Source organism: Jaculus jaculus, chromosome 18, assembly GCF_020740685.1.
Source record: "Jaculus jaculus isolate mJacJac1 chromosome 18, mJacJac1.mat.Y.cur, whole genome shotgun sequence".
In the NCBI taxonomy this organism is placed as follows: Eukaryota; Metazoa; Chordata; class Mammalia; order Rodentia; family Dipodidae; genus Jaculus; species Jaculus jaculus.
In genome coordinates, this window is record NC_059119.1 from 7,703,718 (window position 1) to 7,847,896 (window position 144,179).

At 37.9% G+C, this 144,179-nt stretch overlaps 2 pseudogenes; one reads left to right on the plus strand and one right to left on the minus strand.

The window, feature by feature from the left end:
* The first annotated feature begins 20,395 nt into the window (after nt 1-20,395).
* LOC123455829 lies at nt 20,396-106,666 on the plus strand (annotated as a pseudogene).
* On the minus strand, nt 70,085-70,208 carry LOC123455888 (annotated as a pseudogene).
* Nucleotides 106,667-144,179: the final 37,513 nt, after the last annotated feature.

A 144,179-nucleotide genomic window follows, 5' to 3' on the forward strand; every position in this document is an offset into this window, starting at 1 on the left:
ACACATGTGTAACCTTGTGCATCTGGCTTATGTGTGACCTGGAGAATCAAACCTGTATCCTTATGCTTTGCAGGCAAGCAATTTAACCACTAATCCATCTCTCAAGTCCCTGGAGTGTTTTACTTTTAAAGAATGTTTAAAAGTGTTGATGGATAAAACTAATTATCTGTCTGAGGAAAATCCACAAGACTAAAACAATAGCACTTTGGTTGGTCGTAAAAGAAAGATAAAGCAATTGGATATTTGTCTTTTGATATAGATCAAATATCAGACTGTCAAAGGCATAAATTTATTTATTCAAATATGCTCTTTGACAGACTTGAAAGGTTTCATAGATGCTATTTATTTGTTTTAACTGTTGTGTGTGTCCTAACAAGTGTATGATCATGGATCTTAACGTTCCTGATCCATTTCTGTAAGACAAAAGTTTAAGATTAGAAGGTGAAAGAGTGTGTCAGAAGCATAGGCTTAGGTTCCACCTGTGCTACCACATGTCCAGCCTGAACTTCATGTTCACACGTGCAATCTTTTCAAGTCTTATTTTCCTTACCTATAAAATGTATAATTAGAAAAATTACATCAAGTAATGAACTTGTCATACAATTATAAATATCTAGGAGAATGTACAGATTAGAATTTTTTTTTCAAGTAGTAATCATTAATTAGGAAACTATTAGAACAGTTAGCATTACCTGTTATCATTAGATATTTATGTTTTCTCATGACCAAAGTATTAAATCACATCTTTGAAAAAAGAATACTTGGATGTGCAGAAAAGACAATTTTAGATACTGACTTCAGTTCTTTATCAAGGATGCTATGAAGCATTTCATGCACATGTTTGCAGTTCTAGATGACAGAAGACCAATGTGGGGATAGTACCTTCAGAAGATGTCCTTCTAATCCATCCCTCAGCTTACCAAACAGGGAGCTATTAACCTTGATCCAAGAGATACTCCAGGCAAATGATATAGTCCCACGTGTAAGAACCTAACGTTTTAATCCAATTGGTATCTATTCAGTTTCATGTAAAACTGGTATCTTTATCTTGGATAAACCTTCAGTTCCAGGCATGTTTGTTCCAGAACTTCTAGGAGAGGTGTCTCAGACATATACTGGGCATCTAGGGGCTATACCACGAAAGCCAACTTCCTGTTTCCTCTCTCAGTGAGAAAAATTGGCTTTTCTACTTCTTGTTTTGTAGTGCCTCTTGCTACTCATCAAAATCAACTTGCTGGGTCTTGTGTTCCACCAGCTATTCCTTTACTCATATATGTCTTTATGGATGCATGGTATGCTACTTCCACATAATTTATGTTTTTAAATGTTTAAACTTTCTCTTTTCAAATATCCTGTTTTGAAACTTTAGAAAAAGCTCTGTAATTTTCTGGTTTCTGGATGTGATTTCCTAACTCCTATCTCAGTCTTTGCATTACAAACTATATATATGTTTCTGAAGAGAAAGAGAAGAGAGAAAGAGAAAAAGAGAGAGAGAATAGGCACAACAGGTGTCTTGCCACTGCAAGCAAACTCCAGATGCAAGCACCACTTTGTCCATCTGCCTTTATGTGGGTACTGAGGAGTCAAACCGGGGCCTTCAGGCTTTGCAAGCAAGTGCCGCGAACTGCTAAACCATCTCTTCAGCACCCATCCCCCGCTGTAAATGTTTTGTTCCTTTTCTATTTTCCCTTCAAAGCAGTCTTTCTTAAATATAAATGCCAGTGGATTAGCTCCATGCACACATCTCTCTGGTCACTTCACAGTATCCATTGAAAGCATTGCATTTTTTGTTTGTTTGTTTTAAACATGTGGCTCTCTTTGATGACTATGTCGGTCTTTTCCTCTAGACTTTTCTCCCTGTGTTGCCAGGAACACAGCATGTCACAGTAAGAAAGCAGGCTTCCATGCATCACCTGCGGCCACTTTATTAAGGAGGGTATCTTCCTCACGTCATCCCCTTATGTTCTCCTGTCTGTCTAGATCCACTCCTAAGAGTATCTCTCTGATCCGGGAAGATTTTCCTGCCTCATCCTGATGTAATAACTTCCCTCAGCATGCTACTAGGACTTCTTTTCTTTACAGAAAGAACTCAACACCACACCACGTTATCTACTGTATGACCTGGATCACGGTTTCCTCTCCTTCTAGCCGGTACATACTCAGGACAGTAGTTATTATTGTCATACCAACCCATACTCTGTATCTGTGATATTTGTTGACTTTCTAATCGGTATTTCCAGGTTCTTGAAGTGTTACCCAAACAGATGCAGAAAGGTGCACAGACATAGGGAAACAGCAAGGAACTTTATTAAGAGAAAAGTAACAGCAAAGGTTTGCATATACTGCCAGAGGAGCAGGGGCCATTGGAGTAGAAGGTTTTCAAGGACACCAGGACATGGTGTGGGCTGTGCTTTATAGGATTTTTTAGGGGAGGATGAATTACAGAGTAGCTTGAGCACTGCTCTAGTTTGACTGATGGATACAGGTTATAAAACCTTTTCTCTACTGGGCATGCTCCTTATTGTGATCTATCTGATTTTAATCATTCATACAGCCAGTTATACATATGCATGAGATAGATGGTCGATAGGTGTTTCTCTGTAAACCTTCATGTGGAGGACGTAGTTTGCCTTACTGCACATACACCCCAAAACAATGCAAGATGAATGGCTGTTACAATCCCAGATTAATCAAGGAAGATATTTGAATAGGAACTAATCACAAATAATGGTCACCAAGGGGAGGAGAAGACGGTAACAAGTGAGGTGTACACGTAGATCATGCAAGCTGGAGTCCTAGGTTACCAACAGGTTGCCCAAATGAGAAAAAAGCTGCGTTGGCTGCTCAAGCCATGCAGTATCCTGGCAGGCTACCCTGTTCTCTTTGCTTGCCTGGCTCAGACTCACAGGGAGCCAGAATTCCATCACCTGTCAACATAGTCTGCACTGGGTAGCAAGCAGTGGAAGCCACGGGCTCTCTTCAGAGTTGGTTAGCAGCAGTGTGTTTTGTTACTCCTCATATGTTGGAAACTCATCCAGTGAAGCACTGGTGGAACTTAACTACTTGTCTCCCCCAAACTAAAATAAAACACAGCAATTTACTCTCATTAGGTTTCTCCTCATCAGAAAGAGGCAAGCCCGGAAAGGAGATCTTTTTTTTTTTTTTTCTTCACATTGAATACTGTCCCTTGTCTATGCTTAGAGAACTTTGAGCTACTCAGAGGAAACAGATTATTATTTCTGGGATGGATGCTTCTTATAAAAATTGGTTCAAAATCTATTCTATAAAGTGTTCACAGGATTGAGAGCTGGTGGAGATGCTAATAGTCATGCGTGTAGTCACCATGTCCATTCCTAAGAATCCCCTGGTTACTAGGGAGATGATGATATAAGGCATCTTCTATGGAGCGTAAGTGCCAAATCTGGATTGTTGGCTAAGAATCTGGGTTTACAAAACAACCCAAGCCGACATTTTCTGAACTTTAGTGGTGATGGGGTTACCTGAGGTTCTTGTCAGTTATGCACCTTTCCAGAAGTCTGAAGCTTGAGAGCTTCAGGAGAGCTGCCTGGGGGGTGCGGGGGTGGGGGCATGGGGGTGGGGTGGGGTTCTGTGTTGAGCAAGCTGCTTAGGCGTTTGTTCTTATCAGTAAAGCTTGTGAAACATTGGAAAATTCATTCAAGTAGCTTTTTAAACTGAGTGCTTCAGAGACTTGGGGAACCATAATAAAGGAGCTGAAAAAACTGGACATTTTTGTGAGTCAGATATTTTGATTCTTTTTTTGTTTTGAAGTGTAAGAAAATCAGACTGAGAGAAGTCAATAGATTGCCAGTATCAGAAAATAAGAAAGTAACAGAGGAACGGTTTACATGCAGGTTTTCTGAGTTTGTCAAACTTCTTCCTTCATAAACTCATAAACCTTGAACAAACTTAATAGGTATATACACTCAGGAGCCATACATCATTGTTAGAAAATTTTCAGTGCCAGGGATGGGATACCTCCAGTGAGTTGTTGGCCAGGGAGGTCCCTGATGCTCCCAAAACATTATAGGCCATTGCTGAGGCCCTTGGTTTCCCACCAGGAATCAATGGTAAGACCCTATTGCTGAAGACTCCACATACTTGGGTTGTAAGGCCACTGAAAAATCCTGTTGGAACTGAGATGATAACCTCCTTCATGTAGATCAGCTGACAGAAAGCTAGAAGAAGCCATTCTACATGTAGTTCAATGGGAGAAAGAGATTCCACCAGTGAAGATACTCAACAGTGGGCACTGCAAGCCTTATAATTGGCCAGCCAGGCCAAATGAGCCAACGGGTGCAATAGTGGCATGTCTGTCATGGTGGAAACCAACTGCCCTCCAATTGGACTGGAGGCCCTCTCCATGGAGGGGCGGGGGGGGGGAATACATCCCTGATGCTGAAAACTTAAAACAGGGGTAGTCATTAGCCCTAAGAGTATAACATCTGGTGATGTCTTGATAAGTGTATATATTATGCTTATCAAACTGCCCAGTAAGCACTTCTCTTAATATTTATACCCTTATATTAATGCTACTCTCACTTTGGGTAGAGAATATTCTCTTTTCAGATGGCAGTTACCTTGGAATGACTCAGAAGGTATCATAGTGCTGGAAAGAAGTGACTGGAGTACTGAGTAACATCTTGATCACACCTTCCAAGGCTCAGGCTCTAATGCAGAAGAGGTGACAGAAAGAATGTAAGAGCCAAAGGAAGGGTAGGACTCCTTACAACATGCTCCTCCAGACACAAAATGGCCTGCATATCCATGACCTCACCGTGCCTGACACTACCTACACAAGACCATCATAAGAGGAGGAAAAGATCATGACATCAAAATAAAAGAGAGACTGATTGAGATGGGGAGGGGGTATGATGAAGAATGGAATTTCAAAGGGGAAAGTGTGGGGGAAGGGACGGTATTACCATGGGATATTTTTATAATCATGGAAAATGTTAATAAAATTGAGAAAAAAAAAACCAAAAATAAATAAATAAAATGTTGTTACTGTTTTGTTTTATTACCAAACTACAAACTATAATTATACTCTATCAACCAGTAGTATGGTTCTTACGTGGGAAATAAAGAGTATAAATTAAGCATCAGAAAGCTCTAGCATGTCTATTCTCAAGTCTGTCTCTGTCTATAAGGAAAGAGCTCTTTAATATATTTGCATTAATTCTCTTGTTTCATCCCATGGCTACCAGTTCTTTCTGCTAAGTAGCTGTTGCTAGCGTATGTGGTCAGAGTTGAAGGCATCCATTGATCCATGTCTCTCTGAGATACAGCCCTTTTGTCTCAAGGGAAAGAAAGGGGAAACTCTCTGTCTTGGTTAATATTAATTGTCCACCTGGTGGTATTTATTGAATCATCATGGAAACACACTTCTGGGTGTGTCTATGGGCTTGCTTCTAGAATTACGGAAGGAAGGGAAGGTCCTCCCTGGATGTGAGTGACTCCATCCTTTGGCCTGAGACCTGGACTAAATAAAAAGGAGAAAGCAAGATGAGTGCTGGCATTCATATTTTCACTCTACTTCTACATTGAAGATGCAATGGGACCAGTTGTACTAGACTCCTGCTACCGTCAATGAACTATAACCACTAATTATGGGCTACATTAAACCCTTCCTTTCTTAAGTTGTGTTTGGTATTTTGAAATACCAAGTACAGAAGAAAAAACAAAACAAAACACTGTTACCTAGCCAGTATTCCCTACACCAGACCTAGTAAGTAGGTTGGCTATATAGATATCACAGTCTCATCCACATGCCTTGGAATCTTATAAAAGCATTGCTATTTTCTATGAATGCAACTGTCTATAAGGAAACATTTGTTGAGTTTGTCACATAAAGCACCAGCTTCCACTTCATGAAACCACAATCCATAGTCCAGAGAATGTTAATTCATTTTTAAGGTGATTTCAGAGTTTATTATTCCACTTAGAGTAAGCCTTAATATGTAGAGAGCTGGGAAGATAGTCCAGTGCATAAAGCGTTTGGCATGCAAGTATGTGTTCAACCTCAGAGTCCACACAAAACTTCCCTGCATGGTGGTGTGTCCTTGACATTCCAGCATTGAGGAGGCAGGCAGGCAGGTTCCTTAGAACTGCTGGTGGACTAATCTAATCTAATTGCCGGGTTTCAGGCCAAGGAGAGACCTTGTCTCAAATTAGGTAGATGCTGCTCCTGAGGACAACAGCCAAGGTTATCCTACGCATGCATGTGCCCCCAGCTACTCCTCCACATGAACAAGTGTGCACACGAGCATAAAGCGATTAGCCTCAGCGTATGGACCACACCCCCCATGAAATGTAGGAACAGGTGGAGTCACTACCCTCTGAAACACAGTGGTGTCCTTTAGTGTTTTGGATGTCTTCTGACAAATGCCCATATTTCATGGAAACTTATACTCTCATGAGAATTTACATTGTCTCCAAAGCTGATAATTTCATCATGTGATTAGATAACATATGACTGATATTCTTATCACTTTCTGTCTCCTTAGTGGGGACTCTCTCCGAATCCAGGAGCATGTCTTCAATATCTCTGAGTTTTGCTTTCCTGTTTCATCTTGAAGATGGCAATTTTCTTCATCACAATGAAAGTATTCTGTTGTCAAAATTTGGAATCAGCCACAAAGAACTGATAGCTCTAATCTCCTTTCTGGAAATCTCTTCCAATGACAAAATACTATGATGAAGTGAATTGTAAAAAAGATCATTTTTGCTCCTTCTATTGAGTCAGTACTATTTAGAAAATCGATACTGACATATGATTTTCTAACATACTCAGCCCTGAGTTTCTGGTCCTTCAGTGCAGAGATATTTCTTGTTTAGACACAGCAATAGAAAGAAATGTCAGTAGAAGGTGTTTGCAGCAGAGGAGAAATTTGGTGTCTAATCACTGCATATACTCATGCACGCACAGCCTGCTACTGGAAGAATAGAAGAGACTTCTGTTTTCCTTTTGACATATGTAGAAATATTTTCAGAAAGAATTTATGTATACTATAAATACAAAATTTTCTCTCAGGGCTGGAGAGGGATTGCTTAGTGGTTGGTTAGGTGATTGCCTGCAAAGCAAAAGGACCAAGGTTTGATTCCCAAGGACTCATGTAAACCTGATGCACAAGGTGGCGACATTCATCTGGAGTTTGTTTGCAGTGGCTGGAGGTCCTGGTATGGCTATTCTCTCTTTATCTGCCTCTTTTTCTCCTGTGGTGGTTTGATTTAGGCATCCCCCATAAACTTAGGTGTTCTGAAGGCTAGGTTCCCAGATGATGGAGATTTGGGAATTAACGCCTCCTGGAGGCAGTGTGTTGTTGGGAGCGGGCTTGTGGGTGCTATAACCAGCTCCCCCTTGCTAGTACTTGGCAACTCTCCTATTGCTATTGTCTACCTAATGTTGGCCGAGGGGTGATGTCCACCTTCTGCTCATGCCATCATTTTCCCTGCCATAATGGAGCTTCCCCCTTGAGCCTGTAAGTCAAAATATAAACCTCTTTGTTTCCACAAGCTGGTTTGGATTGGGTGATTTCTACCAGCAATATGAACCTAAGTACAACAGTAAGGTGGTACTGAGGAGTGGGGTTTCTGGGTAGTCCTCCCTCTGTTCTGTTGTCTCATTGCTCTTGTTCTTTTCCATCTTCCATGTCAAAATGGAGAAATCAGAACAGTGAACATCTTGTGAGTGTATTGACAACCACTGTGAGCCTGTGAATGCACCAGTCAGTTCATATCTGGAAGCAATATCCCTAAGAAACCCTTGCCATCCTGCTGTGGCCTTTACTCTGTTGCTCATTTTCCCTTTTCGTGTGGCTGTTGGAATTCCTCCCACTTGAAGTGAATTCTTGTTTATTTTTCAATATTAAGAAGTACTCAAAGTTTCTAATACCTAAGAATTTATTATACCATTTTCCCCCACTTAGAACACTATTGGACTTCAGAGACGTCCTTAAAAACCATGAAATCCCTTGAGGGGACACATTTAATTTGAATTCATATCCTTGTTTTTTTGTTTTTGGTTCAAATAGGAACTGGAACTTTATAAAAAGTGAAGATGCCTGAAAGTTTAATTAGAGCTGACAGGTAGGGATTGGGTCTTCTAGGAGCTCACAGCACACCTCTCCTTCTGTGTCCTCCTTGTTTTTTTCTTAATTAATTAATTAATTAATTAATTAATTAATTTGGGAGCGACAGACACAGAGAGAAAGACAGATAGAGGGAGAGAGAGAGAATGGGCACGCCAGGGCTTCCAGCCTCTGCAAACGAACTCCAGACGCGTGCGCCCCCTTGTGCATCTGGCTAACGTGGGACCTGGGGAACCGAGCCTTGAACTGGGGTCCTTAGGCTTCACAGGCAAGCGCTTAACCGCTAAGCCATCTCTCCAGCCCTCCTCCTTGGTTTTGTGTGTGGCTGTCTTTCTTTTATCATGGGTAGTAATGAGCTCTGAGCACAGATGGTCCTTTGGCTCTCCTCTCTCTTCTCTCCTCAGAAGGAAATTACCAGCATGTCAAGTACTAACATCACTCAGGGTCTCTCCTGTCATTCTAGCTGATGAGTTTGCTCTAGGGTCATTTCTACCCTTGAGTTCAATTCTCACCAAAGCTTCAAAGGTGAGACTTCCACCTCTCTGATGTTAAAGGAGTTTATTCTGTCAGCTCTCCTTTAAGAATAGTAGGAGCAAGCCAGTGACATGAGCCAGATGCTATCAATGACATGAGATAGTAACCACCTGACTCTGAAGGCTCTCCTGAGTTTGGGAAGTTCTTCCCTTCTCATGCCTATATTACTTCTGGATCCACTATGAGGTGGTTCTTTCCTACTGGGAATTGATATTTTTGTTGGGATACACTTTATTTTAAGATTCATGAGTCACACCTGTGCTTAGGTGGGCTGTCTGGAGGGCAATTGGAGTTTTTAGAGCTTTTTTAACTTATAAATTTATTTATATGAGAGGTAGAAGCAGAGAGAGAGGGAGTCTGGGCACTCCAAGGCCCCTGCCACTGCAAATGAACTCTAGATGCATGTGTCACTTTGAACAACCCAGGTAAAGTCAAATACATTTCATGCACAAACCATAGCACCATGTGAGAGTGAATTTCAGTCATGGTATTCCTTACTCATTCATGCCCAAGCATGCACATCCCAAAACAAGACCATTATTTTAGATAAGAATTATGCAATCTCAAACTCAGGAAAATAACATTGATAGGGTTTTATCCATCTAACACCCCAAATCCACTGACAGTAATATCAGCAATAGGTTCTGCATCCCACTTAGGATTACCCATCGTCTTTACTTGCCCCTAGTTCCTTTCAGTCTGGAACACTATTTATGCCCAAAGCCTCACCACTTTGTGACAGGAAAGATAAGATATGCGGTTCCTGCCCTGTTTGCATTTGTCTAATATTTCCTCATCACTTATGTACTGCTGCATAAGAAGTGATATTGTATTAATCTCCAAATATTATTCCCAGAGGAAACAGAAAGATTTTCACTCTCATACTCTATGCAGGTAAAATATTAGTAGTGTATTTAGATGGTATTTCCAAGGCATTCCAGTTTCCAGTGTTAATTATAAGAATGTTATACACCAAAAGCAAGAAAAGAGCTGCTAAGACACTTGCTGGCAATGCCTAACGACCAAGGACTGATTCCCTAGTACAAACGTAATGTAATGTCTGATGTACAAGGTAATGCATGTTTCTGGAGTTTGTTTGCAGAGGCTAGAAAATCTGGCACACCAATACTCTCTCTATATATCTGCCTTTCTCTCTCTCAAATAAATAAATAAATAGATGAAATGTTAAAAAATAAGACCAAAAACGAATGTTATATTTATTAGTAAATGTTTGCTCATCTATTTGTGAACAGTAGTCAGTATAATTAGGGACATCACCTGAGAATGAAAAATGTTATTCTACAGCAAGCATTTTTTTTTTTCTTATTGGTGATATTGTCTGGTTTTGTATCCCAGTCTGGACTTGAACTTGAGATTCCCCCTTTGTCAGGCCCCTGAGTCTTGGTATTACAAGTTTGCCCTACCTTGCCTGGCCTTGATTAAAGTTTTGCTCAGCTTTTTAAGAATCCACTAGTGATTCTGGCTGGGGTCCATTATGATTGCCACTATTACATAGCAAGTTTATTTCTTTGTATTTCTCTTCTGGTTTCCTGAAGTATCATTACATGTAGGAATTGTGTATACTTGAGGTATACCACCTGAACTTTTGTTATATGTATACATTCTGACACAAATGGGAAGAACTGGAATCAGCTTGTGCAGTAGTGCTCTGGGAAAGTTTGAGAATTGTATGGGAAAATGAGGATGTATGAAGAAATAGAAGGGAATTCCCAAGGAAAGTGGCATATGTGTTTAGGTGAATTTGGTTTATGAAATTCAGGAATCTGCCTCACTGTGCCTTTTATACTCATACCACTTAATATTTGCCTTAATTACCTTAGGCTCATTAAATTTCTCAGTATAATTTTATATAATTTTCTGTAAATCAGATATTAAAAAGAATACTAATTTACAAGTGGTTCGTTGAAAATATACCACACATTATTAATCCACAAAACTAATTATGTGGACACATTCATGTAAATGAGCATAGTCAGTCAAGTGGTATAAAACTGCTACTAAAACACACTTAATTTTGCCTCTGCAAACACTCAAATGTCCACTTGAAATATGTAAATTGCCAATCCATTTGAGGGATTCTGCCTCCTTTTCAGCACGCTTGGCACATGCTGACTGCTTGCATAACTTGCCCTACAGGAAACCTTCCACTTCACACTTACATATTGTGTGAGCCACGTTTCCTGTATGCACATTACTTTTGTTAACCTCTTTGCTACATTGTATATATTGGGCAGTTCTTATTTTGGACAACCTGATAACATATCTCAATAACCTTGCCTTGACTTCCTTCCATTTCCCTCTTTCCCTATGAGCAAACTCTCCTAATGGTGCCCTTTCCAAGCACAAGAGACCTCAGTCCTCACCTACCAGCCACTTCCTTCAGTAGGTCCTCACTGGGCCTCTGAGCTGGTTTCCGTGAGGTCCCCCACAGACTCATGGATCTTGAGTGCTTGGTGCTCAACCGGTGGCCATGTGGGAAATGGATATGCTTTTAGGAAGTAGAGATTTGCCCTAGGTATGTTGCTGGGAGTGGGTTTGGGGTAAGATTGCCCAGCTCCAATACAACTTTCTTCTTGCCCACCTAGAGATGCGGCCCCAGGCTTTCTGCTGAGGCCTGTCTTGCTTTCTCTGCCATGATGAGGCTTCTCCAGAAAACCACTGGCGGAAATGAACCTTTTTTGCCCCTAAGTTTCTTCTCACTGGGCATTTTGTGCCAGAAGTAAGAAGGTAACTGCAGCAGCCTCTAGACACTTACCATGTTATGCAAGGGCAATGTGTCAGATCATGAGGAAGGAGAACCATTGTAGCTTAGGGATGTTTAAAACTGTTCACACTGGCCAATCATAATCTTGTTCCCCATGCCTCTTAATCCTTCCTACAGGTACTTGATGTCTGACTTCTACCCACAACTCTGCACAGTTCTCCATTTTCCCTGACTGACCTCAGAGGCAGCCTTTGCATACCACCATGTTCCAACTCCTCCTGACTGCCCGCCTGACCATCTTCCTGGGAACTGTAAGTTATTTTTTCTCTATCAGTGTTATTTATCTATCTATTTATTTAATTACTTTATTTTTATTACTAGATATGGACATATTTTGCATGTAAACATCACTTGTGGGCACCATCCTTTCCCTCCTCCCTGCCCCTTTTCTGCAGAGACCTTCCTCATTGGGGTGCAGGTCAACCCCATGGGGATTGTGGGTCATGCATTATGGGGCAGCAGTCGGTTATGAGGGAGAGGCAATGTCTCTGTGCAAAATGTCCCAACTTGTGGTTTTAAAATTTTTTCTGCCCCCTCTTTCACAAAATTCCCTGAGCCATATCTGGAGCATTTTTAGTCTACTTCAGTGATGGGCACTTAGGTGCCTTTGGATCTCTGGTTTGGTAGGTATTGAGTGTCCTCAGAATCTATCTCCATTACCCTTGTTCTGATATCAGCTTAACTAAGAAAGCAGCACTCTTGCTCATTTCCCCAATTCTTCCGTGGCTTCAGCTGGGGCCTGGGTGGAGTGCACTGGGCCATTGATCTGCTCAGGTCCAGTTCCCATTCCAGACTGCCATGCCCACCCACACACTGACCAGGCAAGGAACTCAGACCCAGAGCCATCAGTATTTTTTTTTAATTTTTGTTTTACTCTACTTCAAATGTTCTCTCAATATATTATACTTTTGTATGCTTTTATATACAATATACTTAAACTTGAAATCATGTATGAGTATATATAAGAATAATGTCCTTTTAGATTCCTGGTTGTTTTAATGTTTACCTCTGTATTTCTGTGTCTCATATTTATTTTTTGTAAGACATACTGTGGTGTCAGGAAGGGCATGCCAAACTGCATTTTGGGAAGGAACTCCTGTTATTAGTTGAGTTAGGTTACTTAGGTAATGCAGGGTTGTGTGGACATAGGGGGAAAGGCAAGTGCTCATTATTCAATCTCCTCCAATGGTATCATTGGAAAAGCCAGAGCCCAATATGACAAGCAGAATATATACATGGGTCTAATCTCCATATTTTATTTTCTTTCCGTAAATATGCCTTTGGTCATTTTTCTAGGTAAAAACAAATCTCTCACTGTGGAAGTTACAGCCTTCCCTTTGAAAGAAGCCACCATATTCTTATCTCTTCTAACCATCATCTTTTGCAACAGATCCGAAATATTTGCTTAACTTCTTTATGTTTAGCTTTTTGGCCGAAATGTGTTTCTACAAGTGCCGTTATTCATTTTATTACCTGTAACATTTTGTGTGTGTGTGTGTTTACAAGATAAAGAACCCAGGAAGAATTAATATTTGAACTTGGGCTTTAGGCCTTAGATTATAAATTACTTTTTGGCCTGTGCATAGTATGTGTGGTGTGTCTACATGTGTATGTGTTAATGCAGTATTCCATTCATGTACATGAGCAGGCTAGAGGACAATGCCAGGGACTGTATACATGAAGAGCCTAAGAATAGTATACATTTCATAGCAAATGTAGAATTAAGAGCATTTGAACACTGAAGCTTTTTGTATAGAAAGGTTATTTCCATGTGATATGTTGCTTCTGATGGTCTCAAAATTATCTTCTGTTAGCCTCCTTAGAGATGTGCTTTGTTTGACTTTAACCGACAGAATTCAAGGTACCTCCTTCCGGAGTGTGGCTTAGAAGTGCATGGCAGAGGAGCCTGAGATAGGCAGCTATTTGTTGATACAACTTGCTACATGACTAGTGACAGCGCGGTAGGCTTGCCTGTCAGCATGTGCGCTGAACCACCAAGCAGTGAGTGCAGCTGAGGCGAGTGCCGAGCGCCTGTGTGTGCTTCTGGACCTGCCCTCCTCCACAGGGCCACCTGGAATTCCAGAACGGAGAGGAAAGAATGCTTCTTCTCTTGCCCGAATTGGACTCAGACTTTTCCTCCTTTCTTGGGGGATTGTACCTTTATTCTTTGAAACACTTCCTTTTGCTCTACTGATTCCTACATGTTTGAATATTTAGTCTTACAGAATTAGGTAAGTGGAAAAATATGATAGCAAACATTTCCCCATTTTGGTTTGCTGGATAGGGAGTAACAATGTAGATGAACATGCAAATGTGAAAGTTAAAATTCTTTATGGTATTGATTTGGAAAATTATTTTATGTGTTCATTGTTTAAAAGTAAATCAGTGTAGAACAGTAAATATTAATAATACCTTGTTCTTCAATTTTTTTTAAAAAAATCATTTTCTCTACACCGAATAACAATAGGCAATGTACAGGACTTTTTTTTCTATAGACACAGCATTCACTTTGAAATGTTCTGAGTGTATAAATTGAATATATGATTTTGGCAAGCTAAAGATAAATATGTATTTTGGCACTCTGATGTGCTTCTAATTCTAGATGCTAGATCAAAGGTTTCTTTCTTTAATACTATCTTTGAGCAGAAGTAGTTATTAGCATTGTTTGATGTAAAGGGAAGAGCATCATGGAGGGAAGCAAATGAAAGCCAGTCACAGGAATTATTCATCCTTCAAAGCAAATAAACATCATCAGAAACACCATGTCCCCAGAAGGCAAAGGACCGGGTTTCATGTGTCTTCTTCCACTGGGCCCAAACCATGAACTTTCCCCCCCTCCTTATAAAATGCATATGTAGAAGATCCAAAGATTGGGGCTGGAGAGATGGCTTAGTGGTTAATTAAGCACTTGCCTGTGAAGCCTAAGGACCCTGGTTCAAGGCTCAATTCCTAGGACCCACATTAGCTAGATGCACAAGGGGGCGCACTCATCTGGCGTTCCCTTGCAGTGGTTGGAGGCCCTAGTATGCCCATTCTCTCTCTCTCTGCCTTATTCTCCCTCTGTTGCTCTCAAATAAATAAATAAAAATAAATTTATAAAAGAAGATCCAAAAATTAACCCTGCTTGTAATATGCCTTATGGATATTCCTCCTCACTGAGAACAAATCTGACTAGCATATATTACCTTTAGCACTTCACAGCAACTTCTTACATACATGAAATTGATGCACATATTTCCCATTACATGTATGTGACATTTTACAGTCTAATTCTAATGTATGTATGAAAATTAGTTCAATAAAAATATTCTTCAATTAGGTGTTTTGAGTGATAAATATCACATTCATTTTCATTTAAATTCAAGAGGATCTAGCAACTATGTAGAAATATTCTAAGTTCTTAGACATTTCCTAACTGTTCTTGCAGATGTCAGTATGTTGGGCATATCTTTTGAAGTAATGAGCACCTACGTGTCAGCTGATTTCTTTGTGGTTGGGATATCATTGGTATCATTGAAAATGCCATTGAACCACTTAGTGCTTTAAATGGAGTCCTCTTAATGGATGCCTCTGAAAACATAAAAAATTTCCCTGTTTTTATAAGAGCTTGTGTGGGGGAAGCATAATTGAGATGAGCTATTCCAGTCATTTTAGAAGTCACAGAACAGGGATCATTTTGTCAGACAGGGCAGCTTGAACGGATGCGAAGCAAATCTTTCTTACTTGAAGATAAGTTGTCTGATAAGTATGAGAGAAAGTCTTTGTCCTAGTTTGAAAAAAAAAAAAAGAAGTTATGTCTACCACAGAAAGCCTGCATTCCATTCAGTCCCTTTCAAAAGGGGATAAATGGATTTAAATAGCCCTAAGTATTGAATATGTCTGGAGAAGAGTGGAGAGATCACGCTGATCTAATTAGCAAAATTGCATGCTTTTTATATGCCATTTCCCTTTTTATTAGCCAATTGGAAATAATATATTATCAAAGGGAAACCCACTTTTCTTTTTTATGTAGTACATTTGCCCCTATGTTCATAGGTTCTGCTGCCATGGTTCCGTAATAAGCTTTCTGCATATCGAGAAGACCCATAATTCTTTGCTCCAGTTCACTTTCTTGGATAAGGGAGCTAGCACCCACCCTACTATTTAGTAAATTACTGCTCTGAGAGACCCAATGCCACCCTAGAGCATCAAACTTGGAAGACTTAATGCACTTTCAAAGAGCTAACAGTATTATTTGCACACTGGAGCCTTAAGGCTGAGCAAAAGATAACTAATGAAAATGTTCATAAAGCACTCAGAACAGGAAAGTATTAGGGTGGTTTATGCAGCATTTAATAGCACACTTGAAGAATTTGGGGTAATTTTACTTAAACAGAACATTTCCAAACAGCTATCTGAAACTGTTTCCATTTGATTCCTTGTTTGGGATGCTACTCTGCACTCCTGATGAGTCATCTGTGTAACGAGCTCTCTGGATTCACAGAGATAAAAAAAAAAAAAAAAAAGCACATCAGATAGAACTGGCCCCTGCAGTCTGCCTGCTTTGCTTTTATTTTACTTTCAGTCTCAAAACAAGTCTATTTAAAAATTTCCATATGAACTGCCCCAAAACTTATCTGACTCTATTCCCACATCACACTTGTCAGAAAGTTCACTGCGCTTAGTTGTACTAGTGATGACTTATTGTAAACACTCTAGCTTTTTATTTTAAAAGAGTTCACAGAGCTCTCGTTGTTCATGGCTTTATGATGGAGCCTGTCTTCATAGGTCTAACGTTGCCTCTCGGCAATGCCCCTGCTCTTCCCTGGGCCTTCACTCCATCCGGATTTTACTTTAAGTAAATGTGGACCTTTTAAAAATTCAACACCTGCTTAAAGATTCTTCTCATGCATGCAATATTCTCATCAAGTAATTCCTAAAACTACTTGGGCATGTTCAGTGTTGTTAATGAACTATACATTGCAGCTTCCTTTATGTTGGGACCCATAATCACTGTGGAAGTTGAGGATTTGGTGTTAGTACATATATAATCCCAGTAGTGACTTAGCTTGACCTATAGATGTCCTTATTCTCTCTTGTATCTTAGGGTTCAGAAGTTGTTGCTGGGATAGAGAAAGAGAAAAATAGTAAGCGCATAGAATTTCATTATTAGAACTGGTTAGGAGTACATCAAAGGAGAAACATGGAAAATGTTTGGAGCCAGAGGAAGCTAGATGCTTGTTAATCATATTCTGATCTACAGCATGCTTACATTGTGATAGCATATAAAATAGGAAGATATCTTTCTCAACTGTTGCAAAAAAGTAATTCTGGGTATCTACTAACTGTGCCTATCTTTGTAAAATGAGGCATTTGCCAAAGGATGACCTGTCTAGAAGGCTGCCTTTCAAATGAGCTTTGCCAAAATACTATTTTTGGAACAACTTTGCTGAGCTCCGAAATCAGTTCCTTTCACAGACTGTCCTCTACCCCTGCCAGTGTTAGGGAGGAGAATTCTCAGTCACATATTTTTATAGACTGATTACAAAATGCCTCCAGGTCTTCACCTCTTGTTCCACCTGGACCCATTTCAAGATCATCTTTCCTGAGCACATCAGTTTTGTGTTCAATGATCATTTTATGAAGATTATATGGGAGTAATATGAAAGGATTTCTCTGGTAGTGAAATGAAAGAATAAGTATTAGCACAAGGCACCTAGTGGATATTGAACAATGATTCATGTTATGCCATTTTCCATTTCTCCTTTGAATGCTTACTGTTCTAGTCTTTGGCTAAGTTCTGCTGCACTTAGCAAAACCTGTGTTGAATGTTTATTGCCTGGCTTTGAGCTGAGTCCCATGATTTCATACATGAATAATACATGAAGTCCATGTTGAAGGGTCTTAGGAACTTTAATACAAAGTATTAGATAGTTCACTTCACTGGCTACCTTTTAGGGAGTCTATTTATTTTATTTACTTTGTCAACTGTGTGAATTTTATTCAAATTAGTTTCTATTGTTTCTCTAACAAGTCTATGGGCTTAAGTTATCCTGTCTGCATTCCCTAACAACTCCAACGGCCAGGAATCATGAACACTCCACTAGCCAACGAGTTTAGAAGAATGGTTTATTCTTGAAGCACTGAGGGGAGAATCTTTTTTCCTACTTTTTCTAGAGCTAATGACTTATGTTTCTTGATGATTTTTTTCTTTTGGTTCTTATTATGTGCTACATATAGATTCAATATGTAACCTTATTATTTCATAAGTATATTTTTATCCCTGTACAAAAATGCATCAAGGTGCTGAAAGACCTCTGATAATGCAAACATCTTTAGACTCAAATTAACTCAGGAATTGATTTTCACTACAAGCACTATTTCACTAAATGCAAAAATATAGATTGGACCAGTTCTCTAAGAAAGAATTTTCAAATTGATAGGACTAATTCTCAAGCTGTGACCAGTGTTTGAGCTCATATGGTTTTTATGTGGATGGATCCAGCACACCTAATTTAATAAGTATGAATGCACATTACCTCTGAGGAAATTTCTTTTGTATCCATGAGACAGCAACAACTAACACCTGTCTGTTACTTTAGTGGCTCCGTGTGTGCATGCTGTATGAGCATGTGTGTAGGCCAATACTTACGGGTGTGAAGTAGAAACACCTTATGCACCTTGTGAGGAGGCCATAGAACAGTATCAGGAGTCCTCATCGTTGCTTTCTGTGTGGTTTCCTTGAGCCCCATTTCTTTCAGTCAGATGGATCAAGCAATTGTCTGATCTCTGGGTCCCTCAGGACTGTGGACGGAACTGTGCACGGCCACAGCCAGCTATGTGCATGGCCCCCACGTTGGTGAAGCAAGTGCTCCTACCTTCTGAGTCATCTCCCAGCCTCAAGTGATTCTTTTAGCCCTTTATTATTTAAAGTGGTCTTGGGCTGGAGAGATGGCTTAGCGGTTAAGCGCTTGCCTGTGAAGCCTAAGGACCCCGGTTCGAGGCTCGGTTCCCCAGGACCCACGTTAGCCAGATACACAAGGGGGCGCACGTGTCTGGAGTTCGTTTGCAGAGGCTGGAAGCCCTGGCGCGCCCATTCTCTCTCTCTCCCTCTATCTGTCTTTCTCTCTGTGTCTGTCTCTCTCAAATAAAAAATAAATTTAAAAAAAATTATAAAGTGGTCTAAAATTCAGTCAAAGAAGATAGCTTATTTTATGTCCCAGGAGAGAACAGTGATCAAATTTGAAAAAGTATGGAGTGTTTATATCTCTGCATCATAGTAGTGTATTATCTGCTCAACCATTGTTCTCTTTAGATTTCGTCAACAGTGACATCTTGGGCTGGCACTAATTCAACAGAAGCTTTATTCTAGCTTGACTACATTTTATTGTTATTTTATCTAGTATTTCTAGATACCTTGTATTGTCCTATGATATCCAAAGCCTGTGTACAACTTCCAAGTTTATATTCAGAGAGAATGCAATCAGTGTGTCACAGAGTATACTTACACTTACATGTATGTTGCACCAATATTCATAATATTCAGGACATGGAGTCAACGTGTGCTCATCCATGGATTAGTGGATAAAGAAAGAGTGGCAGATATACATATCTACTTTCAGCCAGTAAAAAAAAAAAAGGGGGAATAAAGATAGCTAGTGATTTGTAGTAACATGGATGAGAGTAAAAGACAATATGTTAAAGACAGAAAGTCAAGAGGCTGTAGAGATGGTTTAGTGGTTAATGCACTGGCCTGTGAAGCCTAAGGACCCAGGTTTGATTCCCCAGGATCCATGTTAGCACAGTGTGGCACATGTGTTGGAGCTCATTTGCAGAAGTTGGAGGTCCTGGTGCCCTCATTCTCTCTCTGTCTCTCACTTTCTCTCTCTCTCTCTCTTTGCCTCTTTCTCTCTCTCTCAAATAAATAAATAGATAATAAAATATTAAAATCCAATAACAAAAAAGACAGTAAGTCAAGAAACTGAAAGCACCACGTGATCTCCCTCATAGGTGAAATCTGGAGAGTTGATCTCATAAAAGCAGGGAATAGAATAGTGGTTACTAGAGTTTAAGGAAATAGCAGAAAACAAAACAAAAAAAGATGTAAAGCTATTGATTATACTATACTAGATTGCACTTAGATAAGAGAAATAAATTTCAAGAGCTTTTTCATAGCATAGGTTATATGTATTTAATGACATTAAATTCTAGTGTCAAAATATAAAGCCTCCAAAGCTCAGGGACTATTGAGGAAGACGGAGCCAAGCTGAAATGATGTAAGAGCCACAGGGTGGGCAGCCGTGCTGTGAGGCATTGTCCACCCCGCAGCAGCTCACTAGTTCACTCTTGGCCTGACCCCACAGCAGTGATTACCAGCACCCTATAGAAGAGGCCCTCGGCGGGGTGGGGGCGGGGAAGAGGACCAGGTTGTTGTGTGGTTATATATTAAAGTTCTGACTTGCAAAATTACAAAGTGTAAGGAATATAGATGTATGTGTTTTTAACACAAAACAATAACCGTACGAGACAATTTATTTGTTAATTACCTATATTAATACTACTTTGTGTTTATGTGTGTTATTTTCCTTGAGGTCATTCATGAAAAGGACATAAAATGCTATCCATTTAAAATAAATAAACATTTTGACATTTCTTTAAAGTTCTTTCTCACTTGGCTTTTCTTTTCTTTCTTTCTTTCTTTTTTTTTTTTTTTTTTTGCTTAGTAGTCTATTTAGGAGGAAATGATTATTGAGAGTTTAAAGGAAAGTAGAAATTGAAGATTCAGTTCCTCTTATTTCAAACTCAAGTGGAAAGAAAGTCTTCTGTCTTGTGTGTTCAGAATGGGGCTGGGAGGTGGCAGATCCTTTCATGAACCTAGTTCATATCCTTTCATACAAAAGCTTCTTTACCCCACAACCTTTGAGAATTAGTCACAGACCTACTAATGCTGTCAAGGGTTTCCTGTGGGAAACCCAGTAGCGGAGGAGGCATGGCTGTGTGGGAGTTTGGAAAACAAGGAAACACTGTGAAAGGGCAGCAGAAGCGTGATGCTGTAGGAATAGTCATTGTGCGACTTCTGGTGCGTGTTCTATGGAGAGGGAGAGAAGCTTCTGTGCAGGTTTCTCCTTCATCCCCTAATTTGAGATGACAATCCAGATCCCTATTAACAAAAACTCATAGATAGACATTAAAAAGAAATTCTCTGGGGATGGAGAGAGGGCTTAGCAGTTAAGGCACATGCCTGCGAAGCCTAAGGACCCAGGTTCAATTCTCCCCGTCCCACGTAAGCCAGATGCACATAGTGGCGCAGGCACCTGGAGTTTGTTTGCAGTGGCTAGAAGCCTTGGTGTGCCCATTCTCACACTCTCTCTGACTGTAATAAATAAATCAATATAAGTTCTTAAAAAAATTCTCTGAACAAAGTTTATCCTTAAAATAAATAAGGGAGAAATTTGACATTCAAACTATGTGATTTTCAGCTTTTCGTTGCTTGCCTATTTTGCATAGAGAAGTTGCAAACAGTGTACAGTTTCTGCTGATCGATAATCCATCACCCAACAATCTTTACAGTCTGCGTAGCATAGTGCAGTCACCAGACCAGGAAATTAACGTTCTTTTCCTCACGGCACTGTCTCCCGTATTGATGCCCTTGGTGCCTGGGAGGTCCTGCCCTGCTTCTGTCTTTAATCTTTAGCCCCCAACAATTTTCAGTAGTTCCATAGTCTACCTATTTCATGATAATGCCATTATTCTTGAAAACTTCCAGGGATTTTGAAGGATTTTCTTTAAATTTGACTTGTTTGATGTTTTCTTGTGAGTATAATAGTATGGGTAAGAATAGCAGAAAAGTAATGCATCTCTTTTAATGTGTATCTTATCAGAGATTCCATGAGGGTGAGATACATTGCATGGTATATTACCTTTGATCAACTGGTGATAGTGTGTGCTAAATTTCTCAACTATATGGTAATAAACTTTTCTACTTATGAAATACACCTTGGGAGACATGCTTTGAAACTATACACATCATGATCCTCTTTAGATTTATATATCATACATGTAATTTTAAGTTAAAACTCAATCAGAGCTTATTTTACTGGACAAATGCATCAAGCCCATTTATTCATACTGATCCATTTTTTTTATTTCAACAAACATTCATTTTTTAAAATTATGTCTACCTTTTTGACAACATGGCTTGTTCTGGACTCATTTTATATACTCCTTGTATTTAGTACTATAACCAGCAATTTCTCCAATGTGACATGTCTTCTGTGGTTGGAGACGTTCAGCAACGGTATCAGGTACCATGTGTCATTACCAGGTCATCGTTGCTTCTCTAGGTGCTCTTAGTATACAGAGAAAGAAAACGTGAGCATGTATATTAGTTCCTACATGTACAGACATCTGTAGTTATAAATATATGTCTAACAGCTATCTGTGTGTCTATATAATCATTTAATATAATGCTGTATTAAAAAAAACAAATCAAATAAAAATGTCCAGTTCTTTTTATACAATGAAACCTATATTCTGCTGAAAAATAGCATTGGAAAGTCAGTTACTGGTCCACACTCTCCTGAGTGATGGTGTCTATCAGGATTAAGAAAAGGGTAGAAATCACAATTTACAAGTGTGGAAAATACGTCATCATACATGAAGAAATTCTCACAGGCAACTACTCTGGGACTTTACAAATTCTTTTCATGTTTCCCTTGGAAAATTTTACTTGGCAAATGTTCCCATCTCCGCATGTGCTGAGAGGCAGGCACAGACTATGTTACACAGAAGTTGATTATGTTATATGTCTTGTCTTTAGTCATCAAGTTTGGGAGGAGGGTAGAGGAAAAAAATAGAGCTTAAAGACTAAAAGCAGTAGTTATTTCTCAAAACAAAACCAAAGTCAAAAGCATGAAGTGTGATATGATGCACTGAGTAATATGATTGAAACCTGAGAGACTTATTGCGCATGTAGTCATGTTGAGTCTATATGCTATTTTCTGGACATATTTAGAAGTCATTGACCTGTATGTGTGGTGGAAATAGGTTAGTTCAAATAATGAATATATATCAAACTCCTTTTTCTTTTATATGAATTATACATTTTAAGATCTTTCCATCTGGAAAACTAACTTTTCTTCTAAATTTTCTGAATAAAAGCAGCAACATGGCCAACATGTATTTAGCTATAAAACCTGATATTTGTCATTTATCAAAATAATACCAGCATCACTTACTCATGTTTACTTCTTAGTACTGATTCCAGCATACAATAAATATGTATGCCAGCAGTCTTGGTTCCACATGACTTCATGTGAATTAGAATTTCCTAACTGCATAATCAATGGAGGATTAAGAGAGGAATAAGATCTCTTTTGTTTAGAAAAGCAAGACATTAAGAGAGTTGTTAAGGGTGTTTTGCTTAAAACTTTCTTGTTTGTCATGTTGGCATGAGAAAGGAACTCTACCCTGAAAATGCTTGCATTCTAACAGATTCCTTCATAAATTCCCCCAAGGATGTTATGAGTTTTCTCATAAGCCTACTTTAGGCTCATTTACCTCATTGTCTTTGGATTAATTTATCAGGACATATCCTTTCAGTTATTAGGGTTTTGTTCTCTTTTTTTTAGTTTTTTTTCATGGGGTTATCAATACATACATTGTCATCAAACATATACCTTCAAAAATGACATGTTTTAACAGCTCTGCTCTTACAGAAGTCACATATAATTTTAGATGCATCACTCAAAATTTATATGAAAATTAGTTGAAATTTGAGTTTAAAGAACATTTCCTTTATTTTAATCCTCATACCCCCCACAGATGATCTATCAATCCATATAGCCCTCAATCATAGTCATTATAGAGTTATAATATATAGTTACATTTAATTCATGGAAAAAAATACACTGATTATATAATAGTATAATGTATTCAGAAATGTTGAATAATCAATGGTCAATTTTCCTATTCTGTTGGGACTTCTCAATTTATCATCTATGATTCATTGCAAAGTATTCTTCATTACTGAATGCATCCATGTCCTGAATCAATTTTCTTGAAGCTTGTCAGTCTCATAGAGTTTGGCTCTGGAGCAGTTATGTTCATTGCTGGGTAAAACAATGACAAAACAACAACAAAAACCTGACCTGAAGCAGCTATGGAAGGAAAAAGTGTATTTCAGGCTTGTAGTTTCAAGGGGAAGTTGCTTAATGGTGGAAAAAAACATGGCAATTAGCTCATATCCTATGTCAGAGAAGAAAAGGAAATACTTGAGGGAGCTAGTTCTGATCAACCTCCTGCAAAACATCTGCAGCAAGGTTCCATCAGCTGGGAAATAAGTAGAAAGCTTAATCACAAACAAGTAAGGCTACTGGGTGGTGGCGGGGGGGGGGGGGCGCATTTTACATTCACACCACCACAGGCTCATGCCTTATTTCTTGACGTGGATTTTTGAGACTCAAGGTGAAATTTGTATCTTAGCTTTTGAAGGTACAGACCTTAGAATCACAATGCATACAGCTGCCTGTAGCATGTCACTTGTTTCCACTTTACTGGGACCAGAGTAAATGCAATTGTGGACCTGACTAGACTGAGAAATCAAAGCTGTACATACACAAATAATAATAAAACAAGTGAAATCCAAAGATCCAGGGCACATGAATGTGTATGCATCACCAAAGTAGGCAAATGCCATTTTACAGTGCATACACAGAGGTCAGACATAGAGAAGGATTTCTGGCAACACTCTGGTCAGGATTATTCTGAATTCGTTTGCCTGCTGAATTGCTACCCTAAATTCACCAGCTCAGCTCAAGCATTTACGTGCCTCTCAGGGGCTGGGAAGAAGGTTTGGCAGTTAATGTTGCTTGCTTGAAAAGCTTACTGGCCTGGGTTCAGTTGCTAAGCCCCTTATGTAAGCCAGATGGGAAAATTGATGCAAACCTGTGGTGTTATTTTTGCTGAGGCAAGAGGCCTTGGCAAGTATGCATGAATAAGCATGCACAAAAATAAATCACTAGTTAGTCCATCAATTAATTATTATTTTTGTTAAAAATTGTCATCTCTGTTATGGTATTTACTTTGATAAGAATTAGTTGTAGATCACAATATTTTGTGTTGTGACCAAGATAATGATAAATAAATGAATTCAAAATTCACATAGAAACTTATTTTGGTCATCTTCCCCTTGATATTTTTCAAGAGTCACACAGTAGTAAGGGCCATTTGATAGGCCATCTGAGATGACAGACTAGATCATTTGGGAGCAACATTTCTTTTTATTTATGAATCCCATGGTGTAATTTAATAGCTTCTAGAAACAGCCATTCACATTTTTTTTCTCATTTCATTGATGTATATTTCTTCTAAAAGAATGTTAAAATAAATTTTCAGGATCAAAACAGAAGATAATAAGGACTGGCTTAGTATCAGAGGCCAGTAAGTTAAAAAGGAGATATAAAGGGAAGAGAAAGGAAGGGAGGAGGGTACTTAATAGGTTGGTATTGTATATATGTAAGTACAATGATTGTGATGGGGAGGTAATATGATGGAGAATGGAATTTCAAAGGGGAAAGTGTGGGGGGGAAGGAGGGTATTACCATGGGATATTTTTTATAATCATGGAAAATGTTAATAAAAATTGTGAAAAAAAGGACCAGGTTTAGAAAAGGTCCAATAAATATTATCCCCGATGGAGGCAAACCATTTGTGCAGATAGTGATTGAAAATATCACTATTTTGTACATAAAGTGTTGATGAAAGAACATGGCCTACATGTTATTAAATTAAAGGTTTCCCAAATCTGAATGTCAGAATTAAAGTGACCTTGCCAGTTACTGATGAGACTGGGAAACTACAGAGATTTTGAGACACATCTGCTGTGTTGCTAAGGCCACTACACATAAAAGTGGGCGGCATAATTTTTAAGCAGACATGAGAGAGAGAGAGAGGAGAGAGAGAGAAGAGGGAAGGCTGGGGACTGTTTATGCTCATTTACTTAGCCTGGATTCATCCATGAGCATTGCTCTCCTTTTCTAGTGGTTGAGTAACTATCCCACATGTGAAACTGATGTTTATCTCTTTCACATTGAAGACTAAAGAACACAAGCCAAGGCTTCCCATCCAATAGTTGTAATGAATGAAAAACAGGTACACATATTTTGTAGTAATTTTACTTGACTTCAAATGTATGCTTTTTCTTACTTGTCAAATAAAGTGGTATCTCAACTTAGCCACATGTTATGATCATAACAATAAGGATATGTTTCTAAAGTTATAGGGTTCCATTTTTTTAAAAACTAATTTTTTTCATGAGTAATAATAGTTTAAGTCTCTTCTTCTGTTCTTTTTCTTCTGAGGCTGGAGCTAAACAAAAGGACTCACATATGCCAGACAAGTGTAATTTATATCTTCCTAAATCATGATACTACCCTTATCTCCTATTTTATTGACACAGAGTTGTATATAGTGTTTTTTTTCATAATTTACTTTATCTTTTCCATCCCTGTCACCTCTTGTTTACATTTTCATCATTATTTGCTCTTATCTACAAGTTCTAGAGACTAAGTGTTATTTATTTCATTCTGTTTTGAATTCCAGATGTCTAAATCCTAGTACTTGGCAGGAAGTTAACACAGATTTACTGATTATATTTGTTATTAAAACTATATCTTAGCATGCATTAAAGAGGATAAGAAAAAATGTTCTATTTGCCCTGGCTTCAACAGATTTCTCATAAAAGAAATATATGATTTCACTCCGGTTATTCATTCTCCCTTACACCTGTCAAAATCCTATTGTTAAAGGACAAATAATTTTAGAAATAGGGATACTGTATGAGAAAATGTATTTGGTCATAAAATATTTATGAAACCAATATAATTGTGGTAATACAAATAATTTATTTTGCTGTTTACTTCATGTATCTGAGATTAATATTGAGAAAAGACCCTGGATACAGGTGAAAATTTTTATTCCTATCTTTCATTTAAAATGTCAGAGTTAAAGCTCTCCTCCCATTTTATCTGGAATACACAACTTATTATGTGGAGTCATAAAGTATAAACTTATTAGATATGTATTTCAATTCGGCTTCCATTTTCTTGTTACTTTTTAAACTTTTTTTTTTTTATTTTTAATTTATTTATTTGAGAGCGACAGACACAGAGAGAAAGACAGATAGAGGGAGAGAGAGAGAATGGGCGCGCCAGGGCTTCCAGCCTCTGCAAACGAACTCCAGATGCGTGCGCCCCCTTGTGCATCTGGCTAACGTGGGACCTGGGGAACCGAGCCTCGAACCATGGTCCTTAGGCTTCACAGGCAAGCACTTAACCGCTAAGCCATCTCTCCAGCCCTCTTGTTACTTTTTAATATCATTTCTTTACTGCCAATTTCTTCTTGTAAAACATAAGATAGTATTCAAGATAATAACATTTCAGAATAGGAATGGACGTCATTAAAGCGTAAGAGGGATGAAAGGTAGAAAGTATGTTAAAAAGAAATCTGCATTTAAAATTCTATCTCACATAAATTTGGGGACAGGATATCTCCCAAAGATAGACACGAGAGTGAAGGATGTGTTCCAAACTACTCTAGATGTGAAGGTCCTATTATTTCTTCAACACAACTTGGGCAACTTGCCAATAAGAAATTTTCATTTATCTATAAGGGGCATATAATTTATTCTTTAGAAAAATAGTAAAGTATTCTATTTAGGTAACGTGTGACTCTTTTGTGCTCATTATCAAGCTTTCTTTCTTTTCTTGGCACCAGACAGCTGATGTTCTGGGATAGACAGCACCTCTCTGAGCTTGGTCAGTAATTTGAATTATGGTGTCTATTCTCTGTAACACAAGGCTAGTGACTGTCTACATGTGGCCTTGAGTTTTCACAAGTGAAGCACTTAGATCATTGCTTGTCATGCTGAAAAACTAAGTTTACATTTCGTCACATTTAACATTCTCTCACAGAGTAACATGTCACTAGCAATGCTTAGTTTTTATTGCACTATAAAGTGTATATAATTTTATAAGGGACTCCAAGAATTTGTCTACATTATCTTAAACATATACAAAGCAGCCACCCATGTGGCAACTCCCCTTTAATAATTACTTGTCTTACAGCATCACATTGCAATAGGCTCATTACTTAGGGTTTATGATTTTACAGGGAATTTCCATTAATATCCAAACTTTTTGCTCTCAGTACAGCAGATATTCAGTTGGAATTAGTGTGAAGAGTTGGCAGTTGGCCGGTTCATTCAATTGGCCTGGTACAAACTATTACATAATCAAATTTCTTACAGTTTTCTACATGATGCCCCACTAGCTAAGAAGCAATCATTGCTCACGAAGATCCATGTTTGAGGAAAACAATAGCAGCCAGCCTGCTTAATGGTGGGCTGCATCTTGGGAGAAACTTATCCAGTCACTTTGGTCACCGAAGATGGATGTGGATGAACTACTGACTTATCTTTGGAAAGATGGTTGATCTTAGCTCAGTCATGAAAAGGAAAACATTGACAAAGGAAGGTGAAAAAACAGAGCTGAGTTTTTTTTTCTCCATAATACAGAAGTAGGTAAGGTTGATTGATAGTATTAATCTCAGTGTAAGAATCCATCAATGTAATTAAGTTTAAAGTGAAGAATTGGTTTGGAATGTCTCAGCACTCCTTGGAATCATAAGGGAACCTGTTAACAGCGTTGCTTCCTCACATACAAAGTTCAAGGGAATCAAAACAAACAAGACTAGACTAATGAGACTATCAGACACTTTTTTCCCCCTTCATTATAGTTTATCATGTCTCTGATCTAAAGCAATAGAAAAGTCACATCCCATAAAATAAAAATTCTGATGTCTTTATTTGTTTTTGAATAGAATTCAGGCAACTGTAACTTTAGGTAAATTTTCTCTGCTCTTTCAGAAAGCATTCAGTGAAAAGATGGGATGATCTATCAGGAACTATTGCTAGTGAACAACAGAAAAATATTTAGAAAATTTGTAATGGTAATTTAAAAGGAAGCATAATGGAATTTCTTAGAAGTATGTGTTTCTAAAATAATGGACAATGAAATAATCTTCATGAACAGAACAAGGAAATGGGACAGAACAGCAATATCTGGGATAAATTGTACACACATGCCAGTATTATGGGAATCTGAAATGTCTCCAGGAGACGCCGGTATTGAACACTTAGTCCCCAGTGCAATTGTGCTCAGAAGCGGGGCCTTCAGTTGTGATTGGATGACCAGCATTCCAATCTTGTCCATGGATTAATCTGTGTACAGATTTTGTGAGATGTCAGAGGGGATTTGTGGAAACTTCAGGAGGTGGGGTTCAGATGGTTAAGGCTGGTGGTGTGGGCCTCGCTTTGAAGAATACGTCTTGTCCCTCCCCCTTCTTTGTTCTCTCTCTCCTCTCTTCCTTGTCTCCCATGAGAGTACCAGCTTTCCCTACCATGTCTCCCCATTCTAACAGCGGCAACATTGTGCTGCACTCTGGAACCAAAACCAACGTGGTAGGCTAACCATGGGCCAGAATATCTGAAACCATGAGCCCAAATAACCCTTTCTCCATGTTGCTTTCCATTTATGTAACGCTGACTCATAACTGAGTATCATGCCAGTGATACTTTATTGGGGGTAAAAAATCGTTTCAAATGTGCAATGTAATTTTAAGCTGAATTAAAACTCAAGTGTAACTTCTTAGTGAACCATTGACTAGGACTCCGTGTTCTTACTGCAACATGACAGCGATATTCAAGTTTAGCATAACCTGATGTTAGAGAAAGGGTATTCTTAAAGTAACTTAGGTTGTGTTATTTTATAACTTTAAAATCACCCTTTATATCTGGGGTCCAAACTCAATTTCAGAAAAAAAAAGTAACTTATAGGCTGTGGTAGATTCCTTAAAATGATAGCATGCTACAGAAAACAAGATTAAGCCATATGTAGTGGTGTATGACTTTAATCCAAGTACTGAGGAGGAAGAGATAGGAGGATTGCTGTCAGTTGGAGGCTAGCCTAGGACCATACCGTGAGTTCCAGGTCAGCCTGCATTATATCAAAAACAACAAAAGAAGGGCTGGAGAGATGGCTTAGCAGTTAAGCACTTGCCTGTGAAACCTAAGGACCCTGATTCGAGGCTCGATTCCCCAGGACCCACGTTAGCCAGACGCAAAAGGGGGCACATGCATTTGGAGTTCGTTTGCAGTGGCTGGAAGCCCTGGCGTGCCCATTCTCTCTCTCTCTCTCTCTTCCTTCCTCTCTCCCTCCCTCTTTCTCTCTGTCTGTTGCTCTCAAATAAATAAATGAAAATACACAAAAAATTTAAAAAAACAAAAGAAGATTAAATAAATATATACTTGGAAGCCTGGCTTGGTTACTCACGCCTTTAACCCTAGCATTCAGGAGGTAGGATTGCTGTGAGTTCAAGGCCATCCTGAGACTACATAGTGAATTCCAGGTCAGCCTGGACTAGAGTGAGACCCTACCTTGAAAAACCAATATATATATGTATGTATGTATTTCTCAACCTCCCTTATGCTGAAACTATGAACATTTGACTTAGCTACCACTCATCTAATCCAATTTACACATCCAATACTCTGATTCGGAATTCAAGGCTATTACTTTCTCCAATAATCATAATACTATAAATTGAAATGTTTGATGTTTCCAGTAACTTTATCCATCACTGGTATGGTCTGATTTGTCACTCCAAATTTCCTACTGAAGTGAAATCTCTGTTTTAAGTATTAGGAGGGTGGAACCTGAATCTGATGATGGTGTTTGGAGGAGGCCTAGCTGAATTGATCAGGGTTAGATGATACCACCAGGTAGAGCTTCCATATGTGCATACTGGTGACTTCATAAGAAGGATGAAGTCAGGCCTAGTGGCACATGCCATTGATCCCAGCACTCGGGAGACAGAGGTAGAAGTGCCGTGGTAAGTTCAAGGCCTCCCTGAGACTACATACTAAGTTCCAGGTAAGCCTGGGCTAGTGTGAGACCCCACCTTGAGAAACAAAACAAAAGAAGAAGAAGAAGAGGAGGAGGAGGAGGAGGAGGAAGAGGAAGAGGAGAAAGAGGGAGGAGAAGAAAGATTAGAAACCATAATAAGAAATAATTCCCTGCATCACCTCAGAACTCTGCTTGCATGAAAACCATAATACCTGTGTCCCCTGAGACCTTGGATCAGAACTATGAACCAAACAATGATTTCTTTGTAACTGACCTTTTCAGAGGTCCCTTGATATTAGCAACAGAAGACAGTTTAAGAAAACACCCTTATGTCAGATGTAACCTTGGAAATTATATTTTTATTTCCTAACTGCAAGTACATTTGTAGCTTTCTTTAACTTCTTTTCTGTCAAGAGTATGTAGTACAAGAAGGAAACTTCCATACCAAGGACATCTTTACCATGTGAAGTACAGTCTTATAGAGAGAAGATATGAGGTAAATTGTTGAGGGGTGAATGAATAAATGAACACATATATGAGTTAATGAAGTTCTGTCAAATCAAAACACATTAGGAAGGATGAGGTTGCATATGATAACAGGATAAACCTAAAAGTCATAAGGACAGAAATATACTAGTAAAAACAAAAAGATCAAGCTGGAGAAATTTCTCAGTGGTTAGGGCACTTGTCTGCAAAGCCTAACAACCTGGGTTTGATTCCCCAGTACCCATGTAAAGCCAGATGCAGAAAGTGGAATGTGGCGCATGTGTCTGGAATCTGTTTACAGTGACCGAAGTCCCTGGCACCCTCATTCTCTGTCTCTTCTCTCTATCTCTCTCTCCCTGCTTGCAAACAATAAATAAATAAGTATTAAAAAAGAAAATATAGAGAATAGCACATAAAAAAGCATTCTTAGAGTATCTCTACTGGTTCTCTAGTCCAATGCCTGTCTAATCCTGAAAAAAATCTACTTCTGTTCTGAGCAGATATGAAAAATCTTCTGTCAGAAATTATTTTTATATCCACCTTATCATGAAAAATGTGCGATAGATTTTATGTAAAAATAGCTGCATATAATAAATGAAATTACAGTGATATGCAGAGAGTAATATTACTTTTTTGTTGTTCAACATTGCCTTTGAAGATGTCTGAGTTGCTGACAGATGGCTGACTGTGGACCCGAATGGTGAAAGCCACGGAGTAAATAAGCACCCACGCAGCTCCCCCTGATCGGGGCAGGTAGCCATTTTCTTCTCATCCTCTCTCTGTGTCATTGCTATACACACCATATAGAAACCGAAAACATGTTACGTGGATTCTAGTTCAATATGTTTTTTTCTCCCCTTTTCAGGAAAAAAAAAAAAAACAAGCTAATTAACAAAAAGTACACCATGTAAACTAACTTTCTTTGGGTAATAGAATTGATGCATTTTCAGAAAAAAAAATCACAGCTCTTTTATATGTCTCAGATATTCAACTACTCAGTATATAATGAAAAATGTAAATTCATAAAATGTCATGAGAATTATAATAAGTAGGACTTTCCTTCCAATTCTTCATCTGGAATGTTTTCTGGGAATAGACACAGAAACCTAAAACCAACGTTTATGGGATACTTACGCATCCAGCTGTTCCTGATATCTCAAAGATGTAAAAATTGTTATCTTCCTCTCCACCAACTCTAGGACCATATATAAGTGTGCAAGGCTAACTTGGCATAAGCCTCCTCCAGCTGTGACATTATTTTTTATCAAATAGATGTATTCAGTGTCATTACTCAAAATATCAATTATTATAGAATAATTACTGTTGAATAATTACAGAAACAATTGTGGAAAATAACTGATATTTAAGATGTCACTAAGCAAATATTTATGTATTTTCCAAGCCAGGGGGACTAGAGTAATGATTGTTTCTCACAACAGTGGCTTTGAGTTGCTTATGTAGCTGTTATAAAATTGTTAGACACATAAATGTCTGTGCTTTTTATTCAAATAAGATGACTTGGCAGTGTTCATTCTATTCTTATAGTTTTGGTTTATGGAAGGAGAGTACTTGGGCCAGTTCCTTCTTATCAGAGTTTCCCTGGACCCCATAAGAACACATGATTCATCTGCTTAACTTGCATTGCTCAGAATTACTCATGTGATCTCACTTAGCCACAAGAAAGGCTGAAATCATGCAGATGTTTTTGCTGCTTTCTGTATATTATGCTAAGGAAAACTGAGGGAATACCACTAAGAAAAAACAATGGGTAATGGATTTGGTAAAAGTCTCTACCACACACTCATTTTTGATCTTTTGTTAAGTTGAATCACTTTTCAATAAGTTCAATATTTTGTGAGGTTTTTGTAGCATAAAATTGATGAGGCAAATTATTCAATAGTGGGGAAGAGTGGCGATGTGCTACACTTTGTAATTCTGAAGACATCCATTGAAAACAGGATGTTTGAAGCCTGTGCATGTGGAAGTTTGCTATATCAAATCCTCCTGGTTGCTCTATGACAAGGGCTAAACAGAAATGTTCTTGCTTGACTCTATGGTGTCTCCAAAAAAAAAAAAAAAAAAAAAAAGGTTCGAACTGAACCTTTCCCATGTGGTACTGGGGCTCCCTACTAGTGCTTACCCACGTGTGAGGCAAGGACTGAGGGCAAACCATAATAAAGACAGAAACTGAGGACACGCCAAATTTTAAATTTCTGTGGGCTCCATTTGTGATCGGTAGATTTGTCTCACAGAACAGGGTGCAGAGCGGACCCGCTACCCAGCCTGCCAGGTGATCTCAAGGGTCGTGGATGGTTTTCCTTCTGCGCACCAAGGCTACAGGCACCATTTGGTGCTTCCAGTCAAATTAACTCAATAAGAATGACAGATACCTTGTGTATTGATTTGTGTGAGAGGTCAGTTTCAATTCTTCATCAAACGGAACTAAAATCTTGCTGAGTGGTTACAGACACTTATTTGCCTGCTGCCAGGGTTCGATTCCATAGTGCTCACCTAAAGGCGGGCACGCAAAGTGGTGCGCGCTTTCGCAATTATTCTGCAGTATGAGAGACTCTGGCATACCCATTCTCATTTTCAATCTCTCTCTCTCACTCACAAATAAATTAAAATAAATAAACGTTTTCATCACATATATATTAAATATATGGTTTAATTACACCGAGGTTACAGGAAAGTAAGAAATTTTTACACAATAAAGGAATCACTCAATAGAGTGAAGAGGAATCTTACAGAATGGAAGAAAAAAGTTAATATCAAAAATACATGAAAAACTTGGGGTGGTGGCACATGCCTTTAATCCCAGCATTAGGAAGGCAGAGATAGGAAGTTTGAAGCCAGCCTGGGACTACAGAGTGAGTTCTGAGTCAGCCTGGGCTACAGTGAGAGCCTACCTCAACCAACAACAACACATACACATGTACTATCTCACTCTCTCTCCATATATATATATATATATCAGATATAATTATATTTGCACAAGTTAAACATCAGGAGGCTGAAGAGATGGCTTAGTGGTTAAGTCATTTGCAGGCAAAGTTAAAGGACCCAGGTTTGATTCCCTAATAGCCACGTAAATCCATATCATAGGGTGGTGTGTACATCTGAAGTTTGTTTGAACTGGCTGGAGGCCCTAGCATACCCCATTCTAACTCACTGTATATCTGCCTTTCTCTCTAAAATAAATCAAAAATAAATAAACTATTAAAAAATTCAAACTCATGAACTGACCAAATAGTTCCCTAAAGCAGATCAGCCGGTAGACAAATGACCGCAGCGGGAATGCAGACAACCCTGCTGAGGAGGGCACTCAGGGGAAGGGGTGGAGGAGACAGAGCCTGAGGGTATAACCCAGCGGAATATGATGGATATGCAGTGTGCTCACATAGTAATGCTTTGAATAAAACTTTTAAAAGTGTTCAACATCATTATCCATCAGGGATAACAAATTAAAGTACTTTGAGGTTTCCTCTCACTCTAGTCTGCCTATAAGGTCATCAAGGAACTAAAAGTCATGAAATGCCAGTGAGTGTGTGGGGAATGTTTACTCACTGTGGATGGTAGTGCAAACCAGTGTAGCCACTATGAAAATCAGCCTGGAGCCTTCTCAGAAGACTAAGAATAGATCTATCATGCCAGCTATCCAGCTCCTGGGCATATATTCAAAGAACTAAGCTTTCTAGTGAGATACTTGCCCGTCCATGTTTGCTTTTACTCTATTCAGAACACCAGAAAATGGAACCAGCCAAGATGGCTGTCAATAAATGACTGGATCAAGGAAATGTGATACAGTTACACAAGGGAAATTTCATTTGCCATGAACAAAACTGAATCCCAGACATTTTAAGGAAATTGATGTATCTGGAAATCATGATATAAAACAAAGTCACTGAGATACAGAAAGACAAATAGCATGTCTTATCTCATATGCAGAACCAATAGTTAATGTTTTATGCTGTTGTTGGTGTGGGGATATTTAATAATATCAGACCTAGAACCCTTGAAGGAGGAAAAAGAGATTTTAAGGGCAGAGAACAAAAAAAATCATAAAATAAATGTGATGTGAAAGTGGAATTATGAGACAGAAGACAAGAAGAAAAAGGGAATGGGGATAATGAATCAAGAAAAACAGGGCTGGAGAAATGGCTCAGCTACAAAGCCCAGGGTCCAGAGTTTGATTACCCAGTGCCCATGACACACAAAATGGTGCATGCATTTGGAGACGGTTTGCAGCAGCTGGAGGCTATAGTGTGCCCATTCTCTCTGTCTTTCTTTTACCTCCCTCTGATTTCAAATAAATAATGGAATATATTTAAAAGAATCAAGAAAAACAAACTATTGTGAAAATGCTATGAGGAAAACCATTGATCTATATGCTAATTAAATACAATAATAAAAATTGAAATGTTATTTTTATATTCACATGTACATAGTGGAAGTGCATGTATACATGTATGTTTGTATGTGTATGGGTGTATTTGTGCATGTAAGTGCACATACATATATTTGCAAGTGAGTGAAGAGGCCAGAGGTCAATGCTGGGTACTTACCCTACATCTTAGTTTTCTTTCTTTCTTTCTTTCTTTCTTTCTTTCTTTCTTTCTTTCTTTCTTTTTTTTTTTTGAGAGGGTGGCACACTGAAGTCAGAGTGCAATAACTCAGCTAGACTAGATAGCCAGTAAGGTCCAGGAAGCTCCTGTTTTTCCCTCCCTTGAACAGACATTACAGAAAAGTGTACCACACCCAGGTTTTATTATTATTATTATTATTATTATTATTATTATTATTATTATTATTTGAGGTAGGGTCTTGTTTTAGCTCAGGCTGACCTGTTGTCTCATTCTGTTGTCTCAGGGTGGCCCGAGCTTGCAGTAATTCTACCTTGGCCTCCCTAGTACTGGGATCAAAGGCAAGCACCACAATGTCTGGCCAAACCCAGGCTGTATGTGGCTTTCAAGATTGAAACTCAGATCCAGGTTTGCATGGCAAGTGCTTTATCCATTGAGCTATAACCTCGACCCTAAAATTTTAATCTTAATTTACTTCTAGGAGGATTGATAAGGACTTTTTTTGTTTGTTTTTGAAGCAAGCCCAACAGACTGGCCTTTCTTTATGTGTCTGTGTGTTGGGGGGGGGGCGGCGGGAGAGAGAGGGAGAGACTGACAGAATTGGCGTGCTAGGGCCTCCAGTCAATGCAAATGAATGCCAGACATGTGCACCACCTTAGGTATATGTGTGACCTTGCCTGCCTGCGTCACCTTGTACATCTGGTTTGGTAGGATGTGGAGAGTCAAATCTGGATCCTCAGGCTTTGCAGGCAAGTGCCTTAACCACTTAGCTGTCTCTCTAGCCCTTACAAGAATGTTTTTTCAAGACATAAGATATCTTTTCTCTCCATGATAAGAAGTGGTAATTATTTCAAAGAAGGAGAATAAAGAAATTTTAACTCAAATTCATTCGTGGTTAAAGAAGATGTCCCAGACTGGTTTTGCACAGGGAAAGACACACTTCTTTTTCTCTCAGTGGCACAATAAATTGTGATCATGGAAACTGATTTAAGGAAATTAAGACCAAGAGAATTCCCATTTTTACTTCTGAGTTTTACTCAGCAGCAGTATCTGTAAAATATTAATTTTGTTTTGTATCTATAATTGGTAATGAAGCTATTAAAATCGAGTGTGACATTTGTGGAGATGAGTTGGCTACGGAAACACTTCAGTCATCAAGACTTCAGTGGCATTTACATACACAGCATAAAGAAATAGTTTCAGAACCAAAAGAATTCCAGGGAAGGAAAATAAAACACTGAAATATAAAATGCTGAAGGTAACAGATGTTCCCTAGTTCACATCTAAGCATTACTACTCTGCAATCTTTGTGAGACAGACTGACAGGTTTCTGAGCATGGAAGCACCACATGCAGTTGTGAGGAAGGCAGTGAAAGACTAATGAGTACAAAGGTTTTCTGGTAATGTTTCTGTGGCAACGAAGAAGCAGATGCAATCGGCACTTTCCAAGGAAGCTCTGCCTTGGCATGTTCAGGAACTGGATAGCAATAGTGCATAATGATGTTAGCATAGTACTTTTATTTATTTTTCAAGGTAGGGTCTTATTTTAGTTCAGACTGACCTGGATTTCACTCTGTAGTTCCAGGCTGGCCTCAAACTCACAGCAATCCTCTTACCTCTGCCTTCTGAGTGCTGGGATTAAAGGCATGTTCCATCACACCAGGCAGTATAGCATTTTTAAATGTAACTTCAAATCAAAGCATAGCATGTTAATTATTTTATAATACATGCAATGTAAACATGATCAAAACATGATGGAATATTCTTCACATTGATTACTGGCAAGCACAACTAATTCTGAATTACTGAAAACTATGAGGAGGGTTACAGAATTGTGAACAAGAGCATTGTAGGTTGGATGTGCTTTATTCAGTAGTCTCTCTTGTGGGATGGCCAATCAGCTTAAGTGGCTTATGATAGGGCCTTATCCCCTCCACCCTCTATGTCAAGTATAAGCTGGTTTAAATATGACTTATGCAAAAGTTAATGTCTTAATAATATGACAACAGACAAGGAAACTTATTGTAAATGAGTAACATGTTTAATACTTATATATAAGGGTGAAGAAAAATAATTTTGGATGCTAGAATTGTGGAATAAATTTTAAATTAATATTCAAAATAAAGAGTTTTGCTACAATATTTTTGCATGTGAATTGGTCCATCAAATTTGCTTATATCATATATTCATATTTTTTAATTCCTTTGTTGTTTTTGGTCAACCAAATTTTAAGTGTGGCAATAACATATAAATTCAAGGAGTACAGAAAAGCTTGACATTTGGAAGAATTAAGCAGTTGCAGATGGTATGATATCTGCCTATGCAGTGGGAGAAGACCCTAGTAGTGTTTCTCAGTGAATTATTATCAGTAACCATCCAATGACTCATTCAGTTTCCATCAGAATAAAATGTATAAATAGGAAACTCATCATGCAGAATTCATTTTCTCTGTTTTTTATTTGTTTTGAATATATTTAAGCTGTATTTTTATGGCTGTTGAATTTTCTAAGATCACTTGGTATTATATGAGATGATTAATGTTTTAATTTAGTTTATGATACCGTTGTTATATTACATGAAAGAATTGTTGCCCGGTGGGCTAGAAATACAACTTACTGGGCATTCACTACCAGTCCTTTTTGAAGCACTAGATTTCAACCCAGAAATTTTGTGAGTGATGTGGGGAGCATTACAAAGCCCGTCTACTAAAGTGTGGATTATGATTCACATGAGAAGACCTGCATTGAATTGAACTAAAGATTCTTCTGGCTGCTTCTCCCCCACTTACCCACCTATCCATCCACCTCCAGTCCCTCCATTACAAATGCTTTTTTCTACAACCATCCAGTAAAGTTGGGTCACATTGAATCAACTAATAGTTGATTTTTTCAGATACTCCTGTATGTATAATGCAAACAAAAAGTGACTTGCTTTGAAACAACAGACTTACTTTCTCATTGAAAGTTTTAGTTCTGTTAATGTGAATTTAAAGGAGTAATTACTGCTTTACAATTTTTCCAAACATACTATGTTACATTGTTCAATACAATCTTATTTTTACTTTTCCTTCTGCCTCAATGGCATGCATATGTTCTATCACCATTTTGTAGGCATATAGCCTAAAAATCAGAGGACTTAAGCAACTTACCAAAATAAAAATTCATACCTGAACAAAATATCTGAATTCACTTTAGTGTAAATCCCAAATCGCAATATTGTTTTCTATATTGAACTGTCTCTACCTCGTGGTGTGATGGTCAGTTCGTGTCACGTGAAACACTTTCCCTGAGGAGATGCAAACCGTTGCCTAGTCACCCAAACAGCACACAGAGAGACCAAAGCACAGCTACACCATAACCAGTGTGGGCCAAGCACCAAGTCCCCTTGTCCCAAGCATTTAATTACCTGTGACATATCATTAAGAAGAGATATCATATCCTTTCTAAAAATTTCCAGAAGTTACTACCTAATGCAGGTTAGTGTCTGCCCCTCCTCTGTTGTTTACTGCTTTTATAACCTTGCAGAGTGGTCCTGGGACATTTTAAGTTTCAACTTTCTCACATATTTTGACCTGCTCACTCCATGGTTGCTGGAAAAAGGAATATTTCAACTCAGAGGAGGTTGATATATTACACTGTGTATTGCTGCTAAGGAGTTACCTGTGGGAGAAATTATTCATTCAACGACCTAGAGAATTAATAGTTACAATACAGAGTGGGAATACTAGTTTTATTTATATATACACATTTAAAGCAGAATTGATTTGTTGACTTTAAATTGTCAAAGTTAGCTTTGTTCTAATTTATGGAGAACAAGTTATTTTAACCACTTGATATAACAAGATGCAAGATATTGTTGACTCATTAAAATGTATTACTTAAATTCAATTGTATGCTTTTAAAAGATGTCAATAAATGAAAACACGAATTTTCTGAATTGTTTTGATAAAAGTAAAAATATTGATAACATTCACTTAACAGACATTGATCTTAAAAATTATAGGCAGGTGGTTTATATATTTCTGATCCCCGTTCCATTGCTTTTTCTAGAAATGGCTTGAGGGCATAATTTGTATTTTTGCAAATTCTGTATACAAACCCAAACAAAAGGAAGACATTTTACTCTAGCTATTGAAAATAAGGAAAAACATTCTTTTTCCTTTTCATAGCTCACTGATTGTCATGTACTACATGATAATATTTTGGTCAATAGTGAATCAAATATAAAATTACTATCACTTCAAAAATATGTCATCTTTTCTATTGTTAATTATACAATACTATTGTGTTACAATGTAATGCCCATTATAGAAAAATAAGCTATCCATATAGCTCAGGTGTATAGTTAACTGCTACCATGTAGACTTTTCATGCACTCTGTGATGTTAGCTCAGTGACAAAATTCATCTAATGATGCGTTTCTCACAATGTGTGGCAGTTTCTTAATCCATGCATGATTATCTTTTAGAAACAGTAATTTTAAATATTTTATATACTCTTTGATTTGTATAAAAGTAACTTTGAAAACTCCAAAGATGTTTTGTCAGCTTGATATCCAAGGCTGTCTTTCTAAAGCACCTGGATGCCATCTCTTGAGTTTGGTCTCTAAGGCAGATAACATCTCAACATCCACATCTCCATTTAGATGGAAAGATAGAAACTTCTCTTTGATGGGCACTTGCCCACAAAATGCAAAACCTTGTTGTATAAATGTATAAGAGACTCATTCTTTCTCCGGATACCTAAAAGAGATGGTTTTGCCCCTTACAAGATAATCTTACCATGAACAATTTATATACACCACATGCATTATTAAGTCATCGGATATAAATACTAGCCATTGCCTATCTTGCCAATATGTATGTAAGGAGTTTTACCTGTTTGGAAGCATAGAAGGATGACCTTTTTTTTTTTTTTTTTTTGACATAGATATGGCCAGTTTCAGGCATCCCAGTCTGTTTTAAGGTTCATTCAATAATAAAAGTGTTTACTACCTCAGGTGTGCAGAAGATTTTGTTCTAATTTTATTACCATAACACTAGTAATATCTCTTACATATAGGGAATACTCAGTAATTACTTTTGAACTGGAGCAGAAAGACTAAGATATTTGTATTTATTTTGATTTATGGGTTCATTTTACACATTTGTATGATTTCATGTTTTTGCACTGATCACACAATAGACACAGGGGTGTTTCCCCAAAACATAACATAAAAAGCTTAAATTTTGGATAGCCAGAAATCATGTATTTCTTTGGGTTTGTCTGTTTTCCCTGTAGTAAAACTTCTGAGATCTCTCTTTTAATGTTTTTCTTAGTTTATTTTTGCTGTAAGACAATGTTGCTGATCTGGTAATACTCCTGCCTCGGCCTCTCGGGCACTGGGAGTATCGACCTGTACCACTGCACTCATGTCTTGCCTTTGAACTAGTAAGTTCAGAGCTAGTTTCTATTTGCTGGACTAAAGGGATCAGGTTCATTCTGATTTTCTCCTCTGAAGGCATCTCTGGGCCACATGAGGCCGATATGACAGATCCATGCGAGAGGGCCCAGCACTGGATTTCCTCAGTTGAAAACCTTACTGTGTTTACACAGCATTAGATGGGCAGATTCTGTTAAGGTGTCCTTGGATATTTTGTATCTTAAAAAAAGTTAGTAATGAGAGAAATTTACCATAGCAGAAGTTCTAAGAAAATGGATTTTAGATTTTAACTTAATATTCATAGCTAAGAGAACTAGGCTTGCTTCTTTTACTTGAACTATTCCCAATGTATAAACAGTATTGGGACATTTAAGAAAACCCTCTCAGCCAATTTATAAGCTTAATGGAATTAATTTATACAACTTATCTCTTAGGAATATTTAGTTTGGTGATCAAACAATTTAAATAAAGGGAATTGAATATGTTAAATTTACACATTTATTATAAATTTTAATTGAGATTAGTTAATTAAGTTTCAGTATGAGGCAAACATTCATCAAAGCTTTGTAGAAGCAAATATTAAAATTCTCTGGATCTAGAAGTAGAAGGATTTGATTACTAAAAGTTAAGTGTTTTACAAAAATATTTGATTTAAAATTTTAACTTAAAACTGACTTCCAGAAAACTGGACAGTGACAGCACATGCCTACCATTCACTGTAGCTGGAAAGCAGGGAGCTCTGCGTCCTAACTGGTCTGAAATCAAGATAAGTCATTTTGCATGTTCAAACTCTTTGATAAGAAAGCCAGCGGAAGTCAATAATTACTGATATTTGTAGCAAAGTTGGGAGATCATGTTTTCCGCTATGTCACCCTCTGCTTTTCTGGCTCTCTCCTCCCCCCCCCCCCCACGCCTCTCTGTCCCATCTCTCCCTCCCCTTACACAGCTTCCACTGGCCCAGTGGGGACCTCGATTACTACCCATTTACATCCTACCACGGACATGCTTGTACTGGCATTGCTCATTTTGGGGTCACCGCACAGGTCACTAAGGTGCTAATAATTTGAGGACACAGAACATGACATTTTATTCTGGGGACAGTTCCGAGGGGAGAAAACTGAATTTGTTATCATCCTTCTCATTTCAGGACAAAGCGTCCTCAATGACGTGTGAAAGTTCTCCTCACATTTGCTGTGTCAATTTGGTCTTCTTTTGTTAATTCTGTTGCATCTGCTTTCCTACTCCCTTCTTGTCCTGTGTCCTATCTATAGACATCTTTATGTAAAATTTTGTGTAAGGTTTGCATATTCTGTTGTAAAATGTGTACTTCCATTGAGAATACCTATAATCCTGGGGTGATGGCACATGCCTTTAAGACTCAGGATGTAGGAGGAATTCTGTGAGCTCAAGGCTAGCCCAAGACTACACAGTGAATTTCAGGTCAGCCTGGGCTACAGCAAGACCATATCTCAAAAAGTGGGGGGGGAGAATTCATATAATTTGGGCTGGAGAGAGAGCTTAGTAGTTCAAGTGCTTGCACACAGAACCTAATGACCCAGGTTTAACTCCCCAGTACCCACATAAAGCCAGATGAACAAAGTGTCACGTGCATCCGAAGTCTGTTTGCAACGGCTGGACTCTGGGGTACCCATTTCTTCCTCCCTCCCTCCCTTTCTCTCTCTCTCTGCTTGTAAATAAAGAACGAATGAATTCATATAATTTGTATAAGTGCATGCAGAGGTATAGGATGTGTGTGCATGATCCCATTTGAAACCCTTGTATCCCTGTCACAATTCTGTAAGCATTCTGGCAATAAAATCTGCTTGGTAGATTTGTAAGTTGGTTTCTGTTTTTCTGTCGTTGGAGGTGGGAAGAGTGTCATGAAACATAGTCACAGAAACCCCTCCCCAAAAGGGATCAGATTTCCTCATAACCTGATAACTTGGGAGCCCAGGTAGCTAGAGGACAGCCTGCCTGGTGCCCAAACAGGAGTTGCTGTGAGTTACTCTGGGTCTTATCTCCTCTGCATATAGTCTTGCAGAGGCCTTTGGGACACACCTGATTTAATAACACCCCAACAAAAGCACCTGGTGGAAGATAATGAATATTAAGTGAGAAGTTTCAGCAGGATTGGCTGTCTTGACACAGAAGACAGAAATCAACCCCTAAGGGCAGCACAACCCCTAGGGGCAATGAGGGGATCTCCAGCATTGTCAGGAGGATTATCCCAGGGATCAGGGTTCAGTGCTAGATGGAAGAGCCTGCTCACATACTATCAGGACACATTATACTGTTTTCCACCTGTCACCCCAGGGTAGAAATGCGAACCTTCCTGTAGAAAAAAAAAAAATTGCAACATGTTCCTCAATCTCAGCTGGCTGCCAGCCTTGGGGGTTGGGGGCAGGGTGGGGGGAGGAATTAGGCAGGAAGCTGGGAGCAGTCTGCCGGAGCTTTTCTTCCATGAAACTTTTAAGTTATTGAGAAGTTATTGTTGCTAGGAAAGAGCTAGTCAGGGAAGTAAAATGGGTCTCAGCTTTCATGAAAACTTCAGTGGCCTGGTAGTGGTCACCAGGAGAAGGTTTCTGAGGACATCGGGAGGCTTAGGGATGAGAACACTCAGTGCTCGATTGTTCATGTCTGCCCCGTGTCTGTGAGTAGGACTGATATCGCCCCGTAGTAAAGCAAGAGAAATAATCATGGTATTATAAACAACAATAATAGCTCCCTTTTCTCCAAATTTCCCTGAGCCATGTTGGGTTCATTTTAGGTCTACTTCAGTGATGAGGCCTCTGTGTCTCTGGATCTCTGGTTTGGTAGGAGTTGAATGTTCTCTGTGTCTATCTCCTTCACCCTTGCACTGGTTCCAGGTTCACCAAGAAAGCATGACTATTCATTTTATATCTAGGATCAATTCTTCCATAACTTACTTAGACATCACTTGAGTGTGGTTTTACTCTTTCATAATCCATCTTTTATGGAAGTAGTCACTGGACATGTAGGTGATTGTAAATGTGATTTTTCACAGAATAATATGCACCAAATCCTTTATATTACCAAATTTTACTAGTGATAGTCTATGGATTTCAATGTTAACATCCTTCCAAAGTTTGTGGTGCAAGATGCAAGTTTGATTGCTGCTCAGTGTTAAGTTACTTTTCAAACTGCATTTTTGGGGCGATGCTGCTCATTCTTCGAACATGTAGTTCTTCACCTTCTGAACCAGCTTTTTACACAGCATTGAAATTGCAGTTAGTACTCTTAGAAGGGCAAGTACTCAAGACATTTATAGAATATCAAGCCATTTAAATGTCATTACTTTATAGTGCTCTGTGTATTAGAAGTCTGACTGAGAAAGAAATGTCTTGGGTTTTTTTTTTTTTTTTTTTTTTTTTGAGGTAGGGTCTCACACTATGTAGTCTCAGGGTGTTTTTGTACTCACAGTGATCTTCAGACCCTCTGCCTCCCGAATGCTGGGATTAAAGGCATCCACCACAATGCCCTACTTTGACTAAGAAATCTCTATTTTACTTACTAAGTATTTTATTTATATATTTGAGATCGAGAGAGAACATGGGAGTGCCGGGGCTTCTAGAAGGACCTCAGGTGCAGCCGCACCTTGTGTATTTGGCCTATGTGGATGCTGGGGAATCGAAACAGGGGACTTAGGCTTTGTAGGCAAGTGTCTTAACCACTTGCAATCTCTCCAGCTCCAAGAAAACTATGCTTTATTGAAATAACTTAGCTATCTTCTGTTTTGAGGATTAGATTACTTCAAGACTTGTAAGCAATATAGAGATATGAATGGATATAATCAAATGCTGTTATAACTCCACTAGCTGATGGATCCTGTCATATGATGGCACTTTCAGCTGTATGAACAAAATTCATAGATTAAAAGTGACAGAAACACATGGCATCACTGAAAAACATATCTGAATCTTCTTAAAAAAGGATATAGAAATTTAAAAAAAATATATGAAACCTCTTCCAATTTGGCTTTTGGATCCTCTGATTTCTCCTCCTTAGATTGTTACCAGTGAACTAGTAAATAAACCATTGACCTCTGGGACATGAAACAATCAGGACAAAAACTTACATTGCCATTTGTTTGGAAATAGATGCATATTGTTAAAATGTGGTGGGTATGTTTTGAATATTTCCTGTGGTGGATGCAGATTTTGTTATCCACATTTATTTTACTAAAGTAAATTATTACTGCTGAATTAGTTATTATGGGGGGAATTCATTCCTTTTTTTCCTTGTTAAGTATTTCTGTTTAACAAATATGTCTTTAACAAAAAATGTTTAAGTATTAGCTTTGCTATCTAGACCAACTGGGACTGTGTACCTTAATATTTCTCACAGGAACCTTACAGTTCTAAGCAGTGAGATCAGTACTGCTATGTCAATGATTGTGGCTCATCTTCTTTCCTACAAATGAAGAATTAGTTGGAAGATCTTATTCAACTGAGCTGAGTTTGAAAAGTTAGTCCAAATATACTATTTATTGGCAATAAATACATCCAGTATCCAGTTATTAAATCCCAGCAATGTGTGCTTGGTGGTTTCACTGTTCTCACTGGAGGCATTTTAGCTAAGGTCAGTGTTGAAAATGAAGAGTTTCAGGCTCAAGATTTTCTATAACATAAGAGAGCTGGGATTACACAGGATTGACTTCTCCACCCAGGGGTATTTTCACAGCCTTGTCTTATTATTAGTGTTGAAAGGGAATTTGATTCCCAGAGGGAGAAGGAACTTGATTCAGAGGTATACACTATAGGATCAGATGCCTGACATATTTTATCTGTAATTATCCATAATTTTTACTGATTAGATAATCAGAAGGATTCTGCCTAAAACACAGTTTTTTTATTATTTATTTATTCACAAGAGGAGAGTTGGGGATGGCCACATCAGGGCCTCGTGCCACTGTAAACTAAATCCAGACATATGCCTCTTTGTGCAACTGGTTTTATGTGGTAACAGGGGAATCAAACCCAGGCTGTTAAGCTTTGCAAGCGAGCTTTTAACTGTTGAGCCATCTCTCTGTCCCTAAAACACATTCTTTAAAAGAAGAAGGGTCAATGCTGTTCAAATCATCTCTGTTGGTAGCAGGGCAATGAAGTGATTAATCACAGATTTCAGTTTTTCAGCCTAATCAGATATTTAGAAATGAGAAAAGAATTCTGAAGATCACTGGAGGAGTATTGGGTTTATTTTATGGCTACTCTTACTACAATTGTCAGTTTACCCTGCTCTATCCTAACACTTTATTTTGACAACAGTCTATATCAGTGTGAATGTTTGGAAGAAGAAAAAAAAGACAAGCCAAAGATAATGTAAAAATCCATTGTTCCTTTCCTGTGCCTTCTCACCTATGAGCAAGGCGTACACGAGAGGTCACCAAAACAGGGAACATTGAGTCAGCTGCAGATTTTAATCAGCTCCCCTTTGCCTGCCCCAAAGACCTCTTTGTGCCCAGTTCTTCTCTGGTTAAGTACATAAACTACAGATTTTTAGTAGGTAGTAAGAAACCTGTCCTTAGAATTATTTCTTCCATGCTAAAATTAGTAATGTACTGTTAGGTTTGGTTTTAGTTGGGGCAAGATTTTATGTCTCTAATTATTCTGCAGTCTTCTTTAGAAAGAAAATAATTGAGCAAATTCCTTTCTTAAAGATGGTTGGTAGAATCCTTTCTATTTTCTCCATATTTCCTATGTTGAATAACAACACTGTTGCATGCCTACATATATATATATATATTTCATTTTCTAGGATATTGCCCCTTTGATCTTTATACAAGTCCAAAACATTGATTTAGAAAGAGATTAAACAATTTTTTCTGTGAAATGAAATTCTGAAGACAAGTCAGGAGCTAGCATTTTTTAAATCAATCATTTGAATAGAATGACTTATAAGGTGTTTAAAAACTAATTTAAACACATTAATGAAACTCCTTAGAAATGCCTCATCTTCATTTCTGTTAATTTCTTTCTTTAGTATATTATTTATTTATTTATTTTCCAGCAGAGACAAAGAAAGATATAATGAAGAGAGACAGAGAGAATGGGCACACAAGGGCCTCTAGCCTGCTACTGGAAATGAACACCATACAAAGCAGACACATGTACCACATTGTGCATTTGGTTTTATGTGTGTACTGGGGAATCAAACTCTGTTTGTTAGGCTTTGCAGGCAAGCACTTTAACCCCAGAGCCATCTCTCCAGCCCCTGTATAAACTTCTCAAATGAGAAGTCATTGTTATTTGAATACTCATGCATATATAAAAATCAGGCCTAAAGTTTTTCTTTTTAAGTGGAAATTTTGTATGGACCACTAGGATATTAGTCTGACCACATGCCATAGGTTTTTCTGAAAAATAGTCAAAAATAATTTCTGGGGAATCCATGATCTCATGGATAGCCCAGGATTCCCTCCATCTCATGATGATCCTCAGTGTTGTGATTGCAGGCGCCATTCCACTACCTCCGGCTTAACTGTAAAAGATGTAAGAATCTAAGTTATGAGCGTGTTGACCCAAGAAATTGATAATTATGAACATATGTCTTCCCTCAATGTTATTCATGATGCTACTTCATAAAATGATCAGAAATATTTCTTTCATTAAAATTGTCTTATGTAACAGCATCCAAAGTAGCCCTTGCTACTGGTGCAGATGTGGACCTTCAGTATGAGGATTCTCTTGGGCTGAGATGCTCTTCTGCTTTGGTAATTCCTCACACATCCTCCCAGATTCTTACAGGCTACCATACCCTGTAATAGTCAGACTAACAGAAATACAAGCCAGCTGAATTCTCAACAGAGGGGTGCTTAGAATCTTTTCTGTATTTAAAATTCAAGATCAGCAGTCCTCCAGAGAGAATGTCACTCCTTCTTGCTAGATGAATGTTTCCCTCATCCCTTCCTTTCTTCCTCTCTCTCTCTCTCTCTCCCTTCCTTCCTTCCTCCCTCCCTCCCTCCCTCCCTCCCTCCCTCCCTTCCTTCCTTCCTTCCTTCCTTCCTTCCTTCCTTCCTTCCTTCCTTCCTTCCTTCCTTCCTTCCTTTTTTTCTTTCTTTCTTTCTTTCTTTCTTTCTTTCTTTCTTTCTTTCTTTCTTTCTTTCTTTCTTTCTTTCTTTCTTTCTCTCTCTCTCTCTCTCTCTCTCTTTCTTTCTTTCTTTCTTTCTTGCCTCAGATTGTCTTCCTGAAGGAATGTTTGACAGTGAACATAGTTCTTAATTACAAGTGTCAGGTGTGGTCTAGACCTTCCAAGATAATAAAAAAGACTTGTGTCTGGACTTCTCTAACTTTGAAGTCATTTAGTCTTAGACAATGCCATTCACTGGCTGTAAACAATTTGATCCAGGTGAGAGATCACCAATACCAAACAAGGTGGTTTTGGTTCACTTTCAATGGTTGCTCTTTCCTTATTGGATAGAAATCATTTATTTATTTTTCTTTCATGCCAAGGTAAACATGTCAATTCTTCAGTCCCCATTTGACAATGATTATGAAAATTGTGCATACAATAATACACGCATTTGCAGGCACACCTCCTAATCTTCAAAAAGGAGAAATACTACAATGTCAAGTAGCATTTTAGACTATTAACAGAAAATATGTGCAAGGTTGAGTTTAAATAAGCTTCTATGTATACAATATATGTATTGTTTGGATTAAAAACAAACAACTAAGAAAATCCCCACCAAAATTCTTAGTTTACACTTTTAGGAAGTCTTGTTTAGTAGGTGTGAAATTAGGTCCAGGAATCTTCATTTTCAGCAACTATTACCAACTTACTTTGACATGGACATCCAGAAATTCAGGTTTAGATAAGATAGCTTTAAACATTATAACAATTTGTAGAGATGAAATATGTACTCCAATAACATTGAAAAGGAGCTCATGTACTTTTTTTAATCTCAAACAAATCTCCATTCAGTTTACTTTATTACAGATAGACATTCTCCCCAAAGAATGGACTGGTGCTTGCTTTATATTGTCACAACCCAAACTGTCAATTATACCATTTCTAAAATTTTGCCATTTTCAGAAATTAATTAACTATTATAAAATGCAATTCTCTCAAGCAAATGAAAAGAAAGTATCCTTAGAGAAGCTAGTACAATATTTTAATTAGACTGCTGTAGTTGTTTTAGTTGCTATGCCAACCTATCTTTTCTTTCTGATCTAATCCATATTAAATACAGTGGTGCCAGTTACCCATTTCAGGCTTTTTGTTGATATCCAGTGTATCAAAATTTCTTAGCAAAACAGTACCCCAACATTAAAAATCATCTTCGATGTAGCGCTGTCTCCTGCTACACCCAGCATGGATTCTCATTCTTCTCATTTTTGAACAATTCTGTCTAGCTGAGACATTCTGCTAAACTTCTTATTAGTATATCATTTGTGTTAGTATATTATATGCATCTAAGGATACGTCTTTTCTCTTGAAATTCTCTTTCCAAAAAGCTATCTTATATCTAACTCCAAGTTTTCATTCAAAACCCAGTGAAAGTTTCACTACTTGTATTTAAGTACTCGACCTTTGATTGTTCATCCTCTTCTGGATTTCTCATAGATTTATTTATATTAACTTCTTGGCACATAGCTGATGCAATGCAGCATTAGTGCTTTCATATAGAAGACTATATGCTCTGTATCTCTACATACACATGCTCCTCACATTTTCATATGTAAGTAAACACTACAAGTTCTCTACATATGCTCATACCATTGATATTCATTCTGAATGTGTAAAGGCAAACATGCAATGGGCCCATTGCCTCATGTACTCAATTTCCATCCCCAGTATATCATGCAAAGTAGAAAACAAAGTATACATGTAATGAAAACACATTTATTAATCAATATCTACCTGCAGTGATTATATAATGGGATATTTTCCCCTTCAATTTAATATTTAGATAACATATCTCTCTATGCAAAAACACATTTTCACTTGGAAAAGACACGAATGATGACAGTTCCTAAAATCAACAGAACTGTCAGCATCTTCACAGCCCAGTTGGGGATTTATAATGGAACGATTTGTTTCAACAGCAAATATTTTCTGCTTGAGAAGTGTGAGCAGATCCTGAGGCATAAACATACACATTGGAGCAGGACAGAAGTACTTTTTTTCTGCTGTGTGTGCCACAACTGTGGGAGTTGTTATGCGGGGGGTGCGACTTGTGCTTACGAAAGCTGTTAAATTTGCCTGAGCTCGCTGCAAAATTTGTATATGTCTTCAATTCACCTTATTAATGCTAGGACTCCTGACACACTTGTGCATCGGGTGTGCCTGTGTGTGCCACTCTCACCCACATCCAACTACAGATACAAATTTTAAATGTCTTGGAATATGTCAAGTGGGTTCCAAAATAGATATGATGGATAATGGTCATGTTAACATGGTTCTAAGAAGTTCTATATAGAATGAAATGGATCTGAAAGCTCAGTGCTCTGTAGAGCACTGAGGTTTCTTATTTACAGGAATTTATACATTATAGGAATAAAATTGGGGAATGAAAGAATTATTCCTTACACAACTCAGGAAAACCGAATATAATAATTGTTGAAAATATGAGAGAACTTATTTTCAATTCAGGAAAAGTAAGTGCTCAAATGATAAAAGTACTCAATTTAACTAAGTCAAAGTAATTTTTGACCAGGAATAATAAGTGCAAGTGTGGAGTATCTGTCAATCTATATACTCATTTTATAGGACTTTTTTGCTGTTTAAAATTTCTGAAGACTTTTACATTTAAATATCAGAATGTGAGTCTCAATTTAAGAAAGTCAAAAATCATAAATTGGATCATTTCCATTAAAAAAGAATTTTATTAGATTGAAGGAAGAGTGAAAAAAATTATTTGACCTAAAAAACATCAAAGTTCTTTCTACCACTACTTTGTAAGGCACTTCTTTCTGCTACTAATAAGGACTGTCCCAGTGCATACGAAGCTCAGGCATGAAGCAAAGTACCTGTAGATATGTTGTAACTAATGAGGTTAAATAACCCTCTAATTAAAACAAGATGTACATATGTTATTATGATGGAATATTAACACTGAAACGTGTACATAAACACAGTGCATATGTTTGCATTAAAGAGAAAATGTGAAAGAAGCAGATGGCAGCTGGTACACAAACAGTGAAAACTTTCATAGGTCCACATACAGAGAAAATTCCATCACCACCAGTCCAAGTAACACAGTCCAGGAGCCCCAGGCAAAGGTCAAGCATCTTGCAGATCTTTAAACTGGAATTCCCGAAACACATGCTGGCACTGCATGCTACGATCCACCCACAGAGACACCTCCCCCAGCCAGGTGGCTGGAGATCTAAATTACAAGTGTTATTAAACTCCTGAAAGTACTGGTGGACATGCATTTAAAGTACCACATTCTGCCTCTGGTATCCAATAAATGTATAACCATGTTACATTGTAAATAGCATTTAGTGTAAATTTCAAATGTTTTCAGTCTTTACCAACTTAAGATAGTTCTAAAGTCCCAAGTCTCATCTGAGATTTCAGATATTCTTTTAGCTGAGTACTATAAAATCAAAACAAGTTTTATATTTTTAAAGCAGTTGAAAATGTTTACAGAGTCAACTGAGTAACTATGCATCAAACATCAAACAGCTCTAGTTCATGTCCTATATTATAACCAGTGACTGACAGTCTCCAGATTATCCAGTTCTGCCCTTCCAGCTGGGCAGAATAGCCAAGGAAAAATTCTGTCCCAAGCCAACAGTGTTTTATGGTAGAACTGTTTACAATTCTGGTATATCCAAAACATCTTTGGGACTCCATGTAACCCGTGGTCCATCTTTCAATAGCTTTACCATCCTCTTCATCAGGGTCATCATGCCCTGCCTACATGCAGTGTTCCAGGAACCATATGTACTTCATGACATACCCCATGCATTGTTTTTTATGCATCCCAAACCAAAACCAGGTATGCAGGACACAGCCATATTCTCAAGTCAGCAACTAAGTAAATCATGACTTTTAAGAGCAGCTTGCTTCATTTCAGATCTCCTTTTAAAAGAATGTATTCCTCCTGTTCAGCTTTTCTGGGGTAGAATTGTCTCAGGCATTTTTTATATCATTTTAATATAAAGCAGTTGGGTCATTGTGCTTAAGATTGTTAATATGTTTGACAGTAGCAGCTTCAGTAACATAAAACCAGCTTCTGTGTCAGTAAATTTTAAATTTGTTTTAATTTTTCCAACGTAAAACTTTAAATCTCTCAATCCCGTATCTTTAGCCAAGCACACCAGTCCATTACAAATTGAACTTTGAACATGCTGTCTGGACATGGGCAGCAGAATGTCACTATCCCTTAGGCCAGTAGCCCAGTTCCAACAAGTCCTCTTTGTCTTGCATTCCCCTTAGAAAGTTTATAAGCCAAGCTTCCAAATGCAACTTTTGGCTGTATTTAGAATTTTCAATCTCTCATCACAATAGTCCATAATACTTGGCTTACCATTCCAGAAGGTGCCTTTAGTTGCAAGTAGCATGTCCATTCTCATTCCTCCAAACCAAAAGTTCCAAAAGACCCCCAAACCACATGATCAGATTCATTCTGACCTTGTACAAATTCTGTAGTAATCAGCTTTGGTTGCTGAGATGAACTTCCAGACCAGACACGGTTATGAGAGGATTTATTGAAATTTAGAGATAAAGGGGCATTCCACAGTGACAGAAGAAGCTAGCTGTCTTTCAGAGGGCCACGAAGGGAGAAAAACAACCACCACAAGCACAAGGAAATACACTCCAAGAACCCTCCCCACAAAGCATCAATGTTTTGTATATCTTTAGCTAGAAATTCCCCAATCACACCTTAGGGCTGGACCCTAAGATCTGCCCAGAGTAACATCTCCTCCAGCCAGGTGACTAGAGACCCAAATTACAAGCTTTAATCAACTCCTAAATGTACTGGGGCACATCCATTTAAACTATCACAGGTGATGACACAAAAACACCAGTTTCAGTTGCAAGAAGAAAATCTTAGAGTGTGCAACAGTGGGAGCGAGTCAGTAGGCAAAGTTCTAAACAGGGAATGTTTGCTCCAATGTGGACTGAGTGATCTCATACACAGCTTAGGACAAAAGAAAGTCCAAAATGTTCAGATTAAACTTTGAATACCACATCATCCAAAGAGGAGAGTGATAGAGGACAGAGGGAGGGGAGGAGGGGGAAGAGAATGAATGAATGAATGGTACTGCAAGGAACAAAAGATGTGCCTGGAAACCCCTGGTATAAGGAGGGGTTGAAAAAAAAGGAGAGAAGACATTCAAAACAGTCATCACCGGAGGTAAGATTGTGCAGACGTGCAGTTCAACCAAGAAGGATTCCTGCGGCCTGCATACCATGTGTGCGGACGGATTGGGTCGCCTGTGTCCATAGCCGTGAGTGGTTAGATGTGGGTACATCCGGGCCTCGGTGAGTGGTCACGTGCAGAAGGGCACCGCACCTGCCCAGCGCTTGTGGCCATGCACACAGACTCCACAAACCCCAATTCTCGTCTCTGTGGGTCAGGTTTTTCTTGCCGCTATTTCTGGGTCTACTCTCCCCCCATTTTCTGAAAGACTCTCCAAAAGGGCACAGTTAGCTCGGCTGGGCTTCTTCTCCCTCTGTGAGGTTGTTTTGAGTTTCCTGATTGCACTTATTTACTTCTTTTTTTCCCCTTTAGCTGGAGCCATCTCTTGCCTTTCTTTTTATTGTTTCTCCCTTCTGTTTCCCTTTCTCTTTTCTACTTTTTCTCTATGTCAGTTACTGTCTTACTGGGATTATTTTCCTTCCATTTGTATACTTAATGAAGAATATCTAGCTGGGTGTGGTGGCACATGCCTTTAATCCCAGCACTCTGGAGGACTGCCTGAGTTCAAGGCTGCCCTGAGACTACATAGTGAATTCCAGGTCAGCCTGGGCTAGAGTGAAACCCCACCTCGAAAAAAACAAACCATATATATCCTAGTACCTTCATAATGAAGAAATGCCATAATATAATTTATTTGGAATCTAGCTTTACATGCAGTGATGATGGTAGTAGTTATTTTGAAAGTTATGCTCTTCCTTCTGGGAGTACTCTTGCAAAATCAACTCAGCAATGAGATTATTAATTACCATAAGTGTGAGGGGAGGGTGTGTCTTTTGCTGCTGCAATCAAATACTTGTCTATCTTTGTGTGGGTGGCTGGGGAATTGAACCCTACCATCCTCTCAACATTTTGGGAAGGCTGCTGACCCTTGACATTCTTTAGAAACACACTTACGCATTTGCTCACATACTGTGTGTGAGCACAGAACAGTTAAAAGCGCAGAATTCCTCATAATGAAAGACACTGGGCAAGAGTACAACACTGGATATGGGGAGACGTTTTAAATTTATTGTTATTAATTTCATGCATCAGAAAATAAATTTTTGAGTTCTTCTGAGAACTCAATGAATATCTAAAAACTTCCCCCATAACCAACAGCCCTGTGCAAAAGAAAAAAAATGTCATTTTTATAGGCCTTGGAAGTGGATTTGAGAAAGCAAGTTTGCTTAAGATTTTTGTGTTTAAATTCTGTGCATGCATTTCATTACTTGATATATGTATAAAACATAATTTTCTCTTAATTAAACCCCTTAGCATACTTTTGAGGCAAGCATACTTGATCTAAATTTAAGTTATTCCCAGGAGTGATGTAAAGAAGGGGTTGGTGACAAATCTCTTTTTTCCCCAGTGGCATTACATTTAACTAAGTCTGGGAAATCATAAAAGATTACAATGATTATGATGCTCCTAATACAATTCTGTCTCAGCACAGAATTTTGAGTCTTAAAAATTTTTCTTGTTCTCAAGGCTCTGTTTTAGTTGATGTAGATCAAATCAATAAAACACTTTTATTTTCTTATTATTGCCCACAGATGTAAACTTGTTTCAGAAATAAAAATATTGTTTAAAGTTAAATTGTGAAAGATGGATCCCATTATCCTCTCCTGAAACACAAGAAATAAATGCAGAAAACTTTTCACTCCACATTTCTACTCCAATTCATATAATTTCTATACATTTTCTTTACATTTCTCTCTCATTTTTCTTTAATCTAGTCTACACATAATTTTGTTCCAGTTACCCTTCTGAGAGATCATAGGCAAATTTATCATATACTTTTAAACTGTAAAATACAACAGTGAATTATCCTGCTGTTTCCAACTTAATGCTGTGTAATGATAACCTCAGAATCTCAGTGGCTTGCAGTAAAATAGGAAGGATTTGTTTTCATGTTCATGTGCTGAAGTTGTGTAGGACGGGCGTCAGTGAGCAGTCCTGCTTGCGACACTTGCCATTTCTGGTTAGGATCTAGCTTGCCACTGTATCCTTTCCACCAACCCTGGAAAGCTTCTACATGCACAGCACTTTTTTCATTTTTATATGTTATAAAATAATGTGGTTAGAATACATGCAAGGAGTGAGAGAGATCACACTAACATGTGCAAACCTTCATGAACTATTTTGATATCACATTTGTGTGTATCCCACTTACTGAAGCAAATCTCATCCTCAAGTCCAATATTGCTTATAGTAGGAAAACAAATCTCACCAGGAAACTGAAAATGAAGTTATACTGCTGAAGATATAGAAGGGATGATTTTAACTCAGATACTTTGTGCAGATTTGCTGGTATTCAACCAGCCCTCAACGTGTCAAATCTTGGTCATTGTTCCCTCTTTTCCCTCTCTTTCTCAGCCCCTCTAGTACTTAAGTGGTGTCTTCACAGCTACTTTTCTTCAAGACACTAGATAAACTTAGTGCCAGTTTTAGAACTCTCTTGAAATTATCTCACTCAATCTTATGCCTATAAATATACTGAAAGCTATCCCATTTATATTGGTAGCTCAAAACAAAGTCTGATGTTGGGTGACCAATTACTAGCTGAGTAATTTCTTTTTTTTTTTTAATTTTTATTTATTTATTTGAGAGCGACAGACAGAGAGAGAAAGACAGATAGAGGAGAGAGAGAGAATGGGCACACCAGGGCTTCCAGCCTCTGCAAACGAACTCCAGACGTGTGCGCCCCCTTGTGCATCTGGCTAACGTGGGACCTGGGGAACCGAGCCTCGAACCAGGGTCCTTAGGCTTCACAGGCAAGCGCCTACCCGCTAAGCCATCTCTCCAGCCTGGCTGAGTAATTTCTAATATAAATCCAAGAATATTTCTACTTTTTTACATCTTCCTCAGCCCAGTCCACTGCAACAAAGGGGGCTAATGCAATCAGAAATTTTTTTCATACATGACTGGAGACAGAAGTCCAAAATCAAGGTCCAAATAGATTCTGTGACTAAAGAAGGCTTGCTTCCTGATAGGTAGATCCAACATAGGGTGTGGGTGGGTGTGTCTTCATGTGTGTGAGCACATGTGCGTGTGGCCTGCAGCATGTGCGTGGAGGTGAGAGGACGAGTTGTGTGTGTTAGTCTTTACCCTCCGGCTCCTTCCATGTAGGATTTCACGTGCTCTCCTCCGCTTCCTTGAGGCCAGGCTTCTGGTGGATTTTCCTGTCTCTGAGATTACCAATATGTGTAGTCACCACTTTGTCCATAGCAAAATTTTAAAGGACTTTAGGCTTTCTAAGCGGAAAGGTGAGAGAGGAATGGGAGGTAGAGCAGAAGAAGAAAGGTAAGGAGAAAGAGAGGCATAAGGAGAGAGAATTTCTTTGGGGTTTAGAGATAGTTCCCACATTATACTAAAGAGAAGAGATCATTAGACACTCCCATCAGTTCTCCTTAGCTTCTCTATTTGCCCCATTTTATTTTTTTATTTTTATTTTTTAATTTTTTTAAAAAAATTATTTGAGAGCGACAGACACAGAGAGAAAGACAGATGGAGAGAGAGAGAGAATGGGCACGCCAGGGCCTCCAGCCTCTGCAAACTTACTCCAGATGCATGCGCCCCCTTGTGCATCTGGCTAACGTGGGACCTGGGAACCGAGCCTCGAACTGGGGTCCTTAGGCTTCACAGGCAAGCGCTTAACTGCTAAGCCATCTCTCCAGCCCTATTTGCCCCATTTTAAATTGCACTTTTTTGAGACATAAATAAACATTATGAAAAATAAATTCTTTTATTAAAAATGATCAAAGAGAAAAATAATATTGTTTTCTAAATACTCCAATGTCTTTTCTTATTGATTTCCTTCAATTAAAAATAGAATGACATGCAAATTTTGTCTGTTATATCAATCTTAAACTTTATAAATGTGGTTGACATTTTGTGGTTGTTCAGAATTGCATTATGTTTCTGGGTCAAAGCTAAATACTACTAACATTTCTTTTATTTACAGAGGTGGGAGACGACAGCATTGCCAAATACTTTAATCGTTTACGTGAGTTGCTTAACAAAAATTCAAAAGGCCTTCAGGCTCATGCAGTGTTCACTGCTGAGGATCCAATTGCAATCTCATGCATGCTAGCTGTGCTGAAAACAGCCAACAGCTACATTTCCATTTCCTAAGCTTGAAAACCTGCAGTTACATGTGGAATAATTGTATAGCGGGGTAAAGAAGACAGATATTCTAGAAATAGTAACAACTTAGCTTGAAAGTCAAGTCAAAATTTACTTAATGATATCTGAAAAGCAAATTTTAACTTGGTGACAAAAATAATCTGATGTCTGATATCACTGAAACATTATATGTGTTTTCTTTGTTAAATGTATACCAAAAGTTAAAGTACTGAGTGAAGTACCTTAGTTATTCTTATTAAATGAACTTTATTTATTTATTTGGTTTTTTATTTTTATTTTTCAAGGTAGGATCTCACTCTAGGTCAAGCTGACCTGAAATTCATTATGTAGTCACAGGGTGACCTTGAACTCAAGGCGATCCTCCTACCTCTGTGTCCCAAGTGCTGGGATTAAAGGCGTGCGCCACCACACCTGGCAAAATGACCTTTATTTCTTGATTGGGCCACTGAAGCATGTTTCTGGGTTTAAATATGGCAATTACATCTCCTTTTTGTTTTATAAATTTTAAAAAAATTCACAAAGAAAACAAATATGTTTTATAATTAAAGTACTGTGATGGCTGGGCATGGTGTCATATGCCTTTAATCCCAGCACTTGGGAGGCTGAGGTAGGAGGATCACTGAACTCTAAACAAGCTTGGGCTATAGAGTGACTTCTATGTGTAGGCCAGAGTGAGACTCTACCTTGGGGCTGAGGAACTTGATGGAGAAAATGTGTCATAGATATTCGTAACCATACTATGTAAGCATCTACAGAAAATTCCATGGTTCACAATGCTCATTACTCTATAAAATAAATTAATCAGATAAAAATTCCCTGCTGTGAGAACAAAAATGAATCCAACATGGCTCAGGGAAATTTTGCAGAAGAGGGGGTAGAAAGAATGTCAGAGCCACATGTTGGGTCATGATATGCAGAGACATTTAATTTACCCATAATTGTGGGCTAACTCCACAATGCATGACCCATATACCTCAACAAGGAGGGGCCAAGGGAAGGGGGTAGGACATGGATGAGCCCAATAATGGTACCAAACTGACTGTATTTACTGAATACACAACTATTTAATTAAAAAAAAAAACATTTAAAAAAATTCCCTGCTGTGAAGTAGTGCTCACTTTAAGAATTGTTGTAGGGCTGAGAAGAAGGCCTAGTGGTAAAGGCGCTTGCCAGCTTTGATTCTCCACCAGGACCCACTTAAGCCAGGTGCACAAAGTGGCTCATGCCTCTGGAGGGAGCTCGACTACAGCGTCTAGAGGTCCTGCTGTGCCCTGCCCCACAGCCTCCTTCTCTCGCTCTCTCAATTAAATTAAATACCAAAAAAAAAAAAAAAAAAAAAAAAAAATTAAGGAGCTAGAGAGATGGCCTAGAGGCTACAGCATTTGCCTGCAAAACCAAAGGACCCGGGTTTGATTCCCCAGGACCCATGTAAGCCAGATGTAGAAGGTAGCACATGTGTCTGGAGTTCATTTGCAGGGGCTAAAGACCCTGGCAAGCCCATTTTTTCTCTCTCTTTCTGTCTCACTCTCTCTCCTCTCTCTCTTCTCCCCTCTCTCTGTCAAATAAAATAAAATTAAATAGTTTAAAACAAGAATTATTACAAATGTCTCTTTTTTTATTTTTGGTCTATTTTTATTTATTTATTTGAGAGGGAGCACGTGAACAAGAGAGAGAAAGAGAGAGAGAGAGAGAGAGAGAATGGGGGCGCCAGGGCCTCCAGCCTCTGCAAACGAACTCCAGACGCGTGCGCCCCCTTGTGCATCTGGCTCACGTGGGTCCTGGGGAAATCGAGCCTCGAACCGGGGCTCTCAGGCTTCACAGGCAAGCGCTTAACTGGGTCCTTTGACTTTGCAGGTAAACACTTTAACCACTAAGTAATATCTCCAGTTCATGTGATCCAATTTCTATATGAGGACCCAGCCCAATTTCATGAAAAAAAATTTAAAAAACTAAGAGGCTTTCCTTGTGTTATCTGGGGTCCACATTATAGTTTAGGAGGCATTTCAAAGGAATAACTTAAGAGGAACTTCAGTCTCTTGCAATAAAATAATTCAGAAAGAAAGATCTTATTATGAGTATTTCTTTCCTAGAAATTTTCATAATTTTAAAACTAATGCTATTTATTTGACATTTTACTATTTACCACCCTCATGGAATGAAATATATATGATAAAAATAAAGTAAAATTACGTCATATTCCCTCTTTCAAAGCAGATGTTACCTGAATCTCACCTTAGTTATTCCTTTCCTTTGTCATCCGTCTCATTTCAAAGTCAAGAGCGTGGTTTTCTTTTGAAAATATTAATAATATATAGTACTTGAAAGAGTCATATTCTCTAATTTGAGGTTTAATGTTCATGTGTATTTAATGACAGGATACTGTCTTTAATTAACTTTATTATGCAATATTGTGTACTTAAACTTGTGGTCAAATATTTTAGTAATTTGTTGAATGTACATTTACAATTGGGATTGAACAATGTCATGCAAATTATTGGCTTTAAAAATCTAGTTTGTTTTCTTTAAGTCTATAATACATATATATTAACAATAATTTTAATAATTTATTCTTACCTGATGTATTCAGTACATTTGTCCTGGATTTAAATTCTTTATATAAATGGTCATTAGAATATACTTTGGAAAATAGAATTGTTCATTCATTTAACTGACCTTTGTATGGTGTCTATTGCTAACTCAGCACTATTTAATCTATTTAAATGCCCTTGTTTTCTCTTTGTATGTCAGAAATTCACATTTCTAAATTGCATAATTCAAGCCTACAGAGTTGCAATTTTCCAACTAGAGTATTTGCAAAACAAAATCTCAATATATTTTTGCTAAATAGAGATGTCTCAAATAGTTATAAAAGTTCAAATGTAAGAAATATTTTAACCAATAACAATAATGAATTTTCATCATTCTTAAAATAGTACATGAAGTTAAAATCAACAGATATAATCTTAGGTTTGATTTGGCCTGGCTGTATAACATTTATAGAAATATAATATGTAAATGTTTCCAGTGCATTTCAACTTCAGAAAACATAGAAAAATCAGTGCATGAAGCACTTGATTAAGGTATCAGGGATAATATATGTGAACTATTTTAAAATTTCAATTATTCAGTATAGAAATTAGAAATAAGTGCTGGAGGGATGGCTTAGTTGTTAAGGTACTTGCCTGCAAATCCAAAAGACCATGGTTCAATTTTCCAGGACCCATGTAAGCCAGAGGCACAAGGTGGCACATGCATCTGGAGTTCATTTTCAGTGGCTAAAGACCCTGGTGTGCCCATTTCTCTCTTTCTCTCTCTCTCTCTCTCTTTTTCTCCATCTCTTTAAAATAAATTTAAAAAAATTAAAAAGAAATTAGAAATGAAAAAGTTAGAAAATATCCAGTATGAGGATATAGTGAGTTAAGTGATGATAGTTTAAGCTTCTGGCAAAGCTAATATATACTGTTTTGGCAGTATATATATTATCATATCTATGTGGTTTATGGTATGGCATAGGTCCTTTTTATCAAGACACATATAAGTTAAAAAAATCATAAACAGTATATATAGCCTTTAAGAGTGCATCAAGGGAAAATTGGTACCAAACATGATTTTGGATTTTCTCTGTTTTTAATTGTTAGGAGTAAGTATATGGTTGGTAAATGCAATAAATTAAGAAATATTTTATGTTGCTATAATAAGGCGTAATTTGAAAACCAAAAGACACATTAAAGTGCCAAAGATTGAAACAACTTCCTACTCAGAAGGCTAACTGGTAGTGTGTGGACATGGGCTATCATATTTAAACAGATACCATCTGCACTGATGACTCTCATTGTCAGGTCTTATTTATTTATTCTTGGGCTTTTGAGACATTGTCTGATAGTTTGGTGATGCTGGCCTCAATTTTGCAATTGGCTGCTTAGAGAAAGAATGCCTGTATCCAAGAAGAAGCAGAAATATATTAAATAAACAACCTTCGCTGCATTGTGAATAACTAACAATACAAACACAGACTAGATCCAAAACCAGTCCAATAGAAGGAATGAAATATGACAAGACATAAGTGAATGAAACTGGCTTAGGAAAAAAAAAGAAAGAGAAAGAAAGAAAGGAAGGAAGAGAGGCAGGAAGGAAGGAAGAAAAAGAGTCAATGAAATACAGGGCTGGGTCTTCAAAAGGGTGAAATTTCCAACCCCTAAGCTAGAATAAGAAGCTAGTAATGGCTCAGATAAATAAAATACCATACTAAGAGGTAAATATTATAGCCAATGCCACAGAAAAAGGAAGAATCATTAGAGATCATTAAAAACAATTGCATAAAATCAAACCTAGTAACTTTGAAGAAATGGAGAATTTCTTAAACATACACTTCCAAAAGTGAAAGAAGAAGAAATAGGAAATTTAGACATGCTAATAATAATGAAATTGAATGATAATAAAAATGTTTCCAATGTGTTCAAGCCTCAGACCATGTGCTTGAGAGGGGGAGGGGATATGATGGAGAGTGGAGTTTCCAAGGGGAAAGTGGGGGAGGGGCGAATTGCCATGGGATATTGTTCATAATCATGGAAATTGTTAGTTATAAAAAGTAGAAAACAAAAACAATATATATATATATATATATATATATATATATATATATATATATATATTTTTAATACTGCTATGGAGGGATGGATTAGTTGTTAAGGCATTTGCCTGAAAAGCCAAAGGATCCAGGTTCAATTCCTCAGGACCCATGTTAGCCAGGTACACAGGGGGCACATGCATCTGGAGTTTATTTGCAGTGGCTAGAGGCTCTGGCATGCCCATTCTCTGTCTCTCTTTCTCTGTCAAATAAAAAAAAAAACAAACATTTTAAATACCAAATATCCTAAAAGTAGTTTATCAAATAGAGAATAAATAAATCTCACAAACAGTGCAATAAGCCAGTAACTTATATAAATACAAGGCAACAGTATAATATAAAGATAAAGCTATAGGGCTGGAGAGATGGCTTAGTGGTTAAGCACTTGCCTGTGAAGCCTAAGGACCCCGGTTCGAGGCTCGGTTCCCCAGGTCCCACGTTAGCCAGATGCACAAGGGGGCTCACGTGTCTGGAGTTCGTTTGCAGAGGCTGGAAGCCCTGGTGTGCCCATTCTCTCTCTCTCCCTCTATCTGTCTTTCTCTCTGTGTCTGTCGCTCTCAAATAAATAAATAAAAAAAAATGAACACACAAAAAAGATAAAGCTATAGGAAAATATACTTGATCAATGATATTAAATGCAAACAAATAAAATATTAACAAACTGCTTCAGGCAACACATTAATATGATAGTTCAACATGATCATTTGAGATTCATTCTAAGTAAGTAAGGGTGATTGTGCCTCACATCAATAAATTTGACAGTCCACATCATCAGAATGAAGGGCTAAAGCATAGGAATATCTCAAGAGGTATACAAAATATATTCAATAAAATTATGATCCAGCAATCCCACTGCTGAGAAAAAATCCAAAGAAAGCCTGCTCAACATTTCAGGGAGACGTCTTCACTTTTGTGTTTACTGCAGCTCTATTCATAGATGACAAGTGCAATCAGCTGAAGTTTCCACAGCAGATGAATGGATAAGAAAAGGTGGTCCAGGCTGGAGAAATGGCTTAGTGGTTAAGCACTTGCCTGTGAAGCCTAAGGACCCCGGTTCAAGGCTCTATTCCCCAGGAACCATGTTAGCCAGATGCACAAGGGGGCACATGCGTCTGGAGTTCGTTTGCAGTGGCTGGAGGCCCTGCACACCCATTCTCTCCCTCTCTCTCTCTGCCTCTTTCTCTCTCTCTCTGTCACTCTCAAATAAATAAAAATAAACAAAAAAATTTAAAAAAAGGTGGTCCATATGTGTAATGGAATACCATGCATCTGTAAAAAGGATGAAGTCCTGTAATGTGTGATGACAAGACTGGATTGGAGATTACAATTTTAAGTGAAATAAGTCAGGCACAAGCAAACAAATTGTCTCACTCTGAATTCCCAAAATGCTTACGTGTTATAAATTGAGAATATCATGGTGGTAATGAAAGTCTAGGACTATATCGAGAGGAAGGCATGGTTAAAGTTTGAGCAATGGATATATACTATAACATGGCTATCTCTGAGCTATGAATTTTTGGGTGTCATTTAATAGGTTCATACAGATGTTGATAATCCACTGTACATTTCCAAAATGAGAAGAAAGGATTTAAGGGCTGGAGAGATGGCTTAGTGGTTGAGCTTGCCTGTGAAGCCTAAGGACCCTGGATTGAGGCTCGATTCCCCAGGACCCATGTTAGCCAGATGCACAAGGGGTCATACACATCTGGAGTTCATTTGCAGTGGCTGGAGGACCTGGTGCGACCATTCTCTCTCTTTCTCTATCTGCCTCTTTCTCTCTCTGTCTGCTGCTCTCAAATAAATGAAAATGAACAAAAAAAGGGAAGATGTCACCATAAAGAAAGGTCAAATATTTGAAGTAACAGAAAAATTGGATTTGATTTGAACATTGTACAAGTATACATGCATAGAAACATCATATTAACCTCATTAATAGATACAATTTTATGATTTTATATGTCAGTTTAAAATATATTGAATTACAAAAATCCCCAGCCATTTCTTCCTCTCACACAAACATTTAATACAAAAGTGCATTGTCATTAGAAACTAGAAAACCAATTTCACTGTACAATAAAATCATCATTTATGATCACTTATAAGATACACTAAGACAGGGAAAACACAAATCATGGTATACTCTTAATTATAATGTGCATTAACAATTGATATAACATGAAAGTTAAAATGTGAATCTTAAAATAGACAATATAGTAACTAGATCCTTGCTAAAAGCAGAGGGAATGAATCAGAAAGGTCATAAGTTCAAAACCAGATTGAGTCTCATGACAAGACTGTACCTTAACAAAATAAAACAGAACAATAATATGGCATTACAAAATATTTTATGCAAAACTTTATTTTCATAGTCATTTTAGTAGAATGTTGCCTGAAATGAATTCAATATACTAAAAGTTTGAGCAAAATGTACACTTTTCAATTTCTTAGTAGATACTTGTGGTGGGTTGATTCAGGTGTCCCCCATAAACTTAGATGCAAGGTTGAATGCAAGGTTCCCAGCTGATGGACATTTGGGAATTAATGCCTCCTGGAGGGAGTGTATTGTAGGGGGTGGCCTTATGGATGTTATAGCCAGTTCCCCCTTGCCAGTGTTTGGCACAATCTCCTGTTATTATTGCCCACCTTATGTTGGCCAAGGGGTGATGTCCACCCTCTGCTCATACCATTTTTCCCCCTGCCATCATGGAGCTTCCCCTGAAGCCTGTATGCCCTCCCCCAAAATATTTTTTTCCCACAAGTTGCTCTTGGTTGGGTGATTTCTACTAGCAATGTGAACCTGACTGCAACAATAAAGTGGTACCTAGCTGTGGAATTGCTACTAGACACCTGGCTGTGTGGCTTTGAACTTTTGGAGCTAATTTTCAAGAGGAATGTGGAAGGACTTGAAACCTTGGCCAAAGAGATACCTTGCAGTGCTGCAAGTATAGCTTGATGGAAATTGAAAGACCTGAATGCGGTAAGAACTATGCAGTAAGAACAAACGATGAGATTTGACTTACAAAGTTGAGAACGAGCTTTGCTTGAACTGGGCTAGAGGCAGTTTGGGTGAAAAACTTGCTGTTATGCCTGTGTTCTGAGAAGTTGTGTAGGTTTTCTTTGCATAGAAATGAACTACTGTGAGCAGAGGGACATGGCACAGAAATAAAGATTTTTGGGTAAACGGTTGCCAGTTCATCTACAATTGAGAGATTACAGCCTTTGAGTTTGGGCCGGCTGACCTGCACTGGGGCAATGGGAAGAATGTAGACTTTTTTGAAGGGGCCTGAGTGCTCAAGGAGTGTCCTGTTCTTCAAAGTCTTCTTTATTACCACCTGACCCTGCCTGGTATTAGCAAGTATAAGAAATGCAGGAAAGAGAGGGTCATTCATTTTGTAACGCCATCTTGTGTTTTGGAAATGGCCATGGGCAGTGTGAAGCAGGTTTGCTGGATGCCTGCATGGAGACCCCATGGGACCATGAGGATGAACCATGGATTGCAGTGGAGACCCAGTGGAGATGCTGGGACCATGAGACTGTTGCTAAAGAAATCTTCCAGCCCCAGAAGTTTTCCAGGACTGTGAGTAGCCTAGCTAGAGGGGCAGAATTGGAATTCCAGAGACTTGCTGGTTAGAATTATCAGACTTGTAGATTTGTCATTGACTAGAGTTGTTGCATTTGGAGTTACAGAGTTTGATGTTTTCCCTGGTTGTTTTAAATCCTGTATTGGTTGAATACTTCTTTGCTATGCCCAATGCCATCATTTGCAGTGTGAGTGTTTATTCTGTGCCATTATAGGTGTTTTTTTTTTGTTTTTTTTTGAGGTTCTTTTATGGTATTATGGCTCAGTTACAAGACCTTGGATTATGGTGATATGTGAACATCATTGGAATTGATAAAGACTATGGGGACTTTTAAAGTTGGATGAATGTATTGCATTTTACATCACATATTGTTTCAGTTTACAGGGTCCAGGGGCGGAATGTGGTGGTTTGGTTCAGGTGTCTCCCATAAACTTAGGAGTTCTGACTGCTAGGTTCCCAGCTGATGGAGATTTGGGAATTAACACCTCCTAGAGGGAGTGTATTGTTGGGGGCAGGCTTATGGGTTTTATAACCGGTTCCCTCTTGCCAGTGTTTGGCACACTCTCCTGTTGCTATTGTCTAACTTATGTGGGTCAGGGAGTGATGTCCACGGTCTCCTCATGCCATCATTTCCCCTGCCATCATGGAGCTTCCCCCTTGAGCCTGTATGGCAAAATAAACCACTTCTTTTCCCCCAAACAAGCTGCTTTTGCTTGGGTGATTTCTACCAGCAATGCAAACCTGACTGCAACAACACGATTTACAACATATATTACAATGTAATGGATGAGTTTTTTTTTTAACATTTTTATTTTATTTATTAATTATTTGAGAAAGGTAGACAGAGAAAGAGGCAGATTCAGAGAAAGAATGGGCGTGCCAAGGTCTCCAGCTACTGTATATAAACTCCAGACGTGTGTGCCACTTTGTGCATCTGGCTTACATGGATCCTGAGGAACTGAACCTGGGCTCTTGTGCTTCACAGGCAAGCACCTTAACCACTAAGCCATTTTTAATGAGTTTATTTTTAATGATGATGTCTGCAACCTATCACATCCAATGTGGTATAACTTCAGCCTGCATTCATTGCTAAAATACGCTAATGCTGTATTCTGTTCTATATATCATGTTTGAGTTATGATGCGCAGCTTTTATTCAGAAACTTATCTCCCAGTACAAGTTTATTCTGAGTGCATCATGACCACATGTGACTAACAGTCTGGGCAGTGTGAACATGGGCAATTCCATCATCATAGAGGATTCTGTGAGACAGAGAGGGCCTGGAGAGAAAATAGAAATGAAGTCTACATTACTAATCATGTGAAGTAATAGTACAAAGAAGAGGCTGCTAACTCAACCCTGTATGTTGGGGACTATTCTCAGAAGTGACACCCCTCTGTTCTACATGGTACTAATACATTTGCTTTTGACTCATTACAGCTTTGACAAAGTGTCTTAGGTTTGGGGAGTTGAATTGTTATCTATCTGAAAAGTAATCCATCTTTTTGGCTGAATAAATTATTCCTTCTTGCCTCAAACAAGGAGGTGGAAATGTCTGAATGGAACACAGAATGGAATGAAGAAACAAGATTAGGAGAAAAAGAGAGAGAGAGAGAGAGAGAGAGAGAGAGAGAGAGAGAGAGAGAGAGAGGGAGAATAGAGGGCAGATAGAAAGGAGCAGCACAGTTTTAGATGCTATAGCTCTGGGGACAGAGTGCCAAATGGATACTGTTTTCTTGACTCTTCCATTGCTCAAAATTGACATTTCTGAAAGGATTTCTGGCTTCTTACAAAGAAGTAATATAATAAAAAAATGTACTATGAGTGAGGAAGGGTTTTCTGAGTAGATTTTAAGGAGAAGTAACCTTACCGTCATTTTTCTGTACAGCACTTTCTAATCTCCTATTCAATAACTTGTTACCTTATTCATTAATCTCTCATGTATTACATGACTATTTTCCTGAAGAAAAATGCACGGGTACTACATCATTGAATTCCTATCATCTGTTATGGATGTAACATTTTCAAATGATCTCAGAAGGCTAGTTAAAGATGGCCTTCCTTAAATGGCCCAACAGTGAGTATTCATCATGAAATTCCTCTTGCCAAGAGTTTCTACAGTAAGACCTAAACAGCCCATTCTTTGTCTACTTAATTTACATTTATTCACTATGTTTGAAATATCATTATAGTTACAAGATGTGGATGAAAAAAGAGGCACAACATATAAAATAATAAGACGTGACAGTATCGTTAAACCGCGGTTCTATTGAATTAAAACATAAAACACACAGGAAAGATGGTGTATTACCCAAATGAACAACTAAGAATTTATTATATAGTGAATCTTCTCATCACTACTTTAGAAATGAAGTTGTAAAACCCAATAAGCACCCTCTAAACCTTTTCCAATCATAAACCTCAACTTTCTTCTGAAGGACAAATCAAAGGGCATCCTTTCCTGGTAGAGTGTCTGTAATAAGTAGAGGATCTCTGCTTTCCCTGTTTGAAACATCTATGTAAATGGAATAAAATGTTGCATGTTGATGTGAGTCTGCTTTTTATTGCTAAACTTTATTGCTGTGACTTTAATCTAAATTATTGTATGTAGCTGGAGATGCATTGTTTTATCATCATGCTGTGGTACTAAACTATAGGAATATGTCACAATTTCTAGACCAGTTTTCATTTTAATGGGCATTTGGATAGCTTCCAGTTTAGGGTTCTTGCAGTAAAAATCTATAAATATATATGTTTCTGAGTACATATGGATATGTCCATACAGAATAAATATTTAGGAGAATATTGCAGGGCACGTTGTAGGGTTTTCCACATCTTCAATTCATGGTTAACCAAGCTACTTTCAACCATGACTACAGGAATTTGAAGTGGTTCTCTAAGTTCACCTGAACATCTGGAAGTAAATTTTATCATGTCTTTCGGATGCATTTCCTAGGAGTTTTAGTCTTCCTTTCCCTAATGACAAGTAAATATGAGCTACTTTTCAGTAAGTATTATGTATTTATCGTCCTTCCTTTAAAAACATACCCATTTATGAATTCATATTTTTCTGTTTTTCAATTTTTAAAGATTTCCTAGGTATGTGCTTCTTGGTTATAAAATTCCAATATGTTTTCTATGCTTTAACTTACAAAAAAAGTCTTTAAGGGACTGGAGAGATGTTTTAGTGATTAAGTTGCCTACCTGCAAAGCCCAGAGACCTGGGTTTGATTGTCCAATATCCACATAAATCCAGATACAATGGCACATGCAAGTGGAGTTCATTTTCAGTGACTTAGGCCCTGTTGTGCCCATTTTCTCCCTCTCCCTCTCTCTCTGTTCACTATATCTCTGTCTCTGCTTGCAGATAAGCAAATTAAAAAAAAAATCATAAGTAAACCTCAATGTCAGTAAATTTTATGATCAGTGACTTTTTATTTAAAATGTATATCTGAGGGTCGTAAGTGTATTTATCAATATTAACATATAGATATTTAAGATTTAATTTTTGCATTTTAGATACATATGACTCACACTTTGGATGGGTTATATTTCCACTTTCTATAAGATAAAAACACCTCAGAGTCTCATTTTTATTTTCTTAATAAATATTAATTGTCCCATTTCCTTCTTACCAGCATGCTTTTATCTTAAATCAGATCTCCCCTTTATTCAAGACCCTTTTAGGTACATTAATTTAGTTGCCATTGTCCAATTTGCCTCTCCTTCCAATACCACCATATTATTAAAACTGTATAATTTATATTGTGGCACTATATTTGTAGAACAAGTGTCGTTATTGTATTTCTGAAAGGAATCTGGGCTAATTCTTGTTTTATAATTATAATTTTGTTCATATAATAACAATTTTCATAAATAAGTTGTTTCAATGATTTCAAAATATATTATAATTTGATTATCTACTTGGGTTAACTTGACATCTTACAATTTGATACACAGCAAATATATCCTTAGATTATATAGTTTTTAATTTCAATAAATGCTATATTATAATTTGACTAAATAGATAACTTGATGCAAGTGTTTTCCTCCTACATAGGAATTTTATATTTTATAAGTATTTGAACTGTAACATTTTTGGATTGCATGTGGAATTTATCAGTGAACATGAGTGGTGGGAAATTCAACAGCAGAAGCCCTATGAGTGCCTAGCTTGCCACTTGACCAAGGGCTGTGATGGGGATATATTTGACACAAGAGCCATTGCAATAAGCTGCTTCTCAGGTACCAAATTCATCATCTGAACTTGGTCCCACTTCTTTGAGATGTGGATCTTCAGATGTCCAAGTAACTTGAAATTGGCCCAGTACAGGCCCTCAATCTAATTTATTCTAAACCTTGGTGAATTTGTCACAGTGACCTGGCCAGTTAGGAACCCTGATCACCGTGCCCTGGAGATTCCAAAAGGCACCACACATTCTGGTCTGGAGCCGAGATTAGGGGTATTATGAGATCAGGAATAAGCATAAACACTAGAAACTTTTCCCTAAGGCTCCTTTGAACAACCTAAACAAGCAGCAGTCTGCATCTACTACCAAGGCAGTTGTTGCAGCCATCACCCATCAGGCCTCCACATGGGAAGGGCCAGCTGAATGGATGCATATAAATGTTATTTCACATGTTTGCTCTTTCAGTAGAATAATACAACATATGTGTGTGCACGATTATCTCCTATCTTGCCAATGGTCAAATTAGCTTCATAAATGCTATGTATTTTCAATTTTTTAATAAACTGAATTTTATTTTGCTAAACTGGAAGCTTAGTACATTATAATATCTGCATCTTTTTTCACTGATATTCATTATCTATAACTTCTAGTACTGTAAGAAATAAATGTATAAATAAGTCTTGGAGATTTATACAGGTTTTTCCCTAACAGTGTAGCTCAGAATCCTGTTGGTATTAACATCAATTTATATGCAGTTGAACTTCTCTAATTCATGTGAAATTTCGAGTGAAATAGCAAAGGATGCGTGACTGATCTCACACTGATAATTTGAAAAAGAAATGGAGATTGAGGTAAAGATTCTGTCATTGGGGATTCTTTGGGTGGGTGCTGTACAATGTGGATCCACAGGGAAGTGCCTATTCTCATTTTGAAGATGTCTGGCTGAGTCCCCACAAATGGAAAATGCAAGGAACAGGCTGTTGGCAATGAGTGGATGGATGTTTCCACTTGTACAGCAAGGCATGATAAAGGAGATGGGATGTGTTCTGAAAGTGTGATGTGCTTAGGAAGTAGGACGCTTCTGACTAATGTATGGTGAAAATTTTTAACTTTAATTATGGATCAAATTTCAGCTCCTTGCTGAAGAACATATGTCAATAATTTAATTAAAGTAAGAAATAACTTTGCTTTTAGCTAAGAAAGAGTAGCTTTTTTTTTTTACCAAAAGAACTAGGGAAAATCATATAATATTTAAAACAAAAGAGAATGAAATTTCAATGGAAAAATACTACAGGAAAATCTGAAACTAAAGTTCCAAAGTAGGTTATGCTGAAAAAGATGAGCAAATATTTAGCTATAGTTGCTTTTGTGTCTTTTTTCCAGCATTTTGCAAATTCTGGTTATAAGTTAATGGAATTATATTCCAAACAAATAGCTTAGTTGGAAGGCCACAGATTTATGTGTGGATGAGAAAACCTAAAAGGCAGAAAGTAAGTTATGCTCTTTGAATCGAGAAGAGTCAATACTGTTCCAGCTGCTACTACAGAATCATCAATACCTGCAAAACATAGTACTATCCAAGAGCAAACCAGCTGTTGTTGTTGTTACTCATTTTGGTACACGTGTAAAGTTCAAGAAAGCTTTGGTTGGGAAGTTCATCCTTGGGGTAAGTACCTTAGGTGGTTACAGTCAGATGTTAGCGGGCTTAGTCATCTGCTATTTGGACTAGACATAACCTCCAATGTAGCTAATCCTTACTGTGGTCAATACTGGATGTTGCTTTGGAACTCACTGCACACTTAAGGCCAGGGATCCTTCTCATGCTTCCTCCAAGTACAGTTCTCAAGGAATTCAGAAATTTTACATGATGGTCCACTTTTCAAATAAAGAAACAGATGTAAAGATGTTCCCCAATACTTCCCAAGTATCAGCAAGTGCATGTATTCTGGAATGATCTTCCTGGAAAAATGTTTTCATGAGATGTCTATGTCTCTGTCATAATCCTCTAAGCATTTGCTTTTTAGATAGGATGGTCCTGGAACAAAAATAGACACACAGGCCAATGGAATAGAAGACCCCAGGGCATTGGAAAGCACCACTATGATCAACTAATTAAAAAAATATATATCTAAAACATACACTGGGTGAAAACAAAAACACAGCCTATTCAATAGATGATGCCGGCAAAACTGTATATCCACCTGCAGAGGAATGAAATTAGATCCATGTTTTTTGAAACTTTTTATAAAAGAGAGAGAGAGTTGGCATGCCAGGGCCTCCAGCCACTGCAATTAAATTCCAGATGTGTGTGTCATCTTGTGTGTATGTGTGATCTTGTGCATTTGCATCACCTTGTGTGTCTGGTTTATGTGGGATCTGAAGAGTTGAACTTGAGTCCTTAGGTTCCAAGGGAAAGCACCTTAAATATTAAGCCATCTCTCTAGTCCTAGATCCACATTTTTAGCCTTGCATAAAGATCAATTCATAATGCATCATAGACTGTTATGGAAAGACAGAAACACTGAAGATGATGGAGGAAAATGTGGATAATACTCCAGGAGCTATAGGTTTACGAAGAACTTCCAAACGGGAGTCAAAAACATGAAAATAGTCACAAGAATCAACAAATGGGACTATGTGAAATTAAATTTTCTTCAAAGCAAAAGAAACTATATGTAGAGCAAACAGGACTGTAGACTTTGTCAGCTATTCCTACAGCAGGGTGTTAATATCTAGAAAATATACATAACTGCAAACACTATACAAAAAAACACTCATCCAATCAACAAAGGGGCTAATGCAATGAAAGGACACTTCAAAAAAAATGAAACACACTTGTTCAACAGATAGCTCCAAGATGTTCATCAATTAATATTTCACCCCTTTCTGAATAACTATCTTCAAAGAAAAAATGACAACACATGAGGGTGAGTAAGAGGAACTCTACATTTGTTCACTGTTGGTGGTTGTATGAACTAGTACACTTGTGCAGTGTTGGTGGGGTATGAACTAGTACACTTGTGCAGTGTTGGTGGGGTATGAACTAGTACACTTGTTCACTGATGGTTGGGTATGAACTAGTACACTTGTTCAATGTTGGTGGGGTATGAACTAGTACACTTGTTCAGTGTTGGCGGGGTATGAACTAGTACACTTGTTCAGTGTTGGTGGGGTATGAACTAGTACACTTGTTCACTGTTGGTGGGGTATGAACTAGTACACTTGTTCAGTGTTGGTGGGGTATGAACTAGTACACTTGTTCACTGATGGTTGGGTATGAACTAGTACACTTGTTCAGTGTTGGTGGGGTATGAACTAGTACACTTGTTCATGCTGGTGGGGTATGAACTAGTACACTTGTTCACTGTTGGTGGGGTATGAACTAGTACACTTGTTCACTGTTGGTGGGGTATGAACTAGTACACTTGTTCACTGTTGGTGGGGTATGAACTAGTACACTTGTTCAGTGTTGGTGGGGTATGAACTAGTACACTTGTTCAGTGTTGGTGGGGTATGAACTAGTACACTTGTTCACTGATGGTTGGGTATGAACTAGTACACTTGTTCACTGTTGGTGGGGTATGAACTAGTACACTTGTTCACTGTTGGTGGGGTATGAACTAGTACACTTGTTCACTGATGGTGCGGTATGAACTAGTACACTTGTTCAGTGTTGGCGGGGTATGAACTAGTACACTTGTTCACTGTTGGTGGGGTATGAACTACTACACTTGTGCAGTGTTGATGGGGTATGAACTAGTACACTTGTTCACTGATGGTGGGGTATGAACTAGTACACTTGTTCAGTGTTGGTGGGGGTATGAACTAGTACACTTGTTCAGTGTTGGTGGGGGTATGAACTAGTACACTTGTTCAGTGTTGGTGGGGTATGAACTAGTACACTTGTTCAGTGTTGGTGGGGGTATGAACTAGTACACTTGTTCAGTGTTGGTGGGGTATGAACTAGTACACTTGTTCACTGATGGTGGGGTATGAACTAGTACACTTGTTCAGTGTTGGTGGGGGTATGAACTAGTACACTTGTTCAGTGTCGGTGGGGTATGAACTAGTACACTTGTTCATGCTGGTGGGGTATGAACTAGTACACTTGTTCAGTGTTGGTGGGGGTATGAACTAGTACACTTGTTCAGTGTTGGTGGGGTATGAACTAGTACACTTGTTCAGTGTTGGTGGGGGTATGAACTAGTACACTTGTTCAGTGTTGGTGGGGTATGAACTAGTACACTTGTTCAGTGTTGGTGGGGTATGAACTAGTACACTTGTTCAGTGTCGGTGGGGTATGAACTAGTACACTTGTTCATGCTGGTGGGGTATGAACTAGTACACTTGTTCAGTGTTGGTGGGGGTATGAACTAGTACACTTGTTCAGTGTTGGTGGGGTATGAACTAGTACACTTGTGCAGTGTTGTTGGGGCATGAACTAGTACACTTGTTCACTGATGGTGGGGTATGAACTAGTACACTTGTTCAGTGTTGGTGGGGGTATGAACTACTACACTTGTTCAGTGTCGGTGGGGTATGAACTAGTACACTTGTTCATGCTGGTGGGGTATGAACTAGTACACTTGTTCAGTGTTGGTGGGGGTATGAACTAGTACACTTGTTCAGTGTTGGTGGGGGTATGAACTAGTACACTTGTTCAGTGTTGGCGGGGTATGAACTAGTACACTTGTGCAGTGTTGGTGGGGTATGAACTAGTACACTTGTTCAGTGTTGGTGGGGGTATGAACTAGTACACTTGTTCAGTGTTGGCGGGGTATGAACTAGTACACTTGTTCATGCTGGTGGGGTATGAACTAGTACACTTGTTCAGTGTTGGTGGGGTATGAACTAGTACACTTGTTCAGTGTTGGTGGGGGTATGAACTAGTACACTTGTTCAGTGTTGGCGGGGTATGAACTAGTACACTTGTGCAGTGTTGGCGGGGTATGAACTAGTACACTTGTTCACTCTTGGTGGGGTATGAACTAGTACACTTGTTCACTGTTGGTGGGGTATGAACTAGTACACTTGTTCAGTGCTGGTGGGGTATGAACTAGTACACTTGTTCACTGTTGGTGGGGTATGAACTAGTACACTTGTGCAGTGTTGGTGGGGCATGAACTAGTACACTTGTTCAGTGTTACTGGGATATGAACTAGTACACTAGTTCAGTGTTAGTGGGGTATGAACTAGTACACTTGTGCAGTGTTGGTGGGGTATGAGCTACTATACTTTTTCAGTGTTGGTGGGGTATGAACTTGTACAGCCTTTATGGAAACCAATGTTAGGATTTCTCAAAACTCTGAAACTTGAAGTACCCTATGGATCCGACATACAACTCCTGGACATATACCCAAAGTAACCTGTATCCGACTACACAGAAACTCGAATATCTGTGTCTATTGGTGTGTTAGCCACATTAGGAAAGACACACAATCAACTGAGATATTCAGCATAAGATGACTGAATAAGGAAAATCAGGTACATAAACACAATGGACAGCTCTAGGGGGAAAAAAGGAGTTACAAAATTTGCAGGAAAATGGAAGGGTTTGGAAAAGAAATATGCTGTGAGGATTCCAACTGAAGAAAGACCAAAAAAAAAAAAAAAATGGCATGCTCTTTATTTATATGGTTTGTAACTTTTACTATTTTTATGTATGTAATAATGGGACGTAGGACTGAGCATAGGATATGGTTTTATAGAGACAACCACGAGCGGGGAGCAAGAGTGATAAGATGGATTGGGAGAAGGAACAAGGAAACATGTTGTGGGAGAGCAGGGACAGACAAGTCAGGAGGTAGGGCACAAAGGTGGAGGGGAAGGAGAAAGATGGGGCCAGGGGCACAAAATATTGCTTGAAAGCACCATAATGGAACCTCTTTTTTTTTTGCTAATAAAATGACCTTTTTGTGTACATATAAACTCAATAACATATATAATAATAACAGTAATAATATCTAGAATGCATATTACTTATTATTCAGATGCAGTTGTGAAGTATCTATTGTGTTTATGTCTTTAGTTTTCATCCCAATCTAGTAGGACAAGTAGAATTGTTACTTACTCTAAGTTGAGCCATGGAAAGGATGAGTATCTCACCCAGGATTACACACACAGCTGGTGAATTGCAAAGCCTGGATGTGAATACAGACTGGTTCTAAATGGCATCCTCTTTATCCCTAGGATGTGCCGATAGATATTTCAGGCAAATTGGGAAGACTGTAAACCGTAAGCTTATAGACATTAAGGTATGGAAAGAATGGATATCGTTTTCCTTGACTTTTTTCAGAGAGAACAACCATTTAAACAGTTTTTTGCCAAGTATTTGAAGTTACTGGGAAGGATTAGAGGGATTTTGAGCCTCGCCTGCATTTTAAGGAAGAGTTGGTCCTGCACTGACCCAGTGTGTATACGACTCAACTCCTCAACCCAAAGGCAGCGAATCGTTAAAACTGGTTTTTACACAAAAGCTTGTTGAATAACTCTCTCTTCTTATGTCCATCTGAAACAGACTTCCTTCTCTTTCTGGAAAGAATAGTGGTTATTTCCCTTTCTGTCATTCAAGCAGCAACGAGTGTTCTGGTAAACTGAGAAAGGCGAGGCGAATTCTCAGGGCCGGCTCAGGAGGCTGGCCTTGTTCCTATGCCAGCCTCGGTCAGCAGGAGCTAGCCTCTATCCTGGTCCTTCTCCCCTGGTGGTCCTCCAGGGAACAGTGGGCATGAGCTACTTCTCTTTGCTGGGGTAAGAGCTACTTTTGCATAACAGCGGGTTCGTTTTCCCTGGGTGTGGTGGAACATTGCTCAGAACGATGGGCTTGGTGCATGGCGCAGGAGTGACAGATTTTGGCCGTATCTTTATGGGTCTACCAGTCTCATAACTAAGTAACGCCATTAACTGCCAAGACTCCCTTGACAGGCATTAGGTGGGGTCCTGTGGGTCTCTCATAACCTCATAGAAGCTATTTCCCTGGGAGTGATTCAGGCAAAAGGAAAGGTAACCTTGATTTACTTTTCTGAATTTGGATTTATTTTTCTTCCCTTTCATGGCTTCACTCTTCTTGTCTCCTATTATTTTCTACTATGAAAACATGATCTACAAATGTAAAAACGCATCTTTTAAACATGAAACCAGGAAGTGGACATACTTAACAAATAAATAATTCTAATAAAATTATTTAAGAAAAGAGTCACCAAAAAAATTAAGCAATGAAAGTCCAAAATTAAATAAAAATCAACCCTCACTTTGTAAACTTAAGGAGTTTATGACTTTTTACACAATTTATTTGTAGGTTAAATTAATTTTCTGGAACATGGCTCATTAACATTTTAGTGTTTGCCATATTTAAAAATAATATTATTATGTACCATTGAATAAAGTTAATAGCACATTAACATCATCTCACCTTAAATCAAGGATAGTGCATAATATCTAGAATTTTCAATTCTCTAATGACTTTTTCTTCTACTATGAAAAGAAAAAAAACTTTTATATTAAAATGATGTACGAGGGTGAGAGGAAATTTATGATCTAAACCTGCTGCAAATCATTTGTATTGATCTGTTTTGTTTCCATTCTGCTGAGGCTAATGGAAATCATTTGTCACCTGACTTGTCCCAGCTGATTTAAAAAAAAAAAAAAAGCCCAGAACCATTTATCAGACTAGCTGAAGGTCTGATACAAGTGTGCTTATGTTTGCAATCCCCAAGATACGGAACTTGTGAATATTAGCCTATACTGTTCATAGCCCCAGGGAAACAAATAAAATATGGGGTATGACTGTATAATACATTGTAATAAAATGCTAAACAGGTCACTTACATTCGACAATAGAATATGATACTTATAAATTATGTTGTTAATGTTTTATATGTTATAGAGTTAAAATTAAAATACAATTTTGTGATTTCAACTATGGTAATATTTTATACCAGAAATAAAAGAAAAAACAAAGCATTAAAATAAAAAAAGGGCTGGATGGATGGGTCAGTGTTTAAAGTGCTTGCCTGCTAGGGTTCGATTCCCTAGCACTCCAATTAAGCCAGATGCACAAAGTGGAACATGTATCTGGAGTTCGTTTGCAGTGACTAGAGGCTTGGGCTTACTCATTCTCTCTCTCTTGCTTTCTCTCTGTCTCTCTTTCTCTCTCTGCTTGCAAATAAATGAGTAAAATATTTTTAAAAATTAAACTAAAATAAGTAAAATAAGTTTATCATTAGACATTCTTTTCAGTGTAATTTCTTCTTGCAGAACATTTTGGATTCTTCTAAACTTTAACACTTTAAATACAGTAAATAATAGTTTGCTTTAAATTTTATCACATTAAAAGTATCTAAACATATGCTTTTTTACAAAAGCAATAGCAAACATTGCCCTTGAAAAGGCCAATTAAGTATGTTGCATAATTTTTCAATTCTCATAAATATTTCCTCCATGAGTCACTTCATTATACTCTAAAATTCAAAGGGGCTAAAACATGTCAGTGACAAATGCAAATTGGACTCACTAGTTCTGCTAAATAAAATCTTGCAGACTTCATTCACTGTTTGCTGTGGTTTTGCAAGCTAACACAATATTTCTCGTCACTACATTCCAGACATGTAAACCACTGTGCTGATCTGAAATCATGGACTCATTCATTCATTTTCTCATGTGGCAAACCTTGATTATTTCCTCACAGTTAGGTACACTCATTGACACTCAAGGAGAGATGTAGAATATTTTGCTTAGCTGAGTTCAATAAGGTGTAAAAGATGGTTGGGCATAGGAAAGGAATATGATATAAAATAAAGGTGCGATTTAATATAGGTACGAATGAAATTGTTACAAAGAAAAGGAAAAAAAAAAAAGAAAAGTGAAATCCTATACTATTTTATTTCAAAAATAATTTCTCTGTGCCCCAGAGTTGTAAGCAACAAGTCTGGAAATCCCCATGGGTTCCTAAAATCACACATTTTTTTTTTTTTTAGCTTTCCATATATTATATAATGACTTTGGATGGAAATGGTCTTAAGATATGACATAAACCTGAGAAATCATGAAAAGATACATTAACTGAAATCACTAACATATATCTTTGCTTGAAGAATGCACTTTAACCACACTAACAAAACAAAACAGAGAGCCCTCAAATATTGAAAGCATTGCAGCAAGCCCCCTCACTAATCTGCTGTTTAAAAAACTGGAAAATCTTCACAGAGGAAAAAAAGAAAAGAGAAGAAAGGCATCAAGGCTCCCAGAGACACAGATGGTCATGGAGAAGTCCACCCAGTGTGAAAGAGTCCATGTGGGTGAAGAGCCGCCCTGTGCACAGAAGTAAAGGGTATCTTTTAAACTTGCCCCTTCCACCCCACACACTAACATCCCTGTGGTTTGGATCAGGGGAGAAACAAACAATGTAGGCTTTGGAAAAGAAACATGATTAGAACGAAAAGTGACCTGGAAAGATGGTTCAACTGTTAAAGGTGCTTGCTCACAAAGCCTGACAGCCTGGTTTCAACTCCCCGGTAACCATATACAGTGAGAGGCATAAAGTGGCATTTGTTTGCAGTAGCAAGAAGCTCTGAAGCAGCCATACACTTTCTTTCCTCTCTCTCTGCTTGCAAATAAATAAAACTATTTTTCAAAAAAGGGACTGAAAGGAGACCAACACAGAGAAAAATCTACTCCTACCAAATCAGAGGGCCAGAGCCTCAGAGGCCCCCAACACCTCATCACTGAAGCTGACCAAAAATGAAACCAACATGGCTCAGGCAAATTTCACCAAAGAGGGGGCGGAAAGAATGTCAGAGCCACATGTTGGGTCATGATATCCAGAGACATTTATTGTACCAATAACTGTGGGCTAACTCCACAATGCATGACCCATATACCTCAACAAGGAGGGGCTGATGGGGAGGGGGTAGGTCACGGATGAGCCTAATAATGGTACCAAACTGCCTGTAGTTGCTGAATACAAAACTAATTTTAAAAAAAAAAGAAAGAAAAAAAGGGACTGAAGAGATTGCTCAGTAGTTAAGGTGCTTGCTTATACAACCTGAAGACCTGGGTTGATTCTCCAATACTTACCTAAAGCCAGATGCACAAAATACATGTATCTGGAGCTCATTTGCCATGGTTAGAAGCCCGGGTATACCTACTCTCCCTGTTTTTATTCTCTCTTTCTCTCTGCTTGCAAGTAAATAAAAATATCTTAAAAGATCACATATTTAAGGCAACAACAAATAATGGTAAAATTAAGGAACATAAGCCAAGAGAATAAAGGTAATAAATAAAGATAATTCTACAGATTCTAATACCCACCTGCAAAATAGAGATTCTCTGTGATGAAATGTAAGGTAGATTTCAAACTTTCAATATGTCATTCTTCTTAATACTAGTTAATGTTAGTTTTGGTAAGTCGATTCTGCATTTAACATGGTAAAATATCAGGACCTATAATATCAAGGAAGATAACAAAACACATAAAAAATAACCAACTGCTCTTGATTTGGCTAACTGATCCATTCGGTAGAATAGAACCCATAGCTGGAGCTGGGAAACATGTCAGAACCATATCTGAAAACGAACATGCTCTCCACTACCAAGCTCCCACCAGTTGTGGGCTACGAGAGGGCCTACACTTGTTAAATACTCTGTAAAATAATAATGATTAGCCTGTTAATCTGGTGTTGACTTCACTCTCCTTAGAGAATTTTCCAACATGGAGAGTCCCTGCAGAGGGGAGGGCAGGCAGGAAGCTGATGATGGTACCAATGTGGCTCAATGCTCACCGTGTACATAACTAATAAAATGAATTAACTTGGAAGGAAAATGACAGTATGTAAGTTAGTGCAGCTGCATGACTCAGACTGACCAATGATGCAGGACCAAGAATCAGCGAAGGGTCCAGGTACAAACATAGCACAATGAATGTGGCGGCTTTATTTAATGAATGCCACTTAGGAGGTATTGTTGGGAAAACAGTACTCTGAGGTGAAAGTGAGTCAAATCATGTCCCATTTTTAACGTTATATTTATTAATTTGAGAGAGATAGAGAGAGGGAGAGAAAGACGAGAGAGAAAGAAAGAGAGAATGGGTGAGCCAGGGCCTCTAGCTACTACAGATGCGTATGTCTGTCACCTTGTGCATCTGGCTGTATGTGGGTACTGTGGATTGAACCTCGGTCCTTTGGCTTTGCTGGTACATGCCTTAACCACTAATCTATCTCTCCAGCTGCTATTGATTTTTCAAAAGTAATTTCTAAACCTGAGGATCTTACAATCTTTCCACCTCTCTTCAGCAGAATTTCCTGAGCCATGGTTGGTGAAGCTTTTTTAATGTTTATTATTATTATCATTAATAACGTGTTTCATATTGATACATCATATGTTGGTTCCCTTTTTTCCCTCATCCCTGCCCCCATTCCATTGGGAATGCTCCTCAGTGGTGAATTTTAAGTCTACTTCACTGGTGAGCTCTTAGGATACTCTGGATCTCTGATGCTCCCACAATGCATAAACCACAATCCCACAGAGAAAACCTGCAACCCCACTGAGGAGGGTTGCCAATGAAATGGGGACAGAGACTGGGGAAAAGGGAGCACCAACACATGGTATATCCATATGAAATATGTTGTTAAAAATAATGATAAGAGAAAAACAATACTTTTTTCTATGCACCAGAATTATATACAAACAAGACAGGAAATCCCCATATGTTCCTAGAATCATGCACAGGACCTTTCCACATTATATGATATCGTTTATTTATTTATTTAAGAGCGACAGACACAGAGAGAAAGACAGATAGAGGGAGAGAGAGAGAATGGGCACGCCAGGGCTTCCAGCCTCTGCAAACGACTTCCAGACGTGTGCGCCCCCTTGTGCATCTGGCTAACGTGGGACCTGGGGAACCGAGCCTCGAACCAGGGGTCCTTAGCCTTCACAGTCAAGCGCTTAACCGCTAAGCCATCTCTCCAGCCCGCTTTCCACATGATATATAATGACTTTGGATGGAAATGTCTTTAAGGTCTGATGTCAAATTGAGAAATCATGAATATATACATTTACTGATATCATTAATATGTATCTTTGCTTAAAGAATGCACTTTAATTACACTAACAAGACAAAACACAACCTTTCAAAATATTGAAAAATATTGCAGCAATCCCTACCAGTTATTTTTCGTACTTACACTAAAATTTAATAACTAATTTGAACATTTTTTTCACAGCAACTTAGAAAGTAAAGTTGACTGTGAAAACTGAATTATTTTATGAAAGTGATTGCTGTAAGAGCTCAATTTTGAAAAATGAGATGTTTATAGGATGCTGTAAGATGTAAAAGACCCAAATATTCCCTTCCAGAACTTTTGCGTCAGGCTATGTTTAATTAGGTTGCTAAATATATATAACTGTTATTTAGAGACATCAATAATTTAGGAGTTATTGAAATTGCAGCAAATTTTCTAATTTTCTCCTAATTGCCAAAGTGTCTACAGTCACTAATGTATACCACACTGAAATATTCCTATGTTTCCTAAAAGGAACTGTAATCATAATAGGGGAAACTAGGGTCTAGAAGTCTCCTGTAGAATGGCTTTGTCTTTTCATTTGTCAGTACCTTTAGGTATGGGTTCTTTATACTTTAGTGACATTTGGAAATAGACCATAAAGTGTTCTTCATATGATGAAAATGATAGGTTTTCATACTGTCAGGATGTTTTCTTTTTTTTTTTTTAATTTTTAATTTATTTATTTGAGAGCGACAGACACAGAGAGAAAGACAGGTAGAGGGAGAGAGAGAGAATGGGCGCGCCAGGGCCTCCAGCCTCTGCAAACGAACTCCAGATGCGTGCGCCCCCTTGTGCATCTGGCTAACGTGGGACCTGGGGAACCGAGCCTCGAACCCCGGGTCCTTAGGCGTCACAGGCAAGCGCCTAACCGCTAAGTCATCTCTCCAGCCCTGTTTTCTTAATTTTTCTGTTTGCTTGTCATGTTTTATACATAAGACCTTTAGTATTGAAAGACTTTAGGATTTATGTGAATGATGTTTAAAGCAATGATGTATTGTTTATACAATATTTGTTGCCACATCTACGATGAAATTTTCAGAGAGTGGAATGCCTGTCTCTAGCTTAAGTTTCAGTGATGACTAACAATCCAAGACTGGTCATGGTAGTTTGGGGACTGAATGCTCTTTTCTTTTCCCTTCATCTATTTCTTCCCATTCCTTGATATTTCTGTTAAAAAAAAAGTCATAACTTCATGCTTAGCATTGTCACAAATCCACCTCGACTGAGATACCTCAGTTAAAATTTGTCAAATATCTCCTTAAACTATTTCAAACTACATCAGTTGAGTAGACCCTGGTATGGAGATGATGCATGCAGTTATAAAGACTGTACACAGAAGAAATTTGGGAAAAACTGACACATGGATTATGAAAGAATTCTATGGTGTTATGACAATAATGGTGCCATGGATTGACAGCTTTTTGAAATTCTAGCATCTTATTTCTTAGAGATTCACAAAAACAAAATTATAGAAATGATACCATCAAATTGGACCTTTAAGGTACTTCAGTTTGGCCAGATGTATTTATCCAATTTTTCTCTAGACATATTTTATTTTCAGCAGGGACTTGTGATATCATGAAAAAGTACTTTGGGGAAATAGTGACTATAGGTTATAATAAATTTCATTTTTCCCTTAAAACAAATATAAAGAATTGCTAAAAGGGCTGGAGAGATGGCTTAGTAGTTAAGCGCTTGCCTGTGAAGCCTAAGGACCCCAGTTCGAGGCTCAATTCCCCAGGACCCACGTTAGCCAGATGCACAAGGGGGCGCATGCGTCTGGAGTTCATTTGCAGTGGCTGGAGGCCCTGGCGCGCCCATTCTCTCTCTTCTCTCCCTATCTGCCTCTTCCTCTCTCTGTTACTATCAAATAAATAAATAAAAATAAACAAAAAATATTTTTAAAAAGAATTGCTAAAAGAGAATTCTCTTTGGAGGTTCATCATTATATTAATTAATTCATGTAAATTATATGGTTTCCTTATGGATGCTAAAACTCTCTTCTGGTGTTACCCAAAGTTAGATAGAGAAATAAGTGCTAAATACTGTCTAGAGTTACTCAACAAGCTATAATGCAGGCCTGTGCAAGAGCCCAGGTAAATCTTACACGGGCATAACTTTGTACAGTATACCTTATACTATACTCCTGGCCATGGCTCACCACGGAAGGCTTAGTAGAAATGCACATCAGTGGTTAATAGTTATAATTATGTGAACAAAGATCCTGGGGTTCGCATTCTTCTGCAAAGGGCTCCTCTAGAGGAATATATTTCATCTCTTCTCTTCATCTTTTGCTATTTTTGCCTCTTCATCCTACTTAGAACATACATTGTAAGCCCAATGGCTTTCCAAATATTTTGCAATGATAACGGCAGGAGAGAGAGAGAGAAACACACACACACACACACATACACACACACACACACACACACACACACACACACACACGGAGGAGTAAAGGAACCTAGGATAAGTTGAAAAAACAATTCCTATTTATAATGGTTAGTGGATATTTTTTATAAGAAAAATAAGGCTATTGTTATGTCTGTATTTCCTTTGGACAAATTTTACCTGTTAGTCTTATGGAAAACATGATTTATGTAACAACACAAAGGTAGATAGGTAGATATAAGCCAGGCATGGTGGCACATGCCTTTAATCCTAGCACTCGGGAGGTAGAGGTAGGAGGATTGCCATGAGTTCAAGGACACTCTGAGACTACATAGTGAATTCCAGGCCAGCCTGGGTCACAGTGAGACCCTACCTTGAAAAACCAAAAAAAAAAAAAAAAAAGGTAAATATGTAGGGGTTAGCCTCCTGTTGGGTTGGCAAATCTAACTGAAGCAATGGATTATAGAATAGTGTGAAATAAAGTTCATGGGCGATGGGAGGTGAGGTGAGGTACATGTTGAGTAGTTCTGAAATCCAGTCATAAGAATTTAATATCATGATCCTACTGGACTTTTTAGTGTTGCCATAAATGAAATGAAGTAATCTGCTATAATGTTGATTTAAATTTTGTATTATGGCAATTTTCCACAATAAAATTTTATTGAGTGAATCTTTATAGCACATAGTGTAATAACCAGTGTTATTGGGCCTCAGCATCATTATTGATTGAAGTTATTCTGACAGTTGTTTACAATGATACTCCAATTCCAAAACAATAGGACTATTATGTTCATTTTCCACAAAGGACACTGGTGAAGTATGCACTGAATTTATTTCTTTATCTTAGAATATTAAGGGACATGAAACCCATACAGATAGGATTGAAATGAGATTACATGTGTTTGCACATTTTCTATCATTTATAATATAATTATTTCTATAATTATAACTGTCATTGTTTTACATATAATTATCCTAATTTCAAGAAAAATATGAAAAGTGATGGCAAATGCATATGTCTTAACACAGTTAAAAAAACACTTGGAGAGGCTGTACTGACTTAGTTAAAATATAATAATTGATCAGTACTGAGTAAGAGTAACTCTACAAAACATACATTTGGGACTGGAGATATGGCTTAGCAGTTAAGGTGCTTGCCTGAAAATCCTAAGTACCCAGAGGCACAGGGTGGCATGTGAGTCTGGAGTTCATTTGGAATGGCTAGAGGCCCTCCAGATGCATGTGCCACCGTGTGCATCTGGCTTTACGGGTTCCTGCTGAGTCATCTCTCTAGCCACAAAGCAATTTTATTTATTTATTTATTTATTTATTTATTTATTTATTTATTTATTTAACAGAGAAAGGGGGGAGAGAGAGAGGGTGAAGAAGAGAGAGAGAGAGGAAGAGAGAGAGAGAGAGAGAGAGAGGGAGAATATGGGCTTCCCAGGGTCTCCTGCCACTGCAAAGTGAATTCTAGATGCTTGTGCCCCCTTGTGAATCTGGCTAATGTGGATTCTGGGGAGTTGAACTGAGTCCTTTGACTTTTCAGGCAAATACTTGAACTGCTAAGCCATCCCTCCATCCCCACAAAGCAAGTTTTAATTGAGATCCTGAAGTCTTACCTTCCTGAGTAGAAGGATTGCAGGCTTGTATATAAATGGTCAGCTTAGCATTATTATTTAAAAGATGGAGCCATTCAGTGGGAAAATGTGAATAAGAATTAGAAAATAAAAGCAAAAAAAGTCAAGAGAGGATTATGAGAGATGAGGATCGTGCTAGCTAGAGCAGAACATGAAAACTCCTCTGGACAATAGTGCATGGATAATGGTATAGAAAAATTGGATGATTTTGAATGGAAAGAGGAAGTTAAGTACCCTTAAAGGAGAACTGACATGAAAATCTATCAGGCTCTATGAAATAATCTCAGAGGTGAACAAAGATGCTAGAAAAGAGGTAAGATTTGATCTCCGAGTCTTTCTTGTACTGTGAAGTTGTTCAAATTTAAGGGAATCCAAAATTTCTGAGTTATCTACATACTATGAGAACACGAGACAGTGGTTTCTAATAGCCAGATGCTGTGAACCACAAGTTGTCAAGAATGCCTAACAATGGAAGCGGGTAGATGGCTCCATGGCGAAAGCACTTGTCATGCAAGTGTGAGGTCCTGAATTCAGATCCCTCGACCCATGGAAAGCGGTTGCACAGAGGGCATCTATGATCCCAGTGCTTCTATGGGGAGATATATGGCAAACACCGAAGACTTTGTAAGTTCATGATCCTGCTAGCCTGCCAAACACACCAGGAAACAAGAGACCATGCCCAAGGTAGAGGTGACGTCTGATGCCCAGTTGTGCTCTGTGGCGGACAGATTCAGGTTCCCTGAGATGAACTTCCAGACCAGACATAGATATGGAGGAAGGGATTTATTGAAGCTTATAGATCCAGGTGAAGTTCCATAATGACAGAGGAAACTGGCCTGCCTTTACAGGCCCAAGCAGAGAGAGAGAGAACCACAAGCCAAAATGTCAAAAGCTGAAGCACACCTCAGGAACTCCAGGTAGGCACACTTTGCATATCTTTAGATTGAAATCTGAAACCCACCACCACACCTAAAGATCCACCCAGAGACACTGCCTCCAGCCAGGCAGCTGCAGATGCAAACTACAAACAAATAAACAACTGAATATATTGGGGGTTATCTATACTATTCAAACCACCACATGCTCTGACCTCCACTCTTGAAACACAAACATGACAGTGTGACTAAATGCACACACAAAAGATCCCAATAAATAAATAAGTAAATAACAATTGTGTTATTATTTTAAACAAAATGGATATGGTGATAAATGTGACAAGGGGGCCTATACTGCCCAGAAGTCACTAATGCAATATTTAACTTTACATTTGCCTTTTATCCTAAACCTACACCAGAATGTGACTGAATTACAAGTGCATCTATCACACATCTGGCCACCAAACATGCTTCATGTGCAGTGTTTGATGTCCAGAATCTCATCCAAATATCTCTTTGCAAGGTATAAATTTATATCATGCATCTTTACTGAGGTCTGTTGACATCGTAGCCTAAGATTAAGTCTATTACAGGACAGTGATTCCTCAGGACAGGATTGAGTTTACAAGTGAAATGGAAGGCAGAGAAACACAAAGGTATATGATGGTTCTCTTCAATGAAGTGTGTTTTTCCCCACCAGAAGCTGCTGAGAATGATCTACTCTGAAACAACAGAGAGACAACCATGGCTGATAGAGACACACATGAAGGGTAGGAAATTGAAGGGAAGAGGTCAGTTGATAACTTGAAGGAAAGTAAAAGGGGTGAAGTTACTCAGAAAAAAAGGATCAAAATTAGAAGAGAGAACTATAGGACACACACACACACACACACACACACACACACACACACACACATTCTGGACTCTGTTAATGATTTGGAAACTCAACATATTTTTTAAAGGATGGATAGATCATAATATTTACTTTTAAAGTAGTACATATGCAGCTATGGTATGTGTACGAGAAGTAATCAAGTATAGGGAGTTAAGTATAATAAAACACAGAAGGAAGCATTTTAAGAAATCTAATCTACTGATGACAGTCCTGTGGACAGAATATAACAAGAGAATGCAGGAAAGTGAATGAGTTCAACTCATTTCACAAAGTGTGTATATATCTCAAAACATCACATTCTATGCTATAAATATGACATTTTTAATTATACCTTGGTAAAGTGGGATAAAAACAAAAAATAATGTAAATGAGTTCAAGAGTTATTGGGGGGCTGGAGAGATGGCTATTAAAGTTCTTGCTTGCAAAGCAAAAGGAGCTGGGTTCAATTCCCCAGTACTCATGTACAGCCTGATACACAAGGTGGCACATGCGTCTGGAGTTCGTTTGTAGTGGCTGGAGGCTCTAGCACTCCCATTCTTTCTATCTGCCTCTCTCTTGCATAAATAAATGAGTAAACACTTAGAAAGAGTTATTAGAGATTAAAAAATGAATCTAACTTGTTCACTGGCTAGATATATGGCTGGAAGCAGCAAAACGAGAGCATTGACCTGAATTACTGGATGTGGATAAGACATTACTTGACATGGTGCCATTTACTCATCTGGAGCAATGCTGGAGGGCTCATACTCACTGAGGATGCGCATTGAATGTGAAGTTTTTAACTTGTTGAGTATGTTGAACTGTTCATTATCTGAATGGAACTCTGTAACTATGCCATGCGTGGATAACTAGGGGTAACTTATTTTAGACAATTGCTTAGCCATCATTTTCTAAATCATATATTGTTGATAACTGTCAAGAGTGCTCAGTCAAAACAGACTTCTACACATTTATACAAATTTTCGCAAACTAAAGAACACCTGCAGATGCTGTTTGCTGCTGATATCCTTATAGCAACATATAAGATAGTGTGGATTTGTTCTCTTGAGGCAATATTTTTACCTTTCTCCAAAAACTGACCAGCTGATATTCATGAAGATGCTTAAAAAGACTTATTCTCTTTCCTCAGTCCTAAAGTATTATGTGCCTGCTGCAAGATCATGATCAGGCTGATGTAGGCATCTGGGTTAAAAGAACATTTTTGAATTTTATTTTTTCATTTTATCCCCTCCTTGCTCTGTTTTCCTCTCTTCCTTACACAGTACTTGGATAAAAATTTAGGCAAGATTGTAATTTTGAAAACCAACTTGAGTTTTAAGTGACTTTGAAGTCCTCTTTTTATATAATAATCCATCACAATAGGACGTTGGCTAAGTTCTTTGCAAAATACTGAGTTCAGATTTTTACCTCCTAATTTTCCCAGAATGCCCGTGATGAATTTCATGGTTTTTTTTTTTTTTTTTGTACTGCAACTTTCCTGGGGAGAACAACTAACAAGAACATGACAGAGCTTTAATTTGTAAGCTCAATAATATCTTTACAGCCTGGGGAGATGGCTAAGTGGGTAAAGGAGCTTGCTTGCAAAGCCTGGAGGTCCAGGTTTGATTCTCCAGTACCCACAAGAAATCAGACACACAAAGTGACACATGCATTCAGAGTTTATTTGCAGTGGTTAGAGGCATTGGTTTACCCATATTTTCTCTTTCCCTTTTGCAAATAATTTTTAAGGAAATAATATATTTCTGAAGTTATTTCTTGAGGCACCAAATAAACAAGTTGTGTTTTCTATTAATGGTGTTAAAATTATTATATTACCAGAAACGTAGACTCATTGTTTCCAATGCTTTTAGGGCTTATGAGTGTCATGTTCCCAGCATTTATCTATGCTAATGCATGTTATTTCTCTTAGCAAATGTTTTTATTTCTATATCAAACTCAGTTGAAAATGTCATGAACCACATCACTCATATATTCTTATACCAATACCCACACAATAATTATTTTTCCAAATTAATGTTAAAAAATGTGTATGTATTATTATAAGAGGTGAGTTAAGTGTTAAGTATACTAGTAAATTATAGATTCATGCTCATTTTTGGTATCAGAAAACACTGGGGTACTTAATCATTTTTGTCCCTTTAAAATTATCTACTCTAGTTCATATTGTGTTTTAGTAAAGTGTTTCTGTAGCTGAAAGGCAAAAAAGTAATGTTCATTAATTTATCAGGGTTATTCAATATTATAAACTTCAAATAATCACTAGTATGATAGTCAAACAACCAGCTTATGAAATATGGAGAGCTTGTGGTTATTTTACTAGAGTACACAGAACATTTTATAAACAAAACTATTTTCTCTTTCCTTTTGTCTGAAGCAATATGATGACTATTTTTATTGGCACCTAGTGGTTCTCTAGCTTCCTTACCTTAGATGGGAAACAAATCTGAGATGAAACTCTGTTAGACAAATGGTTGTTATGATGGAAATACAGTTTACTGGGGTGGCGGGAACATGATTCATTGTGTTTTCCAATTCCAAATTCTCAGGGGAATGTTGAACATCTCCGAATATAAACATGGAAAACTTCCATAACATCTGCTGCTAATTTCTGCCAGCTGAGAGGTGATAATGATGATGAATATTTCTGTTGATGTGGATACATGGGCTTAACAACATTAACTTGCAGTCTATGAGTTTCTCATTGGAAACATATGATTTATATTATCACCTGGTTGGTGTTATGCTTAGTTACATTTCTAATAGTTTCAATATGCTTAACTTTTAAAATTTAAAAATATACTGCAAATGAGAAGCATAATAGACCTGCTGACGGTAGCACTTATTCAATTGCCATCAAATATTTTAAAAGGAAACTTTGACATTTTCACATTTAAATCATGAAGTTGCAGCTGTTAATGGAGGGGGGGGGGTAAAAAAGAAAGGCAACTAACCCAACTTTCAGTACTGCTATATAGAAAATTACCTTATTAAAGGTAAATAAATATGTCTAATAAGTAAATATGTCTATAGAATCTGGCATTCTATAAAAGGCTAAAATTAAAAGCCTCGTGTTGTGGCTTGAACTGTATAAATAAATAAATCCTTTCTTTCCTTGATCTGCTTCCTGCTACATATTCGCCCATAGCAACAAGCACAGGAAATAGTATACCCTCGCAAGGAGTTAAATATTCTTACTTAGGGTTTATGCAGGGTACTACAACACAATAAACTCACTATAGCTTATTTGGCATGGTGGTTTGACCCAGGTTCCCCCATAAACTGTGCTCTGAATGTTAGGTTCCAAACTGGCGGCAATTTGGTAATTGGAGGCTCCTGGTGGCAGTGTATTGTTGGAGACAGACTGATCCGTCTCACCTCCAGGTTGCCCTTGCCAGTGTTTGGCACACTCTCCTGTTGCTGTTGTCTATCTGATGTTGGCCAGAAGGTGATGTCCACCCTCTTCTCATGCCATTGCTTTTCCCTGCCGTCACGGAGCTTCCCCTTGAGTCTGGAAGACAAAATAATCCTTTTTCCCCCACCTGATTCTTGGTCACGTGCTTTCTGGCAGCAATGTGAGCCTGAGTGGAACACTTCATCCACACCCATAACTGAACTTTTAAATCTTTAGATTGCCTGCAATTATAACAGCAACAGTATATATCCATTAACTGCAAAAAAAGGAATAGTTACTCTTATCAATGTCTTCTTATTTGAGAAAACTATAACTTTGTAACAGTTTTAGCTGGGACAATTTGGAGGAAGACATGTTTGACTAATAGTTTTATTTTTTTTAAATAAATTCTCAGTATAAGGATATTTATCCATGTTAGGATAACTTGCCTGGAGAAAAGATTTGTGATTTATTATTTAGTATTTATTTGTGATTCCAAAGTTCTTGTGATTTATTATTTAATCACATATGTGACTCTTACTAAATATCAACTAACTGCATATTTGAATTTATTTCATATTTGCTTAACAAACTGAAACAGATACTATTATTCACACCTAAATTGTGCATCTAATTTTTAGTAGTAACATAAATGGAAAGATATTCATTAGCGACTAACAGATGGAAAACAGTAAACTTTGAAAGGTAAGGATTCTTCTCTTCAGCAAACTCTTTTCAAGCATCTGGATGAAATTCCTTGACTAATTATTGAGGCAGTAGTAGTGACTATTTTCCATTTACCTTGATTTATTTTGAAAATGAAACCTTCCAATTTTCTTAAAAAGAGCATAAAGAGAATATGTTCATGTGAAGTGCATCCTGATGCTAGCAAGCCTTCAAAAATCTATGAGCTGCTGGGGTGCCCAACCTCAGATACTGACCCTCATCTCTTCTGAGTCACTTCGCAGAATGTCCTAAGATATCCTTTTGGTTTTGACTGAGAAACATTTTCCCAGTTCAAATGTCAGATTGCTGGATCACACTTCACTCAAGTTTTCCCCTCACTCAACTAGTGCTCCTCTTCCTCAGTCTTACTTGATCAAAACATTCTTTCCGGCACCATTTGGAGCTGGTTAATTTTCTCCAGGATATACACTAATTAGCTTCCCTTTTATTTACTTGTTGTTTTTTTTTTTTTTTTATTAATCTCAAGTTCTCTAGGACTTCCAAGTTTACCTTATACCTCGGATTTTATTCTTATGCAGATTAGCTTCTTCTCTTTCTTACATTCGGTGCCTGTGTCTGATATGGGGGGGGGTGGAGCTGTCACACGCCATGGATGACATATGGAGTCAGAGGACAACCTCGGGTGTCATTCCTCTGGGCCTCTACATCCATCTTGTTTGCGGCGGAGTTACTTGTTTGTCATTGCATATGCCTGCCTAGTTGGCCTACCATCTTTTGGGTGTGGTCCATCTTTGCCTCCCATCTCAGTTTTTTTTTTGTTTGTTTGTTTTTTGTTTTTTGAGGTAGGGTCTCACTCTGGTCCAGGCTGACCTGGAATTAACTCTGTAATCTCAGGGTGGCCTTGAACTCACGGCGATCCTCCTACCTCTGCCTCCCGAGTGCTGGGATTAAAGGCGTGCACCACCACACCCGGCCCATCTCAGTTTGGAATGCTAGTATTTACAGACACACACACCCACCGCACTCAGATCCTCATGCCTGAGTGGCAAGCGCCTTACCCACTGAGCAGCCAGAGTCCTGCTGGAAGGGTGGCCCTGGGGCGACTTGAGGCGTGTGTTCAGACTCACCTTGTGTTTGCTGATGCCTGCTCTTGTCTCTCTCTTCTATAGATGCATGATGAACTAAGCCAGTTTGCTCTGCCCTCGTGAAGCTTCCCCTGGAATCTCTAAACCCTGAAACAAACCCTTTCCTCACACAAGCTGCTTTTGGCGAGGTGTGTGTTCCAGAAACAAGGTCACTGCAACAGTTATCTTCTATGTTGGGTCAGAAGTTTATTTTTCTGTAGTGAGACCATGATTGGCTTATTTATGTTCTATGAGTCAAAGAATTCTCTTATGCAGTAACAAGCCTTATTACTATCTCCTGTTTGGCCTCTATTTTTAAAAATATTTTTTAAATGCTTTTTTATTCAATTTTTACTTATGCATTTGCGAGAGACAGACAGACAGACAGAGAGAGAGAGAGAGAGAGAGAGAGACAGAGACAGAGACAGAGACAGAGACAGAGACAGAGACAGAGACAGAGACAGAGAGAATGGGCGCGCCAGGGCCTCCAGCCACTGCAAACAAACTCCAGATGTGTGCGCCCCCTTGTGCATCTGGCTAACGTGGGCCCTGGGGAATAGAGCCTCAAATCGGGGTCCTTAGGCTTCATAGGCAAGCACTTAACCGCTAAACCATCTCTCCAGCCCTCGGCCTCTGTTTCTTAAAATGTTTGTTAAGTAGACAAATCTTTATTGTGGTCAGAAGAATGAAAAATGAGAAATGAGGCAGAGGTTATTACTCTGTCAGTTGGATCATAAGCAAACAAATAGACACTGATACTTGCTAATATTCTAATGGAAAAATGTACCAACATACTGATTTATGAAGACATTTGAGTTAGTTTCCTTTTCTTATTGCTACAGCAAATACCTCAAAATGTCAATGCAAGGGAAAGAAGTAAAGACTCTGGTTCAGAGTGGCAGTCCCGTTAGCAAAGACATGGTTCTTTTGTGTCCCTGGTGGGGGGACCTTGTGGTGCAGGTCACTCATATCTTGGCATATCAGAAAAAAAGAGAAGGGGCAAGAAACAGGAGTGGGCTACTTAACCATAACTAGACCTCCAAAGCTCCACCCATGACGGCCTACATGTGAAAGCTAGCCTCAGTGTCCCCAAGGTTCCATATGCTCCCAAAGCGGTCTTTCCAGCTGAGGGCAGGCGGGCAGGCAAAGAAGCCTGCAGAGAACAGTGAGCATTAGACCAGTGACAGCTACCACAGGATGCTTCCCCTTCTTTGGGAACTGCACTACCCATGTTCTCTTGTAGAATGCAACGCACCACTAATAAGGAATCACACCACCCACCTGTGGATGTTTTACATTTCCGTATCTTTCTGTGCAGTGTATAGAAAGGATGGAGTTACTGAGTTGCTGCTTTTGCATCTTTTAGAAAACTAACTAGTAGTATATGAGAGGTTCACTTGATCGTTGGCAAAATCTTGACTTTTATCTTTTCTTTCTGTATATCTTCTAAGAAATATAGAGGTATTTAATTGAAGTTCAGATTCCTCTCCCCATGGTAACTTAACACGGGAAATACCTTTGTATGCAAATCTGTGGGTAAGTGCCTCACCTCGTCAGGTTATCTTACTAATTGGTAACATTGACGCTCATGTTCAATTCTCCAGGTGCCACATAACCAGACACAGTAACACCCGTGCGCCCCGTTGCACCTGCGCCGAGGGGCAAACACGTCTGGAGTTTGTTCACAGGGGGCTGAAGGCACCGGTGCACCCTTCTCTCTGTCTCTCTCTCTCCCTACCTCTCTCTCTGTCTCAAAAATAATTTTAAAAATCCTTATCAGCTTTCTTTCATAATTGTTATAGGATCCCATTTAAATGATCAATACCCATCCCTTACCTATGGATGTAGTTTCATATCTTTAAACTTGAAAGCTTTGAGTATATGTTTTCTATTATCAACAACCTTTCGTACATTGGTCTTCGTATGAGCTTGCAATAGGAAATTAACTTAATTTGAAACCATATTTATTCTAACCCTAAAGAACTTGAACTACAATTTCCTTTTTGTTTAAGCATGGTTCAGTTTGTTTTCTCTTGCTTTTTTTTTATTTTTTATTTTTTAAATTTATTTGAGAGTGACAGACAGAGAGAGAAAGACAGATAGAGGGAGAGAGGGAGAAGGGGCACTCCAGGTCTTCCAGCCTCTGCAAATGAACTCCAGACGCGTGCGCCCCCTTGTGCATCTGGCTAACGTGGGACCTGGGGAAGCGAGCCTTGAACCGGGGTCCTTAGGCTTCACAGGCAAGCGCTTAACCGCTAAGCCATCTCTCCAGCCCTTCTCTTGCTTTTTTTTTTTTTTTCCTCTGTTGGTATATGGTTTTTGACTGTTTGACTATGTGCATATTGCAAAAATAGAGAATGTAAGTTAATGACAATGTTATCTGCAGTGGGATGGGGCAGCCAGAAGGTGTGCAAGGTTCAGTCTTTTCTCTGGATGATGATCTTCTTAGAGTGGTTGTACCTCTGGGCAGCCATTGGAGACATTCTCCAGGTACTACTGTCCCCAGTTCCACACTAATTGCTTAACCTCTGAGTTCATTAACTCATTTTTACTTTTGCTTCATTTTTACTTATTGCTTAGCACAAATCCAGGTGGAGGAGAGGTCAAAAAGTTTGTTATTCTAGAAAGGATCCTATGCTGATTCTGATATGATCTGGGTTAACGTCTAGCTTGCAATATTTGCAAAAGGAGTTTTTCCTAAATATATATTATCTTTAATGTATCAGTACGATGTAGATTGCATTCCCCCAATATCTGAACATCAGATCCCATTCGCATTTTTGCCTTTCTAGGTTATCTTTATAACACCAGTTTCCTTTTCCTCTATTGTTTAATTGTATGTGACTATTTATTATTTATTTGGGAGGTTCTGTGTGTTGTGTGTATGTGTGTTCATGTCTGTGTATGTGTGGGTCACTTGTTTGTGTGGATGCACATATATGGATATACAGGTGCATGTGAATGCCAAAGACTGAAGCCAAATGTCTTCCTCAATCACATTCTACTATGGACATCAAGACAAGGTCATTTGCTCAAACCCAGAGCTATAATGCATTAGAGCTCCTCCTGTCTGAACATTTGATGTCATCTCACTGAGTGCCTGAGTGTGCAAATCCTAAGTCAAGACAATGAAACTGGATTCATGGTAGGGGGACAATGAAGACCTGCATATAGGTGTGCACACACCCACTCATCCTTCAAACCTTAGATGATTTTAGCCACTGACCTGGCAGGAATGAGCTTATATTGAATAAGCATCACAGAATCAGCTTACAACAGGCAATGCCTATCACAGGCACAGGTTTTCCCTGTAGCTTTTGGTGACTACTTTTTACAAACTGTGAGGAAGGATTAGCTTCACTTGGACAGATGAAGCTAATTTATTAAGGCTTGCTGTAACATTCAAAATACCCTGAGTAGGTCAGTGAAGGCACAGTTCACCTTACCAATTCTTAGAATAGTTCACACCATGTAACACTGAAACTTTTAAAAACTATCTTTTCCAGTGCTATAGCCTAAAAAGGTGATACAATGCATGTTAACTTAGCCATTACAAAACTCATGATGTGCAGCTGGGATTCACAGATACATTGCTTTGGGTTCATATAATCTACTATTGGTGCAATTTTCTGGGGAAACAAGATATTGAATATCGAAATTACAGGCAGTTTTATTCAGAATTATAATTCAAGTGAATATTAACCCAGAAAATATTTCATAATTTTTATTCTTATTTACATTTCATTGAGTATCCCCTAATATGATAAACATCCTTACTGAGCTAATAGTGCATAATATTAACACTAAAAAGAAATCTATATTTACATGCTAATTTCAATGACTTAATATGTTTGATTGAAATAAGTTAGATTTGAAGTTAGCATTTTAATGTGCTAATCACACAATAATGATAGAAAATCAATGGGATGTAAAATTAATTTTTATTATATTTTGTATGTATGATATAACAGACATTCTGAATAAGAGAGATATAATAAAATTACATATACCATATTTCATCTGTGAGTTAAATGAATCCAAAGCTACTTGATAAAATAATAAGCAAACGAAACCATCTAAATTGCATTAGGAAGGTCTATAATTGGGGAATGGAAAACAGAGACCAGATGCAGTTGTCACAACACTGGCTTAAATAATTAAAGGAAGAATTTCCTGAGAGTGTATAGAATAGAATATTGAAATGACTTTGAAAAATATTTATGTAGGAGAGACTGGCTAGAAAACTACTAAACACATTTTCTGTTGCAGAGCACAAAATCAATGAAATGCCTCACCACACCTGTCATTTTGATTAGTTTTTATCCAATGGAAAGTTAACCAAAGTGGTGCAAAGGCTGCTTCCCTGTCCTCTCACGCCCTTCTGTTTGTTGTGGAGACACAAATATCGCACAGAATCTCCAAGCCCCAGAGACTTACTGAGGCCTTAAGTAATGTCTGTTCTCCTGAATGGCACATCACTGAGATAGGCCGGCCCATTATTACTCTCGGATAACTGCCTTCACTCATTTTAAGTTTATTTTATATACTAAGCATCATTTCTTTAAAAACATTCCTAGTTAACCTTCAATTTCAGTTTTTGGATGAGAATTCAGAGTACTAATCAATATCTTGTCAGGATTTGGATCACTGTCTTTTTAAAATATTTTTGTTCTCTGAATTCTGGGCCAATGGACTTGTTGGCCTTTTTACCTACATCCAAGGTCAGTTCCTTGCACACTTCTGGGCTGATGCCCCATCCTTTCTTTCTTAAATGTTTGCGTTTCCTAGAGCTAAGTCTTTAGCTTTTTTAGTGATCTTTACTTCGGGCTGAGGTCTTTCAGGTTCATTCCAAATCAATTTCTTTTCAAAGCTCTTCTTTTTCCAGTCAATTCAACATCATCCCTTGGTCTTATGAAGGTAAGAAGCTTAAAACAACAGAAAGATTCTACATTCCCCATCATCCACAACGGTGCTTCTGTTTGTAGTCTTCTTAAGTCAAAACATTCACAGCCATCCAGCTGTTTAGTATAAAACTCAAGGAACTGTACTTTTCTTGTTTCCCTATATTCCTTCCTAATTCTGACCCATTAGAGTTTTTGAACAAAATATATCGTACCACTTTTCACCACTTCCACTGATACCTCCAAAGTGCTATTGGTTATTTGTACTTAATAATTAATCAAAACTCAACAAAGTGCCAAGAAGAAAGGACAGTGGAGTGCTCAACACTAAGTGAGATGTCTCTGTCACATCCTCCAAGTCCCAGGGACCGCAGCAGAAGTGGTGGAAGAGCAGCTTGAGAGCCAGGAGAATGTGAAGAGTGCTTTGCAATACCGTCTTCCAGTTCCAAATAGGCTGTTGTATTCCTGACCTTACAGTGACTAACACTGCTTACCCAGATCTTCTAATGGGAGGGAAAGGTGATGGCATCAGAGCAGGAGAGACTAGTAGGAGAGGAGGAGGGGTTCAGTGGCGGGGATCACACTGAAGGCGGGGGAGGAAAAGTCTATGATCAAGTTATATTGTCTTCATATATGGAAGTTATCAGTAAAAACTCAAAAATAAAAATAAAATTAAAAAGTAATCAGCAAGGAATTGGCATGGTGAACTTGGAGGGGTAGCAGCTCTGCTCCTGTGAGCTGTGCCAGAGCGAGTCCTTGCCCAGAGGGCAGTAAAGCATTGCCATTCTGGGCCCCAGGAATACAATTCACAAGGCCAGTACCAGGGATGTATGTGATAGGCTTTCTTAAACAGGACTCAGAGATACAGTAAAGACAGACACATTAGACCAGCAAGGAAACATTCCTTGACTTAAACAGGAGCCCTCCAGAAGTTAGAAACTCAAATGAGAACTGAGTCGGGGTGTGTGTAGGAAGATTTAGTACACTGATTCTGTTTCTATCCAGAACTGAAAGTCTCCCAGGCTGATTGATTGTCTACTCATAGTTCAGCAGTCACCTAGAGGTCTTTTGACTTGGACTACTGAGCAGGGGAAGAACAAGGTGAGCTGCAAGCTGACTGCAGAGAAGCACTGGAAGTAGCCATCCATGGCTGAGCTCCTCCGCAACACTTCTGGCTAATCTCCCCAGGAGCCCAGTGACTCCTGGAGCTCCAGTCAACCTTAAACATTCGAAGTTAACTTTGCAGTTCCCCAAAGACGGGGTTTCTTCCTCAATGGCAACATTCATAATTTCAGAAGTTAGCCTTTTCTTAATCCTCTTTAACAACAGTGATAGAAGCATTTTGGATTGCCTTGCCAATGCACTAATCTACACCAACATACCAATAATGAGACTTTTGGGGTTTCCCCAGATGGTTATCTTCTGAATTCAAAGAAGTGAAATCCACAGACCAGAGGGCAAAGTTCAGAGACTTTACCAGATTAAGAGAAGGAAAGAGGAAAGAGTATGAAGAGCTCCTGACCATAAGAAGGCAGGAGAGGGTCAGGCCCATCTGGAGACCCAAATGGGGGTGATGTGTAGGTTCTGAATGGAGGCTGAGCTATCCAGCCCTGACACCAAGTTTGGAGGGCTGATCTTATCCAGCCACAGTGTTAGGGTGCTATTTAATCCTCCTAGGAATCTTAATTATAGGACAGGACATCTCTTTCCTAGGAGGGGCTCAGGTTGTTTATAGAAAATCAGATCTATGGAGCTACTGTATGGTAGAGGTAACAACTCTATAATGAGCAAATACATCCTTCTCTGAGTTCTAGCAAAATAAAGACTGCAAGGGCATTCTTTGCTTTTACTTTTGGGGTGGTCTGCTACCCTAAACGGCCTCCATAGTTAGGCTGACTTTGTAAGCAGGAATCAGCATACACGTTTCTCCTACCTGCAAGCCTCACGTGGTTCTGTGTGCTGCCCACGTTCTCCTCATGACCTAACATTACATATAGACTGGGAAGCAGTGCTAAGAATTTGCTATAACTGAAATGGGCGAGAACAGCTCTGCTCTTAGTGAGTATGGATTCTTACCCAGGTAGCAGCAATGAGTTACAGCTCCAGGGCTGCTAGATGATCACCAGGTAGGGGACAGGAATAAATGCAACAGACTTTGCTGTATAGGAATCGGAATTATAGCAAAGACAGAAACAGCATGTTTAATTTCGGAAAAGCATTCCTCAGGGTTTGAGCACCAAAAGTGGGAAAGCTCACTAGATGGCTGAATTGGTGAGGGTGGGGGAGTCAATACGTTGGCCTGTCTCTACCTACAATTCAAAGTGTCCTAAACTGATTGATTGTCCACTGAGAATTCTCCAATGGCAACCAAAAATACTTTGTGTTGAGGATTGAACAGAGACTAAGTAAGCTAAACACAGAATCATTCTTAACTAGTCAAACACAATGTTTCTGACTCAACTTCCACAGCTTCCGGACTCCCACAGCCTCAGCAAGTCCTCAGTCAACCATGCGATTTCTCAGCTCCTTCAGTACATAATTTCCAAAAGTGGGGGATTTCCCCTTCATAACCATTTCATGAAAAAGTTAAATTTTAACGTGCTTTCAAATTTTAAGACAATAACTCATATTTACTCCCCTAGATGAAATTTAACAAAAAAGGGGGGTTGGTTAACAGCCAACAAATATTTCTGTTGTCCAGAGTTTTATGGACTATAAATTTAATATTTCTTCTATATTCACACCAATACAGATTTTTTTCATTTTTGAATTAGCTCTTATTTCACCATACTATAAGGTAAATAAGTCTTATCTAAGATTATTTTTATTTATTTTTTCTTTTTATTTATTTATTGATTTGACAGAGGAAGAGAGAGAATGGGCATGCCAGAGCCTCCAGCCACTGCAAATGAACTCCAGACGGTCCTGGGGAATCAGACCTGGGTCCTTTGGCTTTGCGGGCAAACACCTTAACCACTAAGCAATCCCTCTAGCCCCCTCCTTTCTTTATTCATTTTTTAAAAAAATTTTATTAGCATTTTCCATGATAATAAAAAAAATCCCATGGTAATTCCCTCCCTCTCCCCACCCCCACACTTTCCCCTTTGAAATTCCATTCTCCATCATATTACCTTCCCACTAAGATTATTTTTAATCCATGGAATCCGTAAATTATGTCTTATGTGGTGTATCATTTATCTTCTCATTGACAGCACAAAAATACCTGTAGCGACAATCTACCTTCTTTAATTACTTAGGTGATTCATCCAAGCTGGGCTCATTTATATGTCCATATATATGATAGCACAAGGATGAATTCGTATATTTGATTAATATTTTAAAAGAGGCTAAGCATCATGGTACACACCTTTAATCCCAGCACTTGGGATTTAGAGGGGGGAAATATTGCTGTGAGTTCTAGGCCAGCCTGAGACTACATAGTGAATTCCAGGTCATCCTGAGCTACAGAAAGACCTTACTTTAGGAAAAACAAACAGACAAGATTTTATAAGATATGTACAGCATGGCTATGTATCAGGTTTGTATGCACTTCCTGATGGCTGAGCTTTACTATACATTATAGAGTTTACAGTGATAGTTATGGACTTTTAACCTTTCCAATAAGAAGAGTTTTAAATATATCTTAAAGTAGGAGAAAAGCGGGGGCGAATCAGGTGGTTTGTGCCTATAATAGCAGCACTCAGGAGGTTGTAGTAAGAAGATTGGCATGAACTTTAGCCAGTGTGGGCTACAGAGTGATCTTCAAGTGAAGTTGGACTATTGTGAGCCCTGCTTCGAGAAAAAGGAGGACATGAGCAGGTACTTCCATATCTCTACCAAACATTCACAACCAATACCTATCCATGCTGATCCTGAGACATCCATCACTTTATTTGAGTATAAACATCTGTCACTTTACCTAAAATATTTTGAAATAATTGCTGAAACTGTATTACTTGATCCACCTACTTTGTTATGCATGATTAGGGAATGCATTTTGTTGATAACAATGACATCAGCATGCCTAAAATAAATCAAATTTATTGTCAGAAAATATTTCATAAATATTAAAATACCAAATTATTTACATCTTCTTCATGTATATATGAGTATGGCCAAAGGAAATTCTGAAGTAGTATTTTTTAAATTTTTAATACATTCTTCTGTCATTCTATTTGTGGATATGTTATGCTTGTTATTATTATTTCTCTTTAATTAACATCAAAGTGTTGAAAATTGATTTTTTAGTTAAAATTATTTATAAAAATGTCAAAACTACTTTTGATATATCTCTTTACTTAAGAAATAACCTTGGGCCAAGAATGCTGTGCAAGTCTATAATGCCAACACTTGGGAGGCTAAGGCAGGAGGCCTTTTGGCTACATTACAAGGCCATCCAACCTTCACAGTGACCCTGTCTGAAACAAACCAAGCAAGGAAATAAACCAAAAAAGACAGGAAAATAAATATATAGAAAATAAACATCATTGCATAGAAGTTGATCAAATTTCCTAAGTTGCAAGTGTATCTTATTAACAAAGTGAAAAATTAGCTGAGTTATTTCATGCCTAGTATAATTTGTTGGTTATAAATAATTGAGGAACATAATTTGGAAAACTAAAGAATAGAGAAAGCAACTATGCCATTTAATCATATTTCAAGGCTTATTTCAGTTTAAATACCTTCAGATTTTAGTTTTGATATTTCTAAGCTTACCAAAATGATAAATCTAACTCAATATTTTCCAAGAATACATGCTACATATGCCCCATTGTGACATTATAGTTCCTAATTTCTGCTATAATTATGCTCACATCTCAAAGAAAATGTCTGGGAGTATGCATTTGAAGTCCTTATCTCAAAGATTTTTTATGTGCAGGTAAAATCATAAAAAAATATACATTAAAAAAGAGTCAAGGAAGCCAGGCATGGTGGTGCACGCCTTTTATCCCAGCACTCTGGAGGCAGAGGTAGGAGGATCACCCTGAGTTTGAGGCTACCCTGAGACTACATAGTGAATTCTAGGCCAGCCTGAGCTAGAGTGAGACCCTACCTCCCAAAGTACAAAGTAAATAGATAAATAAATGAACAAACAAATAAATATAAAGAATCAAGGAGCTGGAGAAATGACTCAGTGGATAAAGGCACTTGCTTGCATAGATTGACATTCTGAGTTCAAGTCCCAGTATCTAGATAAAGACAGATCCAGAAAGTGGCACAAAAATCTGGAGTTCTTTTGTAGTGGCCAGAGATCCTGGCATGGCAATTCTCTCTCCCTTCTGTTTCTTTCTCTGCCTGTTTCCCTTCCCTTCTCTTTCTCTGAAGTAAATAAATGATACTTTTTAAGTCTCAAATACAAAGAGAAATTGCAGTTGACAAACTTTAAAATCAGGAATTTCTTTCTTTTCTGCCTCTTTTTTTTTTTTTTTTTTTTTTTTTTAGAGAGGTTCACTATGTAATCTTAGGCTGTCTTCAAGCTCAAGGTGATCCTCCTATCTTTGCCTCCCAAGTGCTGGGATTAAAGGCATGCACCACCAAGCTGGGAAGGCATTTCTTAATGAATTACAAAGATAAGGATGCTGTTCACTTTGAGTTTACAAAAGCCATTGCCATAGATGTACTAAAAAGATTGTATATTTTTACTGTTATAAAATATGAAATGATTATTAGAATCACTTTTATAAACACAAAAGGTGTTTCCTAAGGTAAAGAGTCTGCTCAGTGTGACAGTTGGATTCAAATATGGATATAATGCAGTACCTTGAAACTATATTATGTTTCCCTCCATTTTTTGTTTAACCAATGGTAACGATTCTTTTAAAATATAACTATATGATAAGTGTCTTTTCACAATCATACCAATGAGCAATGAAAATGTTGTTTACTATTAGTAGATTGGATGATTGGATCGCTATGAGCGCTTCTTTTGTTGCTCTTATCCTAATACTGTGTTTATAACAACATTATCATACCTCTGGTTGGCATGTAAACATGATATTTTGTCAGATTTCAGGTGAATTGCCTCATAATTATAATAACATAAATATATGTCTATTTTGAAGGGTCCACTTGTCTGGGTTTGGAGAATCAGCTCTTAATTTAAGCAAATGGAATAAATTACTTCTCCAAGCAGGCAGTATAATTGCCTTGAATGACAGCCTTTATACATGGAATTTACCTTGATACCATCCAGAGTCTCCTGCAGATGGCACTATGTCCCACCTTCTTCTGTGGGGGGGGGGCACATGCACACGTGTGTGCAGATGCACACTCCTTGTGAGCATGCTATGCAGAGGCCAGAGGAGGATACTAGGTGCATTCCTCTATCATTCTTCTACTTTATTTCCAGGAGACAGAGTCTCTAACTGAAACTGGAGGCTGCTTTGATTTTTAATATTAAAAAAAATATTTTATTTATTTATTTGAGAAAGAGAATGAGGCACAAGGAAGAGGACGAAGAAGAGGAGGAGGAGAAGAAGAAGAAGAAAGAGAGAAAGAAAGAAAGAATGAGTGCACCAGGGCCTTCAGTCACTGTAAACAAACTCCAGATGCATACATCGCCTTATGCATCTTGTTTATGAGCCCTGGGGAATCAAACCAAGGTCCTTTGGCTTTATAGGCAAGTTCTTTAACCACTAAGCCATCTCTCCAGCCCTGCTCTGCCTTTTTGGTTTGACTAGAAAGAGAACTTTCTCTCTCTGACTCATCCAACCCAGGCCTGAGACTTTAGGCATGCACTACCACACTTGGGTTTTTGTGTGAATGCTGGGAAATCAAACTCAGATTCTCAAATTTGGGTAGCAAGGACTCTTCCCAGCTGAATCATCTCCCCAACTTGGACTAGAACTCTTAACCAAAAGAAATTGTGCATCAAAAAAACCCACAACGTTTCTATGTTGATGGGAAATACAAAATAGAAGTTCTCTGCAATTACTAACTTACTTTTTGGCTTTTCTCTGGCAAATAGAATGAAAATTAGTCATTTCCAAAGTATAAGCCAAGTTAATTGAATCAGATAACAACATTGCCTGCAGTTCTTGACTTTCATATTTCCAGTTGTGTGGGACTAAGCTCCAAAGGTTTTTGAAGATTTTCATTCATATTTAATGATAACTATTATGACAATACCAAAATATTTGAAACTTGATCAAAAATATTTTGGATCCACAGTGAAATTGATCTGAACTCTTAATGCAGTATGGGAACCATAAGTTGCCATTGATGTATTAATTCCAGACAGTAGTGCAATAGATTTACTCCACACAGGAGACTCTGTCACTATGAAGGAAGCAATCCAGAGGAGTCCGAGAAAAGTGGCACAGTAGAAGAGATTTTCAAATGCAAAATCCAGCACCATTTGTGTTGGTATCCAGACTATGAAGACACAATTAAAAATTAATGCCAAAGAAATATATTTTAATTAAAAATGGGCTAAAAATCTAATCACACACTTCTAAAATATTCATACAAATGGTCAACAAATAACATTAATACATTGAAATGATGTTTCCTTAAGTATCCGAGGAATTCAAGTCCAAACTTTAATGAGAGGATGTGGCTGGAGTGACTTTTGGGCAGCTGCACCTTTCAAAACAGGATCTTGCTACCTTGGACGTTAGGAAGTTAATGCCACTTTCACTTGAAGTTAGCAGCAGACAAGCCACTATTAATATAGGTACAAGTGGTCATGTAGTGCATGGGAAATCCACTGTTGCAAAAGCCACTTCTGACATTCACACAGTCAGACCCACAAAAAGAACTGGAAAGGAACATTACAATCAAGCTGGGATAGCTTGGATATGCTAATGCTAAGATGTATAAACTTGACTTCCCCAGTTGTCCTTGGGCAGAATGTTACAGGTCATGCGGAAGTGATACACCCAGTGAGTTTCCTATCCACATTCCAGGAACTAAAGGGAACTTCAAATTGGCCATGCATTTTCCCTTGTTGACTGTTGTGGCCATGATGTTTTGATGACCACGATACTGAACAGTTCAGCAGTGATGGAAACAACTCTTCTGTTGATAGCCTCGGACTTCGGAACACCTGGCTGCAAGAGAAATCAAGAAACTCAAGCGTATTTGATCCTACAGAATAAAACTGATCTGATGAAAGAAAGTCAGGCTAAATAACAACTTGAACAGATTCTTGCATTTGTGTAAGAGAAAGTGACAGAAGGACCTCTGATGATTCCAATTTCTGCTCAACTTGAATACACTATTGAAGTTCTCTGTGAGTTCATAGTAAAGAAATTCCAGTACCCCCACGAGACTTCCCTTCAGAACCTCGACTCATTGTTATTAGGTCATTTGATGTCAACAAACCTGGCTGTGAAGATGATGACCTTAAGGGGAGTGTGGCTGGGCGTCGTATTCTACAAGGAGAATGTAAAATGGGCCAGGAGATAGAAGTGAGACCCGGTATTGTTTCCAAAGAGAGTGAAGGGAAACCTATGTGTAAATCAATCTTCTAAACTTGTACCACTTTTTGCGGAGCATGCTGCTCCAGGAGGTCTTAGTGGAGTTGGAACAAAAATGGACCCTCCTCTGTGCGGGGCTGGCGGAATGGTGGTACATGTGCTCGGAGCCCTTGGAGCTTTACCTGAGATTCGCTGAGCTGGAAACCTCCTGATTCCTACTGAGACGGCTTCTAGGTGCGCGTGCTGAAGGACACAAGAAAGCAGCCAAGGGCCAAAGGCTGTCTAAGAATGAAGTGCTCATGGTCAACGTCGGATCCTTGTCAACAGGAGGGAGAGTTGGTGCTGTCAAGGCGGATTTGGGCAAAATCGTTTTGACTAATCCTGTGTACACAGAATTAGGAGAAAGAAATTGCCCTTAGCCGAAGAATTGAGAAACGCTGATGCTTAACTGGGTTGGGGTCAGATAAGAAGAGGAGTAACAATCAAGCCAACCGCAGGTGGCGACTGAAGAGTCCCAGCTCCACACGACATTTGGAGGAGCTGGCTCCTCACTTTACAACCTAGGGGCCTATTTTCAAAGCAGTGTCACAGCAGTAATTTCACAGCTCCTTCATCTGATAGGTAGCTCTAAGTTTATCCTCATCTTTGCGTGATGAAAAGTGGACATCTAGAACAATATAGGGTCTATGATAAGTGTGAAATGGGTATAAAATTAGGTTGAACCTACATTTTCACAGAGGTTAAAGCATTCTAAAATGTCTACTTTATGCATTCAGGATGCTTTAGAATAGCTTGCTATGCTAGTCTTTACTGCATCACACCTATCATGGAATTTATCTGAAATAACTTTTTTTGTCTTTTTCATGTTTCTATCTCTCAGTAGCTCCACAAGAAAGAACTTTTCCAGTAGAAACTGACAGACACATTTTTTTTTTAAGACCAGCTCTTCTTTGTTTGGCTCTCATATTTTGTGTTAGTATGTCTTTAAAATTTTTGAGCAGAAGGAACATGAACAGGTTCCCAGGAGGCTGACTATTAGAAGAAGAGTGCTCATTCCCATAGGCCTGAACTTGGTCTCCCCACCAGGAAGGAGTAGTGCACCAGGTGGTTCTCGTGGACTAGTCGGGCTCTGTGCAGGATGTATTCTATGGGGGTTTGTTTCAGGGGAGCTGCGGATGGAGGCCTGGGCCTCTTGGATGCCACAAGCTCTCTACCACTATCTCTCCCCAGCCTTGGGTTTTGTTAGTTGCTATGGTGATGACACACCTGTAGACTGTAATGTTAATCTCTGGGCTTTGGACCTTGCGAGGGTAAAAGATGTTCAAAAACTGAGTGATCCCTTTTGATTTTCATATCTTACTCTTCATGTCTCTGTACTTTTCTTACACTGTGCTTTTAAGTTCTTACTCTTTTTTTTTTTTTTGCCTTGCTGTTTTGTTAGAACAATGATTCTCAATTCCACATAATGTGAGAATTGTTAGGGGAAGCTTTTACAAAACAGGAAAAAAAGTTGCTTTGATGTGGGCTTCAGATATTGATTCTATTAAAAACAGGTTTTTAGAAGAAACAAGTTTAGAAAGTTAAGAAGTTGGCATATTAAGTAATGGATTCCACTGAGGTTTAGTAATTTGATAATCCTTTTTAATTTGCTTTTCTTAAGTTTGCATTGGGAGGGGAATTTATACTGCATTTAATAGTGTTCTCTTTCAGATATTGATGCTGCCTTACAGGAGTTTAGAGGCTGAGGCTATAGGTCATTATTTAAATTTAAAAGTTTTGAGGGTGTATACTGACATTATGTACTTGATAGACTTTGAAATGTTGTATTGTAGCATGAAGAACACATTTAAATAAAATAAGATTTTAAATCAAACATCAGTTTTTAAAAATCTAATCTCATCAGAACTGAAAATAAAATGTCGTAAAATTCATTTTAAGGAACCACGTGAATTTCAGCAGTTTGTAAAGCACTGTGCTTAATATAACGGTTATACACAGGAATGAATGAAAACAATGTATTTTATACTTATGTTTGTCAACAGAAGATATTACCTTACTGAGAAAGTGCTCATTAATTGTTACTGATAAAAGTAAATTGCCAATGTAAATTAAAAAAAGAAACTATAATGAGATATCCTCTCACTGTAGTTGGATTGACCATTGTCAAAAAGATAAATAAATAACAAATGTTGATTTCGGATTTGGAGAAAATGTTATTCTATATTCTTCTGGTGGGAATGTAACTCATTATAGCTACCATAGTAAGCCTTAGAGAGATTCCTCAATCAGTAAAAATAGGACTACTGTGTAAGCCAGCAAGTCCATTACTGTGTATATACTCTCCCAAAGGAGATGAGGTCCTTATGCCAAAAAGATATCTGCACATCTATGCCTATTTCCATCCAATTAGCAGCCAAACTGCATCACAGATGCCAATGGCCTTGAGCAGAAGAATGGAGGCAAACAATATGGCTGTTAAACATAAAATGCTTAGGTTCACTTTCATAGTTTTGTTTTTATATTAGTTTGTGATTTTAGAGTTTAATAAGTAGTGTTCTTTTCCTCTTGAATTCAAAACAATGGAAAGATACCTTGAGGGCATTGGAGTCCGCCTTTCTCCATACACTCATGTGTTCTGAATATTTGGTCCTCGGCTAGTGGCACTTTGGGAGCTAGAGTTTTGCTGTGGGCGGTGTCTTGCTAGGGGCAGGGTTTGGGGTAGGATAGTCCAGCTTCCCGCTTCCAGAACGCAGCTCACTGTCTTGCTTCTATTTCCCACGTGACGTGGCAAGGAGCAATGTCCAGTCCCTGTTCAGTTATTCTCTTCTAGCCATCAGGAAACTTCCCCTAGAGACTGTAAGGTGGCATCAACCCTTTACTCCCATCAGCTGCTTTGGGTTGGGTGTTTTGTCCCCTAAAACATATGTGGAAGGCTGAATTGATTGAGATGAAATTTTTCTTTTTAATTGACAGTGTTCCTAAGAAGGCAGGCGTTGGCTCACATTTAACTGGGTGACTCATACCTCACACCAAGTAAGAGGACATTCCCAATCGCACACCTAAAGTACAGCAAATCTTAGGCCTCTGATGGAGACACAGCCTCTCAGAATCCACACATTGGTAATTAGGCAGGCTCCAAATGCAAGTTTGATGAGCTAAAGAGGATGGGTTTCTTAACTTAAACCAATGAGTAATGCTCAGCTCTGAAGAGTCACCAGTAATTCTGTTTTATGTTTAACACTTCCATGATCAAAAGTTAGGACCTATAAAAAATGATTCATCTTGAGTATAGTATCGTATATAATTAAAACAAAATCATGATTTAAATGTTCAGGTTGGAATAATTCCTGATATAAAGCAATTAAGTACCTACAAGAATTCACAATTTTGTCTATTATATTTGCCTGTCGAAAATGAAATAACTTCCTTTGACTATAAAAGGCTTGGCCCTAGCAAGTAAATATTATTCTTAAAGAATGTATTTTTTATCAACTTAGATGCATGCACATATGAGTTTATTTTTTATTTTTTAAAATTTTCAATATTGTTGAAGTTTATTTTTTCTTTATTATTTATGTATGTACTTAGTGTGTAAACAGCATATGTTGCTATGATCCTTGCCCTCATCCCTGCCCCCTCCGAAGGGATCCTCCTCATTGGGGGTGCCAGGTATCCCCACGGGGATTGTGGATCATGAATTTTGGTGTTAGCCATCAGTTATGGGGAAGAGGCAATGTCTCCATGCATAATGTTCCAACTTGTGGCTCTAACAATCTTTCCACCCCCTCTTCCCTGAGCAATATTGGGTACGTTTTATATATTTCCCTAATGATAAAAGACAAATCCAGAGGAAAAGTATCTATGAAACAAGTAGGATGTTAATTTTAGATAGGGATTTATTCTATCAAAGTAAATATTCTTTAAGTATTATAATATGGATTAGTTTGCATCCCACTAGAAGCAAACCCTGAGACAATTGTCCTGGAATACCGAGGTCACTGAGGACACGGACAACGGAAGGATAGGCGAGAAGTTATGAAGGGACAGCAGCTACTCTGCGGGCCACTGAGGCTTTTGCCCAGGGCAAGGGCAAACCTTAGAAGTTGTGCCGCCACTACCTGACTCCTGGGGCTAGTTGCAGAAATTGGAGTCTGAATACACATTCCATCCTTTATTTCTTTGCACATTTCTGTACTGATGACATTAACATTTTGATGGAGATTATCTGACCCTTATTATTTCCTTTAAAACAGGACTGGTGATATGAGTTTGCTTTATCTTGTGTTTTTTTTAAAATGTATTCAAACAAATAGTATGTAGACAAGGGTCTTATCTTCCTCCTGATAGAACACCATCGACCTTTGACAAATTGCTTTGCGCATTCATCTGCAGTTATGCCCATCTACTTTTAGACGTGGAAGATTGTGGCATGTTGTGGTGATGGCAGACAGATGTATTCTGTGCTCAGCATTGCTTCCCTTGACGTTTATTCCTCCTGAAACTCACTAGCTGCTTCAGTGTCTTCTAACAAGAACTGTTCCTTGACTTTCCAAATCACACTATTGCAGATGCTCAAATGCACCAGATTCGCAAAACCACATTGCTTAGCTTCTCATATGTATTTCTAGACAGCTCCTCAGAAAGAGTGCAGTTAATTGCAAGCCACATTCACCTGCATTTTGGCCTCTTCAAAACATTATCAAGTCACATCTCACACAATTACACCAGAAGTCACATTATCATTTGTAGCATCTGGACATACAATAATATATCTTCAGTGACATGGATTAAACGTATCTGTATCTGTTCATTTGTAACCTCTCAGTCATCTATGGAAAATTCTTAATATAACTTATATTCTCCCTTGTAGAAAATAGCTAATTTTTTTATCACTATATGAATAGAAAAAAAAATAGCCCAAATCACTAATTTTCTATAAGAGGGATTTAGTCACTGCAGAACATTCCCACCTATCTCTTTGAGTAACTTCAGTGTCTAAAGTTTTTAATGTTTATTATTATTATTGTTAACAAGATGTTTTGGATACATCATGTGTTGGTACCCTCTTCCCTCATCCCTGTCCCCATTCCATTGGGACGCTCCTCAGTAGGGTTGCAGGTATTCCTCACGGGGTTGAAGTTTATGTGTTGTGGGAGCAGCAGTCACTTATTTTGGAGGGAGGGACTGCCTCTGGGCATGATTCTCAAACTGTGGCTCTTACAACTTTTTCTGGGTGAATTTTAAGTCTACTTCAGTGACTAGCTCTTAGGAGCCTCTGGATCTCTCCTTTGGTGGGTATTGAGTATCCTCAGGGTTAGTCTTCTACACCCTGGTACTGATTATAAGGAACAGAATGGAAGCAGCACTCTTGCTTGTCTCTCCATTCCTCAGATGAAGTGAGAAGGGTAGTTTTTCTCCTGCAGTCTTGCTACTTTCTGAAAAAGAAGAACAGATTATCTGGTGGAGGTGAAGTCAGTATAGTTTAAATGGTATAAGCACTATTAATTTAGGGAGAATTTGATGTATGTAACCCCTTCATTTAGCCAAAGATTACCTGACTAAGGAAAAGCTGAGGCCCTATTGCTGAAGACACCATATGTTGCTGAAACTGAGCATGGAGAGACCTGGCTGGAATTCCAGAAAAAAAGCAGGGTCCCCAGACAGCCTGTCTAGGGCTGGAGTACTACATGGGGCTACTGGGGGAAAATGGCCTGAGCAACCAGAGGTTTAAGCTACTCAGAAGCAAACACCCTGACATGGTATACAGGCCAGTACAATAGTGGCACCCAGCCTCCGTGAATGATCAACAGCTTCCCAACAGGCTAAGATCCGCTCAGTGTAAAGGAACCCATATCTGGAATTGGGAACCAGATCAGAATCCTGTGGCGACAAAGATTATGCTCTCCAGTGTCAAGCTCTCATAAGTCCTTTCTTCTATTATTTGCTCATGTATTTCCTTCCATTATGAATTTCATTTATATTTAGAGTAAAAAGGACAAGGAATGAATATTTCTGTCGCAAAGAAAATCAAAAGGAAGGCTAAGAAAACAAAATTATAAATCTTCATGAGACTTAGAGGATGCCTGGTAGAAGAGAAATACTTCAGTTTAGTAAATTGCTTGTTGAATGATTCAAAATGTAGCCCTTTAAGGTGTATGACACTTTTTTTTTTTTTCTGAGTTCACCTGAGGTCATTACCATGGTAAACTGTCAATGATACCACTACATCTTAGTATCTTTTCTTAGTAAAAATCCTTGATCATGACTTTTGTATTTTTTGAGGTAGGACCTCACTGTAGCCCAGGCTGACATAGAATTCAATATGTAATCTCAGGGTGGCCTTGAACTCATGGCAATCCTCCTACCTCTGCCTCCCAAGTGCTGGGATTAAAGGCATGTGCCACCATGCCTGGCTTGATCATGACTTATATAATTTATTTATTTACTTATATAATTTATTTGGCAGAGAAAGCGAGAGAGAGAATGGGCACACCAGGGCCTCCAGCCACTGCAGACGAATTCCAGACTCATGCACCCCCTTGTGCACCTGGCTAATGTGGGTCCTGGGGACTCGAAGCTGGGTTCTTTGGCTTTGCAGGCAAACGCCTAAACCACTAAGCAATCCCTCCCAGCCCTTGATCATGACATTTAACACCACTGTCTCACTGAATGTTGTGCCTTTTGAAACAGCTTGCCTCATTGAAACAGGAAAGTGACTCAGAAATGATGAGCATAATACAGAAAATGAGCAAAGTTTAAGTAATTCCTCCATTCTGCTTCATAAATATTTCTTTTTCAGAATTTCCTTTGCAAATGCAATGATTCATCCAGTTTTCCTGAGCTTGTGTTCCTTTCCTCTCTATATCATATCCTCTGTCTGTAACCAAACATAGTTTGAGAAAATATGCTTTGAGGGAAATGCAGAGATTTTTCCATTACCCTCCTTTAGAATGCCTGCAGAGATTGGTCTCTCTTTCTTAAATCTTTGATCTAATGGTTAGAAAGAACTTACTAATCATATAACTCATCTCACAGCTCAATGATCTAAGGCAAATTACTTGCTCATATGCTCATGACCCACTTTAACTAGTCATGGCAAGTAGAGAATAATAAGAATTTTCTCTTTATTCCTACTCGGCAGCTATGACACAGCACAATTTCTATATTAGTCATGAATATTACCTGAAATGAACACATGGAGAAATACACGTATTCACACAGTGATACCCATTATAAAATATATACTCAGCCCTGGTTGCTGAGCAGAACTGTTGTCATTTTCTTCCACTTTTCTCTCGTTGCTCTACAAGTGGGTTTCTGAGCATCTACTACCCTGTAGACCATTTAGGCAGAAGAATTGTGACTAGGGAGAGCTGTGCATTTTGAGGATGGCATAAAGAATTCTTTATCTATATTCTCAAGGTACCAGGATTATCCCTTCATTTATGACAACAAAAACTGTCCCGACATTGCTAAATATCCTCTGGGATACACCATAGCTCTGATCATGCTCCATCACTCTAAAAGCAGGGAACTCTTGAATCTATTTGGAATGATTTTCTCTGTTTTGCCAGTCATAGCCCAAGCCTGCTCACATAGTCACTTTTTTCACTTCTGAGGGGCATCAATTAGCAATCTCATTTGTTCTCAAACGTCTGAGGAGTGAATGAATGCTGTGCCACTGACAAGTAACTACAGATGGACAAGATCTTAAAAAACGAAGTTTCACTTTGATTGTTCAGTCAAGGCCACGTTGAGAACTGCACCTTCCTCACTATGGGCACGCTTCTCAAATCCTTCATGGTGGGCATCCTTTTCTGTGCACTGAGGCAGTCTAACGTGGGCTAGCACTCAGCAAGCACAGTGAAAGATGAACTGAGGACAAGGAAGCAGCATGGATATGGAATGATTTAGTAAAGGTGAAAGGTAAGGGCTGGAGTGATGGTTGACAAGTTAAGGCACTTGCCTGGGAAGCCTAAGGACCCAGGTTCAATTCCACAGCACCCACGTTAAGCCAGATGCACAAGGTGGTACATGTATTTGGATTTCATCTGCTATAGCTGGAGGTCCTGGCTTGCCCATTCTCTCTATATGTCTTTCTGTCCCTCTCAGACTAATAAATAAATGACATGTTTAGGTCTGATGTGGTAGTGCCCAACTTTAATCCAAACACTCTGGAGGCTGTGACAAGAGAATGCCCATTAGATACAGGACATGGATAACAGTGACTTCCATTTTAGCCTGGGCTGGAGTAAAACCCTTCATTAAAAAACAAACAAACAAAGTACAAGTTGCTAGAAAAAAATAATCTGATTCAAGTTAATTTGGACACTTTTGTGTATAGGCCTTTTTCTGTGTATAATTTTGTAATTTTTAAGTGTGAAAATGACTATGAATGCTAATGAAGGACCCTCTAATCTTCATCTGTAAGTAAAACAGGGTAAAGTAGTACCTTTATTAGACATGTTTCTTAACTGAGTATATTAATGTTCATAAAATTTAAGAAAACATTGCCAAATCATTGCCATGTTACTTCCTAAGGTCAGGATGTTAAATTAGGTCTGAAGCTGAGATTTCCTTCTTTTTTGCTTAGGTTCTGTGTGTGCGTGTGCACGCACATGGGTGTATATTCAGTAGCTGCCTTCTTTATCTATTGAGGCAGGGTCTCTAACCTGAATCCAGTAAAAAGAACTGTTGCCATTGCCCATTGTTCAACAAATATTGAGCACCCAAGCTTATCATTGTTAATCAGATCATGTATATGATAAAACTCTGAGCCTCCCTAGTGCTTGGAATACAGGCAGACCCATGAAGCCCACTTACTTTAATTTAAATGTCAGGAGGCAGAGGTAGCAGGATCACTGTGAGTTTAAGACCACCCTTAGACTACATAGTGAATTCCAGGTCAGCCTGGACTAGAGTGAAACCCTACCTCAAATATAAAAAAAATACAAAAAACCAAAAACAAAAAACAAACATTTAAGTGTCCTGGAATGTCAGATTCAGCCTTCACATTTGCGGCTAGTGTTCTATCTCCCCTCGACCCCTGAGATTAAGATATTAAGAGCTTGCCTGTGTCTTTTTTTTTTTTTTTTTTTTTCCCAAGGTAGGGTCTCACTCTAGCTCAGGCTGACCTGGAATTCACTCTGTAGTCTCAAGAGTGGCCTTGAACTCATGGAAATCCTCCTACCTCTGCCTCCCTAGTGCTAGGATTAAAGGCATGCTGGCTTTTTAAAAAGTATTTTATGTGTTAATTTGAAAGACAGAGTTGCAAATAGGGACATAGAGAGAGAATGGGTGTGCCAGGGCCTCCAGCCAGTGCAAACTAAATCCTGACACATGTGCCACCTTGTGCATCTGGCTTATGTAGGTACTGGGGAATTGAAAGTAGGTCCTTAGGCTTTTTGGGCAAGTGCCTTAAATGCTAAGCCATCTCCCCAGCCCTTGTTTGTGCTTTATAAAGAATGAAATTATTGTTTGATATGTAACAGGTTCAGAAGAAAGGAAAGAAAAACTTGGAGGTAGGAAGCAAAAAAAGAAAGACGAAATGAAGGAAGGAAGGGAGGGAAGGAGGGACAGAGGAAGGGGGTAGAGAAAAGAACACAATACACATATTTTTTCATGTTACATTTTCCTATTTTTAGTGTTATATAGTAAAGGTGTTGTTTTGCATAACTTATTATGCTATGTGTTATATAGTGATAATACTTTTATACTCTGGGTCTCTATTACTTGTTATCTCTTCTCTTTTCTTTATACTACATACCACATAACAATACTTTTGAAAGCATATAAACATCTTTTGGGGAACAGTGAGAGATTGCTATGGCACTCCCATTGAAAACAGTGGAAGAGTTTTATTGAATATTTTCCATATCTCTCTTCTCTGCCAAGAAATCATATTTAGATGCTTCACAAGTCCCATTTTTACTTGGCACTGCCAGATGTTCTCTCGTTAGTGATCAGAGCCTTTTCCACTCATATTGCAAATCACATTGATTTTGAGCCATAAAAGAGATGAAAATGAGCATGTAAAACAAATAAAATATACTTCATTTGTACATTTCACATCTCTTTTGCTTTGGTTATAAATTTAGCATGTCTACTCTGAGAAATTTGGAGAAGGGAAAGCAATAAAGGTAATTATCTTTTTTCAAAATATTTTATACACTGGAATTTTTCATTGGATGTCAAGAGTATGTGCTTTGAAAACATGAAGTAACAACTTATTATTCCAAGTGATAGGAATCTTTGAGCACCTCTATGTATAGTATCACAATAATTCTGTAATACTCCTGAGATGCCACAGAAGTCTATGCTTTAAAATTTTTAAGTGTTTTATTAATTTATGTGCAAGGAGAGAGAGAGAGAGAGAGAGAGAGAGAGAGAGAGAGAGAGAGAGAGAGAGAGATCAAGGGCCCTAGCCACTACAAACAAATGTCACATGCATGCCCCAATTTGTGAAAATGGCTTTATGTGGGTACTGGGGAATCAAACCTGAGTCATTGGGCTTTGCCAGCAAGCACTTTAACTTCTGAGCCATTGCTCCAACTTTGAATACTATATTTTTCTCATTGTAGCTTCTATACAAAAACTGTCAAGTTTTCCTTACATTTACTGCAAAGAAGATCCAAAGGGAGGATGTTGATTTAGGGGAAAAAAACAACTCAACAGTAGTGGATTTTTCCCAAGCTCTGATTAAAGTTTGGTGGAAAGAGGCATCCTCCCTTTGTTGGGTAGATCTCCATAATGCTCTGGCCATGGTTCCCTTGTGATTTAGCCCCAAGTCCTTCAAGTTGGTTGAATGATGGTACATGATATATCTTTCTTGTGACAGTCAGTGTGATACGTAAGATACTGAGGCATATGCAAGATGTGCATAAGAAAACCAAGAACTTAGAACCATACATTATATTTCCCAAAAAAGAGAACTGCTACCGTTGGCCATTGTTCAATAAATGTTGAGCACCTAAGCATATCATTGTTGATCAGATCAGTTATAAGATAAAACTCTGACCTGTAATATATGGAGTATGGGCAGTTGTTCTAGACTGGACATGAACAGCCAGCAGTCTCCCTACCTTGCTTCCTTATGGACCACCACTTTTCCAAGGATTCCTGAAAACCTTTCTTTTCTATTTTACTGTAAACATTCCCATGTGTCAGCCCACTTTGAGACGCAAACAAATGCAAGTGGTGGTGGCTGATTTTGTCATTTAGGTGATACTTATTTGTGAAATCTTGAGAAATTGACACAGAAACATTAAAATTCCATCAGTTCCCTTCCTTCCTCCCTCCCTCCCTGCCTTCCTCCTTCCTTTCCCTTTTTCCTTTCTTCATTCCTTCCTATTTTGCATCTTTCTTTCTTTCACTGTCTCTCTTTTTCATTCTTTTTGACCCTCCCTCCCTCCTCAATCCCTTCTTTCTCTTTCATTCACCCCAAGTTGGCCTTGAACTAATGGCAGTCCTCTTACAACAGCCTCCTTGGTATTGGACATAAAGGCATGCACTAACCTGTCTGACTACATCAGTTCCTTTCTAATTTGTCATAGTGACAACCAATTGTAAATCAAACATTCCCAAAATGAGGACCAGAGAATTAACATATTTTAACATCACAATTCATAAAGAAAGCAATTGTCTATTTTAATATGCTTTGTAATTTAATTGATACAATGTTTGATCCAAAACACTTTAATTAGCTCTATTACTTTTTAGAATGGCATGGCAGAGAGGCAATGATTTCAGTATCGAAAATACATTATCTTTGAGAAAAATCTTCCGGGCTATCCGAAGCTTACAAGAAGAACCAGACAAACATTATCTAAAGCTTGGATGTAATTCTTCCAAAAAAGAATTGAATGGGAATAGTAGTTGCAGAAGTGCTTGATACCGTAAAATATATTTCATAAGAAACAAAGTAAAGTGCTAATATCTTCCTGTGGCATAATTTTTACTAGGGAGGAAGGTCTTGTAGAAGATGGGGCTTTCAATTTTTGTGTGGTTTTAAATAATAATTTTATACCATTGAAGATTCTTTTTTTAAATTTATTTATTTGAGAACAACAGAGTGAGAAATAGGCAGATATATATCCAGAGAGAATGGGCACACCATGGCCTCCAACCACTGCAAATGAACTCCAGATGCATGAGCCCTTTATTATGCATCTGGCTAATGTGAGTCCTGGGGAATCAAGCCTCGAACCAGGGTCCTAAGGTTTTACAGGCAAGCACTTAACTACTAAGCCATCTCTCCAGCCCCAGTAAAGATTTTTAATATCTATATTTTAAAGTTCTTCTTAAGGTATTTTGATTTTAATCTTTGTGATGAGGAGTCACCATATTCATTTGAAAAGTATGATGATTCTACTTCATGAAAATTGCAATGAAATTATTGGCAATGATTAATTGGAAGATGAATTTTAGAATGTTTCTTTGTTTTCAAAAGTATTCTTATTTATTAATTTGCAAGGAGAGAGACCAAGAGGGAAAATGGAATTGTCAGCATCTCATGTATTGCAAACCGACACCAAATGGATATGCTACTTTGAGCACCTAGCTTTATGTGGGTTCTATGGAAGCAAACCTGGGTCAGAAGGCTTTGCACACAAGCACATTTAACCAGTCAGACATCTCCTTAGCCCTAAAATATTTCTTAGTGAAAGTAAATTGTTTGTTTGCTGAGTTGGTGTTCTGGAACTGATGTACTGATCAGAGTACCGTGGACTTTGTGGCTTTTGTTTGATAACTTGGTTATGAAGTTATAAACTTATGGTATGTTTTGACTCTTTGATATTTGTTTCTTATTAAATTTTTCATATAAACATTTGGGAATTAGTTTTTTACCTGCAGAGTATTTTACATCTTTGGTATTTCTTCTAAGGGGGGGCTAGAAGTTAATTTTTAATGAGATTCCTACAACCATTGGCATTTTTATGAAGTTGGTTTGTGCATATGTGTTGTGGGGCCCCTCAAGACTGGTCATGAACATGCACAGTTTAGACTGAACTGTGTAGGATGCCACATGGACACTAGTTACATGGGACCAGCATCTATGCTCTCCAGTCACGCCAAGTCCCACGGATGGTTCCACCATTTATTAGTATTCTGTCATCTCCTCAGTTATCTAAAACATGGGGGAATACTCTGAAAGTTGCTCCTAGAAGAACCTGTCTCAGTAAGAGGATAATTCTGGAAAGCTTTGAAACCATACGTGAATGTGTAGGATATCATTTGCAGGACACTTCATCCAAGATAAAGAGATTCCTCTATGCTTTTTTCCATTGAGAAAATTCTCACTTTTCTCTGATTTCAAAAGGCAGTCTTCAGCAAAAAGTACATAACTAACTAAATAAATTCAGATTTATTTAGATTGCTTTCAGTTAATATTTTGGATCATTATTTCCCAAATTGTATTATCCTATGCTTGTGTCAAAAATCTATAATACATGTTAGAAAGAAACTTTTAAGCCTAAATATATATATTTAATTGTTGGCTTATTCTTGATATTGCTGGGTATCTACCTGTTTGCTATCTATGTGTTATCTATCTGGTAATTAAGTATATAATTACATAATGCAGGCAAAATAATTAAACATAATATTTTAATGACTATTTTTATGAAACAACTAACAGAACATTTACCCTTTTATCTTTTAAGAACAGAGATTATTATTTTAAGATAGGATAAAATTATTTAATAACATTTAGTAATCAGGGTTTATTGCAAAGAGAAATTCAACTCAAATTCATATGTAAATAGCTGGGTGCAATCATGAATCAGGCTACAATGTCATTAAACAATGAGAGGTTTTCAGCTTTATTAGAAGTGATGGGACCACTGTTCTATATATGGTCTAGCATCAATGCTGTTATAATGTACCAAATAATGTTGTATTGACACATCCAACTGAAAACTCCATGAATGTTTGATTCCAAGTACACCCAGATTAAAAGGGCTGTAAGACTGGTCATGGAACAATTTAAATATGTGGAACTTCCATGTGCCATGGTATTATATCTGATTCTAATAATGGAAATTTTTGGTCTTCTTATTTCCATCTCTTATCAGTACTTCCTATTATAATCCCCTTACCTTCTCAGCCCATCTCTCACTGGCATGTCTTTATAAACTCAACAGCCAGGGTTTCCAGGAGTAAGAAAGAATTTCACTCTAGGTATTAAAGTACATCGTGAGATTGAGTGTGGTTTGTTATAAAGAGTCATTATGGAAAGCTTCCTACAGGAAAGGAATGCTTGGTGTAACTAGATCCATTACACACCTCACATCAGTTGGGTAAACCCCTACCTAAAGCCATGAGTGATTATGGGGGAAAGTCTACTTGCAAACTAAAATTCATAAGAAGATAATAGAATGAAATTCTTGCAAAATTATCTATTCCTAACATAAGAAACACAAGGGAGAAATATTTATACTGTGGAAGGGATATCTGAAGCAGGGGCATTGATTGCAATTCACAATGACAGGTAGAAATGGTAGAATACTCAAAAGTGTCATTTAGGCAGAGCAAAAGGGTTGATACCTATAGAACATTGTACAGTTTGGATAGAGTGGCCTAGCGAATCACTCCATGATGTTATTTTTCCCCCCCCCAGGAAATAAGGGACTTGAACACTGTGGTTCTCAGGAGAAGAGAGCTAAGATTGTCAAGGGATGAATGAATTTTCTTTTTGGCAAATAAGTTCTTACAAATAGGTTTTTACAAGAGTGTTATTTTGTTTACAGTTCAAGAAATAATTATGGTGGCTTACTTTTTCTTCTAGAGTCAGTACTTATTATTGAGTATGGTTGAGTAATGTCTTGGCTAGGAAAAAAAAAAGACTTTACTAGGTTTTTTTTTTTTTTTTTTTTTTTCCTTTTTTGTAGATGATGAAGGAGATTTTTCATGAAAGCCTAATAGAGCTTTTAGGATATATGGCAATACTTGGGGAATCTAAAAATTACAGCTTCAAGTAGGGAAAAATACCTTCACCTAATTTCTGGGTTTAGTTCAGCTCTGGTAAAAACACAAAGACTCAGGAGGTTTGGAGGTAGTAATACATGAATTGTGGGGATATAGTGGGTATAGGGTCACCAGTGGACATTGGCAATAATAACTCATCTCAATAAAAAAAGCAGGATATGAAAGAAGTTACTAACTAGACTGAGAAACATTTTTACAAAACATGTGGGCTCTTTGAAAGACTTGTAAGAAAAGTGGATTTTTGTCAGAGTAAATAAAATTTCATGTTGGGATGTCCATACCTATTGATATTCATTGATCAGAGTCCCCTGAGTGTTTTGTGATATTTCTATGACTATGTAACATTGAATTTGAAGGATACTTGCTGGCATTTTAATCAGGTATAGATAATCAAATTTTCTTATGAGTGTAATTTTAATAAATTATTTCCAAGCAAATTGTGTTTAGTTACCTCTATAATGTTGGGAATATTAAGAAATAACTTAGTTAGATGTTGGCTTATGAAGTATAGAAACTCAAAATATGTGTTTATATGCATATATATGTATATTTGTATGAGTATACTACATACATATGTGTTTAAAAGAGACAGAGAAGGATTATACATATATATATACAATATATATATAACTTTACTGCATAGATGAACATAAATCTCTTGAAAGGAAATGATGCATCTATTTCATTTAAAAATATGAAAAGTATAAATCATAAATATTAACAAATTAATTGTTTTGTGGTGTTGGTATTTTAGAGTTACATGAAAGACCTGATGGCATTATTGGAGTTGGTGGCAACTTTTCTACATTAGACCTGGTTAAAGAAGGCATTTTACTGTGGATGTGACTTTAGTGGCTTTGTTTGTATTATTCTCTTTGTCTCTGTCTCTCTTCCTCTCCCCTCTCTCTGTCATGATTTAAGTAGCTTTGGTTCTAAACAACCTCCCCACCTTGATTGTCTGTTTTTCTATTAGCCCATGTATGGGAGACTAAACTCTTGGACTAATATGTCTGAGACCATAAGCCAGAATAAATCTTTCCTATCTTAATTTGTTTTTCACAGATCTTCTGTCACAGTGACAGAAAGCTAACTAACACAAATAGTACTCTTCAATATTCATTAAATAACAATTTTGCCTGTAAGTAATCTGGGCAGGCATGTGGGCCATCTGTTGCCATGACTGTGCATACACAATTTTCATTGACCATCTTTTTGTTTAGTGCAATTTACCTCTCTTACTTAATGATAATGTACTTCTAGATTTTTTGGTTTGCAATATGTTCACTGGGTGGAAGTTTTCCATATTGCTCTTTCCTTGAGGAATGAGTAAAGGCTCTTCTTAAAAGTCTGCTGTAATCATCATTTTTGGTAGGGATAACACGGATGTTCTCTTTTTGTAAAGTGCATTGAGTTTATTGTCAATCAGGTATGCATTTTACTCAAAGAACACGACATATTTTCCTTGGTCAAAATATTTTAACATCTTAAGAACATTAATGGCTAGAGAGATGGCTTAGCAGTTAAAGCAATTGCCTGTAAAGCCTAAGGATTCAGGTTCAATTCTCAAGTTTCCATATAAATCCAGAGCATAAAGTGGTATATGTCACTGGAGTTAATTGCAGTGGCAAGAGGTCCTGGCACAGCCATTCTCTTTCTCTCTCTCTCTCCAAATAAATAAATTATTTAGAACATTAACATGTTTTACTTTATCATTGATTTGCTGGGTGCTTTCAAATGAAATTTAAGAGACTATGGGATAGCCCTTTTATTAATTATATAGCATCCCTGTGACCAAGATCACTTGAGAGACCTACTTCAGGGAGAAAAGATTACTTATAATTTTAGAAGATTCAACCTACGGTCATTTGGTTCCATGTTTCTAGACTTACTACAGGTTGTTCATCTGGTGCTATAGAAAGCAGAGGAAGGGGCCAGGGAAAATGTATCCCTAAGGGCTCACTCTAAGGCACCATGACCGACTTCCTCAGGGTAGGCTTATCTCCTGTGGTTACAAAGACCTCCCAGGATATTAGAACCAGATGAAGACTTAGGATTTAAGAAGGGAGTGTTGGGGGGGGGGTGACATTTCATACTCAAGCCATAAGACCCCATTTCAAAGTACTGTAATCTTATCCTACTTTTGACAATACCTTATTTCAACAGTTGTTTATAATTTTATTATATTCATCATTAGAAGATTGTTTTCAGAACTTTTTCCTACATTGTCATTCCTCCATTTCATGAAGCATAGAGAATATACCTGCTTACTTTTCTCACTAGGATATATTTATATGTGGAGCATTGACCATTATAACTTATGTCATATGGTATCAGGACATTGTTTTCTGAAACCACTGTAAGTGAAACCCATTAGGTCTCATATACCTAGATGATTTTACAAAAACAATTACAATGATTAATTTGTTGAGTTCTCTTTTATTTTTTTAAATAGATTTACTTTTATTTATTTATTTGAGACAGAAAAGGGGAGAGAGAGAGAGAATGAAAATGGGTATGCCAGGGCCTCTTGTCATTGCAAACTCCAGATGAATGTGCTGCTATGTGCATCTGGCTTACCTGGGACCTGGAGAATCAAACAGGGGTCATTAGGTTTCACAGGCATGTGCCTTAACTGCTAAGCCATTTCTCCAGCACTGAATTGTCTTTCTATGATTATGTTATGAAAAGTTATTATCCTAATTTGTTCTGAAACGATGTTAAATTTTATACAGCCTTACATATCTATATTCCTTTCTCAAAAATCCAAATTTTTCTTTCATAATACTAAATGGATTAAATTTGAATACTTATTTAATATTTGAAATTGAACACTCAGCACTTAGTGTTACTCTGTGACAAACTAATGTAGTAATTATCTTTTTCTTTTTTCTACATAATTAATTAACACAATTTACCACATCATGAATTGCTTTGATATCATATTTTAATTTTGGATTAAGTTTAATTTCAGTCCTTAAAACATAAAAAAAATAGAACATTTTGCTTCAGGAGAATGCCTCAACCAGGGGATAGTAAAATAACAGAACAGCTGGTTGAAAGCATTTGGAAATGATCAAAGCATAAAGTTTTAAAATCATAGAGAAGAAAAAGCAACACTTTCACTTTAGGATGGGCTGCACATTTTCTGTTGCCTTTCCTATGTAAGCAATTGCTAATTTCTCAACTAAACTTGGAAAGAACTACGTGTTTCTAATTTGTGCATTTATAAATGTTCTATACTTCAAAAACATCTTAAAAAGGTTGTTTTATTCATCTGAGTAGATTATGTAATACCTAATTGTATTTGCTTTATTCATGAACAGCTTTCATAGGAGACAGTGGTTTTCAAAACTCCCAAAGAGTTCATGCACATAATGACATTCTTTCAATTGATAATAAAAGTTTATATGAGTATACTTCATTTTTTTTTCTACTTTTATATGTCTTTGGATCATCTCTTATGAATTAAAAAAACATAGCATGTTCAAGGCTGCAGAATTAGAGTTACAGAGCCCATAGCATCAATTATGATTTCACAATCACTGTGGAAAATATTCAGGGAATTTATCATACTTCTTCTGTGTTTCAGAGTTCTCATTTATACATAAGGTAACTGTTGCACTCAGGTCCGCATTGCTGGTAGAAATCACCCAACCAAGTCACCCAGCAGCTTGTGGGAGAAAAAGGGGTTTATTTTGGGTTACAGGCTTGAGGGGAAGCTCCATGATGGCAGGGGTAAGTGATGGCATGAGTAGAGGGTGGACATCACCCCCTGGCCAACATAAGGTGGACTACAGCAACAGGAGAGTGTGCCAAACACAGACAAGGGGACACTGGCAATAATACCCATAAGCCTACCTCCAACAATAACATTTCTTCCTGGAGGTGTTAATTCCCATTTCATCATCACATGAGGACCTAGCATTCAGAACACCTAAGTTTATGGGGGACATCTGAATCAAATCACCACATTCTTCCTCTGGCTCCCATAACTGATAACCATACATGGTGTGAAATGCAATACATTCTTCTGATTTTAAAATCCCCATGGTTTTTATCAATTCCAATGATGTTCATACATCCCCATAATCCAAGATTTTTTAACTGAGCCATAATACCAAAAAAAAAAAAAAAACCCTCAAAAACTCATGACACAGAATAAACATTCACACTAAAAAAGATGGCATTTGGCATAGCAAAGAAATATTCAGCCAATACAAGATTTAAAACAATAAGGTAAACATCAAACTCTGTAGCTTCAAGTCCAATAACTCTAGCCAGTGACAAATCTCCAAGTCCAGTAATTCTAACCAGCAACAAATCTCTGGCATTCCAATTCCTCCCATCTAGCTAGGCTACTCACAGTCCTGGAAAACTTCATCCAGGGCTGGCAGCTCTCCTTGGCAGCCATCTCATGGTCCTGGCATCTCCACTGGGTCTCTACTGCAACCCATGGTCCTTTCTCATGGCCTTATGGGGTCTCCATACAGGCATCCAACAAACTTGCTTCACACTGTCCATGGCCATTTCCAAAGCACAAGACAGTGTTGCAAACTCAATTACCCCCTCTTTCTTGCATTTCTTATACCCCACAATACCAGGTAGGGTGCCAGTTTGTTAAACCATGGGGGAACAAAGCAGACTTTGAAGATCAGGACACTCCTTGAGTACTCAGGCCCCTTCAAAGGGTCTACATACTTCCTTTGGTACCAATGCAGGTCACCTGGCCCAATTTCAAAGGTTGTAATCTCTTAATTACAGGTGAATGGGCTGCAGTTCACCCAAAGATTTTTTAATTTTTTCTGTGTCATATCCCTCTGCTCACACCAGTTCATTTCTATGCAAAGCAACCCTGCACAACTTCTTAAAACACAGACATACAGCAAGCCTTACACAAACTGTTAGCCTAGTCCAAGCAAAGCACTTTCTCACACTCATAAGCCAAACCTCACAGTCCATAGTTCTTATGGCAGTCAGCTCTTTCAACTCTGATAGCACTTCAAGACATCTTTTAGGCCAAGGTTTCAAATCCTTCCAAATTCCTCTTCAAAATCAGCTCCAAAAGACCAAAGCCACACAGTCAGGTGTCTAGCAGCAATCCTGCTCCTCTGTACCACTTCACCGTTGCAGTCAGGTTGGCATTGCTGGTATATATCACCCAACCAAGGACATCTTGTGGTTAAAAAAAAAAAGAGGTTTATTTTGGCTTATACGCTCGAGGGGAAGCTCCACTATGGCAGGAGGAAATGATGGCATGACCAGACAGTTGACATCACCTCCTGGACAATATAAGGTGGACCATAGCAACAGAAGAGTGTGTCAAACACTGGCATGGGGACACTGGCTATAACACCCATAAGCCTGCCTCCAACAATACACTACCTCCAGGCGATGTTAATTCCCAAATTATCCTCAGCTGGGAACCTAGCATTAAGAACACTGAAGTTTATGGGGCTGGGTGGTGTGGGGGGGGCACACCTGAATCAAACCACCACAGAAACCATGCTTACTCTTTCCACTAATTATAACTAGATAAATTCAGGAATATAAAGAAACTAAGTGAAAATTTGCTCCGAATTATTTATCATCATCATCATTATTAATACTTTTTATTTGAAATGTTTTTTAATAACATGATCTTGGTACTTAGGTTTGACAAAAATTTTCTAAATGTATTTTAAGTGTATGAAGCATTTTTATGCATTAATTTAAATTTCATCACTACAAAATACACATACATATATCCTTTCTAGAAGAGATCTTTTCTTTTTCAATATTAACTCTAAATGAATAAAATATTTTTCAAATATTACTTTTCAATTATAAGACATAATTGTTAATAGAGATCAAATTCCCCCTTTAGAAGAGGTGTGCTTTTTGGCTTGCAGGCAATAAATATACATCAGAAGCAGATAGAATTGGAACATAGATTATAGAAACATGTACCACAAAGAAATGACAATATGTGTGTGCATTCATGAGTTTATTTTGTCAGTGATCACTAATGAACTCTTGGTCAAACCATCCCAAATAACTTTAATTGCTATAGAAGTAATATAATAATAAGTTCTGGTAGAGTTCTGCAGTCAATAAATATTAATACTTGATAGTACGATAAAATTATATTTACATATTATTTATGTTTGGTTTTATACCAAAGTTTGACTAAAATAATGCTTAAAGTACAACATTTTTAAGCATTAAGTGTACACTCAAATTTGATCTTTCAACAATTATTTAATATTTTGTTGCAACATACTGTACTTTTATAAACAACAACTTGAAACAAATGTAGAACCTTTCCAATCTCATTTTATGGAAAACCTAAGTGAGAGACAGAGACATTAAGTAGATGTGCCAGAATCACAAATTTTATTACTGATGCGTCTAAGATTAAATCTCACGTTGGTTCATTTCTGTTCATCACTTGAGCTTTTAACTCACTTTCCCCTCACTATGTGGAGGACAATTGAGGTAAGCTTTGCAATCAATTGTGCCTTAAAATGAACTCTAAGTAAATTACAGTTATGTTATACTTATGACTACCATTCCAACCTACATCACTTTGTAATATTTTATTTTTATTTATTTTACTTATTTGACAGAGAGAGAGAGAGAGAGAGAGAGAAAGAGAATGGACACATCAGAGCCTCCAGTTGCTGCAAATGAACTCCTGATGCATGTGCCACCTTGTGCATCTGACTTATGTGGGTCCTGGGGAACTGAATCTGGGCCCTCTGGCTTTGCAGGAAAGCACCTTAACTGCTAAGCCATCTCTCCAGCCCAACATACATTATTTTTAAGATCTCATATCTATGGATTTTGTTAATGGTCTAAGGTTTCTATTTTGTTAATTTTTGTTGTATCATTTTATGATTTACTTACATGCATTTGTTGCCTAATCAACTAACTGTCTGGCTTTGTGTAGTAATTTAAGTCATCTGCGATATATCTATTATCATAAAATAAGACTTTGAGTCCATCATGACATAATAGTTCTTATTTAGCAAACTGCTACACAATTTTATTGTCAAATTATACTTTCCTGAAAGAATATATAAACTGTAAGTGACTCTCTGCCATATACTAAGCATGGGTCTTAAATATGTCTGTATACTACCTCCAAGTTCCAAGGGAAAAAAAATGCACTCCTTGACTTTTTGTTTCATTCTGTTCTCTTGACAAGTAGCCCAAGGAATAAGATTGGGAAATGCACAATTTCTTCATCCACTAGCCAAGTCAATATTGCTGATAACAAAATATTCCATTGGGCCTCACACAGATACTTTCAGAAAGGAAGTTCTCAAGATCCTATTTCGCTTAGCTATTTTTACTTCTATCAATTCATTCCCTGGTGCTTGAAATAAGTTTTGCTTTTTGACTTTTAAATTTTTTTAAAATTTTTATTTATGAGAAACAGAGAGAGAGTTAGAGAGAAAACGGCCTTGCCAGGGCTTCTAGCCCCTGTAAATGAATTCCAGACACATGTACCACCATGTGAAGCATGCTTACGACGGTTTCTGGGAGTCAAACTTGGGTCCCTAAGCTTTACACAGAAGCACATTAACTGCTCAGCCATCTCTCTATCCCCCCTGTTGACGTTTTACTTAGCTCTTGACTGCTTTAATACAAGGAGCCAAGTGCTCATTGCCATGTCTTTTGGCAACATCACGTTGTACATATTGCTGCCAGGGACTCTATTATTCAATGAGGATTTCACTTTTTATATGGTTTCTGTATGTTGTTGTCCCTAATTTTTCTACTGTTGTATTCCTATAGTATTATATTATTATTATATCATTATTTTATTATTATATTATAGTATATTAGTGCTATTGTGATAACAAGAAAGCTACCATGAAACTGTACCAGAATTCAGCTACTGATGGATTAATGAAAGGCATTAATATTGAATCCTTTCATTTAGAAAGAAAATTAGATTGGTAATTACCAATGAAATCTATCATAACCTTGTGGTTAAAATGGTATTCAAAGTGACACTTTCCTCAAAGGATAAAAATGCTAATGATGGGCTGGAGAGATGGCTTAGGGGTTAAGGCACTAGCCTGTGAAGCCTAAGGACCCATGTTCAACTCTCCAAGTACCTCGAAAGCCAGCTGCACATGCACACAAGGTGGCACGCATGTCTGGAATTCAATTTCAGTGGTGGAAGGCTCTGGCATGTCAATTCTCTCTCTCTCATTCTCTCATAGAAGGAAAAATAAAAAGAAAAGACAAAAGTTAATAATAAGAAACAGGCATATTAAGAGTTATTGCCTTAAAGCTGTTTATATGGTTCATGGTACATTAACATCATAACAGGCAGAGAATAATAATTTCCAACTATTGCTTCAATATAATAACATGAATATTCACATTTTACAAATGCAAATATCTAAAATATTCACTTATGTAATTCAACTATGCTAATTATCAGTTTTACAAATTTTACTACATAAACAGAATTATTAACCACACATGTTTATTAAAGTTTAATTTTTATTCAAACTCATTGAAGACAATATGCATTTTCTGTCAGATTAAGGAAAATATTTGAAATAGTGAGCCATCAGTTGGAAAAAGACCATGGTATATTAAGATGCAATTTACAGAAAAGATGGTGAATTTAGAAATGTCATAGTCCAATCATCATTGCGGAAGGCAAAATAAATTGTTCTGGTTTAAAGTTTTTAAAAGGCAGTCTGGCAAGCAAACAGGCTCTAGCTGAGAGAGGCATTTTATTGAAAAAGAAGACCATGCATTGATGAAAAGGTGATGATTTGTAAAAACTCATCAGATTTGAGAGAATAACCAATCAGCCAAGTCAAAAGGTTGAAACCACAATAGCACTTTGGATATTGAAAATTTAATCAGAATATTATTAAATTGATCAAAGTGAATAACTATGTAGAGAAGCAAAAAGAACACACAATAGCAACATGTGTATAAACAGTTACTATTTTTAACTACATGTTCAATGAGATGGGTGTGTGCACCACCCTTACTGAGGACCAGCAGAACTACGAGAAGCCACCCTAATGCTCCTCAGACTTTGTGTGGAGCCGTCATCAGCAGCTGCCTTTTGAGCACTGGTGAATCCTGAAAAGAACCTCAGGCTATTGGGATGGAACCTGGTGAATTCATAATGAAAATTTACACACACACACACACACACCCCTGTGTGGGCTTCTGTTGGCAATGAAGAATGCATGCTTAGAGGGAAGGAGACTGTGAGGCTCTGGTGGGGGCCCAGGGACCTGATGAAGGTGTTTGTTGTTCTGTGGTTTTGGCTATGGGACTGCATGGTCAGATGGCCTGTGGGGACAAGGGGTAGGGAGAATGGGACAAAGCAGACTGGTGTTGGGGCTGAGCTGCGGAGGGGGGGAGGATGGTAATGCATGGTGGCTCCAAGATGCTGATGGGTGAGGGGATGGGACAGCAGGGCCCCGGTGACTGTGCACCAGGGTGTGAATGGAACTTCAGAGTCCTGTGACAAGGCAGGGTGGGTACGTGGGATATCACATGTGTGGGATATCACATGTGTGGAGGTCCCCTATGGAACGATAGCCTGATGGCCTGAGTCTACCCACAGGGGTGGGGGTGGCAGTGAGTGGGATGGCATTCATGAGTGGAGGTCACCTGGGGGAAAGCTAGCCTGCTGGCCTGTATTGGTTCCAGGGAGTGTGAGGCAGCAGCAAGTGGGAAGGTGTTTGCATGTGGAGCTAAACTAGCTGCTGGTCTGGGTCCACATAGCCTGCAGTTAGTGCAGGAGGAACCTGCACAGGAGGATGGCTGCCTGAGGGGGTTGGGGGACTGGTGGGCTGCCTGAGAGCATGGGAATGAGCAGATTCCCTACTTTGCTCCTCCATTCCCTCACACTGGAATTCTACTAGGATTTGCAAACCCTCATAAAACCTAATGAATCCTAAAGGTCTTGCCTTCCCCAGGAGGTGAGTAGATGCCATCTTGACCAGAAGGCCAGAACTTTGCTATTCTGTAAGCAGAATGGCATTATTTTCTTTCATGCCTTCTAATTATTTTCTTTTAAAGGAAGACAAAATGCTTGTAATGTCAAGTTCTCAAAAGTGACTCTTACACTCTGGAGATATCATTAAAGAGAGGAATGTCATGCTGTGAATACATCTATACAGCTTGAAGATAGCCCTTTGCCTTTTCTGTTCTATCATTATTTTTTCAATTTATTTTAATGGCAATGAGGAAACAATTATTTTAGATAATTAATCTATAAAAATTATAAATTTTTGAATTTTCTTTGTTTTTTTTTTAAACATTTTATTTATGATTTGGAAGCAGAGAGATGGAAGAGAGAAAGGAGAGAGAGAGAGAGAGAGAGAGAGAGAGAACAGGTGAAATAGGGCCTCTTGCCACTGCAAACAAACTCCAGACCTATTCTCTACTTTGTTCATCTAAATTTACTGCAGGATTTGCAAGCAAGTACTTTTAACTACTGAGAAATCTCTCCTGCCCTTGTCTTTGTTTTTAATTCATTCTATTAGTTATAGTCATTTTCCTCACAGAATTAAAACATTCAATATAAATGTTTAACTATGTGCTACATCTCATTTACTCATATATAAATAACACATGCAGTGGAAGTTTTAGCTTTCATCCTACATAATAAAACTAATCAATTGCTTTGTTTCACTAATTTTCTATCCAAATATTTTTACATTCATTAGTCAGAAGATTAGATAAATTATATAAACTCAAACATTACATGATTTGGATATTGTTAGATATGTACTTGTTTTGGGTATAAATGAAGTATTTAAAAATTATATTTAAAATTTCCAAGGCATTACAATTTTAGCGCATGCAGTTTTTTCTTTGTTATAACATGTAAAAGTTCTCAAGTTTTAAGTAAATAACATTATCTGTTACTAAGACTGAATTATGTGTGTGAATAGCTTTTGCTCAAGTTTTTAAAATACTCTGAATTTATTCATCAATATGCTAAAGGATGCATAATTTTAAGTATAAAGGGAAAAAAGACTCATCTGAAAGAAATCTGAAGGTGACATGGCCAAAATATATAATGTTGACTAGAAAATATTTTCCAGAGTATTTACAAAAGGGGTATAGAAGGATCTATTGGTCATGAAACTACTGACTTCGACGTACATGTGTTCTTCAGTTTAATTACAATAACGGATTTGACTTTTGAATATTGTAATCTGTATATATATATTTATGTTCGCTCCTAGAAATTTGTATCACATTTTGGTGAGAAGTTCAAATGATGACTTTTGCATGGAAAAAGAGTCTAATTTCCTGGACATGTAGTGTTCATTTTACCTCCACATCTAAAGGGATTTTTATTAAGAAACTTGTGTTATTTTTAAATAATAAGAAAAGCAATTGCTAATATTGGGTAAATATTACATGCTTTGAGATATCCACTAGGATGTTGAGGAGAAAATTAGGCATTAGCCAGTTAAGAGGCAAAACAAACTTTAAGAGAATTTAATATTTCTTTCTCTGTTGTGTTGCTTAAAACTTCCATATCATCTACCGTAGCAGTGATCATGGTACCCACCTCTCATCTTTTCCTGTTTCTTGGTCATGACACAGCTTTCAATACTCCACCATAACAGTGCTTCCTTATGTGAGGATTTGTAGATACACAGATTATATATTTTAAAGATTTTATTTATTAAACAGTAATTTTTTGTTCTTATTACAAAAAGGCATTTAACACTGTCAGTAATTTGGACATAAAGTAAGGCATTTGCCTCTTATTTATCTACTCTCACATAGTCATCAGTTTTCACAAATTAAAAAAGTATCAACCAAGACTTTGTGAATTGGGTACACTGTGGTCATGTTTAAATGAATCATTATTGAATTTGTATATTACTTTCATTAATAAAAGTAATTTTCTTACCATTTCATATATATGTTCATAAGGGAGATTGGTTTGCTATCTTTGGTGGCCACATTATCTATTCTTTTTTTTATTAAAAGATTATAAGGTGAGATGATTCTAATGGGATTGCCTTTGTATCTAATTAGTTGTTTCTCTCTTGCTGCTGTGAGTACTCTCTTTGTTTTGGTTGTTTAGTTTTAATTATGATGTGCCTTGGAGAGCATCTTCTTTGGTCCTTTCTGTTGAGTGTTCTATAAACTTCTTATATCTGGACGGGCCTCTCTATTGCAAGATTGGAAACATTTTCTTCAATAATTTTGTTGAATATGTTCTGTATGTCTCTGGCCTGGATTTTTTTCCCCTTCTGGTATACACATGAACCAGATGTTTGGTGATTTTAGGCTATCCCACAATTTCCTAATATTTTGTTTGCATGTTTTTGTTGTTATTGTTGTTTAAGGTATTTGGACTCCTGAACAAGTAGGTTAGACCATGAGTTGCTTGGACAGATATTGGTCATTTTCCCCCAGTCACCCATGTAGCACCTTCTGGCACTAGATGCACTGACTGTCTGGGGACTGACTCTCTTCTAGCTTCCAGCCATGCCATTCCATTTTACATGTCAACTGCATATGGTGTCTTCAGCAGTAGGATCTTACCACTAACTTTTGGTGGGTCATCAATTATTCTGACAGAAATCTGTCTTTTAGGAAACCTTCTAGGTATCTTTGATCAAAAGCTCATTGTGGATGATAGACCCATGCTGGTACTGGGAGTTACAGATCAGTGCCCACTAAGAAAATGAGGAAAAAGATAACTAATATACAAGAGTTAGAGAGAGGAGAGAGAGAGAAAGACAGAGGGAGAAGGAGGGAGGGAAGATGTAGAAGATTAAGGTTAGCCTTGATCCTACCCTCTCCAGTGTCTTGTGGTTCAGGTGTTCCCTGTAAGGGCCTGGTGAAGGTGCAGCCATTTGGTCTGCCTTTTAGGAAGTAGAATTTTTTCTTGATGCTCCCTGGAATTCATTCTTGTATTTGATCTTGTCTTCATTAAGCTTAATCAGTTGGTTATGGAGACCCTCTATTTTTTGATTCACCTTCAATCCATTTATCTCTCTTTTGCACCCTCTCTAGTTTCTTCAATTAAATTCAGCCTGTTGACAATAGCTATGTGCTTTAAGAGATGATTCTGCTCAATTTCATTTACAAAGATTGTTGTTTTTTTGGTTGTTGATGATGATTTGCTTCTAGTATAGCAATTTTCTCGGTCAGGATCAATTGTTTGTCGTGTTCTCGTTTTGGGATTCAATTTCCGTTGTTTTTCGTGAGATTTCCTACGTGGGGCCAGGGACCAGGCATCCTTAGTGTAGATCTCTGTTTTCTGATTTTTTTTTTTTTTTGAGGGGGGTGGTAAAAGTCTTGTTTCATTAAGGGAAAACAAGTGTTTTTCCTTGAAGTATCTTCGGTGACCGTTCTCTTAAATTTGCAGCAGATTGGCGGAGGATAGGTGTGTCCTCCGAGGAGCAGACTGAGGAGGTTGAACGTGCAGCGCGGGTGCCCGCGGCACTAGGATCTCTGCCTTAGTCACTCTACTTCAGCACACTCTGCAGCACGGGGAACCAAAGGCTGAAAACTAGGATTTGGAAACCAGGAGCTGGGAAGCTTGGGAGCCGGGAGCAAAAGGGCAGCTCACACAGGGGCCTACCCTCCCTCTGGCTCAGGCTCAGGGAGCAAGGAGCTGGGGTCCAGGGGCCAGTGAATCAGGAAGCTGGAGCAAAAGGCCGGCTTTTGCAGCCCACACGCAGGGTCCAGGCCACACCACGCCAGCAGCAGGGGTACTGGGAAGGGCAGCCTCAGAGGTGGGGAACTAAGGTGGAGTTCTGGTCTACTCTCTCAGGGGATCTTGGAATCTGGGACCCAGGGACTGGTCAATCAGGAAGCCAAGAGCAAAAGGCCTCATTTCGTGTTTTTTTTTTAATTTTAATTTTTATTAATTAAAATTTAATTAACAAAATTTAATATATGAACAAATCACAGATTGGTCATATCTCTCTAGGGTTGTATAATTATATTCCTCACCCCAGCATCCTAGTCTTCTGAGAGTCTTCTTCAGTAGGGTTACTGCTATTGTAAGAGCCACAGTGGGAACACGTGTCCTGAGGCATCCTCCCAGACTCCCAGACACTGAGTAATCATTTATTCATAATCCCATGGTGAATACCAAATCCTTTATATTAGTGGATTCCGTGTTTACCTCAGAAAGCCCTGTGTGTTTCTGTATATTTAGTTTTAAAATGTGATTATGCAACTTTTAAAATTTCTTTCAAATTTAGATAAAATTCAAAGCAATCATGGTCTATTGCATATATGGAGAATGGCAATAAAAAAGTTAAAAAATATATACTAGATAACTGTAAGTCTTTCTGCTAAGGCAGTTATATCTCAAATGGAAAATGTACTCCAAAATTTTCATATGGTTGAAAGAATGAGTTTTTTAAGCTTATGTAGTTGTGTTTTCCTTTTAGTATTAGAGATGAATGAGAAGAGAAATAAAAGTTCCAAATCATGTGTACACTGGCAAGGCTTCTTTCATAATTTTCCTGCTGGATTGGTGACTCTGGTATCTCTATACAACTACAAGCCTTTCCAATGTCATCCATTCCTCTTCAGTGTTAAACAAAAATTAACATGTTCTCCACTTAAAGCACAACAGCAAAGTGGTGTGTTAATTCTGTTTGGGATATGTTCACTCTAGCCAATAGCAAATCTCCTAGACACTATTTTGCTCTTGGAAAAATACATTTTCTTTTCATTTTGTAATTACAGTGAGTTCCATAGGCTCTAAATTTGTTCTACCACGTGGCAAACCTACAGACCCTTCTTGTTCTTTTACTGTGAAATAGGATTTCTTCTTCAGAGTTCCTAGAATTTCTATTCAGATAGTACACAATTTCTAAAATTGAAGAGCTATCTAGCTCATTTATTTTATGACAGTGTAAAAATGTAAGAACATTGTAATACTGGAGAAACAAAAACATAGAAATATTAACAGAACCCACAATTTACACTTACCATTTGGAATGCATGTAGTACAAATTTTTCAATATGTGAATTGTTTTTAAGTTAAAAAAACAATATACTTTCAAATGTCTTAACATGAATTTTTAAACTGAAAATTAAATTCATGTTTTTTTTTTCCATATTAAGAAAAGAGAATCAGGGCTGGAAAGATGGCTTAGCCAATAAGGTGCTTGCCTGCAAAGGACCTAGGTTCGACCTCCCAGGACCCACCACATAAGCCAGATGCACAAGGTGGAACATGTGTCTGGAGTTTGTTTGCAACGTTCTATCTGCCTGTTTCTCCTCCCCAATAAATAAGGAAATAAATAAAAATATAATTTTTATCAAAAAAGGAATGAGAATCAGAAGATAAGCATAAAAGTAAATGAACATCTTGCAAGACAACATTTTCACACACAGAAACTCTCCATTTTATGGTTGGGTTTTTATATGTGATTTTTACTCTAGCATGTCTTTATTTTATATATTTATGATCATTGATAATTATTTCATATATTATAGGTCATATTATTACTTACTATAAATTTTAAAATCAACTTTGAAATACCAAAAGACTGGCTTCATGATTTTGTACACATCAGGCAAGTGCTCTAACACTGAGCCACATCCCCTGTTGGCTTCATGATGTTGGTTGAATAATGTGGAGAAGAATTGGCACTTCCTCCATTATAAAACAAACTGTACATTAATTAGCATGGCTCACATCAAGTTTTGACAACTCATCTCATGGATTGATAGATAACATGCTGTTTTTCTTCCTTTTAAGAAGAATGAGATTTGTGGATTTTCCTGTACAGTATACCCTCCTGATTTCTCTGTCTTCTTTTCTTCTCTTAAGCTCTATAATATTCTCTGATAATATCTTTCCAGTCTTCAAAAAAGAAAATTTAAGAGAGAGAGAGAGGGAATTCTTCTCCAGTATTGGATTTGTGATGGATTGGTTTTGAATGTAAAATATCCCTCATAGCGATATGTATTTGTGATGAAACTTCGTACTCAGCCCTAGATGGTGGAGGCTTTGGGAGGCGGAGCCTTGATGAAGGAGGTGCGTTGCTGGTGGAGGCTTCGTGTCTTATAACCTAGCTCCCCCTTGCCAGAGAGAGCCGGCTTACTCTTTCTTCTAACTCCCAGCCCAAGTGACAAGATATAATGCCCATTAATATGGATATGTTAGTAGCTGCTATTTCAGGAAGCATCTATTGCTTTATAAGATATTTATATCCATGAAGACTAGATATAAGACAGTGGTACTGAGTGAATATTTCCTTCAGAAAATAAGACTGTATTTTATAGCTGTTTTATATGTATAACAAGACTGAGCAGAAGGTATAGAAATTCCCCATATATCTACTCCCACACATGAATGATCTCTTTCATTATTGACATTCTTCTGCCTGAGTTACACATTTGTTTCAACTGATTATCATACACTGGTATAACAATGTTAGCCAAAGGCCACATGGTTTACAATTCCTTCACTTTTCCTATTGTGCATTTTGTAGGTTTGAACAAATTTATTATGATGTATATTCACATTCTAGAATCAGACAGAATGTTTTACTAAAAATACACTGATAGTACCTATTTCATCCATTCACTTCTGAAGAGGAAGAATTTCTTTTTAAAATATATCTTATTTATTTATTTGTAAGCACACACACATATACATACACACACACACACACACACACACACACACACACACAGAGAGAGAGAGAGAGAGAGAGAGAGAGAGAGAGAGAGAGAGAGAGAGAACACGATATGGGCACATCACAGCCTGTAGCCACTGCAAGCAAACTTCAGCCATCTGCACAACCTTGTATATCTGGCTTTACATGGGTACTAGAGAATCAAACCTGAGTCCTAAGGCCTTGAAGGCAAGCACTTTAACCAGTGAGCCATCTCTCCAGCCCAAGACATTTCTTAACAAATGAAAAATAGAACTAATGTATCATTATTTTTCCTTTCAAGTGTTAGCCTTCACCAATGCCTAAAGTTGTGTATATCACATTTTCAGACTATTTTAGAGATAACTATTTTATTTTCAGTTTATAGAATTTTAAAGTGTTATGATAATAAGGAAATGAAATGATAGCATGTGTGGGCCACATGGGGTTTATTGCTATGTTTTGGGGGAGGGGGATTTTGCATTTAAAATAACAAGTACTCTATCATTTACAGAATTTAGCACACTGAGATGAAACTAATCTGATTTGCTACTTAAGGTGATTTCCAAAGTCCCCTACAGCATAACCTCCTTGAAAATACAGAATCCTTCAGGATGTTTTCATGCTAATAAACCCAAAGTTGAATCTTAACAAAAGTGAACAGTACAATGCTTGTACACTTGAACTTTGAGAGGAATTTCTACACATCACCAAGTTAATGCTTTCTATGGCCAGGGTTTCCCTTGGAAACATTCTATCACCTGTCATCCTCACCTCTGACCACCTCATTTCACCTACATATTTTGTGCAGAGTCTTAATAAATTGTTTTATACTCTTTGATTAACCTTTTGATTATTTTAATATTTTAATTTTATTTATTTGAGAGAGAGAGTGAGAGAAAGAGCACAAGTGAATGGGCACACCAGGGCCCCTAGCCATTGCAAACGAACTCCAGAAGCATCCTCGTGCATCCTTGTGAATCTGGCTTACATGGGTCCTGGGGAATTGAACCTGGGTCCTTTGGCTTTGCAGACAAATGCCTTAACCACTAAGCAATCTCTCAAGCCTAACCTTTTCATTTTTAAAGAAACTCATTTTCTCATGAAATAAACAATTTTTTTTGCCTAACTGATATTATTATATGAAAAATATTATGTTAAATATTTTCTCTACTAATTCATTCTAGAGGTTTGCTTATTACATGTGTGTGCTGGACTTGCATGTATACACATGTTTGTTCGTGTTTTCCAATTTAGTTTTTGTAATTAGTTATGTATGTAGTGTGTATACAGACATGATGGTACCATTGTTAGCCTTCTCCCTGTTCTCTCCCCATGAGGGTTGTGGGTGTTGCATTGTGGGGGTGGTCTTCAGTTATGGGGGAGAAGCAATGTATGTGTGCATAATGACCCAACTTATGGCTCTAGCAATCTTTCTGTTTCCCTGAGCCACATTGGGTTCATTTTAGGTCTATTTCAGTGACGGGAGGTCTTGGGAGTCTCTATGTCTCTGGATCTCTGGTTTGGTAGGAGATGAGTGTTCTCTGTATCAATCTTCTTCACCCTTGTGCTGGTACCAGGTTCACCGAGAAAGCATCTCTTGCTTATTTCCCCACTAACTCCTCAGCTTCATTTGGTGCCCAGGTGGTGTGTGATGGGCTGGTTCTCTACTCAGATTCTGCGTCCATCTGAAAAAGAGAAGGAAATTCTCCAATGGAGAGTGAGGTCAGTACAAGATACATAGATACCCATTATTATTTCAGAGCAGGCTTGTTTTTAAATATGGTTCTGACTTGTTTCCCCACTCTAGGTATGGGTTCCATTCCACTGAGCGGATCCCTTAACTAAATCAAGAGCAGTTGGTAACCCACCATGGCTGTGTGGCACTAATGCACTTTTGTGAGAATCATGTCAGGTTGATTGCTGTTGAGTATCTTAGTCCAGGATCTTAGACAAATGTTGGTCATTTTCCCCCAGTCTTTCATGTAACACCTCTGGCACCAGACAAGCCAACCGTCTGTGGATTGACTCTCTTCCAGCTTCCAGTCAGGTCACTCCACATTCTGTCCTAACAACATATGGTGTCTTTGGCAGTAGGGTGTTACCATTAACCTTTGGAGGGTCATCAAGTATTCCGTCAGAATTTTTTTCTTCTTTTGGGAAAACTTGTGCGTCTTTCTGATCAACAGCTCATTGTGGATGTTGCCCACATGCTGGTACTGGGAGTTATAGGTCAGTGCCAAGGGAGAAGAAGGAAGAAAATATAGGTAATTTAAAAGAGAAAGAAAGAAAAGAAATAGAGAGATATAGGAAAATACTGAAGAGATTCTTTTTCATACCCTCTCCAGGCACTGTGAATCGGGTATTCTCTCTAAGCACATGAAGAAGGTTTGACATTTTAGTATGTTTTTCAGGATGTAGGATTTTATGGTACAATTTCATTTTTGGTCCATATTTTTGTCCCCCTCTACCCTTACCTCCCCTCCCACCCCACCATCCATATTTTCCAGTCCTCGAGTTGTTTATGAGGTATATCAGTATCTCAGGTTTGAACATTTTTCTTCAAAATTTCAATGTGTCATTTTTCTTTACTGTTGTGTAGAATTCCATCATGTAGATATACCACATTTTAGCTACCCATTCATCTAAGATGGACAACTGGATTGATTCCTGCTCTTAGCTATTATGAATTGAGTAGCTAGAAACATGGTTGAGCAAATATCTCTGAGCTGAGGTTGGAGCTTTTAGGGTAAATGCCCAGTAAGGAAATAACTGGGACAATTGGTAACTCTATAGTCAAACTTTTTAGGAGTCTTTATAATGCTTTCCATAGTGGTTTTACCAGCTTTCATTCCCACCAACACTGAATGAGGGTTCCTATTTCTCCACAACCTCATCAGCATTTGTTCACATTAGATTTTTGGATGTTTGCTATCCTTACTGGGCTAAGATGGAATCTCATGGTTGTTTTAATTTGCATCTCATTAATGATTAGGGATGTTGAACATTTTCTTAAGTGTGTGTTTGCCATTTGTATTTCTTACTCTGAGAATTACCTGTTTAGTTCTCTGCCCTATTTTGTTAGTGGGTTGTTTGACTTTTTATTGTTTAGGTTTTTGAGTTCTTTGTAGATTTCTAGAAATTAGGCCTCTGTCTGATGAGTATCTGGCAAATATTTTCTCCAATTCTATGAGAAATCTATTGGCTCTGCTTATTGTTTGTTTGTGAAAAAGCTTTTCAGTCTCCTGATATCTCAATTGTTGAGTAATTTTTTTAATTTCCTGAGTTACTGGGGTTTTGTTCAGTAAGTCTTTTCCTACTCCTCTATCATGGAGAGTTCCTTATATTTTTTCTTCCAGTAGTAGCAGAGTTTCTGGTCTTACATTGAGGTCTTTGATCCATCTGGACATGATTTTTGTGCAAGGTGAAATGCGCAGATCAAGTTTCATTTTTTTTGCATATGGTTATCCAGTTTGTCCAGCACTAACTTATTTTTTAATATGTTTATTATTTATTTATTGTAAGGAGAGAGGGAGGGGGAGTGAGAGAAAGAGAAGGAGCATGCAGGGCCTGTCGCCACTGCAACTCAATTCCAGATAAATGTGCCACCTGTGCCTCTGGCTTTACATGGGTACTGGGTAATCAAACCTGTTCATTAGGTTTTGCAAAAAGTTCCCTAACCACTGAGCCATATCTCCAGCCCTGTTTGTAACCAGCAAGCCCCAGGTATCCTCCTATCTCAGCCTGGTATTGCATGAGTGCACTGCTACTCCTGGATTCTGTGTGGGATCTAGGACTCCAAGCTCAGGTCCTCATGTTTGTGTGGCAAGTATTTTAGTGACTAGGCCATCTCCCCAGCAACCTGTTACACTTATGTTTCAGGGCAGAGAATCCGTTTACTTTGGGCTAGGTCAGCTTTAAAAAGGCCACATCTCCATACTCAATAAGAATACTTTAATAGGGCTGGAGAGATGGCTTAGCGGTTAAGCACTTGCCTGTGAAGCCTAAGGACCGCGGTTCGAGGCTTGGTTCCCCAGGTCCCACATTAGCCAGATACACAAGGGGGCGCACGCGTCTGGAGTTCGTTTGCAGAGGCTGGAAGCCCTGGCGCGCCCATTCTCTCTCTCTCCCTCTATCTGTCTTTCTCTCTGTGTCTGTCACTCTCAAATAAATAAATAAAAACATTAAAAAAAAGAATACTTTAATAAAAGTATTTTCCAGATTTCTAGTCTAGAGAAATGAATAAATACATTGCAAATAGATAAAAATAACTATATGTTATAAAATATTTTACATGTTTTCAAAACAGTACCACATATAAAATTATTGAAACTCACATAAAAGTCAAAGGAGTGATATAAAGAAGGCATGAGAAATGAACTCCTTTTTACCGTTGAAAAACTGCTGCTCAGAAAAATAAATAAGGCGAACACCTTAGGGCTGGCTATCACTCATCTTATCTTCAAGGTGCTGCTTTGAGGCCATTCTTCATTCTCCTGTGCTCTTGTTTCAAAAGGAACACGATGACTGCTTACCATCATATATTTTCTGTTTTTTTTTCCCATTTTTGCTGTGTTACTTTGTTTAATCTATAGTATTTATTTATTTATTTATTTACTTGAGAGAGAGAAAGAGGCAGAGAGAGGGAGAGAATGTAGCCACTGCAAATGAATGCTAGACGCATGTGCCCCTTTGTGGATCTGGCTTATGTGGGTCCTTGAGAATCGAACCAGGATCCTTTGGCTTTACAGGCAAACACCTTAACTGCTAAGCCATCTCTCCAGCCCAAATCTACAGTATTTATAATAGGAAGATGTTCTATGCAAAAGTAGTTTGACAGTATCACTATCGGCCAAAAATAAATTTGTGATTAATTCCACATGCTGAGACATACATAACAATAGTTTGCTTTGTAAATCATGTGACCAGGAACTTAAAAATCTTTAATGTAACATCCTAAATTATAAAACTGCTTGCAGGTCCCATTTCAGCTATTATATTTATAATGCTACCATGATTCTAAGAAGAGTTTTCCAGGTACTATTTCATAAGCAGGCTTTTAAGTAAATCTTGTTACAGGCCTTTTTTCTCACATTAAACTATAATTTTAGCAAGTAACCAAGTGTCTTGTGCAATAAGATTAGAAATGACTTAATGTTATTCTGTTCAACTTTGAACTCATGGAAAGATAGATGTGAGAAAGAGTAGCTTTTGCATGAAGTATCTTTTCTGTTTCTTAATCATTCATACGTACTTGCTTTCTGCACATGTGCTATAATGGTTCTAGGAGCAGAATCATTAAGGGTCCAGGAAGTTCAGGCCTTTGGAGAAATTCCCATGGGTTGAAAAGCTTTTAATTCAGATCAGTTATCACCTCACATCCACATCCTTCATGTACATGACAAATGAAAAGCAATGGATACTTATAAATTTATGACTGTGAGATGTAATTAATAAGCAATGATACAAAGATAGGTGTAATTTGCTAACACATATTTTTTTATGTAAGAATTAGAACATGGGCTTGGGAGATGTGTCAGTGTTACAAATGCTTGATCCACAAACATGAGCACCTGAGAATGACTTGATTGACCAGCACTTACAAACACAGCTGGGAGTGGGCACCCATTCATTGCTTGTAACCAGTCCTTTGGGGAGGGGAAAACAGATTTCCTGGAACTCATAAAAATGTCAGCATGACATTCAGAGACAATGATTACATCTCAGAGAAATACATGGATAAGCATTGGAGTCAGGTACACAGTAGTCTCCTCTGGCCCTCACACCACATGTATGTGTGCATGCATATGCCCACACATGTAAGTATGCCACCCCCCCCCACACACAGAATCAACCACGTATGCTGATTTAGTTTCATGTTAAAGTTTTTTTTTAGCTCACTTGATAATTCATAAACCATATAAAGTTAGACACATGGCATGAATTATCATTGAGAAATGTTATTATTTTATCAGTGATTAAATTATTCTTCATTCTCCTATTGTAATTTTATATATGAGTATATATTATTTCAAGTATATATATGACTTATTGAATAAATTAAACTCAACAGGACTATAAAATATATAGTTGTATTGTATCAGTCATTATGATTTCCTGCCAAGAAAGATACTGAAAAATATAAATTATTCCCCTTGATACTATAGAATGTGAAGTTTTGTCATGTAAAAATGCAAGATCTCAAAGTAGAGTTTCTATGTCCACATTGTCCCCTGCTTGGGGAATGAAATTTAAGTTTATCTTTACACAAATATTTAAAAGCAACTATCATGGAGAAAATTTATTTCTAAATTTCACATACTCTATGTAAGCTTACAGGCTTAAGATTGCAATAGAATTGCTACTTTGTTATCTAATACTGTTGTCTTATATAGGGCTAAC